The sequence below is a fragment of the Artemia sp. Qi Xiang Cuo genome, chromosome 20, assembly GCF_049724085.1.
Source record: "Artemia sp. Qi Xiang Cuo chromosome 20, ASM4972408v1, whole genome shotgun sequence".
NCBI lineage: Eukaryota > Metazoa > Arthropoda > Branchiopoda > Anostraca > Artemiidae > Artemia > Artemia sp. Qi Xiang Cuo.
In genome coordinates, this window is record NC_142813.1 from 6524073 (window position 1) to 6668251 (window position 144179).

Genomic DNA, 144179 nt, shown 5'->3' on the forward strand with positions numbered 1-144179 from the left:
TTATTCGAACCCCTTTCTAATCAAACAGTTAAGGATATATGATAGGGGACTTTGGGGGGGGGGGGTCTTTTAAAATAAAGTAAGTTTTATCTAAACCCCCCTGATTCTTCTGCAGACCTGATAGCCAGGACGTGTTTTTGAACCATAAAATTAAGAAAATGTGGCAGGTGGAAAAGGAAAGAAAAAAACAGGGAAAGGAAAGGTGAGGAGAGGCTACAAAAAAAGGAAAGAAAACTACGAAGATATAACGAGGAAATTTCTGAAGATTTCCTCTTCAGAAATTTCAAATATTCAAATATTCAGAAATAGAAATATCTGAAGAATACAACCGAAGTGAATATTTCGGCTTTAAGTGCAACAGGTGTCATTAGTGAGATAACAAACTAAATAAAAAATAAAATAAACTTACTCAAAAAATCTCGTTGATAAGATAAATTTTCAAACTAAAATCTTAAAAAATTTCTTAAGGATTATCGGCTTCCTCGCCTCCCATAGGTTCTGCCAAGACTTGGTTGAGAGGCTTTCAGCCAAAGGCAACTCAGGGGCAACCTCCTTTTGCCTATTGGAACTTCTGATTTCTTCCCCGGCAGAGTCGTTTTTCAAGTCAAAGGTGAAATAGAGAGAAATTAAGCTGATCTCTAAGAGAAAAATTATCAATACTCTTTGGTTTTGGAATAAAAATCTGAAGCTAATAAAAATGATCCAAAAAGAATTAGTCTTTTAATTATTATAAAAAATTTTCTTAATTTTGTATTTCTAATAATAATTCTATTATTCCTGTTTCTTAGCGTCTTAGAATATGAGACGATGTGATGATACAAACCAGCTTTTTTGCTATTATTTACTTTTATTGTGAGAACCTGATAGGCCTAAGGGCAAGGACCGTATCCAGGGGTTAGGGGCTGTGACTTTCCCCCCCCTCAAATGTTTGTCTGACTCGTAAAAGCGTAACAAAAATGAATTTAAACAAATTTTGGATGCATTTTTTTAAGTTTTTTTTTGTAAAACACTGGAAAAAATCCTTTTTTCCAGACTGACAACGGACTCATTCGAGGCCTTCGGCCTCGTCCGTTAATTTTGAATTGAAAATCTAGTATTTTGCAGTAGGCATCAAGACATGGCTAATTGTATGAAAAAAGCCAAGACAGATAGTCCAAGTAATTGAGAGGCAAAAATGCTTAATTGGCACGGGTATAAGAAATCTGAGTAAGTAAAAGTTTAACTGGTAGCCTCTCTGAACCCCCTTCCAATTGCCAATTTTTTAGCTGAAATGCAGGCATGTTCCACCTTCCTTGAACTGGAAGAAAGCTAGAATTCTTAACTTGTATGACTGGAGAACCAAATTGGGCCCATGATTTCTCTACACCCCCGCCCCCCCTCAACCCCCCACCAACAATGTTTAGTAAAAGAAAGGAATTTGTCACTTTGTTTAAATTGGAATCATGCAAGTATTTCTAGTCAAGTAATTTCATGCAAGTAATTTTTGCGTACAAGTAGTAATTTTGAACCTTATTTGAAGCTGGATTATCCAAAGATTTTCAATCGGTATGATCGGAAAACCGAAGTGGGCTAGAGACCCTTCCAGCATACCCGCCAACTATTCCACACAAGATTCGTTTAACGGTTTTTTAACCTGAATCGTATAAGGATTTTTAATCCTCAAGGTTAGACAGCCAATCTGGGTCCGTGGCCTCTTCAACACATTACCTTAAGACGAGACACAGGGTGTTCAACACAACCCGGCATCAAGAAGCTGCTGGATCAAATGCTTCCATTGTTTTCGGTCTTCTGCGTTTGGCCAAATGAACTCCAGCCACGCCTCATTTCACTTGTAACCATGCGTTGGGGGGGGAGGGCTTTGGTTACAAGAATCCCCCAAGTCGTTTGACAACTTTTCTGACGACGTTGTGCCTAGATTTCATCTGATGTGCTGTTTTTTTTGTTTTTTTTTCTTCCGACCTTTATCATTATCCTTTATCTCCAGCTCTTTATCATTCCTGCTCATATCATCTCCAACTTTTAGCAAAATGGATAGAGATTTTGGACCTTATTTAAATCGAAGACGGGCGATAACTTCAAATCTATTATATAATGCACAAATTTGTTATTGCCACTCCCCCCCCCTCTCCTGGGTAACATTTTTGAAGACAGGTAGAAATGTTGCATGTTATTAGAATTGGAATTTTGTAAGGTATTTCAATGTTTATTAATGGAGGCGAAAAGTGGGCCCTCAGCCTAAACAGCGTTCTTTCTTCACAGCACCACTTTTTTAGCAGAACATTTGGCATGTTGTACCTCGTTTGAGCCAGAATTATGCAAAGGTATGTAAGGTCCTTATGATTGAAAAAGCAAAGTGTGTCAATAATAACTCCAAGACCCCTTGCCCCTCTTACCCCTCCTACCATTAACTCTTTAACAGGAAGATATTTTGCCTGAATTCAAAACTAAAGGGTCTGTGGTCCTTCCAGCAACGCCGCTCTCCCTCCCGCTTTGATATGTTTTGGGAAAAAGTACCGTAGCTTAGCTTGTAAAAGTATCGTAACGGTAGTAACGTTAATAACGGTACCGTGTACCGTTTGTGGGAAAAGTACCGTAGCTTTAGAAATAACAACATAGACTGGATTAAGTGTTGTGTTTTCTATCTAAGGTAACACCGATTTAGCTAGTATCAGACATTTAGGTAGAGAAGTTTCTTGCGCACGCACCTGGCGTGTATACACAGTGAGATTAAAGAAATTAACATTGATTGGGGGTCAGGAGAGAGGTGGTTGTAGGGGTGAGATAGAGGAGGCACTTGCCCCGGGCGGAGAAATTTTAGGATGGCGCACAATTTCAAATATATAATCTAGATAATCATTTTGTAATTTTCGAAATTTTATTTTTAGTGAAACAAAGTACAGGGTGTAGATGATTAATGAAAATCATTAATGAATTATTACTTAATTAATACAATGAAAATAGTATAAGAAATTATTAGTTAATTAATAAATTCTAAATAATTTTGTTAAGGAATGAAAATTTTGTTAAAATTTGGCCTGAAAATTTTGTGGAAGAGGGGGGGGATAGTCAAGATTTTGCTCCGGGCGCAGGACAGATCAAAACCGCCGTTGGGTCAGAAGATAAAGAATAGAGTTAGTTTTAATGAGCATTTTTAGACCGTCTTTAAGGAATGTCATTCTTTTTTCTTTTTAAAAAAAAAATGTTATGATACGCCATTTTAAAAGTATTTAATTTTTTAGAGTTAACATTAAGTTTTAGCTTAGATAATGTATTTAGTTACAATAAGTATATTCAATATTGTAAGCTTATAATTAAGCTTACAATAGTTTTATTATCAAATATTTCTTTTATTCAAGGTCCACTACACAACAAGCCTCCACCCACGTCTCTTATGGCTACCGGACCAGTGTTGTCACTATTATCTCAATTCATCATGGGAGTCGGAGTAATTTTGACGTCTTTATATTTAACATTCCAACAAGATTGGTTTGTTCCATATGACCAAATGTATAATTTAACAGAGAATGGCTTTTTGGAAAGTCCTTTAGCTTGCCACGAAAACTATGCTGTATTTGCCCCATCTCAATTTATGTATATTTTTTTAGCCGTGACATTTTGCAAAGGCTTTCCTTATAGACTCTGTTTTTTGACAAATATTTTGTTAACATTAGCTATAATTGTAGCAACGGTGTTTTCGGTTTATCTAACCCTAAGTCCAACGGAATGGCTACTCGAACTTTTAGAACTCAAGTTACCTGGTGCAATAGGATTCAGATTACTAATTCTCGGTATTTCTTTAGTATATATTATTGTGTCAATGTTGATGGAAACTTTTCTAGTCGATTATATATTGGTTAAATTTGACTGCCGAAAAAAATGTTTTAGACAAAAATCCTATTGGCCTTTGGCTACACGGGCTGGTACTGAAGGCATTGATCCTTTTCTTAAGACCGAAGTGGAACTTTGTCAAATGGCTTAAGTCAGGAATATCCAAACTACGGCCATAGTCCAGACCCAGACCTTCAATCTGATCATAAGATTTTTTTAAGGGACTAATATTTCATCTCTCTGAAAAACTGTTGAGAAACATTTGGGCAGGGCGACGTGAGGGCGGGTACAATGGTGATGCCTTTGGCATGGTGATGCGGGTACAATGGTGATGCATTTGGCATGGTGATGCGGGTACAATGGTGATGCCTTTGGCATGATGATGCGGGTACAATGGTGATGCCTTTGGCATGATGATGCGGGTACAATGGTGATGCCTTTGGCATGGTGATGCGGGTACAGTGGTGATGCATTTGGATAACATGCCTTTGTCATGCTCAGACAACACCCTTTCCAGAACGTTATTTGAATAAGAAGCTATTGTGCAACAATTCGGATATATCCGAATTGTTGCATCACCATCACAATGCATCGCCATCACAATGGTGATGCCTTTGGCATGGTGATGCGGGTAAAATTGTGATGCATTAGGCATGGTGATGCAGATACAATGGTGTTGCCTTTGGTGATGCATTTGGATAAAATGTCTTTGTCATGCTCAGACAACACCCTTTCCAGGACGTTATTCGAATAAGAGGCTATTGTGGAACAATTCGGATATATTTTTTTAAATCCTTCCTTTTTTATATCAAACCAACAGTTACACAAAAATCCCCCCAGATAGCGCCTCTCTTAGAATGTCGTCTGCGTCTACTGATAATTCTTTTAATTCTTAAGATAAAAGACACAAAAAATGATTGTTTCATTAGCCTGTGACCCATGTATTCGGTTTTTATCCTCCTATATGAAATTGTATTAATCCTCCCTTTCCAGATCTCTTCTGTTATAGTAATGGGATGGGGGTCAATTTATTTTAAGAACTTGTCTAAATGGACTCCTTTTGAATTATCCTTGAAGTATTTTTGAACTAACCAATAAACGTGTACACACACAAAAAGTCAGGTCGTCTCTCTCGCGGGCAAGTTGGACGCCAGCCAATCATGAGAATGAAATCCGAAATTTAATTGGATGATATTCAAATTGGTGCAATCAATGAAGAAATATTTTCTTCACTTTTCTTTTGGTTTTAATGAGGAAAAATTAATTAATGAGATAATAATTAAAAATTAATGATAAAAATAAATGAGAAAAATTAATACGTTTAAAGCCCCAATTAAAAGTAGTTTATGTAGAAGAATTTAAATCGTGGGTGAAATCACTATGTATTTGGAAGAAGTGGGACATTTATTTAATAATTAGCAAAGTAAATACTTGGATGCAGACAGATCTGTTTAAAGGGGGGGGGGGCAACTGGGTCCGATGCCCAAGCGCCGCAGCTTGGGGGTTGGCCACTTTGATTTGGCTCTTTCTTATATTTGAGTTGGGGGGGGGGGGTTGAATTAATTTTTCCCCGGCCAACACCAACCCTGGGAATGGCTCTGGCTACAGGTCTGTTTTTGATATTAATTTGTCCTAAACTCTAATTGGTTGATTCCGAGGCTGTCCTTGTAGTTTGGAAACTCCTGTCTTAAGTCATGTTTTTAAATCAGACTTGTGTATTCCGACGTCTAGGAACATATTGTGAATGATTATTAAGCACTTTATGTTGAAAACAGTAAGGCCTTGAGTGGTGAATTAGTGGAATATTTAGTTTGAGCTGTTGAATTCGTAGTTGATTAAATCAAATTAGTGGCAATTTACTTGTAAAATAATTTTTTGCTCTAGTCCATGAGTTGCAAAGTATCTTACGCGATAGTGTGTCAATTTTGGATTCCCCTCCTGAATATAAGTTGTTGTGATTTGAGTTGATTTTTTTTGTAATTAGTATAGATTAATTTAGGCTATAGACGTTTCGTTTTAATTTTCATTATTAGGCTGATAATTCCTAAATTGGAAATAGAGAGTATTACCTATCAGGGGTGCGAATTTGGAAGGGCAGGGCGGCAGTTGCCCCATCAGATTTTGAACAATACAGTCTTTTGGTATTTTCATTTAAGAAACTAACGCTTATTTTGAATAGTTAGATTTTAGATTTTGAAGAACCATTTTTTGTGTCGTCATCAAGGAAAAAAAAGAAAAATCTTCGTTCTACATTTTCAGGCTAAATAGCGCCACAGTAAAATAAAAGGGGTGCCGAGGACACTATTTTTCAAGCCTGAAATTATCCAAAACGCTATTTTAAGCTGAACTTCGCTACGAGGGAGTGATTTCCAAAAAAGCTAATTTCTGAAAATACGCTGATTGAAAAAATTCAACATTTATCAGAAATGGTGCAACTACCTAAATGTCTTAATGGTGCAACTACCAAAGTGACTACCTAAATGGTGCAACTACGCACCATATGGCAGCACTGGTTGAAATCAGACTGCTGAGTTACCACTTGAAAGACGCCAACGTTGCATATGGTTTTTCGTGTTGCAGTGTTGCTGAAAATGAGAGCTTGTTGAGGGGTTCTGTTCGTGTGTCCTTTTGGGCAGAAAACCAAAACCATAGAGCTCTAAGATCTAAGAACTTTGATAAAGCAAAAGGAAAAGTCTAAGCAGAATGATGTAAGATCTGAGAAGTAAGACTTTGGAAGCAAAAACGGTCTTAGGAAGCAAAAATCCTCAAGTGGATTATTGAAATAGATGGCATTGCTTTTAAGAAAATAGCAAACGGTTTTTATTATTACTCAGTCGAATCGTAAATTTTGCTGAAAATACAAATAAACTGTTGGAATGGACAACTATTTTATTTTTTAGCATAAAACCACTTTTAAAATTGATAGAACTAATTTAAAAAAAGCAAAAATAATTTTAAAACAATAAAACAAGGTCAGAATAAAACAACTTCAATTTTTAGTATAAAACAACTTTAAAAGCTTTAAAAACGATCAGGAAACTTTAAAAAAAGATAAAAATAATTTCAAAACAACTTCAAAATAAAACAGCTCTTCTAGGGAAAAAAACAACTTTAAATGCTTTAAAATGATAAAACTCTTATAAAAACAATAAAAATAATTTCAAACCAATAAAACAACTTAAGAATAGACCAAATTTAATTTTTCGGTTAAAACCACTTTTAGAATTCTTAATTAATTTTGAATTTTTAAAAGTGATATTACACCCCCTCCCCCCTGCCAGGGTTTCGGATTTCTCAGACCAAGAATATAGCACCAAAAAATTTGAATGGGGGCTGCCATGCAAGAGTTTATAAAACATTTAGAGTTGATACCTACCATACAACGATAGTTTTTTTCTTTTGCGGTCGGTCTCGTTTGACTTTTTGTAAGAAAACATTATGTTAAAGAAAATCGTTCTTCCATTAGATTCTAGCAATTTTGCTCAAGCCCTGATAGGATTTAACGATAGACTTTAGAGTTTTAATAAGCTGTAATATACCCATTTATCTATTTAATGTACTTTTTAACACCAGAATGAGCTGTAATAAACCCAGCCGAATTATACGGCATTCCCACCAAAGAGTATGGGTACCTTATAACAGTGGAAAGACAAAAAATGTCAGCGCCATCTAGCATCTGGCGATACCTGGCATTTTTCAATCTTCGCAATCTTTTTTCTGTCAGGAACTGCGATCAGCAATTATTACTACCCTAGTTTTACCAATTACACTAATTAAATTATTTATTTTTATTGTTACACTGAAAAAAATTACAAGTTTTTGTAAACCCTAGATGGCGTTAACGTTTTTTTACACCAGTGCTAGCTCCAGCTCTTATAAGTTATTCATACTCTTTGATTGGCACTAAGTACGTATTTTTTACGGACGTTAAAAAAATTACTTACGTTTTTATGCTACGTAATTTAAGTGGTTAAGTTACATTAAGTATAATCTTTGACACTTAAACAAGTCCTTTCTTGCTTACTTGCTTGTACTCGCAGCAGGACATATTGCCTCACTAGACATGAACTTCATATGTTAAATGGAAATTTTGGAAATTGTAAGCTCCTTATGCTCACGGTGATTGAGCTCACGGTGATTACGGTGATTATGCTCACGGTGATTATGCTCACGGTGATTGAGCAGAGTCACATGACTCTGTAATTGTTAATTGTTAATTGTAAGCTCCTTATGCTCACGGTGATTGAGCTCACGGTGATTACGGTGATTATGCTCACGGTGAGTATGCTCACGGTGATTGAGCAGAGTCACATGACTCTGTAATTGTTAATTGTTAATTGTAAGCTCCTTATGCTCACGGTGATTGAGCTCACGGTGATTACGGTGATTATGCTCACGGTGATTATGCTCACGGTGATTGAGCAGAGTCACATGACTCTGTAATTGTTAATTGTTAATTGTAAGCTCCTTATGCTCACGGTGATTGAGCTCACGGTGATTACGGTGATTATGCTCACGGTGATTATGCTCACGGTGATTGAGCAGAGTCACATGACTCTGTAATTGTTAATTGTTAATTGTAAGCTCCTTATGCTCACGTTGATTGAGCTCACGGTGATTACGGTGATTATGCTCACGGTGATTATGCTCACGGTGATTGAGCAGAGTCACATGACTCTGTAATGACTCTGTAATCTCTCAACGAATATTTTATAGATCTCTTAATTTTTTTAATTGTAAGTTTGCAGAGTCACATGACTAACCCCTACCCCAAGCCAAAGGATTGGTGATGCCAGGACTCGAACTGCCGTCCTAAGGACACAGGATTGCTTGTCTAGCGTGCCACTCGACTAGGGATAGCACGTAAAATCCATAAAACCATCATCATCATCGTTCAAAATTATTGCAATCATCACCCACAATTAAACAAATGAAAATACGGGGACACGAATATGATATTGTTGAACAAAGCAGTTCAAACAGAAAAAATACTTTAAATAAAAGAGAAACCTGGATATTTCGACTTCATGTTCGAAAGCTTTTATCAACGGACAAAAAATGAAATAAGTTAAATTAAATACAACATGTTTAATTTAACTCGGACAACACGCTGGACAGGAGTCCAACGTGCCACTCGGCTAGGGATAGCACGAAAAAATCCATAAAACCGTCATCATCATCGTTTAAAATTATTGCAATCATCACCCACAATTAAACAAATGAAAAGACGGGGACACGAATATGATATTGTTGAACAGAGCAGTTCAAACAGAAAAAATACTTTAAATAAAAAATAAACCTGGATATTTCGACTTCATGTTCGAAAGCTTTTATCAACGGACAAAAAATGAATTAAGTTAAATTAAATACAACATGTTTAATTTAACTCGGACAACACGCTGGACAGGAGTCCAACGTGCCACTCGGCTAGTGAGAGCACGAAAAAATCCATAAAACCGTAATTATTATCGTCTAAAATTATTGCACTCATCACCATAATTAAATAAATGAAAATACGGGGACACGAATATGATATTGTTGAACAAAGCAGTTGAAACAGAAAAAAAAACTTTAAATAAAAAAGAAATATGGATATTTCGATCTCACATTCGGAGGCTTTTATTAACGGAAAAAAAATTAATTAATTTAAATTAAACACAGCAAAAGGAAAGGAAAAGAAAAGAAAAGCAAAACAATAAAAAAAACCGCATCTTAATAACTTCCAATATCACCATAGAAATACACACAACAGAATGATAAATTAGGTTATCTCTAGTGCAGCTGGAGTTTGAAATATTTTAAGAACTTCCAATATCACTTAATAATTTAATCATTCTGTTGTGCGTGTTCGTGCTATTTGCGTGGTGAAACTGGAAGTTATTAATTAATTCACTCTTTTCTGTTTATAAAAGCTTCCGAACGTGGAGTCGAAATATCCAGATTTTTTTTTTCAGTATTGTTTCTGTGTCCAATCCTTTGTTTTACAATGTTACATCTATTTTCTTTATATTTTATTTGTTTAATTCTGTGAATTGAAAGGCAATGTGGTCTAATAAATTATTGCAATCACCATAAGCAACCTAATCAAAGTTTAAATGTAATATGGATAAAGATATCCAAGCTCTTATTAAGCTTTCTAGAAGTCCATTCGTTTATGTTTTAAATTTAATAGTTGCTCACCCAGAAATTCTATTTTGTTGCTGCTAAGTTGGCTTTTCGTAAAGTTTATACGTAAAGTGCTATGTAAAGCTCCAGTCTACTTGTTACTGCCTGCGTTAAAAGGTTTGCACCTTCAGAACGTAACATGAAATCTTGAGTTATGCTAGTGTGAATGTGTAGTGTGAATGAATCATTAACACAGCAGCAACGCCATGTTGTTTTGCTTAATAATATTTACTGTCAGAGGTTAGCTTAAATGTACCGTTGTCTCGCAAACGTTTCTGTTATGCTTGCTGCCATCTTGAATTTGAAATATAGCTCATTGAAATAAAACTATAGTACTGTAGGGACAATTGAAAAGTATTTGTTTATCTTTTTATTGAATATTTATCCTGCGTCGTTAGATGGATGTATCAAGTGTATAATAGGATTAGAATTTTTGTTTTACCTGCTAATTGCCTCGCAGAATTTGTTTGTTTGATGTTCTAGTGTTTGTTGGAAGTTATTGTGGCTTGCTTTCAAGGAAGCTTTCATAATTATCAACTCCAACAACTAACTATTTCTTAAGTTTTGATGGTGTAAAAGTTGCAATCATAGCTTTCGTAACCTGTTTTTTTTTTTTTTTTTTTTTTTTTTTTTTTTTTTTTTTTGTTCAAGACATATTATAGCTCACAGATCATTCTAAAAACATCAGTGACTTTTTCTCCCTCCATCCAACCAGAGGCTGTGAGTATAACGCAGCCATTTTTTGTCTTATGTCTATTACTTCAGATGTTCAAAACATATACAGGGGGTCGGAGAAATTTATCTGTAGTCCACTTATCTCCCCTCCTCAAATTATAAATCTAGGTCCCATTATCCTCTTTGAAATGCAATATTTTTTCCGCATTTACTGTTCATCTGCATAACTATAACCTTAAACACTAGATTGGAAATATTCCAGTTCAGCGCCATCTCTCTTTTCCTCCCCATCATCATTGCCGGTATAATTTATTATTTACTGATTATCGGCAGAGGATGGCGGCATAGTAATAAAAAAACCGTAGCACTTTTTTGTGAGGATCAGAAAACTACTGACTGTATAATGGAAAAGATGTATTTTGGTAGGATGGCTTCAGGTACCCGTTGTATAACATCATGCAATTATTTCAGAGCAGAAGGTTACGGATATTAACTGATTATATTATTAATTAATATGATCAAAAATAACCTCAATTCACGAAGTGTAGAATCGGTGAGAGGGGGGGGGATTTTCAATGAAAATACTAAAAAATGACATTTTTCAATTAAAGCACTTTAAAGGGGTACATTATGCCTTTGCTAAGGATCAGGATAGCAGCATCTAAGAGCCTAAATTAATGGCTAGTCTATAAGTCAGTGACCTGAATTAGTGACAAACAGGTTCCGAAACACGTTTTTTATTTTTTATTATCATGGGCAGAGGTTCGCTCCCTCCTGGATTATAGCTAGTGCCACAACCATGATTTTCACATTTATTGTTGCTCTGCTTGGCAATATGCCAAGGCATCGATTCCCGTTGGACAGGGCTGGGCGACAGGCTTGTAACTTGTCCCTGTAAAAAAGACCCAGTCAACTGAAACGTCGATTCGATACTCTATGCCCCAGCAATGGCCCTGGAGTCTTTTTCAACATACATCCATAACATGGAACCTTACCCAAGCCCTGGTGGTAAGGACCAGGAGCGTCCCGAGGCTCATTTCACTGGGGGGGGATGACCTCCGTAAATTTTACCGAATCACTACCTGATTTATGTTGAATTTTCTGCAGAAATCAAGAATTTTGCTAAATTTCGGCCGATTTTGCACAATTTCGGCCGAAATTTTTGCCTTCGGCAAACATTTTACCGAATCCCAAAATATTTGGGGGGGCCGGTGGTGCCCCCCCTCCCCCTTAGGACGATCCTTGTAAGGACTGTCGCAAATGCAGAACCTAGCCAAATTTGGAAGAATCAATATTTGACTTGGTTTAGACACTTAAATGGTCGCAACTGCAAAATACCCGGTTCCAGAGCTCAGAAAAAAAAGCTAAATTTTTATTATGGCAGTTTATTTGAAAGTTAATCTAAATTTGCCATTGTGTCTGAAAACGAGTTTGTACCGCAAGATGGTGACAGATAATCCCCAAACTTTTGCAGAACCAATTGAAACTAATTCAAGAGTTTGCTACTGTAATGGTACATTTGTTAACCGGGTTTGTCTCAAGTATGGACCCCCCCCCTCCCGTTCAGTTTTCAAGTTACCTCAAAATCCAGTTTAAAAAAAAAATCGCAAAAAAGGAATAGCCCGTACTTTTTTCCAATCTAAAAAATACTTGTTTATGTTGTTTGAAATTTCTTGTGATCTTTTTCTATTGGGTTTTAAATTGAAGTAATTATGAAATCAATTAATTTTTAATTACGTCAATTAATCAATTAATCTGTAATGAAAAACTCTTAGATACTCGTATTAATAAAGAATCCCCTTAATTAATTTTTTCCTTTGCCTTGAAAAGTTTATATTTTTGTCATATTTGATGGGTGCAAGAGGATCGCGTTTTGTATGGACGGCACGTGAGGACTGTGTTTTGTATGGAAGGAACGTGAGGACTGCGTTTTGTATGGACGGAGCGTGAGGACTACGTTTTATATGAACGGCACGTGAGGATTGCGTTTTGTATGGACGGCACGTGAGGACTGCGTTTTGTATGGACGGAACGTGAGGACTGCGTTTTGTATGGACGGAACGTGAGAACTACGTTTTATATGGACGGCACGTGAGGATTGCGTTTTGTATGGACGGCACGTGAGGACTGCGTTTTGTATGGACGGAACGTGAGGACTGCATTTTGCATGGACGGAACGTGAGGACCGAGTTTTGTATGGAGGGCACGTAAGGACTGCGTTTTGTATGGACGGAACGTGAGGACTGCGTTTTGTATGGGCGGCACGTGAGGACTGCGTTTTGTATGGACGGCACGTGAGAACTGCGTTTTGTATGGATTGGCATGCAAGGGCTACGTCTACGTTTTTGTGTAAATTTATCGAAATATCGCAAATTCACATAATGCTTAAATTGCACTTGCTCGGTTACACACACGGTTGGTTATTTTTTCTTAGCCGGAAATTAAATAAGATAATCAGAAAAATATGGGACATAGTTTTTTACGTTTTAGACAGTAAAAAAGGAAAATTAAACTTGGTAGAATTTATTTTATTCTTTTTTAATACAACATTTGATTGTGTGGAATCCTCAATTGGAAAAACTTTCCCCTCTAATGCAGCATAATCTCCTATGACCTAAATTGACTTTGCTCATTCGAGTTAAAATGCGATTCCATTTATTTTTAGTGAGAAATCTTACCGCATTTTAAAGATCGTTGGTGAAAGTTAATAGTTTCACCCGAGTTTATTTTTAAGCGTTCAAACACACGTTTAGTTCAACTCTAAAATAGCAAGAATGAAGTGTTTTAGAATTTTTTATTACTCAAGTAGTTTTCGTATTAAACATGTTCTATATATGGATATAAGTTTGGGGGGAGAGATGGGGTTGTTCTTAGCGCAAATGAGGAAGAGTAATGTAGAATGAAGCCAAGAGGTTAGACAAAAAATAATGGGGGCTCAAAATAAAAGGATTTTAAAAATATTGCCACGCAAAAAAAATTAGATTACGATGTATTTACTTCTCTCCATAGAAAAAAAAACAAAACTACTAATTACACTCTGCTTGAGACAAAAAACTGTTCCTTTATTGAAATCCATTTGAGAATTTTTACTGGTCTTTCCTACATCATTACCTACTTCTTTTAAATTGTGGAGGCAATGGGTCTTTGAGGCCTGAGCCTCGATCCAGAGCATCAAGCGCCTTAAAATAAATAAAACGGTCATCACTAGCATCAGTAATAGCGAAATTTTTAGTACAAGATTTCACCTTACGGAAAAACAAATTCATCTGTCGTTTATGGAAGGTTTTTAACGAAAAAAAATTCTTTTACACAATCTCATCTGTAAAATTTTCCTGTTCACATTCTTTAAACCGTTTTTCTGCCGTCCAAACAAAAATGGGCAGGCAACAATTTTCAAACAATTAAATTTCCTCGGGCGAACAAAAACTGTCAGCGAGTGGTTGTTGCAACAATTCGATGTTGTTGGGGATACTTTTTGGAGAATTAGAAGCGGAATACAGGAAAGCAGGATAACTAGTTTCCACGGAGGCATGGACTGTCATCCATGACTGCCATCATCGCTTACAGTTAGTCAATCTTTTTGTTAGTTTCCTACAAATACCTTCAGAGATAGGCTAGCCTTGTAGGCTACGCTGAATTTTTTTTCTAAGTTCGTTTTTTGGCTTTTTATTTCCGCAAACTAATATAATTTTTTTTTTTTGTTAACAAGTGTGTTGTAGAAAAGAAGTTAACTGTCAGTTAATTACCTTCCACCCCTCTCAACCCCGGTGTTTAATTTCCAGTTAATGAATTTTACAAATATACTGCTAGTAGAATTACCGTCCCTAAATAAGTGTACCCATTAAAGTTTTTCTCGAAGGGGTGTACTAAACGAAATTAGGGCTATAATTCAACGTTCTAAAGAATTCTTTCAAAAAATCTAGTCCTGACGGGATAATTCCATCCTCTCTTCTGTACCAGTAAGCATATCAGAGAGAATCTGTACCATAAGAGAGAATTGTCACCCCGCAGCAATCGTAATGCAGGCTTAGTTCAATTATATTCCTTAGAACTAAGAGAGTGTAGGTGGTAAATCTCTATCCAAATTTACCTGAAAAACAATAGCCGTTCCTAGGGTTGATGGTGCCCGGGGAAAAAATAATTACAGTGCGCCACTCCCGACTCAAATATAAGCAAAAGAGCCGAATCGAGGTGAAAAATTTCATCAAAGTGGGCAACTGCCCAGCCTCAGCGCCCGGGGCAGCTGCCCCAGTTGCCCTCCCCTTTGAACGGCTCTGTGAAGGGCCTCCCTCTGCAGTTCAGAGAATTCGGGTTAAAAATGGACCTTTTGAGATTTTAGCCGCCAGTGATGATGATGAGATTCGGGATTAATCCATATATTGGAGCTTTTATTTTGAATTGTGTGCCTTTTAGAAAGAAAGTTTTTCTTTGTTTGTGTTCTTACTCGCTTGCAAGTGTTTAAATTAAATGAAACTTAAAAAATGTGTTTTTCAATTATTTTCAGGGATAGGAACATCGGGTATTCGGGGCCTGATGCTAAAATGTTTCTAGACCTTTACTGGAAACTGAACATAATAAACAAATATAGACTAAAGGTTATGTATGATTTTCAGTAAAATTCTAGTAATATATGAGCATTAAGTCAGGAGGTGGGCCCTAGACCCTTCTAGCCAAGATAATTTCTAATTAGTTTCCAACAAGTTGTATTGGTAAGGATTAGTTTTCGCTGAAATTGATAAAAGCCGTAAAAACAAGTTTGTTGCCTGTGTTGACACCCCTCATCAAAGTGTCCCAGGACCTCGCAGCTTTACTTGAAGCAATAAATGTTGCAAGGCGGATTTCTCTTCATAAAGGAGGGGGAAAAATGAACCACTGAATCGAAGTCCCATCTCTATTCTTCCTCTTTTTTCAGAATTATATCGAAGTGGCACATGCCCAATAAATTATTTATATTGAATAGAATTCTAATGGAAATCCAATTTAGGTTCAAAAAAGGACAATCTACAGACATTGTTAATTGGAAAACTGGTTGATTGGATTAGTGATGAATTTGAAGCTGGAATAATACCTGGAATAATGGACACGAATAAAGTGTTTGACAGGGTGAACCCGTAACACTTCATTCAAATTTTGATTTGATTTACAGGCTCCAACCTAGAACAGTTTTTCATGGTCGCTTCACTTACTCAGTGAAGCGGAGGCAAGGCCCTTTGGGGACCTGTTTGTGGTTTCAAGGGAGTCCACCTGCAGGTGGCGCTCTCGATCCGTGCTGAGGACAGTGCCGGATGGGGTTGGACACGAATAAAGTGTTTGACAGGGTGAACCCGTAACACTTCATTCAAATTTTGATTTGATTTACAGGCTCCAACCTAGAACAGTTTTTCATGGTCGCTTCACTTACTCAGTGAAGCGGAGGCAAGGCCCTTTGGGGACTTGTTTGTGGTGTCAAGGGAGTCCACCTGCGGGTGGCGCTCTCGATCCGTGCTGAGGACAGTGCCGGATGGGGTTCATCTTGTCTACGCAACTGGTATCTTATGTTCATAATGATTAATTTGTGTAAAGAATTAGGAAAATAGAGCGCGGTATTCCACAAGGATAAATCCTGCAACCCTTTTTCATAATTTTCACTGACTGGTTGAAGCATTAACTGTCACAAGCCGGTTCTATATTGTTTCTGGATGACACCTTGCTCTTGTTCGCACTGTCTTCACTAGATGTTTTAGAGAATGAAATTTATGATATTAATTCAGAATTCCTAAAATTTCTCAACAAAATTTGTCAAACATCTATTTTTTCTCAAACTTTTTTGCGTGATGTTTTCTAGACTCTTATCGATTGAAGAAAATTTTCGAATCACAGCAAGAGGAAAATAAAGTAGCAACAATAAAATGCAGCGCCTTAAATTTTGACAATAGCACGTTTTTAATGGCAATAATGATGTTCTAACTGAAATGAAATATTCGACCAAACATATCAAATATAATAGAGGTAGAAGATAGAATTACTAAAAATAACAATGTTATTGTTAAATCACGAAAAAATAATAATAAATGATAAAACTAATTAAATATAAAAATAAAATAAAGACATGAAACTATCTTTTGGAAGAGGGAGCGAACCCAAATCTGAAGAATCGTAACTAGAAAACATTATTACATTATGCTGCTAAAGAAAGCAGCTTGGGATTTCAAATGGTGCCCTTACAGAATTAGAGCATTGGATCTGGATGCAAATTTGTGCAACTCACAAATACTTGAACAGGTTAGGTTAAATTAACTTTAGCTACATTACTCTTGATGTAAATTAGATTAATTTAGGTCAAGTTGGCGCGCCAACCTAACTTTTGACAGACCCAAGCATTTATATTTCATTGCAATTGGAAGAAGAATATACCGTTGTTGTACGGCTTGTCGTATCTGACATCTTCGAACTTGTGAAATAATTGCCGAAAACCGTTTTCTAAGCTGTAGTCAAAGGGAGGATCAGCACAACAATGTATCTTCACTCCCTCTGATCTGATAATCGGGCCTCATCTTCGTTAGAGAACAACTTAGCAAACTGTTTATATTAATTACTTCAGACAAGAAAAAATGTCACATGCGACCTTTAGGAGTAACAGTGACAGATATTTGATTTCAGAAAAGGGAGTAAACCCAAATTGGAAGAATCGTAATAAGTAGTTCGGATCCTCTCCCTTCTTTTTTCTCCTGCTTATTATTTATCTGCTATATCCTACAGGCATGGGAGTAAAAGAATATATTTCGACAAAAATATAAAAAATTCCAGACACTACTGATTATAAAATTATGTATCAGGGACGTACACAGGAGGAGGGACAGAAGGGGGGATTTTGACAAGTGTCTCTTAAAATATAATGGTCTTTTTGCAATTATCCGATAGTCAGTGGCGGATCCAGGGGGGAGAGGGCCCCCCCCTAGAGTAGTCTAAAGTAGTGTAATTTACTCAATTAACTCAAATTTGCATTAATTTAACTTGCTCCTAACGCAAGTTTATCGGATCAACCTATTTTGCGCACCCCCCTAAAAAAAAGTCCTGGATCCGCCCCTGCCCGTAGTTTCGGTGTACTTTTTTATTTGCCCCCCCCCCCCCCCAACGCTCCGTCCCTCTAGGAAAAATGCCTGTGTACATCCTTGGCATGTATAGTAAAACTGACAATTCACATCGCAAATTAAGAAAAAGAGGCACTGAAAACAATAAAAGATATAAAAAATAAACACAAAACGCCAAACCCGTGCAAATAACTGTACAATTGTGACTAGAAACAGAGCAAGGAATGGAGGAGTACAAAAAACAATAAACTGAAAGCTAAACCGACTAAGAAAAACTAAAGAAAACCGTAAATTGAAACTATTATTCTAACATTTTGTTTCGCATGACACTAAGAAAGATTTTCAATGATAATACAACGTTTAACTCTATCGTTCCAGTTCATACATCCATCACTAATTTCAAAGTGGATAAAGCTAAATAAAACACAAAAGGAGAATTGTAATATTTCATGTGACCAATAGAACGGAAGTAGAATATATGTTACAACATATGTAACATATATGTTGCATATGTTACAATACCTGTACCAATTACGATTCTACTTTCAGTAGTAGCTATTACATCATTTGGTTTGATATTTTCTTCTTATTCTTTTTTTCATTTTATATTCCTTGATTTTTTTTAAGTTGTTATTGATTGAATTTTTTCCTTATTGTAACACTGAGGATGTTTTGTTTTATATAGACACATTATTCATTGGATTATTCTTCCTACGGGCCATAGACATGTTGTTTTTCAAAACTGTCTCCTTTAGTAGCGAATAAATATATTCTATTACCCGCCATGCGTTAAGGAAGTTCAAGACCCCCCCCCCGCAAAAAAGACCCTCCCCTTTCCCCGCGGTAAATCTCCCCCAGAAAATGTAGGATCGAGATTCAAGCTATGATCATGCAGTAAAAACAACATGACTCGTAAGGTACTTACCACTTACCAAAAGAACAACTTACCACTTACTATTTAATTCAGTACTCATATTATTTCTACATTACTTCATATTACAGTTAATATCCTCCACGTAACTAATTAATTAATCACCGTCCGAGTAATTAATTACAATTACTTGCCAAATAAGCACAATTATTATGCTCTATTGAACGCCTTTTGGACACCAACATTAATTTTACGCGGGCGATTTGAAAAAAAATTTTCGAATTCTAGTGGTCAAAATTTTCTCTCGCTGTGAGCCTATGTTGTTCCTATTGTAAAAAAAAAAATATAGTTGAAATAAATAAAAAACATTAGAGTAAAAAAAATCTTGCTGCTGCGTAGCATCTTAAAAAAAATTCTAACAGGAAGGTTTTTAGCTTATCCTGATAGAAAATATCCTGATAACCAAGATATTTTTTATCTAGAAAAGAACGAACTGCAGCTTATTGAACTCTGACACACAGTAAGTAAATAATTAATTTAATAGGTTTCAATAAGCGCTATTAAACGCGTAATTCCAATTGCCTAATGAACGTAAGCGATTACAAAAATTAATTGCAATAAGCTTACTACTGCAGGGAGTATATTGTACTAAGCGGCTTTCACACTACATATGCACTTTTCTACGCAAAGCGGTTAGTTTTCGTTACAGTAAAAACGTTCTTACTCAATAATCTCGTTTCACTCAAAATTAACGTATAAATCCATAAATGTTATAATCATCATTTAAAATCATTACAACGATCATAAGCAAACTATTCAAAAATTAAAATTGTGGAATGGAGATTCACGCTCTGATCAAGCGTGACTTTCTAGTAAAAGTTGCTTTTTCTTTTTATTTTTTTTCTGTTGGGCTGGGTTTATGTTCTGTTTGGGATTATTTAGATCAAGTTTCTTTTGCTTTTTAAAGTTTGTCCTTTTATATTTTACCGTATAATTCTATGTACATTTTTATTGTTATTTTTCTTCCTAGATTGAGGATGGCCGACAAGGCCGTATCCAGGGAGGGGGAAGGAGTACGATATTTAAGCCCCCCCCCCCAAAAAAAAAAAATATATCTGACTTGTAAAAACGTCATAAAAATGCATATAGGCCTAAACTAATTTTTTAAGTGTTCTTTTGATTACTCCCCCCCCCCAAAGAAAAAGGCCCTGATACGCCCTTGGTGGTTGAGCAGAGGTCTTGGCCGAAATCTTTTCACCGTTCTCTTTTTTCATTGGCTGTAATTTACCTCGTGTTTCTTCATTGTCCTGAGTTTTTTCGTTTTGTCTTAATTACCCAGTATTGTCTCAAAAATGATTTCTAACTATAGACAAAACCAACAATTGTTTAGGGAGGGAATTGAAGAACTATCTGTCCAAACTGCTGACAAAAGGTATAAGATTAGTGCTTCATATTTAGCAATGTCATGCTGAATTAAATAATTAAATTTTAAATTAAATTAAATAATAATAAAAATTAAAATATTCATTCACTTGGAAACTATGAAAAACAAATCGTTCAATTTTGGTGGAGGGATCAGATGCCTCCTTGTTAAAGGTCCAAAAATTCGAAATGAAAAGGAATCACAAAATACATTAGTCGGTAAACACATTCACATAGAAAAATAATCAAACGTTGTAATTAAATTATTTGGAGGTATTATTCGTATTTGTTAATGTTTGGGCCAATTGTTGAAAATCGAAAAGAATTTGAGTATTATTTTTGAGTAAAGAGAGAACTTCTTCCTGTGCTGTATTCAATTCCTTCAAGCTGAAAAAAAAGAGACAAATTACATGAACAGCAAATAATTATATATTTAAATCACAGATTTATTAGAGTTAAATTGCATAAAAAAACTTATTAATAAAAAAAAATTAGCTAATTTATTATTTGTAATTAGTGTTTGAGCCAAACACTAAATGTTAGTGTTTGAGCCAACTGTTGAAAATAAAAAGGAATTTGGGTATTATTTTTGAGTAAAAAGAGAACTTCTTCCTGGGCTGTATTCAACTCCTTCAGGCTTTTAAGGAAAAAATAAAATAAAAATGGTCAGCCGTTAAGCTCTAGGGAAAATGTGTGGCTAAAATAAGCTACAATTCTAAGCTTAAGATGATAAGCTTAAAATAAGCTGTAAAACAACCAAAAGATTAGAAATAAATAAAAAGTTACCAGATACGTCGAATGGGAGGAGGGGGAACAGCCCACCTAGGATTTTCAAAAATAATTTTTTGGATTTGTTCATTAGACAAATCTAAAAATAAAACTAAAATGTACGCGCAGATTTTGAACAATAACTTTTCAATATTCAAAAAAAATTAAAAAAATCTTTGGTCCCCCCCCCTCCTCTCTACATTTTTAATTATTTTAAAACACCAATTTTCGGGAAGATTTCGGAGAACCCAATTTTCTTTTGGGGAAATTCGAGAAAACCCCGAAAAATTCGAGTATAGGGGAAAGGCTGAAATTAACATCGATAGCGAAGATTAATGACAAGGGTCAAGTATGGTTCTGAAATGTGAGCATTTCAAAAGACGGAGGAGGATTTATCAGATATGAGGAATTGCCAACAGATTCTTTTGAATACCGGACTGACTGAGCGTATCTCAAACAGTTAGCTGTACGAAGAATGTGGTTCAATCCCGCTTTCTAGGGCTATAGTGAGAGAAAGATTGAGATGGGTAGGACACGCTCTGCGGATGAAGGATGACAGATTACCAAAGATCGTCTTTTTCGGCCAACAGTCTAGTGCTAAACAGAAAGGAGGTCGCCCCCAATGGAGTCGAAAGAGGGAAGCTCCAAATGGATCGGAATGGAGGAGGAGCGTGTGCAGTTGTGTTGGCGTCAGACGGCTTAACGCTGCAGTGAGTCGTTAGTAGTACTAATGGTATTTTGTTTAACGTTTAGATTATGATATCGTAGGTTTGTATATGATATTGCTGTTATCATAAAATTATAATTATTATAAATCGGTTTATTGTTTGATTTTTTAAGATGATTTACTGGTCGTAGAAGAGTAGAGTAGAATATTTTTATTTATAACACATACATAAATAAATGTCACAAAACAGCGCACATGCCTGGTGGCATACTTTAGCGCTGAAAATATTGCCAACGAAAATAAACAGCCATATTCTAACTAAATTCTACAACAATAAAAAATAAAACCCGAAAGAACAAAATGCTTAGCTTGTCATAAGATATTTCTTCACCAGTCTTAGAAAATGTCGCTGGTTGCTGCATTCTCGAACTGATGCTGGAATTGAGTTCCAGATTTTTGGACCAGTGTGACGGATGCTGAATCCCGCTCTCGATGTCGGGCGAATTTCGCACGAAAAGTCTGAACGATGCGTAGTTGGATAATTATGAAATTGAGAATTAGTTGGAAAAATGCCGGAGAAATTTACAGGTAAATTACTATATTGATAATCGTGACAAATACTAGAGATAGAAATTGAATGAAGTTGGTCCAAAGAATAAATTTCTCAAGTCACATATAGGGTCTAACTGAAGATCTGCAATCAACATTAAAAAGAATCCTCATTGCTTTATTCTGAAGTGTTTGGAGAGGTTTGAAAACAGACGAAAAGGCAGATGCCCAAGCCGAAATGCAATAGAGAAAATATGGGTGGACGAAAGAATAATAAATAGATTTTAGAATAGCGTTAGGAAAGAAATGACGAAGACGAGTTAGCATGCCAATATTTCGGGAAGTTTTTAACGACAGGGTTTTTACACATTTATGAAACGAAAAATTTTCATCTAAAATAATTCCAAGATATTTGAACTGATCTACCCGTTTTAATTCAAGACCATTCAAGAAAAGAGAGAAGCTATCTGACACTACTGATCCAGTTCACTAAAATAACATATGTTGGCATTTTTTTTTTCATTAAGAGCTAGTAAATTTCTTGAATACCAATCAGATACAGTTAGTAGCGTACATTCGAGGTTCTGGAAAAGAACTGACAGGTCCCAGTGAGAAGCAAAAATTACTACAACATCAGCAAACACTATAATTTTACAAAGAGGCAAAACTTCTGGCAAATCATTTGTAAAAAGAAGAAATAGAATAGGCCCAAGGACAGATCCCTGAGGCACTCTGTAATTAATCGAAAAAGTTTCGGAACGGAGAACACGAGATTTATCAACACAATGTAGTCCTCTCCCAGAAAGGTAAGATGCAAAAAATTTAACAGCTTGTTCTAAAAACCCATAAGACTTGAGTTTAAAAAGAAGCAACGAATGATTTACGGTGTCAAACGCCTTGGCGACATCAAGAAAAATCGCCAACGCGTGTTGACCATCATCTAGTGAATCATTAATATTTAGTAAAAGCTCATGAATTGCCAGTTTAGTTGACTTTACTTTTATAAAACAATATTGAGACTTGTGTAAAATCTTACTATCAAATAAATATATTTGTAATCGACTATTTGCAAGTTTTTCCAAAATTTTGCTGAAAATCGAAAGTAGAGAACTGCCTCAATAATCTGAAGGGTCAGTTGAACTCCCAGCTTCAGGTAATACTATAACATTTGCTTTTTTTAAAAGCTCAGGAAAAATCCCATGCATAAGTGATAGATTAAAAACATGTGCCAACATAGGTGAAATGCTTGACGCTATTTGCTTTACGGTTTGAGCCAAAAATCCAAATTCGTCCTTAGAAAAACTCCGTTTAAGCTTCAGAATAACTTTTTCAATCTCATAAGGCTTAATCTCAGAAAAAGAAACCGAATTTTCTGGATATTGCTCATTAGCTGGAACAGAAGGGGAATTCAGTTGCATATTCATAGTCGATGCAAGCCTAGAACCAATATTACTGAAATAATCTCCAAAAGCATTTAAAATTTCATTGGGCTCTGTAATATTTTCTCCATTTAAAACAAGGCAATTAACGCTAGTATTTTTACGACTATGAGGACGTATCTTTTCATTTATCAATTGCCAGGTTTTTCTCATATCCGATTTATACTCGAAAAATTTCTCATTATAATATTTTCTCTTCTCATGTCTGATAATTGAATTTAGCTTATTCCTATAAACTCTGAATTCTTCAAAAGACTCAGGTGTCTGTAATTTTAAATAATTCTAAAATTTTCTATTTTTATATTTTAACGATGTCAAAATATCTTCAGTAATCCATGGGTCAAATTTCTGCGCAAACTTTCCATGCGAAACTCGTGTTGAAGAAGCCCGATCCCGCAGTCGCATCATTTTATCAATAAGATCTGAAAACGCAGCATTTGCGTCATCTGAGTCATAAACCGAACTCCAATCATGGTCACCAATTAACTGACGTAGAACTTTACAATCAATCCATGTATATCGCGTTTTTGAATTATCCATTGGTGAATCTCGATGTTGTTTATTACTATTATTTAAATTTAAAAGAACACTCACCGGAAAATGATCTGACATATGAGACAAAATTACTGACGATTTTCAGCATCAAATAAAACAGAAGAGAAAAATATATTATCTAATAATGTAGCTGTGTTAGCTGTGACTCTTGTCGGCAGAGAAATACTTGGGAAGAAAATTAGAACACAACATCATACTTAAAAACTCCTTATTATTTCCAACATCGCGATTCAAAAGATCAAAGTTAAAATCACCGGAAATAATAACCGGTTTTTTCAACGCTTCCAGATTTTTCAACAGCGGTTCAAAAACTTCAAAAAATCTTTTTGGGTTACCCGACGGAGATTGATAAACAGACCCGAAAATAAATGGATTACAGCCCAAAGGTACAAGTTCAACAAAAATAGTCTCACATAACCCTTCATCAAATAAAGACAAATCACTGAGAATACTAAAAGACCAGTCATCACGAATATACAGCATCTGACCTCTCGCATTCTGACACCTTGTACGCGAAATACACTTCATCCCGGGCAGATCTAAAACTGTAAGGGGTGTATTAGCAGACAAAAAAGTTTCGCAAACTCCAACAATGTCTATAGGACTAGATGCAAGCAAGAGCTTCAGTTCATTGAATGCACTTTGTAACCCCTGGGCATTCACATGTAACGATCGGATCGGAAAATCACAATTTTTGTTTTATCCCATAGAAAGTCACCTGAAGAATAATCACATTCAGGTAGATTATTTACATAAGGCATATCTTTATCACTTCCGGTATCTGAATTTAGAATAGCATCTAATTTCGAACGAGAATCAAGAAAACACTGAAAACGATCCATAAACCAAAAAAAGAAAAGAAAAATTCACCGCTTTTTAATTTAGACGACAGGTTCATATGACACATTGCGAATCTGAACTACGTCGTAAATCGTTTTACACGGAATGATTTGCGAACCCCACTTGACATAAACCACACCTCGTAAAGTCCATACATTTTTCAATTCAAATTTATTGCGTGCAAGCTTGTAGATTTCTTGCCTTTCTCTGGCTAGAGCCTCATTTACATAGATTCGGGAACCTTTCAAATTCTTGCGATTGCGCAGGATCTCAACTACAGATGTCTCAGTAAAAAATACAAGTTCAATCGGAGTTTTTATTTCCGAGGCACCTCCCAAACGCCTTGCACCCCCTGACAGCGGATTTATCAAGACGGAGTCCCATTTCACTGTTAAGATGAGCCAATACTTTCTCACCAAGGTGAGGCAAATCACGCGCGGGAGTCTATCTCAGATACAATGACCTTAGTCAGAAGAGAAGACTGGTTTATATCATCCAGCTTAATTTCGAGCTTTTGGGGCTTTGCGCAATTTTGAACAATTCCTGCCCGCAAATCGCCAAGTGATTTCTCAATCAGTTCAAATTTACCCTTCAATTGCAGATCGATCACCTGATAGACAGCTTGCGTAACAGTATCAAGAAAATCTGACTTAATCTGTGTCACCGAAGAACTCCCTAATCTACCGAACTGGTCTTCCACTCTCCTACAAATTTCATCCTGTATACCGTCACGAAGGTTTACAATTTCTGACTGCATCAAGTAAACCGACTCAGAAAAATCCCCGGCCTAACCTTCCGAGTCCTCCGTACACAGCCTTATCGCTCGCTGAACATTTTTTCTGCCGTATCTCAGCACTTCTTCATATTTCTCCGCGTAGGCCCATATATTCTCTGGCGTTACTATCTTAATCATCAGTTCCGTAACAACAAACTTCCTAATTACTTCCATCACCTTTGACAGGTATCACCCGCGTAATTTTGCAAGGCCACAGCTTGTAATATTTAAATTGAGCAAACGCCCGGTTTCCCACTTGCAGAACTTCGGCAAATGACAAAATGAAAAAAACAAAATCTCTCTCGCTCAATACGTCCGCACACCTTGTGTGTATGAATGTCCAGCAGTGACTGATGACAGTGGGTGGGATGAAAAAAAGGTAGAGCTGAAAACAGCCAGTGGAAAATTTACCAAGTATCCAAGTTAAAATATCGAAAAAAGTACGATATTACTACTACTACTACTAACAACTCACCACAGCACCAAGCCGCCTGAGGCCAACACAGCTACGCGCGCTCCTCCCCAATCCCAATCTTTTCAAAGCCTCCATTTTTATACCCTCTCACGAAGTTCCCATTTGCTTTAAATCTTTCTTTATGACGTCCTCCCACCCCAGACGGGGCCGACCTGCTTTTCGTTTAGCCCTAGGTGGTTGGCCGAAAAGAACAATCTTCGGCAATCCGTCATCCTTCATCCGCACAACGTGCCCTAATCACCTCAACCTTTCTTTCATTATAGCCCCAGAGAGCGGTATTGAACCACATTTTTCGTATAGCCCAGTGTTTGAAATACGGTCAGTCAGCCAGGTACCCAGAACAATCCTTAAGCAATTTCTCTGGAAAACATCTAGCAAATCTTCATCTGCTTTTCGGAGCGTCCATGCTTCAGAGCCATATTTGACCACTGTCATCACTGTAGCTTCTAATATTACAATCTTGGTTTGCAGACTTATCTTCCTATTCTTCCAGACTTCTTTTAACTGTGAAAAAACACCCTGAGCCTTGGCTATTCTATTTTTAACATCTTCACTGCTCCCACCATCTCTACTAATAATACTACCAAGGTAAGTGAAGCTGCCCACCTGATCAATCTTTTCATTACCAACGTCACCTATTCATCTTCACTTATTCCTAGCCTTAGAGACTTAGTCTTCGTAGCATTAATTTCCAAACCAATTCTAGCACCCTGAACTCGCAAAACCTCTAAAACTTCATTCATTTTGCTCACACTTTCATCTAGGAAGCTGAAATCATCAGCATAATCCAAGTCCAGGAGACTTCTTCCTCCCCATTTGATTCCGTGGTCTCCCATTGCCTTTCCTTTGCTCCTTAAAATAAAGTCCATCAAAATAATCCATATAAAGGAGGATAGAACACAACCCTGCTTAACTCCTGATTTAATACAAAACCAGCTGCTAACCTCATTTCCTACCTTAACCGCAGCAATATTATTCTCGTACATAGCACTAATCAGTTTAATGTATTTATCTGTTATACCTTACAAGGATAAAACCTTTACTAAAGCTCTTCTATCAACAGAATCAAACGCTTGCTCCTAATCTATAAAACTGAGGACCATAGATGTTTGAAAACTCAGGCACTTCTCAATTATTAGCCTAAGAATGAAAATTTGGTCGACACATCCTCTACCTTTTCTAAAACCGCACTGCTCTTCTCTTAAAAACTTTGTCTACGGCATCTCTCAGTCTAAAAAGTATCATATTACTAAGTAATTTGCTAACTACAGAGACCAGACCAGTAAGAGACCAGACTAATGCCTCGATAATTACCACACTCACTTTTATCACCTTTCTTATAAAGTGGCTTAATTAAGGTTTTCCTAAAATCGTTAGGTACTGACAATTTTTCAAAAATAATATTCATAATATTAAATAACTTATTTATAAACAAAGAGCCACCATATTTAATAAAATCATTTACTACCTTATCAGCACCTAGAGCCTTATTATTCTTTAATCCTTTTAGTACTGTTGCTAACTCCTCCTCACAAAACAAATCTTCCTTCACATTCAAGGTATCACAAACTTTTTCATTTTCCTCTGTATTTTTTCCTGCAACTCTATCTCGGTTAAGCAAGTTCTCAAAATGTTCTGCCAATCTCTCTTTAGTTTTTTCCTTATCGCTAATTGCGACCCCATTCCTATTTTTAACTGGGACAAGTCCGGATTGACTACTCCCTCTCAATTTGTTAACGTGCCAGTACAATATTTTACTATTATGCCGTCTAGCTGCATCTTCCAGATCATCGACAATTTTATCCATGGCCTCCACTTCACACCTCCTTAGTTCACATTTTAATGCTTTCTCCACTTTCTTTACATTTCTTTTGTTTTCATACGATCTATCACTCAGATAATTCTTGTACAAGTCCTTTCTCCTTTCTATTAAACATAAAGCTTTTTTACAAATATTCTTAGCTGCAGTTCTAGCTTTCTTCCCTAATACACTTTCAGCAACTTCACTAATTATTTTTTTAAAATTATTCCAACCATCTTCCACATTGTCAAATTTTAAACTTCAAAATTAGTATTCAACTGTTCCTGGAAAGTTTCTCTCAAATTCTCATCCTGGAGTCTACCAGCATCATAACTTCCCGGGAGGTAGTTACCCTTCCGATATTTCAGCTGTAAATCAACCCTTGACACTACTAGATGGTGATCTTTACTTTTAACATCAATAGCGGCACTCCTATATACCCTAGTATCTTGTACTGATCCTACCAGTCTTCGGTTTACTATAACATAATCAATAAGGTTTGCTGTCTTACCATCACGTGAATACCATGTTAACTTATGAGCCATTTTATGACCAAACACCGTATTGGTTATAACTAGATTGTTATACCTACAAAATTGCAAAAGTCTGTATCCATTACTGTTTTCTGTTCCTACACCAAAATTACCTAGGCTAAGATACCATCTATCCCTATTTCTACCAACCTGGGCATTAAAATCTCCCAGTAATAGCTTCATATTTCTACCTGGGACCTTGTCTATTTGCTCCTGTAACTGTAAGTAAAGTTCTTCTGAGTCACTAGTATCTCCCTCAGTCGGTTCTACAGGGGCGTATACTACTATAACTGATACCCTGAACCTTTTAGTCATAAAATTAGCAATTAGAATTCTATTATTAATACATTCCCAGCCTAAAAAAGACTTAGCAGCTTCCTTATTCATCATGAGCCCTACTCCTTGTCTATGTACCCCATCCTTCCTGCCTGAGTAAACATATTCTATATCACCTAATTTCATGCTTTCTACCCCTGGAATATGAGTTTCTGAAACTCCTAATAAATCCAGTTTGAATCTTCTAAATTCATCAGTCAAAATGTCAATACAATAGTCATTTTTTAATGTCGTAACATTCCAAGTTCCAATTTTCCTGTTCTTTAAATCATTGAAATTATTTTCGCCTCAGGAAAGGCAATGATCCCGGATACCAGTGCAGGACGGTGATCACATATCTTCTCAAATCTACACCGTAGTGCTTAAGCCGGCTTAGAACCTGACAGCAAGAAGTCCCTGGGACCTCCATGAATGGAGGCCTTGTGGAATCCTGGGCCCATCTTGGTAACAACTTGCTTTTCAGCACTTGGCGATGCTCTTCTATCAACAAGAGTCGAAATCCTGGACAGACAATCTCAAGCCTATTACCTCCGACTCATTATATATTCATGCCTACAAATATTATGCTACTACGGGGAGGCAGCCCATAGTAGATAAGTTAGCTAGGGAGAGGTTTTTCAACCCAAAGACGCCCATCAAAACATGCCAAGCCCAGAAGAATTGTCCATTAGTCAGAATCCCGTGCGAATGCTGTGTCGTTTACTAGGCTATAATTTCCTCGAGGGGCGCCACTCCTCAAGTGGGAATAGAGTTGACCGCAAGGTCTCCAGTCTTGCAGGTACCCCGAAAGGGTCGAGGCAGCCCTTTGCAGAGGCCGTTGTCCGTAGATCTGGATCTTACGCCCTGCCACAGTTGTCCTCCTATAGAGGATCCTCCCGCGATGGTGTTCTGCGTCACCATGCAATTTAACCCATTACTGGGAGAAGGTTTGCAACTAATGAGACTTGTGGACAAACCAGTGGGCCCTTTTGAGTGTACATTTGAGGGGCCTTCTTCCTCCTCCGCCTGTATTTGACCCCGGGCGAGGGTGCCCCAGATTCTATTATGGACCCCCAGGGACAAGGTCCCCCCTTGGTCCGTGCTTCCTATGGAGTTACCCTACATATCTGTAGGGCGTTCCCCTATCGTCACCTGGGGACACGCTGAATGGCCTGGGGGAGGCCAATATAGCCAATATAACTTTCTTGTGTTAACTAGTCAATGACTGAATGAAGACCGTCAACGCACTTTTATGAAATGAACTATGATTTTCACAATTTAATTTATTTTATCACATTTTTTTTAATTTATTTTTTCACAATTTTAGCTGGAGCTGTATCTACAATTTTCATTCAGAAGAACCACTTTTTGGGAGACTGCAATTTGGCATTGATGTTGTAATAGATAAGATTTGTTACAAGAGCCTGTGGGTCATAGCAGCAAAAAAAATAAAAACAACAAAATTAGCCTGAAGAAGAAAACACAACTTCAAATAACAAAAAAATAAAAATAAAATAAAAAACAAGGTTAACAATACCGTGTTACAATAACGATATAGCTCAACAAATTGGCCTGTTATGTTGCCCTCGATGTTGCCCTGATAGTGTATCGATGTTGTACTGATAGTGCAAAACGGGCAACGATGTTGGTTTATTCATGCGACAAAGTGATTTTTGGAAAGATTTTCTTAGCTGTTTTCAAATACCTAGAAAGTCGAGCTTTCGAGGGTCCTGGGGCTCTAACATTAAATTAACAGCCCAAAACATAGTCATGAATCTCATAACATCTGAGACTAAAATCAAAAGATCTTCCTGTAGCCCATACACGTACGAAGAAGAGCTATATAGTTATCTTATTAGCCTTGTTACTTGTATATAGGATTAGGCTTCTTGTAGAAAACAAGTATGTTAAAAGGATAAATATATTAAAATAGAATACAAATATTTTAAAAATATAAAAGATGTTGAAAATTTTCAAAATTTAAATAAGAAAATTAATAAATGTATTAAAAACAAAAGAATAAATTAGCTTCTGATGCTTGACTTTAGCTATGTGCAGGGCAATATGCCGGCAGAGGGGGCATGGAGCCATGGGACATATAAACTATATTAAAAATATAAAGAATTAAGATTCTTAAATGAATATTAAAAATATAAAGTTTAAGAATCTTAAGAAAGGTGAATTTCAGATTTACCTCCCCCCGTGCGAGCATCGGCTACGAGAAGAGCTGTCGATTTAAAAGCGCTAATTTTAGGGAAAACTACGAAGAATCTAATTTTCTTTTAGGGAAATTTGGGAAAAACATACTCGGGTGTAGTGGAAGCTGTTGATTTCAGCCTCAGATGCGATGAGAAAAAATGACATCTATTGAGGTCAGCAAATATAGTTACCTTATTCATTTTTCGGCAATAATTTAAGTCATAAGAATTTAAATAAGAAAAAAACATAAATACACTAAAATTGAAAGAATAGATATAAAAAGTGAACAATAGAGATATGTTAAAAATATAAGAGAATAAAATTTACCTCTTATTAACAGTCCTTGGTCTTTCTCTTTTCTTGTCAGAGGTATTTTCATCTTCTTTTTCAGTTACAAAACCGTCACCAACACGAATTGTGGAAGACACCTCTTGAATTCTGGCCCTATAGGAGATCTGAACTCGGTCTAAATGCTGCAATCCTTTCATTATATCCTCTTCCAGACTCTGAGCATCTTTCTGAAGGATTTCAAACTGCAAAACGGACGCTTGTGCCATTCTATTAAATAAAATATGTATTATAATATATAGTATATATGTAAATAATATAATATATATATATATATATATATATATATATATATATATATATATATATATATATATATATATATATATATATATATATATATATATATATATATATATATATAATGACGGTACCGGGAAACCGGCGGCTTCACCACCGGTCCCCGGCTCGGCTACGCGACATGCCTTTATATATTGATTCTCAATATCACTTGTCTTCTAGTCAAGGCTGTTGTTCCAATGAAGCATCCCGTGGATTTACATTATCCTCCACTTATCGCATTTTCATGTAACCTTAGGCATAGTTGTTTGTGTCTCACAATATTTGTTTCAAGAGAGCCACTAGATTACGAGAGATCCCATAATTTAAAGGATGTGGGACGCGTTCTTCAACAGTAAATTTAAAGATACATTTGGTCTTATGAAAGTGGTTTAAAATCACCTTCAGAGGTTTGTGATGGGTGTGCCTCTATATTTATTTTGTGATGATTTGTCCAGCTACTTTGAAGCTGAAAACATTACGGCTATTGGTTCGATCATCGCTTACGTTGAATGAAGCTAAAGCGAAACATGAGTTCAGTTTTTGGATTCCTTTGCGGAACTTTTTAGAGAGCAAATAACATCTTTAAAAAAGCAAACCAATTCATTTGGAAATGATGGAGGCGGCAATGCAATTCGAAACGGGGTAACATATCCAGCTTTCTACTACAATGAATTTATGAAAAATGGGCAATTTGCATACAGGAGTGGTCAACCTCTAAAGCTGCAACTATCCTAGCCCTCAGAGGTATGTTTTATTTTGCCTTCAAATGTTTGATTAAGATGAGTGTCTGAAGATTTCAACCTAAAAGTGGGGCTGCAAGGGCACCCAGGGATACATGAGTCCCTCCCCCAATAAAACTCAAATCAGAAGAAAAGAAAGACATACTTTTACCAGTCGGCAAGAGCCTCAGCCAGATTAGCAGGATTAACGGAGAGGGCCATGGTCGCACTTTCAGTCATCCATTCATACAGAATTAAAGTATTTGCACGACTCTGGTTCCAATAGGGGGTAGCCTGTCCAGATTTCTGCTAAAATTGATTTATGAATAATGGGCTATTTTTATAAAGTAGGACCCAATCTCTAAGGCTGCATTTACCATAGACCCCATAGTTATGTTTAATTTCGTTTTGATTAGGATGGCTGTTCCAAAATTTCGATCTAAAAGTGAGGCTGTAAAGGCACCTATGGATACATGACCCCCCCCCCCCAAAAAAAAAAAACTCAAATCAGAAGAAAAGAAAAACTTACTTATACCAGTCAGCAAGAGCCTCAGCCAGACTAGCCAGTGTGGGAAAGCATTCAATAGAAAGTAGAGTCACTAGAGACTTGGCAGTTTCTTGCATTTTTATCTTCTCCAACAGATGGAACTGCTCGTCATTATAGGTTAAAACTATATATGCAAAACATTAATGTGTTAAAACATTATATGCAAAACATATAATGCATTATATGCAAAACATATAATATGTTAAAACATTATATGCAAAAGACACAAATCTATGATACAACTCGAAGTGAAACAAAAGGAAAAACAGATGAGAGTTAAAAGTTATAGTCACAATTTCGTCGTCCATGCAGATTTTTTTTTTTTTAATAAAAAAAAAGTGAATAATATTTTAAAGGTAATAAATGCAGCAATTAAAAAACCAAGAGTAATATGAAAAAGAAAAGGTAGAGAGAGGTTTGAATTCAAGGTAACGTATACGGCATTGGACTTTACAGTCCCTACCGGCGGAGGACCAACCATCCAGTGCTTTCACACATCCTTCCTGTTTACCTTCCCCAGATTTCTCCAGGTACCCATTTAGAGCTGGGTCGACACTGGCTGAGCTTACAGAGTCACGCCACTGACCCCCGTCCCAAACCAAATAATTGGATATACTAGGATTCGAACCCTCGCCCACTTGGACAAAGAATTATAAATCCAGCGCACCAATCCACTCAGCTAGGTCGGATTTTTGAATTCAAGCCTTCACATTAAATTGCAAACGAAATTGTGACTCAAACTAAAGAGTAACACGATAATTATGGTATTGCGAGGTTTAGATATTTCAGATAATTACAACTGAATAATGAACGTGTTGTTTTAATGTCTGTATAGGGTAAGCAGGGAGGAGGAATTGAATTCACTACAGAATTTCTTAATTGAATTGAAAGAAGTCGGAGGCAATAATGCACAAAAATGCAGCGCAAGGGAGATCTGCGGCTAGAACACATTGAACAACTAGTACCACAGCGAATACATACCTACCGTATATACCGTAAATAAATTCCGTAAATAAATTACATACCGTAAATAAACTTTGCGGTTAGAAGAGAAGCAACAGTAAGAGTCCCAGCGAGTTCCACAAGAAAACAAATCCTATAAAATGGATGTAGATAATTTCGGAGACCACACTGCCTTTCCATGACGATAAATAAAAGTTCAAATAGAGACAAAATCCTTTTAATAGACAGTGTTTCACAAACAATGATAAAATTTCACAAAAACACAAAATATTTCGATCACATATGTAGTGACCGTCATCAATCGTAAAACTAAACTAAAATAATTAAAAACAATAGTTTACATACGAAATAAAATAGAACTACATATTGTTTTATACATTTTTTTTTTCAAAGCAAAAGCAGAAGCTAGCCTCTTTGACATTCTTGCATCCGGTTCATTAGCGTTCAGTGAAATAACAATAGGACAGAGGTTAAATATTGGGTGGATTGAACTTTACTCTATCAGATTTTAATAAATTATCGTAGATAGAATTCGGCCCAAATTCACTTGTGTCACGATTTAAAGCTATATTCTTGAATAAAATTCTCTTTATTTCAAGAGTTTCACGAAAATTTTGCTTTAAATCCCGGTCCCTAGAAATCAAAGACACATTATCGAACAAAATAAAATGGTCTGAAAAACTAAAGATATGTTCCGAAAGGGCAGAAGAAAATCTACAGATTTAGAATCTTGCTTTAAAGCCGATGAAATTGAGTCTTTATGCTGTAATAATCTCATTTCCAAATTCTGATTAGTACGTCCCACATATGAGCTTCCGTAAATACATTGGATCTGATAGACCCCACTTTGTTGCCCCAATGAAGTTAGATCCTTCCCAGAATTTAGAAAACTACCCGAAGTATTATTACTCTGTAAAGCTACCTTTAGACCATTGCTTTGTAAAATTCTTTTAAGTTTTTCACTTAGCCCTGGTACATATGGTAAGGAACAAAAAACATCCTTCGCCTAAATTGTCTCCAAGACTTCCTTAGAAATCTTTAGAAACCTTTTTCTTCTTTTTAAAAAGTCTGGTTAATTAACCACTCAGGATACATGTTACGTATTAGTATTTTTCTTAGAAAAGACAATTCCTCAAAAAATCTTGGAGAGCAAATACTAAAGATCCGGTCAGTTAAAGAAATGATCAAACCGAATTTTTACTTGGCGAGCGTGACCGGAGCTATATGATAAATATCTCTTGTTATTTGTCGGTTTTCTGTAAAATCTAAAATCCAGACTATTTTCATTTTTAAAAGAAGAACATCAAGAAAAGGAAGTTTCCTGTTTTCTTCTAATTCAACAGTAAACTTTAAATCCCCCCCCCCAACAAATAAAATGTTCCAAAAATCCTTTTAATTCCTCCTGCCCATAATCCCATACTGTAATTATGTCATCCATATTCCGGCCCCCAAAAAATATGAAACAAACGCAATTGTTTCAATATTTTCCACAAAAACATTAGCTAATAATGGGGATAAAGGGCCCTCCATGGGTAAACCATTTACGTGTTCGAAAATCCCCTTCTGAATTGAAAAAATAAGATAACTTAGTCCACAACCTTACTAAATAAATAATTACAGAAACTTCTAAATCTGTTTTGCCACTAATCAAGTCCAAATTTCTTAACAGCTTTCTTTCTATAAGAGTTTCGGCTGCTTCTACATCAGTATTTATAAACATTGATACAATGTCGAAACTTGAAGGCAATGTCGAACTTGAAGAAATTTCTACTTTTTTCAGTTTTTGAACCAAATTTGAAGAATTTTTTGAACACAATTGATTGAACACAATTGACACAATTTTTTGAACACAATTGGTCGTAATGGTAGGTTAGGCTTATGGATTTTGGGAAGCCCATATAATTTAGGGCACAAGGAACTTTGTGGCAGGCATTTGTAATAAAGTTGAGGTGAATTTTTCCTTCATCCTTCAAACCCCTTAATTCGTTCTTAAACTTATTTGTAAAAGAGTCTGTTGGATTATACGATAGCTTCTTGTATGTATTTTCATTATTTAGTAAACTTTTAATTTTGATTCGTAGTCCTCAGTATTCATCAAAACTAAAGTGTGATGTTCACAACTAAAGTGTGATAAAGTGTGATTCATCACAACTACTCTTATCTGCTTCTGATATTGCAATTGAACCATCCCTTTTTTTAAGTTTTTTAGAATTCTTATGTCTTTGATGGTCGTACTAGGAAATTCTGGTTTCAATACAAAATTAGAAAGGGTTTTCACGGTAGAAGCTCTTACTAAGCTAACATCTTTTATTAGACTTGTGTTTTTATGGAAAGATGTTTCTATTGAAGAGATAATATCTTCAACGGGGACTTTATCTGGTTTAAAACAAAATTTAGGTTACTTTTCAAGCACTGATTTTTCTTGTAACGTTGAAGTTCGTGATACAAAATTAACCACACCTGGTTCAAGAATTGACGAAGGTATTACCGCATTATTTTTTGACAATTTCGAAAACTTTTTTAACAATCTTTCTCTGGAAAGGCGATTTTTCCCTGTTTGTTTTTTTCCTGTTTCCCTGTTTCCTGTTCCTGTTTCCTGTTTCCTGTTCCCTGTGTTCTGGAAAGGCGATTTTTCCCTGCTTCCCTGATTAAAGTGATTTTTCCCTGTTTATTGGATAAAACAAAAGTCACTTACCCTAACCATTTTTGATATAAGATTTTCCAAGGAAAGTTTCTCTCACTATTAAAGCTCTTTTTCGACTTTTATCCTTAATAACGTGATTTAAAGCCTTGAAATGTAAGCTTCGTTCAAACTTTTCTTCCTTGAAAGTGCCCAAATGTAAATTGAATTTTAGCGAAGGTGGCACAATTGTCCTCTGTCCTAGTATTATTTCATTGAACGCTAATGAACCGGATCCAAGAAAGTCAAAGAGGCCAGCTTCTGCTTTTGCTTTGAAAAGAATTCAAAGTATTAAATGATATGTAGTTTTATTTTTATTTCGTATATAAACTATTGTTTTTAGTTATTTTAGTTTAGTTTTACGACTGATGACGGTCACTTCATATGTGACCGAAATATTTAGTATTTTTTGTGAAATTTTATCACTATTTGCGAAACACTGTCTATTAAAAGAATTTTATACCTATTTGAACTTTTGTTTATCGTCATTGAAAGGCAGTGTGGTCTCCGAAATTACTTAAATCCATTCTACAGGATTTGTTTTCTTCTAATGTCTTCTAATTTGTTTTTCTTCGAATATGATCTAACTTCATTGGGACAACAAAGAGGGGTATATCAGATCCCATGTATTTGCGGAAGCTCATATGTGGGACGTACTAACCAGAATTTGGAAATGAGGTTATTAAAGCATAAAGACTCAATTTCATCGGCTTTAAAGCAAGATTCTAAATCTGCAGATTTTCTTCAGCCCTTTCGAAACATATCTTTAGTTTTCCAGACCATTTTATTTAGTTCGATAATGTCTCTATGATTTCTAGGGACCGGGTTTAGAGTAAAGTTCAATCCACCCAATATTTAACTTCTGTCCAAGTATGATTTCACTGAACGCTAATGAACCGAATGCAAGGAGGTCAAAGAGGATAGCTTCTGCTTTTGCTTTGAAAAATATAATGTATTAAAAATATGTAGTTTTATTTTATTTCGTATATAAACTATTGTTTTTAATTGTTTCAGTTTAGTTTTACTACTAATGACGGTTACTGAAAATGTGACCGAAATATTTAGTAGTGAAATTTTATCACTGTTTGTGAAAAACTGACTATTAAAAGGATTTTATCCCTATTTGAACTTTTATCATAGGCAGCGCAATAGCGCTGCCTAAGTAAAGAACGATATTGGCACAATGTATACCATTTCCCCAAACACATCCAATCAAAACTTTGAGACAGCCATTTTGTTCAGCGTAGTTGATTTCCAGTTAGAAGTTATATATTTGAGAAGGACACTCTCCCAGATCCCTCAGGGCAAGGGTTGTAAGTTCTGCCCAGGAGGCATATAAGAACGATATGGGCACAATGTATTATTTATTATTTTTTTCTTTAGACCAGGGCACTGCGTATCGAAAAATTTGTTGCAGAAACTTCGAAAAGAGCTCATTGAAATGGATTTTGGAGTATCTTGTGCCCTTTTTAATAGTCGAAAGTTATTTGAATAAGACTAACACCCCTTCCATGCCCGCCAAATCCTCAAACACGTTCAATAAAAATTTTGAGATAGCCATTTTGCTCAGCGTAGTTTATTTCCGGATAGAAATTATGTTTTTGAGGAGGACACTCCCCCAAAGTCCTAAGAGCAAAGGTTGTAAGTTATGCCCTGGGGACATATAAGGTTTTGATAGAAAGCGTTGTCATAAAAACTTCACAAAAGACTCGTTCGATTGGAAATTCAAAGGGCTAGTGCCCTTTTTAATAGTCGAAAGTGATTGGAGGGCAACTAACCCCCTCCCTCTTACACCCACCTTCTCCCAAAACACATCTAATCGAAATTTTGAGATAGCCATTTTGTTCAACGTAGTTGAGTTCTGGAAATTAGGTCTTTAAGGATGACCACCCCCCCCCCCCCACACACACACACAAATCCTTCAGGGCAAGGGTTGTAAGTTATGCCCTGGGGGCATGTAAGGTTTTAATAGAAAACGTTGTCGTGGTAACTTCAAAAAGGGCTTATTCAATTGGAAAACGAAATGGCTAGTGCCCTTTTTAATAGTCGAAAATGATTGGAAGGCAACTAACACCCCTTCCACGCCCACCATTTCCCCAAACACATCCAATCAACATTTTAAGATAGCGTATTGTTCAACGTAGTTGAATATTCTGGAAATTATACTTTTGAGCAGGACACTCCCCCAACAGTCTTCAGGGCAAGGATTGTAAGTTATGCCCTGGGGGCATATAAGGTTTTCATTGAAAGTTTTGTCGTAGAACATTGAAAAAAGGCTCATTCGATTGTAAATTAAAAGGGCTAATGCCATTTCTAATAGTTGAAAGTGATTTGAGGGCAACTAACCCCCCTCTCACGTCCACCATTTATCCAAACAAATCCAATCAAAATTTTGAGATAGCCATTTTGTTCAACGTAGTTGTAAGTTCTGGAAATTATGTCTTTGAGGATGACAACCCCTCCCCCTAAGAGCCCTCAGGGCAAGGGTTACAAGTTATGCCATGGGGGCATTTAATGTTTTTATTGAAAGCTTTGTAGTAGAAACTTGAAAAGGGTGCATTCGATTGGAAATTCAAAGGGTTCGTGCCCTTTTTAATAGTCGAAAGTGATTGCAGGACAACTAACCCCCCCCCCTCTCACGACCACCTTTTCCCCAAACACATCCAATCAACATTTTTAGATATCCATTTTGTTCAACGTATTTGAAAGTTTTGGAAATTAGGTCTTTAAGAATGACAACCCCCCACGGCACTCAGGGCAGCGGTTGTAAGTTCTGCCCTGGGAGCATATAAGGTTTTTATAAAAAGCGTTGTGATAGAAACTTCAAAAATGGCTTATTTCGATTGGAAATTGAAATGGCTAGTGCCCTTTTTAATAGTCGAAAGTAATTGGAGGGCAACTAATCCCCCTCTCACGCCCACTACTTCCCCAAACACGTACAATCAAAACTTTGAGATAGCCATTTTTTCTACGTAGTTGGAAGTTCTTGAAATTATGTCAGTGGATGACAACCCCCCACAGCCCTCAGGGCAAGGGTTGTACGTTATGCCCTGGGGGCATATGAATTTTTTAATAGAAAGAGTTATCGTAGAAACTTGAAAAAGGGTTCATTCGATTTGAAATTGAAACGGGTAAAGTCCTTTTTAACAGTCGAAATAAATTGAAGAGCAACTAATCCCCCTCTCACGACCACCATTTCCCCAAACACATCCAATCAAAATTTTTAGATATTCCTTTTGTTCAAAGTAGTTGAAAGTTATGGAAATTAGGTCTTTGAGGATGACACCACCCCCTCACAACCCTCAGGGCAAAGGTTTTAAGTTACGCCCTGGGGGCATTTAAGGCTTTTATAGAAAGCTTTGTCGTAGAAACTTCAAAAGGTCTCATATGATTGGAAATTGAAAAGGCTAGTGCCCTTTTTAATAGTCGAAAGTGATTGAAGGGCAACTAACCTCCCTTTCACACCCACTATTTCCCCAAACACATCCAATCAAAATCTTGAGATATCCATTTTGTTTAATGTAGTTGAAAGTTCTGGAAATTAGGTCTTTCAGGATGAAAACCCCCTCACAGCCCTCAGGGCAAGGGTTGTAATTTATGCCCTGGGACATATAAGGTGTTTATAGAAAGCGTTGTCGTAGAAACTCAAAATGGAATCATTCGATTGGAAATTAAAAAGGCCTAGTGCCCTTTTTAATTGTCGAACGTGATTGGAAGGCTTGACATTTTTAAAGTAAAGATCAATCTGGGTATAATGTATTATCATTTTTTTTTTTTTTACTTTTTTTAGACCAGGGCACTTCATATTGAAGTAGTTGTCGTAGGAACTTCGAAGAGGGTTCATTCGATTGGAAATAGAAAGGACTAATGCCCTTTTTAATAGTCGAAAGTGATTGGTGGGCAACTAGCCCCTCCAACTAGTCATACAAATGAATGTGAATCTTCAGTTTAATATACATGTACTGACTGATATTTAGTAGTCAAAATGTTAATATTATTTGATTTTTTAAAGTTATGAAAGTAAAAACATTTGTATTTTTTCAGTAAAGTACAAATTATGTTCTGGCCCTTGGAAGGCATGGGTTTCGAGCCCAACTTATGTTAATTTCTGCTCGTTTTGAGTTTGAATCAGTTATTTACTGTAATTTCTGATCGTTTTGGGTTTCGTTTATTTATCAATGCTGATTTGCGATAGTTTCACGGTTCGTGGATAATTTGACTTTATTTTTTGCTCATTTTTGGTTTAATGGGTACGTTAGTTATATTGGAAAAAGTTATATTGTGGAATAAGTTTTATAATTAATTTATAAAAAGGATGATTTTTTATACAGAAAGGAGAAATTAAACACACGTCAGACTTTCTTAACTCAATTATTATTGCTTACTTGACGCCTCCTGGCTCAAAATAAAAAATAACGAAAAACGTTATTTTTAAACGTTATAAATAAAAAAAAGTCTAAACGTATTAAACCCCTTTATGTATTTTCCCCAGGGTTGTTGCACCGAGCGTAATTTGACCCCAGAATTAAAAATAAGTTCACACTATCTTCAGATGGAAGAGAACCGACAACGAGAATCAATATATACAAGCCTTTCCTGTGCCGATTTCTGGGGCCCAGCCTCGAAATCGGCTATATGGTTTCCTTTTTTCTTAAACTAGCATATTAACATTTCTTGCCACAAAAACGATCTAAATAGGTCACAACTTTAAGGAAGAATTTGTATTTTCGTTCTTTAATTCTTCAATTACTAATTAAGATTTTGTTATAAGCTTGGTTTTGGAACATTGACCTATACTTATTGGTGTTGATTTTGCTCTGTTTTGGACTTGATTTTTGGATTATCGGATTGGATATACTGTTTTGTCCTAGGGGACTGGATGGATGAGTAAGGTCTAGACCTTATTCAAGTGCTCATTTATTTCATTTACTAAAGTAGGAAGACTTTTTTTTTTTTTTTTTTTTTTTTTTTTTTTTTTTTAAGCCAAGTAAATACCGTAATACATATATATATATATATATATATATATATATATATATATATATATATATATATATATATACATATATATAATTTTTGATTAGTAATTGAAGAAATAATCTCATTAATTGAAGAATTAAAAAAAGAAAATGAAAAGAAAGAAGAAGAGGAAAAAAGTTGCAAAAAGCAGAAGAAAATTATCCTGGAGAAAAAGAGGACAAACTTATTGTTTACAATTGAAAAAAACAATTAGTCAACGATTTACTCTTCCACCTCCTACAAAAAAAAAAAAAAAAAAAAAAAAAAAAAAAAAAAAAAAAAAAAAACCTCTTGAAGCTCGGTCACGAAGTAGATGCTGCCATGATTCTTTCAAACGGGTAGAATACGTATTGGATTTTCCTGGTGCACTGACGAGGGATCCAATCCCCTTCCCAACATCCACCCATTCTCGGCGAAGGGCTCCATCTTTTCGAAGACGATTAGACAGCTGTTGTATACTTGGTAGAAGGGATGACTGCCGTGAAGACAACTGAAACCAACATTCATTTGAGTTAAATTTAGCTATAATACTAAATTTAAAATAAGACCATTCCGCACCCACACCCCAAAAAACAACAATAAAACCCCTTGAATTATCTTAGATCTTTCTGAGACCGCAGTTTTCTTAGATAAAATTATAAAGTTTTAGAGCAGTATGCCTACCACATTTTTGTCAATGTTGCCACGTTGAACCGTAACAATACATAAGCAAAACCAATTGGTTAAATTTGACAATGCTTTTAGTCCGTGAAAATTCGAAAACAACCGGATGATTCTCAAGACAACTACACATTCAAAGGAAAGCTGCACCTTCCTAAGCTGTTTGGCTCTATATGAAAGAAGGAATGAATTTATTGTAAACCCGTCAAGTTTAGACAAGAAACACAGACGGGGCAAAAATAAAAGAAAATAAGAAAAGAAAAACGAAAAGACGCTTCAACAGAAACAATAATGAAAAAGAAAGAAAAACAAAACAAGACACTTACACTTAACCTAACAAGGAGAAAAGAAAATTCACATTACTGATGAAAACTACTGGGTTAGTATGGGCCACCACTGATGAGTTTGAAGATTATATTGAATTAAACAATCTGTTCTTCTGCCGCTTTCAGTGAACCGTGATATTGTAAATCCTCATTATTATTTTTATTCCTGGTCCAAGGTCTGAGTAAATATTTTCCAAACCGGAAAAAAGTTCTGCGGATTTTATTTTATCTGTTTGAGTAAATATTTCCCAAAAAGGTGTAGAGTATAGAATGTGAGGGGTTGCAATCGCATTGTCCAATCCGGCAAGGATAGATCTACTGAAACGAAGTTTGGCCCCGATAAATGTCGCATAAGCAGTGCAAATGCGGCGTTGTTATGCTGCTTATTTGTTTCCTGATTTTTAAACACTTTTTTTTTCAATATGGCACCCACTACTACCGAAAAATACATCAATGTAAATAGTGCCAGATTGCACCAAAAATAAATAACTCCATTAGGAAAGCTGTTTATTAAAAGTTGAATTCACGTTTTTTTCTAGCTATTCGAGACTTGTATGGTTTAGGGACGTCAATTCACGAAAAATATCGAGAGTGGTGAAGCAAATTTTTCAAAATTTGCCCCCCATTCGACATCCCTGATATGATTGTGTAGGTTTTCACTTAACCAATTCAAACGTTTAAATTGCATTGTCACTGTCCTTGCTCCTGTAATATGCTTTAGCACCTAATATATGCTGATATTATAAAATATACTGCAATTTAAACAATTTCCTATAATATATTGATATACTATAAAAAGGTATTTTATAATGAGTATATTGGCTTTCGCAAGCAACATGAAGCTATGAAACCAGTTCTGGCGGTTTGGTAGAAGTTCTAAATTTGAATTGACCATCTAATATGATACGAATATTTAATTGAATAACTTGACGCTATATCTAACAGATGAAAATGAGCTCACAAGCTGCTCACAAGCTGTTGCTCACAAGCTCACAAGCTGTTGACTTATTTAACTTATGAAATAATTACTAATGATACAGCATCAGTGATGATTCAACTGAGTTTAAAAAGTGGATAGACCAGTTGAATAGTTGAAATTTGACGGTATGCCTCATAAATATTAAAAAAAAACTTTAAAAATTGACTAAACGGTGAAAAATAATTATTTGTCTCTAAAATATTTTAAATGCATAAACGAAAAAAGTCGGTGAGTTGAGGAAAACGAGTTAAAAGAGCAGGCTTTGTAAGCCTTTTTGTGCCCCTCGTTTTGATTCTCTACTTTTTCTGCGTTTTGAAGTCTAGTCATGCGTACTGAAACTCCTCTTACTTATGCTCAGGGCTTTCAACCTTCAGAGGTCTCTAGTTTCAGTCAGCAGATGGTTTATGAAAAATAATAAGGGGGCTGCGAGGGGGTGTATACAAGAGAGGGGAATTTTGATATTATATTATTGTAATATCATCGGAAGTGGTCAAAAAGCAGACGATTTATGAAAAAAATTAGGGGGCTGGGATGGGGAGTATACAACAGTGAGGAATGTTGATGTTATATTAATGTAATGACGTAGGAAGTTTATATACTGACAAAATTGGAAGCAATTGAACATCCGGAAGTGGTCGATGCACCAAAGCAGTGATAATGAGCATTCCATGAAAAAAAAATGAAAGAACCATGACAGCATATACTTCAAGAGAATTTCTAAGGGGTGGAAAACCACATCGTTTATTAATCGTTTTTAAATTTTTAACAAGAAATTTATTTTTTCTTTTCTTATTTATTTTACTTTCTTTGGTTTTATTGTTTTATCTTCCTTAAAGAGCATTATTTTACTTTGGATTAGTGGAGGGTGAAATCGTAATCGTTTTTTCTATTTTTCTTGTTTTTTATAATGTTTCTTCAATTTTAACTTCTTAAATTTCAATTCTAACTTACTAAATTTCAATTTTAACTTTCAATTTTAAATTTTAACAAACATATATCTTTTTTCTTCTTGTTTTCTTTCAAGAAAAGCCTTTCTTCGTTCCTTCAGTTAGTTCTTTTCTTTTGTTCTCCTTCGTTCTTTTGTTTCTTTCTTCGTAATTTTTTTCGTCAAAAGATGAAATCAATAAATAACTATATCAAAAGTTGATATTTTTTTAATTATTCCTCCAGTCGTTTAAACGTCATTTTCGAGCAAATAAAACACAGCTAGTGACACAGCTAGGTCACTATCAGTGCTAAGAAAAAAAAAATAACGCACAAGAAAAGACACTGCAATTCTGACCATAGAAAATTAAAAGAAGCTTTGGATGGATTCGAGCAGATTTCACTGTCATCTAGCGTGAAATGGGATAGTAAAGTAGTTCTAATCAATTTTTCACCCATCTTTCTTTATTTTTAATTTTGTACCCACTATTACCAACAAAATGCATAGCTGCATATCAAAAATTGAATTCCCTATTTTTCCTCACTTCTCGAAATGTATATGGTTGTACAAGTTTCCATTTAACCAATTTATTTATTAACCAATCAGGTTAATAATTGGTTAAATTTATCAACCAATCAGGTTAATGATTGTATTAATTTATTAACCAATCAGGTTAAAGATTAGATACATTTATTAACCAATCAGGTTAATGATTGGTTATATTTATTAACCAATCAGGTTAATGATTGGTTAAATTTATTAACCAATCAGGTTAATGATTGGATAAATTTATTAACAAATGAGGTTACATTTTCTGTTCTTAGTACTTCGTTTATCTGCGATTCAAACATTCATAGAAAATTATACAAAAAGCATTACATTTCAAAGATATGTCAATGGTGGAGGGGAATTTCTGATTTTCAATTAAATAAAAAAAAGTTTTTTTAACTGAAAGTAAAGAGCAATATTAAAACGAACAGAGCTCCACTTCCACGGAAAAATCCCCCTCCTCACGGAAACATCCTCAGAAAAAGTCAATCCAGGTAAAAATTTGCCCCAAACAATTACTCTTAACACCTCTACGCGTAAAATTGAGTCAGTAAAGAGAAAGCAACACATATAAAGAAATTTCGTACGGGATTCTGGCAAATTCCCCCAGTATACAATTTCACCTGAAAAGTTCACCCCCAGGAAAATTCCCTCTCCATCGGAAATTCTCCCTGTGAAAAGAACCCCAGAAAAGAATTCGTCCTCCCCTCCTCATCCAAAAATGTATGCATACTCCCCAATAACAAATACTATACGTAAACAATGAGCAAATTTTATAACTTTTTTAAAACAAATTTAAAAAATTTTTATAACTCACAAGGGGGCTGTGGGGGATCATTTTCTCTCCAGGGACACAGTTATTAGGCCTTTCAGCTATGCTGAATAAAAAAGAAATCTTACAATTTTGATCGGACGATTTGGGGAAAAAAGTGGCGTGGGAGGGGGCCTAGTTGCCCTCCAATTTTTTGGTCACTTAAAAAGGGCACTAGAACTTTTATTCTCCGTTAGAATGAGCCCTCTCCCGATGAAAAAAAATACGTTCACCCCAGGAAAAAAAATAAAAATAAACACGCATCCGTGATCTTTCTTCTGGCAAAAAGTTCAAAATCCCACATGTTTAAAGATAGGAGCTTGAAACCTCTACAGTAGGGTTCTCTCATGTCTTGAATCTGACGGTGTAATTTTCATTATGATTCTATGAATTTTAGGGAGTGTTTCCCCCTTTTTCCGAATATCAGGCAAATTTTCTCAGGCTCCTAACCTTTGATGGATAAGACTAAACTGAACAAAACTTATATATCTAAAATCAAAATAAAAATCTAAATCTTTTTATATATCTATTGGTGTCAAAATTCCGTTTTTTAGAGTTTCGGTTACTATCGAGCCGGATCGCTCCTTACTTACTGTTCGTTACCAGGAACTGTTTCATAGTATGAAAACAATATTAATGCCTAAGCATCCCTTGAACAGAAACAGAAAGATTCACTCACCTCCATCTGTGAAGTCATAGCATCAGCAACCATACGATTCAGTTTTTCAGTTAGAACTTGCCCCTTTCCAAGACTCTTCAAAATCAAATGGAGGGATTCATTCCATGAGTCCAGCATTTTGCATTGGGATTTCAAACTTGTCGTCAACTCCTGGCAGTGCTCCCCTTGCTTTGACAGTGCTCTTAGTTGGAGATTTATCACAGTTCTTGAAAAAAAAATCTAGAGTTAACTACAGCAGCAATGAGACCAAAACTGAGTATCGAATTTTTCTTGCTGGGGAGGGAGGGAGTTCTTAGCACCAATTTCAACAGAATATATAAACCACTGAATAAAAAATTGCTGCTAGCATGGTAATTGAACCCAAGATTCCCAGGTGACTAGCTAGAACTTCCAGAAATGGACCAACAGACACACCAGCAAATTCTTTCCCAGCATTTAAATTTTTGTACACTTTACCGTTCTACACAAATCAATTAAGCCCAAATAAGAAATGTACTTACACACTATATTCAAACACACAAAGACTAAAGAAAATATTTCTTTAAAAAATTGCTGCTAAGGTAGGAGTTGAACCTAAGATTCCCAGGTGACTAGTTTGAGCTTCGAATCCTGGATCAACAGTTCGTTTCATGGCATTTTTTACCGTTCCGTAGAACTAGCAAGAGCGTTTAACCCTAGGCCATAGACACACCTCTCAATCCTTTCGTAGCATTTTTTTAAGCTTGCGCTAATTTGAGCTGACCAGATATTCCAATGAATTTTATTGATTGGCTAAGAAAATATACAAAAAATTCTGATTGGCTTAAATTGGCACTAGCTAAATTTCAGTATTAGCAAAATCTAATTGTGAATAGGCTTTGTAAGTGGCACTTACATACTCACATGGAAAAATAATGAAATGATGGGAAAATAATGAAATAATGATGATGGGAAAAATGAAATAATGATTAATAATAAAAAAATAATGATGGGAAAAATAATGAAAATAAGCAACAAACGATAACGGAAATAAGTAATTTATATATTTTATTTATTTATTGAAAAACCCGTCAAATCAACACACAACAAGAAGAAGCACTTAAAAAAAAAGAAAAAAAGAATAAAAAAGACACAAACTACAGCAAACTGAACCAACAAAGAAAACGAATCACTGAATTACTAAATGAGCAGATGGGACCATTCGTGTCCCATTTGTAACGAAAAGAAAGAACAGTAAGCAAGAAAAATAGTAATAAGTAATGAAGAAAAGTAATAAGAATAATAGCAGACTGTTATGTATATATATGAGGGCTAAACTAGGCCCTTCCCCTTTAAATTTCTCCTTTTCCATGGTACAAAGTCAGTTCTACTCTTTACTTGCATAAAAGAAAATGGAGTTTTCGTAGGAAAAACATGTCACTCCTAAAGTAGAAACCTTAAAATTAACCCCACAATGTCCATAGATGTGGGGTTATTGTTACGCATAAAAAGCATCTCTGCATAAAGCTGCGTGCGAAAAATGACACCGGACGACCTATTGAAGTATAGACAAGAAATAAAAAACCATCTTCTTCGTTGCGTGCAGCAGCGTTGTCAACGCGGTACAATTGTACCATTTTCTGTACTATTTAGAGGTCCTTCTACAGTGCGGTTTGTTGGTACAATACACTCCTTTCTTACTTTCTTACTTTCTTTACTTTCTTACTTTCTTACTGCTTTCCTTACTTACTTTCTTACTCCTTTCCTTTCTTACTTTCTTACTATATTTTGGCTTCCCATACTCCTTTCTTACTAAGATATCTGTTCAAATCTTACTTCCTGTTACGGTAAATTTTAACCTGCTGTTCAGATTGTACAATTTATCCTCTTGCGGTACAATTTTAGTTGGAAAACTGGTACAGTTTATTTCAAAGCAATGGCAACGCTGGCGTGCAGTCAAAAACTATTTTCTTTGAAGTCAAGAGAGGACTGTGGAGAGAACTTAAACAGTTAATGAAATCCTGCAGAGATTATACAGAATTATTGAGATTATACAGAATCCTGCAGAATTATTATTTAGAATTATTAGAATTATTACATTAATTATATACTCCTTTCTTACTAGGATATCTGTACAAATCTTTCTTCCTGTTACGGTAAATTTTTAACCGGCTGTTCTGATTGTACAATTTATCCTCTTGCGGTACAATTTTAGTTGGAAAACTGGTACAGTTTATTTCAAAGCAATGGCAACGCTGGCGTGCAGTCAAAAACTATTTGTCTTGAAGTCAACAGAGGACTGTGGAGAGAACTTAAACAGTTAATGAAATCCTGCAGAGATTATACAGAATTTTCACCTTGGATGCGCTAGAGGGATTTACTTATCAACTAGTGCGAAACATCGAGAATCCGATTTCCGATTGCAAGTACGACCACTTCATACTACGGAATAAAATTGGTATTATGGCAACGTGGTAAATGGCCCAAAATCCATTTTTGACAATGGTAAAAACGAGAATTAGATAAAGAAGCCTTTGAATATGTAAATATATTTACCGAATGTGAAGGGGGTAAAAGGTAAGACACAATAAAGCTTTTCGTTATAATAACCGTCTTCATGAGATTCAATGTTGGAAATTCTGGAAAAAGAAAATTTAACGATGTCAATCTTCGTTTGGAGCGAAGAAATTACCTTTCAGGTACTTTAATACCCATGAATACCAGGAAATGTCACCTACATTATTCTACCTACATCTATCAACATCTACACACTCTATCTACATCACCTTATCTACATTTTAATCAGACCTCATCTACACTATTCTACTGATTTCGCCTTTGAGAACAGCCTAGCAGTTCAAAAGAATAATTTTCAAAAATCGTTTGCTAAGGAGGATTAGAGGAGGATGAAGAGGAGTATCAGCACGAAATGTAATCACACTTCAGTCGCACCTCATTTACATTAACACGTCACCTACATTATTCTACCTCCATCTATGAATATCTACACACTCTATCTAAATCACATTACCTACATTTTAATTAGACCTCATCTACACTACTCTACTGATTTTGCCTTTGAGAACAGCCTAGCAGTTCAAAAGAATAATTTTCAAAATCGTTTGCTAAGGAGGATTAGAGGAGGATGAAGAGGAGTATCAGCATAAAATGTAATCACACTTCAGTCACACCTCATTTAAATTAACATGTCACCTACATTATTCTACCTACATCTATGAATATCTACACACTCTATCTAAATCACATTATCTACATTTTAATCAGACCTCATCTACACTACTCGACTGATTTTGCCTTTGAGAACAGCCTAGCAGTTCAAAAGAATAATTTTCAAAATCGTTTGCTAGGGAAGATTAGAGGAGGATCAAGAAAAGTATCAGCACGGAATCTAATTACACTTTAGTCGCACCTCATTTACATTAAAACGTCACCTACATTATTCTACCTACATCTATCAACATCTACATACGCTCTCTAAATCAACTTATCGACATGTTAATCAGAACAAATTTAGACTCCACGACTGATTTTGCCTTTGAGAACAGCCTAGCAGTTCAAAAGAATAATTTTCAAAATATTTTTATAGGTTGTACGATAAGCTGATCAAGAAAAGTATCAGCACGGAATCTAATTACACTTTAATCGCACCTCATTTACATTAACACGTCACCTACATTATTCTACCTACCTCTATCAATATCTACACACTCTATCTAAATCACATTACCTACATTTTAATCAGACCTCATCTAGACTACTCTACTGATTTTGCCTTTGAGAACAGCCTAGCAGTTCAAAAGAATAATTTTCAAAATCGTTTGCTAAGGAGGATTAGAGGAGGATGAAGAGGAGTATCAGCATGAAATGTAATCACACTTTAGTCGCCCCTTACTAACAGTAACACGTCATCTACATTATTCTACCTACATCTATGAACATCTACATACTCTATCTAAATCAACTTCTCTACATTTTAATCAGACCTCATCTACACTACTCTACTGATTTTGCCTTTGAGGACAGCCTAGCAGCTCAAAAGAATAATTTTCAAAGATCGTTTGCTAAGGAGGATTAGAGGAGGATCAAGAAGAGTATCAGCACAGAATCTAATCACACTTTAGTCGCCCCTCATTTACAGTAACACGTCATCTACATTATTATACCTACCTCTATCAACATCTACATACTCTATATACATCAACTTATCGACATTTTAATCTGATCTCATCAAGACTCTGCTACTTATTTCGACTTTAAGGACATACTAGGATCTCTAAATAATTAGATTCAAAATCGTTTGTTTGTGTTGACTCGAAGATTATCAATAAGAATAACTTCACGGCATCACCCTAATATATAGCCGAAACTTACTAAAAGTCAATAGCAACCTAAAGTCATCTAACTCCATCTCTGCACAACTCCATACTCTATATAAATCAACTTTTCTACCAATTAATCAGACCACATCTAGACTCCTCTACTGATTTTGCCTTTGAGGAAAGCCTAGCAGCTCAAAAGAATAATTTTCAAAACAGATTTCTAGGGAGGATTAGAGGAGGATCAAGAAGAGTATCAGCACGGAGTCTAATCACACTTCAGTCGCACCTTACTTACATTAACACGTCATCTACATTAATCTACCTACATCTATCAACATCTACACACTCTATCTACATCAACTAATCTACATTTTAATCAGACCTCATCTACACTACTCTACTGATTTTGCCTTTGAGAACAGCCTAGCAGCTCAAAAGAATAATTTTCAAAGATCGTTTGCTAAGGATGATTAGAGGAGGATGAAGAGGAGTATCAGCACAAAATGTAATCACACTTCAGTCGCACCTCACTTACATTAACACGTCATCTAAATTATTCTACCTACATCTATCAACATCTACACACTCTATCTACATCAACTTATCTACATTTTAATCAGACCTCATCTACACTACTCTACTGATTTTGCCTTTGAGAACAGCCTAGCAGTTCAAAAGAATAATTTTCAAAAATCGTTTGTTAAGGAGGATTAGAAGAGGATGAAGAGGAGGAACAGCACGGAATCTAATCACACTTCAGTCGCCCCTCATTAACAGTAATACGTCACCTACATTATTCTACCTACATCTATCAATATCTACATACTCTATCTACATCAACTTATCTACATTTTAATCAGACCTCATCTACACTACTCTACTGATTTTGCCTTTGAGAACAGCCTAGCAGCTCAAAAGAATAATTTTCAAAAATCGTTTGCTAAGGAGGATTAGAAGAGACCTCACACTGATTTAGACCTCATCTACACTACTCTACTGATTTTGCCTTTGAGGACAGCCTAGCAGTTCAAAAGAATAATTTTCAAAAATCGTTTGGTAAGGAGGATTAGAGGAGGATGAAGAGGAGTATCAGCACGAAATGTAATCACACTTCAGTCGCACCTCATTTACATTAACATGTCACCTACATTATTCTACCTACATCTATGAACATCTACAAACTCTATCTAAATCACATTATCTACATTTTAATCAGACCTCATCTACACTACTCTACTGATTTTGCCTTTGAGAACAGCCTAGCAGTTCAAAAGAATAATTTTCAAAATCGTTTGCTAAGGAGGATTAGAGGAGGATGAAGAGACGTATCAGCACAAAATGTAATTACACTTCAGTCGCACCTCATTTACATTAACACGTCACCTACATTATTCTACCTACATCTATGAATATCTACACACTCTATCTAAATCATATCATCTACATTTTAATCAGACCTCATCTACACTACTCGACTGATTTTGCCTTTGAGAACTGCCTTGCAGTTCAAAAGAATAAGTTTCAAAATCGTTTGCTAAGGAAGATTAGAGGAGGATGAAGAGGAGTATCAGCACGAAATGTAATCACACTTCAGTCGCACCTCATTTACATTAACACGTCACCTACATTATTCTACCTACATCTATGAATATCTACACACTCTATCTACATCATCTCATCTAGATTTTAACCACACCTCATCTACACTACTCCACTGGTTTTGCCTTTGAGAACAGCCTAGCAGTTCAAAAGAATAATTTTCAAAATCGTTTGCTAGGGAGGATTAGAGGAAGATGAAGAGGAGTATCAGCACTTAATCTAATCACACTTCAGTCGCAACTTACTTACATTAAGACACCATCTACAGCATTCTACCTCCATCTATCAATATCTACAAACTCAATCTAAATCACCTTATCTACATTTTAACCAGACCTAATCTACACTACTCTACTGATTTCGACTTTGAGAAGAGCCTAGCAGTTCAAAAGAATAATTTTCAAAATTCGTTTGCTAAGGATGATTAGAAGAGGATGAAGAAGAGTATCAGCACGATATCTAATCACACTTCAGTCGTACCTCATTTACATTAACACGTCATCTAAATTATTCTACCTACATCTATCAATATCTACACACTCTATCTAAATCAACTTATCTACATTTTAAACAAACCTCATCTACAATAATATACTGATTTTGCCTTTGAGGACAGCCTAGCAGTTCAAAAGAATAATTTTCAAAAATCGTTTGCTAAGGATGATTAGAAGAGGATGAAGAGGAGTATCAGCACGAAATGTAATCACACTTCAGTCACCCCTTATTTACATTAAGACGTCATCTAAATTAATCTACCTACATCTAGCAACATCTACAAACTCTATCTAAATCAAATTATCTACATTTTAATCAGACCTCACCTACACTACTATACTGATTTTGCCTTTGAAGAGAGCCTAGCAGTTCAAAAGAATAATTTTAAAAAATCGTTTGCTAAGGATGATTAGAAGAGGATGAAGAGGAGTATCAGCATAAAATGAAATCACACTTCAGCCACACCTTATTTACATTAAAACGTCATCTACATTATTCTACCGACATCTATCAATATCCACCTACTCTATCTACATCAACTAATCCAGATTTTAATCAGACCTCATTTACACTACTCTACTGATTTCGACTTTGAGGACAGCCTAGCAGCTCTAAAGAATAATTTTCAAAATCGTTTGCTAGGGAGGACTAGAAGAGGATGAAGAGGAGTATCAGCACGGAATCTAATCACACTTTAGTCGCCCCTCATTAACAGTAATACGTCACCTACATTATTCTACCTACATCGATCAATCTCGACATACTCTATCTACATCAACTTTTCTACATTTTAATCAGACCTCATCTACACTCCTCTACTGATTTTGCCTTTGAGGACAGCCTAGCAGCTCTAAAGAATAATATTCAAAAATCGTTTGCTAAGGAGGACTAGAAGAGGATGAAGAGGAAGAAAAGCACGGAATCTAATCACACTTTAGTCGCCCCTTACTAACAGTAATACGTCACCTACATTATTCTACCTACATCTATCAATATCTACATACTCTATCTACATCAACTTATCTACATTTTAATCAGACCTCATCTACACTACTCTACTGATTTTGACTTTGAGAACAGCCTAACAGCTCAAAAGAATAATTTTCAAAAATCGTTTGCTAAGGAGGATTAGAAGAGGATGAAGAAGAGTATCAGCACGGAATCTAATCACACTTCAGCCACACCTTATTTACATTAAGACGTCATCTACAGTATTCTACCTACATCTATCAACATCTACACACTCTATCTACATTAACTTATCCACATTTTAATCAGACCTCATCTACATTACTCTACTGATTTCGACTTTGAGAACAGCCTAGCAGCTCAAAAGAATAATTTTCAAAAATCGTTTGCTAAAGAGGATTAGAGGAGGTTGAAGAGGAGTATCAGCACGGAATGTAATCACACTTCAGTCGCACCTTATTTACATTAACATGTCACCTAAATTATTCTACCGACATCTATCCATCTCTCCACACGCTCCATAACGCACGTGAACTACAATTTAATCAGACAACATTTAGCCTCCAATACTTATTTTGACTTTGAGAAAAGCCTATCAGTTCAAAATAATAATTTTAAATACATTTTTATAGTGTTGCCTATAGGATTATGAAGACGAGTATCAGCACATAATCTAATCATACTTTTGTCGTCACTTACTAACATTAAGTCACCATCTACATTATTCTACCTACATCTATCAATATCTACATACTCTATCTAAATCACCTTATCGATATTTTAATCAGATCTCATCTACACTCCTCTACTGATTTTGCCTTTGAGGACAGCCTAGCAGTTCAAAAGAATAATTTTCAAAAATCGTTTGCTAAGGAGGACTAGAAGAGGATGAAGAGGAGTAACAGCACGAAATGTAATCACACTTCAGCCACCCCTCATTAACATTAACACGTCACCTACATTATTCTACCTACATCTATCAACATCTACACACTCTATCTACATCAACTTATCTAGATTTTAATCAGACCTCATCTACACTACTCTACTGATTTTGCCTTTGAGAACAGCCTAGCAGCTCAAAAGAATAATTTTCAAAAATCGTTTGCTAAGGAGGATTAGAGGAGGTTGAAGAGGAGTATCAGCACGGAATGTAATCATAATTCTGTCGCACCTCATTTACATTAACTCATCACCTACATTATTCTACCTACATCTATCAACATCTACACACTCTATCTACATCAAGTTATCTACATTTTAATCAGATCTCATCTACACTACTCTACTGATTTTGCCTTTGAGAACAGCCTAGCAGTTCAAAAGAATAAGTTTCAAAAATCGTTTGCTAAGGAGGATTAGAGGAGGATGAAGAGGAGTATCAGCACAAAATGTAATCACACTTCAGTCGCACCTCATTTACATTAACATGTCACCTACATTAATCTACCTACATCTATCAACATCTACACACTCTATCTAAATCAACTTATCTACATTTTAATCAGACCTCATCTACACTACTCTACTGATTTCGCCTTTGAGAACAGCCTAGCAGCTCTAAAGAATTATTTTCAAAAATCGTTTGTTAATGAGGTTTAGAAGATTATATAGAGGAGTAAAAGAACGGACTCACATCACACTTATGTCGCACCTCATGAACAGAACTATGACACCTAAATTATTATAACTACATCTCAAAATATCTACACACTCTATCTACATCAAGTAATACACATTTTAATCAGAGCTCATCTACACTACTCTACTGATTTTGCCTTTGAGAAGAGCCTAGCAGTTCAAAAGAATAATTTTCAAAAATCGTTTGCTAAGGAGCATTAGAAGAGGATGAAGAGGAGTAACAGCACGAAATGTAATCACACTTCAGTCGCACCTCATTAACATTAACACGTCACCTACATTATTCTACCTACATCTATCAATATCTACACACTCTATCTAAATCAACTTTTACACATTTTAATCAGACCACATCTACAATAATCTACTGATTTCGACATTAAGAACAGCCTAACAGTTCTAAAGAATAATTTTCAAAATCGTTTGCTAATTAGTACTAGAAGAGTATAAAGAAGATTATCAGAACGGACTCTAATCACACTTCAGTCGTCCCTCATTAACAGTAATACGTCACCTAAATTCTTCTACCTACATCTCTCAATATCTACATACTCTATCTAAATCAACTTATCCACATTTTAATCAGACCTCATCTACACTGCTCTACTGATTTTGCCTTTGAGGACAGCCTAGCAGTTCAAAAGAATAATTTTCAAAAATCGTTTGCTAAGGAGGATTAGAAGAGGATGAAGAGGAGTATCAGCACGAAATGTAATCACACTTCAGCCACACCTTATTTACATTAACACGTCACCTACATTATTCTACCGACATCTATCAATATCTACTCACTCTATCTAAATCAACTAATCCAGATTTTAATCAGACCTCATTTACACTACTCTACTGATTTCGACTTTAAGAACAGCCTAACAGCTCTAAAGAATTATTTTCAAAATCGTTTGCTAAGGAGGACTATAAGAGGATAAAGAAGAGGATCAGCACGGACTCTAATCACACTTCAGTCGTCCCTCATTAACAGAAACATGTCACCTAAATTATTCTACCTACATCTATCAATATCTACACACTCTATCTACATCAACTTATCTACATTTTAATCAGACCTCATTTACACTACTCTACTGATTTTGCCTTTGAGAACAGCCTAGCAGTTCAAAAGAATAATTTTCAAAATCGTTTGCTAGGGAGGATTAGAGGAGGATCAAGAAGAGTATCAGCACGTAGGCTCCACACACTTCAGTCGCAACTTACTTACATTAAGACGTCATCTACATCATTCTACCTACATCTATCAACATCTACACACTCAATCTACATCACCTCATCTAGATTTTAACCAGACCTAATCTACACTACTGATTTTGCTTTTGAGAACAGCCTAGCAGTTCAAAAGAATAAGTTTCAAAAATCGTTTGCTAAGGAGGATTAGAGGAGGATGAAGAGGAGTATCAGCACGAAATGTAATCACACTTCAGTTGCACCTCATTTACATTAACACATCACCTACTTTATTCTACCTACATCTACGAACATCTACATATCCTATCTACACCACCTTATCAACATTTCTACCAGATCTCATCTTAATTTCTCTACTTATTCTTCAATTGAAAATAGCTCAGCAAACAGTTTTAGTTATTACATCAGTGGTGTCAAAACTTTAGATACAGCCTTTAGACGTAACAGCGGCAAAGTGATGTAAAACTTGAAAGTGTTTTAATTTGTTTAAAATTACGGAAGGTGAAAACACCATCATTTTGATGGATGTATGTGTTATATGGGCTATTTTTTGAGAAGCATCCCAGCAGAACGGTTAGCACACTAGACTTGAAATCCTTTGTCCATAAGTTATCCTTTGTCAGCCTTTGTCACCCTTTATCCTTTGTCACCTATCCTTTGTCACCCTTTATCCTTTGTCCATAACGGGGGTCCGATTCCTCGTCTCGCTGGTTATTTGGTTTGGAACCGGGGTCAGTGGCCTGACTCTGTAAGCTCGTCCAGAGTCGACCCAGGTCTAAATGGGTACCTGGAGAAATCGGTGAAGTGAAACAGGAAGGTGTGCGAAAGTACAGGATGGATGTCCCCTAGCCCCCATTCCACTTCCTGGCTGAAGGGCCATGAAATGGAGTTCAGCATCGCAGGTAGGAACTGTAAAGTCCATTGCCGTTTTCTTTACCTTTTCACCTTTATAGGTTATGTATGGATATGTAAGCCCCCTTTCCTATTTCTTTTTTTTAATTGCACCCATATTTGCTCAATTAATAGTATACGTTAATTAGGTCGTTAATTAGGTAATAGTTAATTAGGTAATAGTATACGTCGGTTTTTAGATTTGCTCGGATTAAATATAAATTAAAATTGGTTTTTACAAAAATTCTATTTCAGCAGGAAGAAAAACCTCAGCTGGTTCTGCAGTCAACCCCCCACCCCGAACATTTTTTTCTCAGAAAATACAATGTTCTTGAGATAGACCATCACCCTCTGACAGTCATCAACAAATTTTTGTTTGAAAAAATATGCCAAAACATATTTGCCACAGCTTCCCGAAATCTTAATATTTTTACAGTTATTTCGATAATTTTTATATATTGTTTTATGGGATACAACTTTTTCTTATTTTTTTTTTAGCTGGGATCTGAAATAAATTTTTATTTATATATCTAATCCCTAAAATCACTTACCAGACCCATGAATAGCTTATAAAAATACAGTGAATAACTTACGTCAACATATCCACAGAATAATGCATAAGAATTGACGTCTCTGCAAACTGTACAACTTTCCTCTTTATTATATAGGCAACACTGCACATGGCCTTAGCCGTACTTGCGTCAGATTCAACTGATAAAGATGGTGGAAACTGGGGGAATTTGGCTAAAAAAGAATATAAAACATAAACAACATACAGTAAAGCATGTTGCCAATCAGTGCATTTTTTATGGTAAATCTGATTTTTTCGGGGGTTTGTTTAGATTACTCTTAGGGGAGAAGGAAGGTCTTATCAACACTCTAAAATTTTCAGTGTTTTCAACAATAAACTTCGATTTGTGAAACCATGATTTCTTTCAATAAATAAAAAGAAACGCAAGAATAATATATACATACAACCAGAAGCGTCCCGAGGGGGGGGAGGGGCGTGCCGCCCCTCCAACGTTTTTGGCATTCGGTAAAATTTTCGCTGAAGGTAAAAATTTCGACAGAAATTTTGCAAAATTGCCCGAAATTTAGCAAAATTCTTGATTTCTGGAGAAAATTTGGCATAAATCAGGTAGCGATTCGGTAAAATTTACGACGATCACCCCCCCCCCCCCATGAATTAAGTCTCGGGACGCCCCTGCATACAACTCTACATTAAATTTTCTTGCTTTTATGAGACAGACACAGTTAACACGGATAGGGGGATATCACTGTAATTTGGGGTATTCTGAAGAACCCTTCTCATGAAACTTTGAAATATTAGAAGCCTAGGAACATAATTGTTTAGGGGACGGGGAGTTCAGACATCATTCATCTTAAAAAGCACCTATAATCCAACAGATGTATTGAGATTGTTGACATTTACAGGGCATACTTATTTATTTATTCTAAAGTATCACTTTTAAAGTATGACATTTACAAGGCATACTTATTTATTTATTCCAAAATAAGCAAAAAATAAGCTAAAAAAAGGCAATAAACGGCTCAAGAAGGTATAGCTTTCCTTTTAAATAATAAATTGAAAAATAATTCAAAAAAAATTATTAATTAATAAATGTGAATTTTGGCCTTAAAATTCTGTAGGAGGAAGGGGGGCTGAGGGGGCTAATTAAGATTTTTTCCGGGCACAAGGGACGCAAAGACTGTCACTGGGGCTTTCGGAGTGTATTTCATCGTTTCTTACAACCAATTAACATTTCAAAGTCCGCGGGTGTTTTGTCATCTTTTGTCTGAACAAGAGGCAGTTTGTCGTCGAAAATTACATTTTATTTTACTGCTATCAAGACAAATTTGTAAAAAGCAAGTAAATATGAGCAGTACCTTTTAAATGAGTCACTAGACATCTGGCTGCGACTTTGTGGTAGTCTGCTAGCCTTGGGGGGGGGGGAGGAAAAAGGGGGACGGATCACTGTTTTTTTTATATTTCATAATTCAATTCAAAAATCGCCTCTGGGGCTAATTGCATCTTGAGCCCTTAAAGGGGCCCCGAAGGTATTTTGGTACTTGTTCAGTAGCCGAGAAACACACGAGAAGTGAAGTTTCGTTAATGCTAGTGAAATTTGGGTTATGTATTTGCACATTAGGGGGGGGGGGGTAAAGCATAGCATATATTAAATACGTAACGTAACCTAACCTAGGTATCTTACCACAAAAAAGCAATTTTTCTTATTTATTAAGATGGGGCTCAAAACCTCTTGTTTAGGCATTTCGAGCATGATGATTCCAATGATACACTTTTCATTTGGATCATCCACCATTTTGAAACACCTTCAAGCTCTTTTTCAAAATTTCCGAAAATTGGTTTTGCAACAAACTTTTACGATTAAGAATAAACCTACTTAATAGTCATCCTTCCTGAATTACCTTTAAATGAAACATTTTTCAGACAATTTTTTTAACACATTTTCAACTTATAGGTATTATACGCTGCAGTTTGCTCTAGGCTATACTTACTGCTGCAACCATGATATACAAACACATTATTTTTCGGACCATATGTTCAAAACCGTTTCTTACAACCAATGTTCAGTAATCTATAAAGACAAAACTCATAAAACTGAACAAGTATTGATCGATGAAATCGAACCCACAAATTCTTATCTATTAACCCATCTATATAAGTTTAACACCTCTATGTTGAACCGGATCTAAAAAATGACCAACCAGCCTCTTATTAATAATTTCATTCGTCAATGCTAATGCCAACATTGAGAAGGGGGCCATGGGCCATGTCTTGAGAAGGGGGTACGTTAGAACTCCCAAGGAAACCTTCCAGTGACAATCTAAAGGATCGAAGGGGAGCATTCATTCCAGGAATACACATATACTATTATCTACGCCACATATACTACGCAACATCTATCTATATATCTACGCCACATATACTAGTCAGATCTGAGCTCTTATAGTACAATTCTGCAACCAGAGTGGGAAGATATACTGGTGGCAGTAGGATACCCTGAAAACTCGGTATTGCTTATCAATACCCTATGTGCCTCTGGATGCACAGGAGGGCCAAACATAAGGTATATTGAATCCGTTCATCTTGCACCCAAGTTATTTTTAATTTTTAATTTTTAGTACTAAAAAGATGGCATTACATTATAAGCAGAATTAGAAACTTGTTCAAGTTTCTAATCTTCTCTTAGTACTCTATGTTTAGGTGTATATTATGTATAAGATGCTGGTGCATGTCATTATCACCAGCAAATGCAACACTGTTGTCCGTATTGTGCAGAATTAAAAGGCACTTTGAAAAAGGTACATAATATGGACCTTTGTACCTAATATGTATCTTAAAGATACATAATATGTTACTCTGAACTTAGGTGTATATTACATACAATAAGATTCTTACGCATGTCATCATCACTCAGTAACATAACATTATTGTTGTCCTTATTATACAGGATTAAAAGGCACGTTTAAAAAACGCACAAATTATGCTGTTTTGTGCCTAATATGTATTTAAATGCACATAAAAGGTACATATTATGTTACTCTACACTTAAGTGTGTATTATATATAAGAAGATACCAAGTGTGTGCAAGTGGACATTATCACTCTGCAACGTTATATTGTTGTTCTCTTTGTTATATAGGATTTGAAGTCACATTAAAAAAAAGTACATAATATGTTCTTTCCTACCTAATGTGTACTTAAACATACATAATGGTACATGATATGTTACTTTATACTTAGGTGCATAAAAAGACGCATGGGTTTGTACCTATCATCCGGCTCATTATCATTCTTATTACACAGAATTAAAAGGTGCCTTAAAAGGCTACAAAAAAGATACAGAATATGTACCTTCGTACCTTTTATATACCTAAATACACACAAGAGGTATATATTACGTAATTCTATACTTAGGTATATAATATAAATAACAGGATACTTGCGCATGTCATTATCACTGGTAAACATAACATTGTTGTTGTCCTTATTATACAGGATTATTGGGGTTTGTTTTGAAGTCACGGGGTATTCTGAAACGGGTGTGTCTGAACGAACAAATTCTGTATAGAGATTTTCTCTGAATAACATCAGCTGACTTGAGGGTATAACTTCAGTCTGTTCCATTGTATATCTTTGCAAGTCCTCATATCTGGGATTCAAAATAATAAAGTGAACAATAACAAGAAACAGAAAAAAGTAACAGTAAAAATTAAAAAGTAAGTAACAATCGCAATAAGAGACAACAAAGCAAAAAAATAATACGAAAGGAATGAAAATAATAGAAATAACAAAAGACAAAATCTAAATAAGAAATAGATAGAAGTTGAAGAGTAATAGACCTAGCGCGAAGGGGAGGAGGGAACACAATACCCCAATTAAAACATTGTTTTGCAGTTCTTGAAGCGACTTGTTTAGTTTTCAATAAAGTGCAAATGTCATTCGAGCTTTTAGGAAGGTTTGAAGGAGGGAGGGCAGCCTAACCCTCATTTATGGTAATTTCTGTTTACAGTTTCGCCAAAGAGAAAAAGAGTGATAATTTACCTTTTTCCTAGTGTGACTAAAATTCATTGGTCTATTTCTGCGAAGGTTTTTTTTTATAAACCGTAATATATAACCGTAGAACGTATACCGTCAACCGTAATAAATAAATCGTAAGCGAATAATAATAACAAAATAATAAAGTGAACAATAACAAGAAACAGAAAAAAGTAACAGTAAAAATAAAAAATTAAGTAACAATCACAATAAGAAACAACAAAGCAAAAAGATAATACGAAAGCAATTAAAATAATAAAATAATCTTAGACAAAATCTAAATAAGAAATAGATAGAAGTTGAAGAGTAACAGATCTAGCGCAAGGGGAAGGAGAGAACACAATACCCTAATTAAAACATTGTTTTGTGGTTTTTGAAGCGACTTGTTTAGTTTTCAATAAAGTGCAAATGTCATTCTAGCTTTTAGGAAGGTTAGAAGGAGGGAGGGCAGCCTAACTCTCATTTATGGTAATTTCTGTGTACCTTATCTTTCACCAAAGAGAAAAAGAGTGATAATTTACCTTTTTCCTAGTGGGATTTAAATTCATTGGTCTATGTCTGTGATGTGTATTTTTTTACGCCAATCACATTATTCCTCAAGCGTATATCAGAAAATAAAAAGCAAAATAGCCCCGCCTTTTCAACCTGATCGGGTCTTTTCTGCTCTTGTGTGAAACTTTAATACAATTGATAAGAACGAAAAGTTAAATTCGACGAGATTGGTTCTTCTGCATGAAGTTTTAGACCAATAGAAAGAACGAAAAATTTTTTAGTCCCAGCTTCTCTTTCTAATTCTAATTCAGGATTTGACTTTCTAATTCATTTTAATTTCTGTCCCAGTTACGTTTCATTATTCATTCAAGGTAATTTCTGTTATTTTTTAATATTATATGAATGTATTAAACACCACGTGACTTGCACCAGGAATCCGTAGCCTGGGACATGGCACCGTATGCCTTAACTACTATTTTGCTAATACCAGACTAAGTATAACAAAATGAAAACGTGTTGTAAAGAAGAAAAAACGAGAAAGATTCCAGCCAGTGATAAAGAAGAAAAAACGAGGATATTCGGCTAAGGTCAGAGTGGTCTTTGAAATTATTTACGACAAGCTTAAGTGGGCATATGAGCAAGTCTGTCATTCACCAGAATTTTGTTTGTTTGCTCTTCTTTAATTTTTCTTTTTCACTTTGTGCTACTTTACCACTAGTTCGCCAATACTTTGCTTAAAAAAAGTACAAAAGAGAAATAAAAAAAGCGAGAGACTTTTTTCTCTTTTTTTATCCTTTCCCTGGAAAATAATCCTAGCGTTAGCCAAGTGATGTGTGCAATTAGTCTTCTTAATTTTTTTTTTATTTATCCTAAAAAAAAATTTATCCTTCTTAAATTTTTTTTTCCGATCTCCTACGTTGGATGCGAAAGCTAATAGAAGAGGCTTGCCTATGGTTAGGTCCTTTTCATCCTCTCGTGCGATTAATTTGATTTGCATTGTTTTTTCCTTATATTTAATATTGTTTTGTATGCGTTTCTTTTGTAACTGTGTGTTTTTTCTCTTTTGTAACTCTGCTTTATTACCATGTTAGTGGGTCAAAAATAAATAATAATTATTATTTAGCGAGTTATTCTCCAAAATTGTCTATTTCTATGAGTTGAAGAGGGCAAATATAGGTAGATGAAGGCACGAAGAGTTTATACGAAGGAGACTGCCCTACCTTATCCCGGATGTAAACTCTCAAAATTCAATCCCGCCACACTCTTCTTTCCTGGATTTATAACTGGGTATGGAAGATAAACATTAAGGAAGATAAACTGAAATTGACTAATTATAAGCATTTAAGCCGTGAAGCAAAATAGCTTAAACTCAATTTAAACCCATGATTCCCAACGTGGGGCACAGGCCCCATCGGTGGGGCATGTTAATATTTGGGGGGGTCATGTGCAGGACGTGCATCTTCGGCTGACTATACATTTTGAAAAAAAACAAATTTTCCTGTGAGTGACGTCATTCATACGTATTTAAAGAGCAAAAACATACATAATAGTGCTGCAATTACGTCATGCAAAGGCGCCATAAAAAGGCGTTTTCATCAGGATAAAATTTCATTAGATTAAAATATGCCTAACGGAACTCGAAAAAAGATACCAAGTTAATGGCCTCGAAAAAAAAATTAGAACTGCTCTAAGGAAACTATTTAAATTTTTCCCCGAATATATTTAAAACGATTAAAAAATCTAGAAACTAGATCGACGACTTTTCGTATTTTTTGTTTGTAAGAACTTCAGGTATTTTATTATTTTTCCAGCCTGATTTTCTTGGGGTTGAAATTTCTTTGTGCTGAGACCGGAGAGATTCTTGTTAAATAAAGGAAAACTGAAGCTTCTATTCTGTATATCAGTCGACTTTTTATATTCGTTACTTGCAAGATTTTCAGTATTCTTTACTTGTATTCTTTACTTGGTATTCTTTACTTGCATTAATGGCCATAAAGGCCATTAATGGCCTTTTTAAGCTTCCTTCAGGTTAATGCAAAAAAGTATTTTGAGTAATAAAACTTAAATACCACGCGGCAGGGGCGTCCCGAGGTGGGGCGATGAGGGGTTTTCTTGATTTCTGCAGAAAACTCGGCATAAATCAGGTAGCGATTCGGTAAAATTTACGAGGATCCCCCCCCCAAACAAAATGAGCTTCAGGACGTCCCTGCCACGAGGAGGCATAAGGATTTTAGAAATGTCTAGGTGGGGCATGGCCCAAAATTGGTTGAAAAACCATGATGCAAACTAAGGGCCTAAAAAAAGAAGAAAATTTCGAGGACAAGAACGAAACTAGAAGAAGAAAAAGACGAACAGTAGGAAGGAAAAGGAGAATAACAACGCGGATATTTCGTCTGGATCAAACAATGCGTTCTCAGCCTGGAGAAGAAAGAATTTAAAACAAAACTACATACAAAAAAGTATTTTTTTAAATTAAAGAACAAAAACAGAACAATCAAATTAAATATATACAATTACTACTCCACAACACAAACCCCAATTTTGTCAATATCTTTTGTCACCAATATTTTTGTCACAATGTAATTTGTCAACGGAAAAATTACAAGTACTTGCGAAGTTTGATTAGCTTAAATTCCATATAAATTAAGACCCTAAAGAAAAAAGAAAATCTTGAAAACAAGAAAAATCCTAGAAGAAGAAAAAGGACGAAAAAACAGGAAAAAAGAAGAGCAAAAAAAGAGAGGAGGAAAAGAAAACGGAAAAACAAATTTTTAATACGTTTCTTAGTTTTCTTTTATCCCCCCCTCCTTCAAATAAAAACAAACAAAATCCTGGATAAGCTCTTCGTAACAATATAAGCTATTGCACACAATAATTATATCTGAAGAGCAACTCCTCTGAACAACAACACAGAAGCAACTGGTAATATAATGATAAAACAAATAGGAAATAAACTTAATTATATTGTGAAAAAAAAAACCTCTTACTGGCCTCCACTGCAGCCATTTTCTGTGGTTTCATATTTAATCTACACACATTGGTTATTTGTAAGACTAATCACTAGACTAATTGTAAAACAAGGCCTATATTCCAACCTTCCTTATGAGAAAAAAAAAGCCAAATCCGACTGCAATCTACATGCTGCAATCACTAGACTAATTGTAAAATAAGGCCTATATTCCAACCTTCCTTATGAGAAAGAAAAGCCAATTCCTGCTTCAATCTACTAGACCAAACCCTGCTGCAATCTACATGCTAGACTAACATCACTAGACTAATTGTAAAATAAGGCCTGTATTCCAACCTTCCTTATGTGAAAGAAAAGCCAATTCCTGCTGCAATCTACTAGACCAAACCCTGCTTCAATCTACATGCTGCAATCACTAGACTAATTGTAAAATAAGGCCTATATTCCAACCTTCCTTATGTGAAAGAAAAGCCAAATCCTGCTGCGATCTAATAGACCAAATCCTGCTGCAATCTACATGCTGCAATCACTAGACTAATTGTAAAATAAGGCCTATATTCCAACCTTCCTTATGAGAAAGAAAAGCCAATTCCTGCTTCCATCTAATAGACCAAACCCTGCTGCAATCTACATGCTGCAATCACTAGACTAATTGTAAAATAAGGCCTATATTCCAACCTTCCTTGTGTGAAAAAAAGCCAAATCTTGCTGCAATCTGTTTTTTTCTATGTAATTGTAATTTGACAAAAAAATTCAAATATCTGTAAAATTAGAACTGTTTTTCAATACATAGATATTAAACATTTTGATTTTTGAACCCCAGCTGTATGGATCTTTTTCAGAAATAGTCCTTTAACATCCGATTTATATGTTCCTGGCCCCAAAAATAATTTTCACAGAAGAATCAATAGTGTTTATTTATCAGGCATATTTGCGCCTAAAGAAGCAAAGGGCTCAAATACTAAAAGCAGTACCTAAAAGAATCCACCTCCCTCCCCAGTCTACTATGAATACCTATTGCCGAAAATGAACAAAATCATAGAAATGCCCCGTCTTCAGAAACATACTGAGCCCTCTACTTTATTTTAATAAAAACGAAATCTTAAAAATTACAAATGATTAGAGCCGTTAAATTACTTATTTGAAATTTTGCGCCCATAAAATTTCTGCGCCCGGGGCAATTGCCCCTCTGTTCCTCCCCTAAAACCGCCTCTGGACAGTAGCTGAATATTAGGAGACATTCTCTTCTTCTACAAAAAAAATTCTTACCTGTCGAGTGGATGAAGATAAACAGTAAGTGTTTGTAATTTGTTGACATAAAATATAAAAGTCCTTGTCCGAGCTAAAATTGAAGATACTTCTTCAAAGAACTTATCAAAATTCCACATTTTTGATGCATCGACTTCCATCAGACCAGCAAACAGTGGCGTCACCACTTTTTTGAGTCCGCTAAAATTAATAACAAAAAAACATATAGGTGGCCTAAAATAGGAGGGTGATGAACGTTCCCTTTTGAAGCCAAATACTGAAGTATGTGGGCTTATTTTTTATCACACTCATTTTTAGACCCCCTATTTTCATTGAGATGAGAGGGTAAAATTTGTCAAAATTCCACATTTTTGAAGCATCGACTTCCATCAGACCAGCAAACAGTGGCGTCACCACTTTTTTGAGTCCGCTAAAATTAATAACAAAAAAACATATAGGTGGCCTAAAATAGGAGGGTGATGAACGTTCCCTTTTGAAGCCAAATACTGAAGTATGTGGGCTTATTTTTTATCACACTCATTTTTAGACCCCCTATTTTCATTGAGGAGGGAGGGTAAAATTTGTCAAAATACCACATTTTTGAAGCATCGACTTCCATCAGACCAGCAAACAGTGGCGTCACCACTTTTTTGAGTCCGCTGAAATTAATAACAAAAAAAAACATATAGGTGGCCTACTATAGGAGGGTGATGAACGTTCTCTTTTGGAGCCAAATACTGAAGTATATGGGTTTTTTTTATAATACTCATTTTTAGACCCCCTATTTTCATTGAGGTGGGAGGGTAAAATTTGTCAAAATACCATATTTTTGAAGCATCGACTTCCATCAGACCAGCAAACAGTGGCGTCACCACTTTTTTGAGTCCGCCGAAATAAAAAAAAAAACACAGGTGAGCATTTTATTAGAGGGTGATGAACGTTCTCTTTCGAGGGCAAGGTCAAATACTGAAGTATGTGTGCTATTTTTAAACCCCCGATTTTCGTAAGGGGGGACAAAGCTCGTCTCAGACAAACTGGACATGAAACCCTCGTGTAAGCGCGGTTCGAGATTCTTTTATCTTTTAATATTGTAATAAAAATTAATGGTTCAACCAATCACAATGGTTCAACCAATCACAATGGTTCAACCAATAACAAATTCTGTAGTTAATGTAGCCTTTTCAGAGGTAAAAAAGGGTCCAGTGGCGCCATTGTTTTTAGCTCTTTTGTAGCATGAGGGTAAAATATAAGACATATTCTTGTTCCCTATGTGAACTTGTTCTTCTTCCATGTGTGAACGTAAAATTGCGGTAGATCTCAATGAACAACTTTCTATTTTAAATACCATTAATGATGTTGGTGTCCCTCAAGGTCCGCTATTGGTGTCCCTCAAGGTCCGCTTCTATTTTTAATTTATATTAATGAGAGAAGACAAAACTTCGGGGTCAACATAACCCCTTAGAGTCCAGAGGAAGAGTTGTAATATTCCCCGGTGGCATATAATGTTTTTATGGAAGAGGTAACTTCTTTTCCGCAAAGTTTGCAGGAAAATATTAATCTTGCAATTCTATTTGGAGATGACACAGCTATATCTATTAAAGCGAGGGATTCATCTATATTAATTGAAAATTTTATAATAACTGTTGATCCAGTTAATCAATGGTTTGTTTCCAATAATTTAGTACCGAACTTTACAAAAACTGAATTCATGGTTTTTGGTCGTTCAAGACGTCCCATTCGACAGACTTCTTGCCATGAGTTTCAGGTTGGTGAGCATAAAATCCTTAGAGTCCAATCATATTGTTATTTACGAGTTTTTCTTGATCCCCCTTTGTCACTCCAAAATCACATTGATCATTTAAGAGCTCAATAGATTGGGTCGATGTATCGTGTGAAAAACATTTTCTATTTTCTATATTATAAACAATTTGCCACTATTTAATTGCTTCTTATTTGAATTACTACACAATTGTTAGTCTTAATACCATTTTGACGCATAACCAACCCTATTGTGCTTCAAAATAGGGCAGTGGGAATACTTGGAAATTTTTTACATCGACCTTCAAAATTTGAAAATTCATCAAAAACAAAAATCATATTCTTTTTCTGAAATGTGTTGTATTTAAAACATATACGAACAATTATTATTTCTATACGGGATTTTCAGATACAAAACCCCAATAATAATTACTGATTGAAAAAAATAAAAAGAATATTACTTACTTATTTATTGAGACTTTTTTTGTGACGGGTTATAAGTAAAAAGATGATGATAATGAGGATTTCTACAATAATCTCTGCTGATTTCGTACCCTCTTTCGGCTCGTCAGTAGTCTGGAACATACATGATTCTTTTTGTAAGTGTTGAACAGTCAAGCTATTCATCCCGTGTTGGGATGATTCCCCACGCCCCTCCTGTCCAGCATTTATTCATTTCTTTGTGCGCCCTTTTGATGTTATTATGACAAGATGTATTATTTCCCTTATTTGTCGCACTATGTGTTTACCCCAACTTTGCAAGCTCTGCTCCCCGTTGGGGGGGGGGGTAATATATTTTTGGTATCTTTAAATGAACCATAAAACACTTATACAGTTAACCATTCATGGCCCAATATTGTGCCGATAAGGTATACCCAGTATACCCCATCTGTCCTTAGGAAATTTAACTTCTTTCTCCATTCCTGTAATCAACCAATGGCGGATTAGCAATCAGGTGCAAGGAGAGATTAGCACCAATTAAAAGAACAATAATTCCAAAGACCTGCAAAATATTAAGTTGTATTAAAGTATTTTTTTGGGGGGGGAGCGGGGGCTTAGGGCCTACAACTAGATAAAACATCCTCTTTCAACGATACTGATTTCAACAGGGTACAAAATGCACACCTCACTACTAAATTGTATCACCAAAGCCTCAGTTTTAAACACGATATCTGCATACTTTGAGCTTTTGTCCATAGGGCTGATGGGATTGCATCCGGAGGCGCGTGGAATGCTCATAGGATTCTGAAAGTATGATACAATGCCAAGTAGGAAAGGTGGTTATACTGCGATCTGTTATAACCCTTAAAAAAGGCACACCAGACTTTCGAATTTAACACCCAAAACTCCATTTCTACTACTCCATTTCTAAAACTCCAGGTATTATCAACAAAAAGAACTTAAAATTTTTTTTATTTACATTTTTGAGGGGGGGGGGGAATTTTAAACTAGCAAATAAGCTGACTTTGCAAATAAGTTGTCACCTAGCTCCGCTTGATCAAGCCTTCGAGCCTCGCAAATATAGTATGGCACCTCTCTTGGCTCATTACACTTGGCAGTTTGGATCATTAGCCCTCGAAAATACACCATCGAGTCACTAGGGCAATACTCGGGCCTTCGACCCTTGTACGTTTGTTAGTAATACGTCACAAATCCGTACGTCACAAATGTACGTCACATATGTCACAAATGTAATACGTCACAAATTTACGTTTGTTAGTAATACGTCACAAATCCGTACTTCACAAATGTACGTCACATACGTCACAACTGTAATACGTCACAAATGTACGTTTGTTAGTAATACGTCACAAATCCGTACGTCACAAATGTACGTCACATATGTCACAAATGTAATACGTCACAAATGTACGTTTGTTAGTAATACGTCACAAATCCGTACGTCACAAATGTACGTCACATACGTCACAAATGTAATACGTCACAAATGTACGTTTGTTAGTAATACGTCACAAATCCGTACGTCACAAATGTACGTCACATACGTCACAAATGTAATACGTCACAAATGTACGTTTGTTAGTAATACGTCACAAATATGTTTTATTATTTAAAATTATAGAGTAACTTACGTGGATAGGAGACATGTATCTGGAAGCTCCTTAGTCCATTTTATTTCCCCGTTTTCTGACACTTGAACACCAGATATAACGCCAGAAGCTTTTTTGGCTGTAATGTAGTACATGGTTTCCTTGTTTCTTCTTCCTCCAAAAGGCCGGAATGGCAAATTGCCAGTAGCGACATGATAAACTGTAACTCCTATTGACCAAAGGTCCACTGTTGCTCCAAAAGTTTTTCCTACAGGTTTTCTCAAAACGGCCCTCTCGTACATGTCTGGATGCTGTAATTGAAGGATTAATAAATGACAGCAGTGGTGTTCATGTACCCCTCTAGATTTTTTGCCCCCTTCCTAGATTTTGAAGTAGTAGTTTTTAAGGGTATTTTCATCAAAACACGTGCATGTCACTGCATTTGAAACTGAAAGGCCAGGAAACAAGGGCAGGGTTGTGAATGTGCCCCCCCCCAGAGATTTTGAAGATAGTTTTTTTTAGTATTTCCTTTTGAAAATGGCTTTTTTGTATTTTCACGGAAAAAATTGTAAAACAACAAATTTACCCCCTCATAAGATCAGCATATAAAGGTGCAAGATTTGCAAAAGGGTGGCAACAACAACAACAAACAGTGCAACACCACTTCATTCCTCAATCAACGCTCTGTGCAAATATGGTTAGCTTCTGTAGGAGTTGTGCCTAAGTGCTTCCCCTCCCCCTAATGGTCCCCCAAAAGGAGTTGTCCCTCCCCCTAATGCTTGCAAATAACTCTAAGCTACGTCCAAAAATTTTATGATTGCGTTTGGTGATAGAAGCTACTTCCGGAAAAGATACCCAGGTTGGTTAAAGATTCTTTTAAAGATATCTAATAAAGGATATCTTTAACCAGGTTGGTTAAAGGTATGCCAGAAGCACCCAGATTAATAACATACAAAAACAAACACATACGACATAAACATTAAAGTACCAAGGACATCAACATCACTTTTACCCCTTTAAATACCAAGGACATCAAAATAAAAACAGTTTCACCCCCCTGTTTTTGTTCATAACGCAATGGGTCGATTTTCCCCGTTACAATAGGCTACATTAAAAAAAATATATTTTTCACTTTCAAAGCTCAAATATATACGTCTCTTGTTTTTCATCATTGTGACTGGGCCAAAGAGTGACTGTATGAAAATGAGCAAATCTGATCTGTTTAACCGTTAACGTTTCCTAATGCTTTGGGAAAAAAAATTTTGCAGTAGTTGGTTCAGTCATTCTTCCATTCAGTCGATACTCCTATATGGTAAAAGGAAGAAACCGGTCGAAGCCAGAAGATTGATGTTAAGAATCCAGACAACATATCAAAAGATATTTCTTTTCAAAAGTTTTTTGATCCGGTATTAAATATGAAAAAACAAGTTTTTTCAACTGAATTATTTACAGGTTTTTATCAAAACAAACATGAATTTTCCACATGAAGGAGGAGGGTCGTCCCTTCCTCAACCCTCACCCGTCAGCTAAAATTTAAAAAAATTTTAAAAAATCGTCTTATTTCAATTCAACAGCCCGTGTTTTAGGAGTCATTCTTGAAGGATTGGGCCAGACAGTCAAACTTTAGCGTAAGGAGCGATGATTGAAGAAGGGACAGTTCCCCTCATATACGGAATAATTTCTGTTTGTTTTAATGTTGTTCCTTACTCTCAGTTGAAAAAACCCGCTTTTTTACTTAATTTCTGATCGCTTTTAAAATAATATTTATAATAATATAATAATATTATAATATTATATATATATATATATATTATATATATTAATATTATATATTATAATATTATATAATATAAAATTATAATATTATATATATATATATATATATTAAAATTATAATATTATAATAATAAATTATAATTATACCAGGAAATTCACCTCCCCTTTCCGTGAAAAAGTTCCCCTTAAAAATCTCTCCCAAAAAAATTTCCTTGGGCGAAAAATTCCCCCCACCCCCTACGGATTTATGGTTAGCAATAGCTAAACACATTTAACAAGAAACAATTGCCACAAGAGTTCACTAGTAGTGAGATACAACGCTTGGAATTTGAACTACCAAATGCTTATATTTTGAAAAGTCGACGACACTCAGTAGACAGAAATATAGTTTTATATTTGAAATTTATGAATGACACGACGCCTTGGCAACGAATGACGGCAACATGATTACATATAGGATTGACGAATGGCGATATTACGATGGGTAGTTTTGGTCCATTACCGTCAATAACAAAGGTTGCCATGCAATCCTAAACGATTTTTCGTTTCCAAAAATTGTACAACTTGGCATGGATGACAATTAGTTTTTAAACTTACACCAGAGTCAACGTAACCATCGATCTTTTCCGCACTGTTTTTGGAAATCGAATAATCAGCCAAATCTCTGCTGTGAATTGGTCATGTCAGAGCTGTGATTTGACCCCATTGGAGGAAGCTCTTACGAATAAGTAATACGGTAACCATCCAAAGATGAATGATTCCTTGAAACACAACCAGCCGTGGTAGTCTTTTGAATGAAGTTGGTTTTCATTGGCAAATGAAAATCTTCAAATTTTGATAGAAAAAATCAGAAAATCAGAATTTTGAAAGAGAAAAAAATCATCTGTTTCTTTTACAGCCGGTTCAAATTCCAAAAGTTGGATTGCCCACCCTAAAATATAAAATAAAATGAAAATTCTAGATACCCAATTCCCATAATACTTGAATCAAAATCAAGTATTTTGCAGTAAGGCATCATGACATGGCTAATTTTAGAAAAAAGCCAAGACAGATAGTCCGAGTAACTGAGAGGCGAATCTGGGATAAGCCCTTTTTAGGATTGTATAAAAAATGATGTCATTTCATTTGTTGAAAGATGAGTCTATCTATCATCCATCCAGGGTTCCTAGGGTAAAACTAAGGTAGATAGTCATAGAATTAAGGGATGAAAGACTGGATTGATTTTGGGTTGTCGCGTGACGGACAATGTCTACTGGACTTGTATGCAAGTCCATCTTTTTCAAGCCAACGATCTTTTTTTTTTTTTTTAAACCAACATTCTGCCTTGAAAGAATTTTTAATAGGCTTCTAAATTAGACTAACTTGGATGATTCCTTGAAACACGAATCCAAAGCTGCCATTCATACAATTCTTGCCCAAACAATCAAAATTTAGTATGAACTTGGGTTGACCGTGTGGGGTATTTTCAAGCCAACCCTGCCAGTCATTATATTGATGTTGGGTTTCATTCTCCAACAAGAATCTCCAAAATTTATAACAATTTAAAAAAAATATTAAGCAATTTTTGTACAGCTGGTTCAAAATCGATGTAGATAGCTTACCCTATGCTATGAATAAAATAAACAATTGTGGTACAACCTTTCGTCAGCATGTCGATTCTTTTTTTTTACAACCACGATTCTTTTCTATTTTTTTTAACAGACTTAAAAATTAAACTAGCTAGTTTACCAAATATTATCAATATATTTACCATTATATTACCAATATTACCAAACATTACAAATATATCTAACAAATATTACAAAACATTACCAGTATATTCACCAAATATTATTAAAACATTACCAAATATTCTTCAGTGCCATAGAGAGAGACAAACTGCTGATCATCTTCCAGTTCGCGAGCTGCTCCGAAATCCGTTAGCTTGTATATCATTTTACCATCCAACGAAACGAAACGCATTATATTACCAGGCTTTAGGTCTCGATGCACTAAATTTAAATCTCGCAAGTGTTTCATACCAGCAGCTAAAATCCAGTAAAACAACAATTAAAGATCGTTCACACGCTAAATATTAAACTGTCAACGTTGTATGGATGGCATTACTGGCATAGATGGCACGATCATCTTTTAGTTCACGAGCTGCTCCGAAATTCGTTAGCTTTTATATCATTTTACCATCCAACCAAGCGAAACGCATTATATTACCAGGCTTTAGTTCTCGATGCACTAAATTTAAATCTCGCAAGTGCTTCATACCAGCAGCTAAAAACCAGTAAAACAACAATTAAAGATCGTTCACACGCTAAATATTTTGTTTGTTTTTATCGTGTGTAAATTATTGAAAGAACAAATATAAAAAGAATAAATATCCGTAATAAATGGATATATTCATAGTGGATAGGTTTTCAAAAGTTATTCTGACTTAATAAGTCGAGTTCGAATCTTAAATAACGGCAACGAACAACGTTAAATAACGAAGAGCAGTTCGCTTTAATTAAAGTGATTTCAGTTCGATATTGCAACATTTTCTTTTTTAATTTTTTTTTTGTCAATCACTATTTCAATTCATAAACAGCTACTCTGAGAATGTATATGGTTGAGGCAGCTACAATTTTCAAGCCTGTATCAAACAGTTCGTGTAAATAAGCTGTAAGTAAGGAGCGACTCAGCACAATAGTAACCTAAAATCTAAAAAGCAGAATTTTGATAACAATAGATGCATCAAAAGAATTGGATTGCTATGCTGATTCAGAATATATAAAATTCATTAAGATTAATGTTACTCATCAAAAGCAATGAACCTGAGAAAATTTTCCTGATTTTCGAAAAGAGGGGAAACACTCCCAAAAATTCAAGCGATCTAGACGAAAATCCCACAAACAGATTCAGAGTATTAGGGAACCAACTGTATATGTTTCATGCTCCTATCTACAAAAATGTAAAAAAAATTATTTTTTTGCCAGAAGAAAGATCGAGGATCCGTGTTAATTTCTTGGTTTTTGTTTTAATTTTCCCAGGGGTGGCCGTATCGAAACAATGATCCAAAAAGATCGACACAGAGCTCGTTTGAACGGAAATCAAAAGTTCTAGTGCCCTTTTTAAGTGACCGAAAAATTGGAGGGCAACTAACCCCCTTCCACACCCATTTTTTCCTCAAAGATATTTGATCAAAATTTCAGCATAGTCATTTGATGCTGAATCAGAATAGTTGAAAGACCCATCAACTATGCTTTTGGTCATGATATGTCCTTCCATAGTTCCTGGGGGTATTTGCTCATACTATTCACACATAGTATTTGTTACTGAGAAATATACGAAAATTTTACAGTGTATTTTTCCGTGGGGAGGGGAGGGGGGTAGATTTCCGACAGGGAGAATTTACAGTGGGGAGAAAAGTTTCCGTGGAGAATTTTCCAGAAGAAATGTTACATGGAGAGAGGGAAGTGGATTTCCTGGCATGACTTAAAAAATAATCAGATTTTAAATTTTAAAAAAAAGTATTTTAACTGAAAATAAGGAGTAAGATTAAAACTTAAAATGAGCAGAAATTATTCTGTATATACCCCTTCCTCAACCCTCACTCTTTACGGTAAGGGGCGCTGATTCTTTAGGAAAGACTGCTCAAACAAAAGTGACGTTGATTTTGAAAGAGAAATATTAAAAAAAAAAAAAACTTTGGCTCATAGAAATTAAAAGGCTTCGAGATAGGACGTAAATGCAACAATTCTTTTATTACAAATTACAAAATAATTACAAATGTATTTTGCTATAAAAAACAATTTACTATAAATTATAAATTACTATAATTACTTTAAATTAAAAAATTTATAAGTTAATCCAGCCCGCTTCCCATCATGCGAGCAACATTTTAGCTCACGTGTTATACTATTCATTTTTTACCCTCTACTGCATTGGTTAGTAATAGGCTATTGGACCTACAAACAGTAGCAGTCCACCACTATATAACATCACTATTATGCCAACACTATATACCATAGTATCAATGTCGTATCCAGGGGAGGTTACCGGGTTTGACCCCTCCCCAAAAAAAAGTCCCACTCGTGAAACAGTAAGAAAAATGTGGTATAAACAAAGTTTTCATGCGTTTTGTAAAGTTCCCCCCCCCCCTCGAAACAAAATATTGGATACGCCCTTGCCTAGTATCCTATAAGTCTTGGGTTTACAATCATATCATCTTGTATATAGCCTAAAGATGCAGTTTTATGTCAAAAATTGCATTTTGTTACAATACTATATTCTGTTGATTGCAAAAGGCACTAGACATTACGACTTACTTTCAAACGAGCCCTAAAACAGCTCTCTATGATGTTCCAGTGCTCCGCTAGCGGTGAAGAAAAAGAAGAAAGAAAAAAAGGATATATTGGTGCTGCCCAAGCGGTGGTGTTCAAGGTGGGGGGAGCTTTAACTTTCCTGTGTGGGTTTTCAACAATGGAGATTCCAATGGTGCAGTTTTCATTTCGATCCTACACCATTTTGAAGAGGTTTCAGCCCATCTTTCCAAATTCCTGTAAAGTTGTTTTCACAATGAACTTTTACCATTAAGAATAACCGAAACCATAGTTACCATTCCTGCTAGGACACGTTCTGTGGATAAAAAATAACAGATTGCCCAAGATCGTCCTTGTCGGACAACCGTAAAGGGCCAAACGAAAAGCGGGTGGTCCCCTATGGTGTGGAAGGATGTCATAAGGAAAGATTCCAGGGAGATTGGATGTTCTTTGGAAGGTGTAAAGAGTGAGGCTTTGAATAGATTGAGATGGAGGAGTGTAAGTAGCTGTGTTGCTCTCAGGCAGCTTGGTGCTGCAGTGAGTTTGTTAGTGTGTAGTAGTAGTAGTATTCCTGCATCAACTTCAAATGGCAATTCTTCCTCACTTGACACTTTTTCTTGTTTTTTTTTAATAGCGTTCTTAAATTTTTAGGCTACTATTGGCCGTGGTTCCTTCTTTACTATGGTTGTTCCTTCTTCTATGGTTGCCCCTAACGAGGCAACCATAGAATAATAAGGTTTGCCACCTTACCATCACTTGGGTACTATGTTAACTAATGGGTCCTTTTATGACCAAACACCGTCGAGGCTATAACTAGATTATTGTACATACATAACCGTAGCAGCCTATTACGATTGCTATTCTTTTTCATTATGCTCAATTGGTCTAAATATTTTGAGGGTAGGGTAGGCAAAGTATATATAAAAAAAGGAGGCAGTGACTTAAAAGCTTTGAAAATTAATTCTTGATAAAGTAGACTAATTTATGTAAAGATTTTTTTTTATTTGCATACATTTGATTTATCAATAATAAAATAATACATATAAACGATAAAATTGTCATATATTTATACTATAAATAACTTGTACAAATACACATTTATATCCAAATTTATAAATAAAATATCTCATTTATAAGCAAATTAGTTCATAAATAAAAAATATTTTACGAAAACATGTAAAAAATAAGAAGGAAAATAAGAATAACGGTGTCATTACAAGCTTATAGTAACAAAAAGTTTAAAGAATGATAAGAAAAATAAGAAAAAAGATGAAGAAAGAGTAAAGATAAGAGCAAGATGAGAAAAAAAAAATCATACCTAGGTGCTCCAGGACCAAAAGGAATTCATCTTCTGGCAATCCACAGCTGTTCTCAGGGTCGTCTAGAATATTGAACAGGCTACCGCCAGTACATAATTCCATAACTATAACTTTCCCTTTGCCTTCCTAAATAGTGGAATGGGAAATTAGTAGATGTAATTCATTTTTTTTTTTTAAATCCCACCTCCTCTCCTCTCGTCGAGTTTCAAATTTTCTTTAAAAATATCTCATAATTTATCTAATGTCACCTACTCTTTTCTTAATAAAAATAACTTCTTCAAAAAATTTAAATTATTAAGGTATAAAAATTATAGTAGGTATAATTCATGAAATGAATTATGAAATGAAATGAATTAGTAGGTATTATTAATGAAATGAACTATGAATTGAAATGAATTAGCAGATATTATTAATGAAATGAATTTTGAAATGAAATGAATTAGTAGGTATTATTAATGAAATGAAATGAATTAGTAGGTATTATTAAATTAGAAATGAATTGCGAGTACAATTCTTTTCTATTTCATTCTTTTCTTCTATTTATTAAATTTTATTCCTATGTTTAAGGGACCACTCCAAGCAAGCGAAGGCTTAAGGAGGGCTAGGTTTTTTGAATAAACCCCTTACATAAGTAAAAAAAGAAAAAGGGAAACTAGATTATAGATTAGAATATAGATTATATAATTGAAATAGATTGTAGATTAGAATATAGGCAGTTCAGTTCTATTATAAATCCAGGCAATATTTTGACATTTCAAAGTGTCGGCATCGTAACACAGAACTGTTAAGATGGTTAGTTCCCATTTGGAGATGACAGATGAGAATATAAGCAGTTCAGTTTTATTATTATTCCAGGCAATATTTTGACATTTCGAAGTGTCGGTATCGTAACACAAAACTGTTAAGATGGTTAATTCCCATTTGGAGATAACAGATGAGAATATAAGCAGTTCAGTTTTATTATCAATCCAGGCAATATTTTGACATTTCAAAGTGTCGGTATCGTAACACAAAACTGTTAAGATGGTTAATTCCCATTTGGAGATGACAGATGAGAATATAAGCAGTTCAGTTTTATTACTATTCCAGGTGTCGGTATCGTAACACAAAACTGTTAAGATGGTTAATTCCCATTTGAAGATGATAGATGAGAATATAGGCAGTTCAATTTTATTATCATTCCAGGCAATATTTTGACATTTCATAAGCGCCGGCATCGTAACACAAAACTGTTAAGATGGTTAGTTTCCATTTGAAGATGATAGATGAGAATATAGGCAGTTCAGTTAAATTATAAATCCAGGCAATATTTTGACATTTCAAAGCGTCGGCATCGTAACACAGAACTGTTAAGATGGTTAGTTACCATTTGGAGATGACAGATGAGAATATAAGCAGTTCAGTTTTATTACTATTCCAGGTGTCGGCATCGTAACACAAAACTGTTAAGATGGTTAATTCCCATTTGAAGATGATAGATGAGAATATAGGCAGTTCAATTTTATTATCATTCCAGGCAATGTTTTGACATTTCAAAGCGTCGGCATCGTAACACAGAACTGTTAAGATGGTTAGTTCCCATTTGGAAATGATAGATGAGAATATAGGCAGTTCAGTTTTATTACTATTCCAGGTGTCGGCATCGTAACACAAAACTGTTAATATGGTTGATTCCCATTTGGAGATGACAGATGAGAATATAGGCAGTTCAGTTTTATTATAAATCCAGGCAATATTTTGACATTTCAAAGCGTCGGCATCGTAACACAGAACTGTTAAGATGGTTAGTTACCATTTGGAGATGACAGATGAGAATATAGGCAGTTCAGTTTTATTACTATTCCAGGTGTCGGCATCGTAACACAAAACTGTTAAAATGGTTAATTCCCATTTAGAGATGATAGACGAGAATATAGGCAATTCAGTTTTATTATTATTCCAGGCAATATTTTGACATTTCAAAGTGTCAGCATCGTAACACAAAACTGTTAAGATGGTTAATTCCCATTTGGAGGTGACAGATGAGAATATAAGCAGTTCAGTTTTATTACTATTCCAGGTGTTGGCATCGTAACAGAAAACTGTTAAGATGGTTAGTTTCCATTTGAAGATGATAGATGAGAATATAGGCAGTTCAATTTTATTATCATTCAAGGCAATATTTTGACATTTCATAAGCGCCAGCATCGTAACACAAAACTGTCAAGATGGTTAGTTCCCATTTGGAGATGATAGATGAGAATATAGGCAGTTCGGTTTTATTATTAATTTAGGCAATATTTTGACATTTAAAAGTGTCGGCATCGTAACATAAAACTGTTAAGATGGTTAGTTCCCATTTGGAGATGATAGATGAGAATATAGGCAGCTCAGTTTTATTATAAATCCAGGCAATATTTTGACATTTCAAAGTGTCGGCATCGTAACACAAAACTGTTAAGATGGTTAGTTTCCATTTGAAGATGATAGATGAGAATGTAGGCAGTTCAATTTTATTATCATTCCAGGCAATATTTTGACATTTCAAAGTGCCGGCATCGTAACATAAAACTGTTAAGATGGTTAGATTCCCATTCGGAGATGACAGATGAGAATATAGGCAGTTCGGTTTTATTATCAATCCAAGCAATATTTTGACATTTCAAAGCGTCGGCATCGTAACACAGAACTGTTAAGATGGTTAGTTCCCATTCGGAGATGATAGATGAGAATGTAGGCAGTTCAGTTTTAATATCAATCCAGGCAATATTTTGACATTTCAAAGTGTCGGCATCGTAACATAAAACTGTTAAGATGGTTGATTCCCATTTGGAGATGACAGATGAGAATATAGGCAGTTCAGTTTTATTATCAATCCAGGCAATATTTTGACATTTCAAAGCGTCGGCATCGTAACACAGAACTGTTAAGATGGTTAGTTACCATTTGGAGATGACAGATGAGAATATAGGCAGTTCAGTTTTATTATTAATTTAGGCAATATTTTGACATTTCAAAGTGTCGGCATCGTAACACAAAACTGTTAAGATGGTTAGTTTCCATTTGAAGATGATAGATGAGAATATAGGCAGTTCAATTTTATTATCATTCCAGGCAATGTTTTGACATTTCATAAGCGCCGGCATCGTAACACAAAACTGTTAAGATGGTTAGTTCCCATTTGGAGATGATAGATGAGAATATAGGCAGTTCGGTTTTATTATCAATCCAGGCAATATTTATACATTTCAAAGCGTCGGCATCGTAACAAATAACTGTTAAGATGGGTAGTTCCCATTTGTAAATGATAGATGAGAATATAGGCAGTTCAGTTTTAATATCAATCCAGGCAATATTTTGACATTTCAAAGTGTCGGCATCGTAACATAAAACTGTTAAGATGGTTAATTCCCATTTGGAGATGACAGATGAGAATATAGGCCGCTCGGTTTTATTATAAATCCAGGCAATATTTTGACATGTCAAAGCGTCGGCATCGTAACAAATAACTGTTAAGATGGTTAGTTACCATTTGGATATGATAGATGAGAATATAGGCAGTTCGGTTTTATCATTAATTTAGGCAATATTTTGACATTTCAAAGTGTCGGCATCGTAACATAAAACTGTTAAGATGGTTAGTTACCATTCGGAGATGATAGATGAGAATATAGGCAGTTCAGTTTTATTATCAATTCGGGCAATATTTTAACGTTTCAAAGTGTCGATATCGTAACACAAAACTGTTAAGATGGTTAGTTTCCATTTGAAGATGATAGATGAGACATGAGAATATAGGCATTTCAGTTTTATTATCATTCAAGGCAATATTTTGACATTTCAAAGGTCGGATCGTACAGAACTGTTAAGATGGTTCGTTTCCATTTGGATATGAAAGATGAAAATATAGGCAGTTCAATTTTATTATCAGTCCAGGCAATATTTTGACATTTCAAAGCGTCGGCATTGTAACACAGAACTGTTAAGATGGTTAATTCCCATTTGGAGATGACAGATGAGAATATAGGCAGTTCAGTTTTATCATCAATCCAGGCAATATTTTGACATTTCAAATTGTCGGCATCGTAACATAAAACTGTTAAGAAGGTTAGTTCACATTTGGAGATGATAGATGAGAATATAGGCAGTTCGGTTTTATTATAAATCCAGGCAATATTTTGACATTTCAAAGTGTCGGTATCGTAACACAAAACTGTTAAGATGGTTAGTTTCCATTTGAAGATGATAGATGAGACATGAGAATATAGGCATTTCAGTTTTATTATCATTCAAGGCTAGTTTTCAAAGGCTAGTTAAGATGGTTAGTTTCCATTTGGATATGAAAGATGAAAATATAGGCAGTTCAATTTTATTATCATTCCAGGCAATATTTTGACATTTCAAAGCGTCGGCATCGTAACACAGAACTGTTAAGATGGTTAGTTCCCATTTGGAGATGACAGATGAGAATATAGGCAGTTCAGTTTTATAATCAATCCAGGCAATATTTTGACATTTCAAATTGTCGGCATCGTAACATAAAACTGTTAAGAAGGTTAGTTCACATTTGGAGATGATAGATGAGAATATAGGCAGTTCGGTTTTATTATCAATCCAGGCAATATTTTGACATTTTAAAGTGTCAGTATCGTAACACTAAACTGTTAAGATGGTTAATTCCCATTTAGAGATTATAGATGAGACTAGAGGCAGTTCAGTATTATTATCAAGCCAGGAAATACTTTGACATTTCAAAGTGTCGGCATCGTAACAAAAAACTATTAAGATTGTTAGTTCCCATTTGGAGATGACAGATGAGAATATAGGCAGTTCGGTTTTATTATCAATCCAGGCAATATTTTGAAATTTCAAAGAGTCGGTATCGTAACATAAAACTGTTAAGATGGTTATTTCCCATTTGGAGATGATAGATGAGAATATAGGCCGTTCGGTTTTATTATCAATCCAGGCAATATTTTGACATTTCAAAGTGTCAGTATCGTAACACAAAACTGTTAAGATGGTTAATTCCCATTTAGAGATGATAGATGAGAATAGAGGCAGTTCAGTTTTATTATCAAGCCAGGAAATATTTTGACATTTCAAAGCGTCGGCATCGTAACAAAGAACTGTTAAGATGGTTAGTTTCCATTTGGAGATGATAGATGAGAATAAAGGCAGTTCGGTTTTATTATCAATCCAGGCAATATTTTGACATTTCAAAGTGTCGGTATCGTAACACAAAACTGTTAAGATGGTTAATTCCCATTTAGAGATTATAGATGAGAAAAGAGGCATTTCAGTTTTATTATCAATCCAGGAAATATTTTGACATTTCAAAGCGTCGGCATCGTAACACAGAACTTTTAAGATGGTTAGTTTCCATTTGGAGATGATAGACGAGAATACAGGCAGTTCGGCTTTATTATCAATCTAGGCAATATTTTGACATTTCAAAGTGTCTGTATCGTAACACAAAACTGCTAAGATGGTTAATTCCCATTTAGAGATAATAGATGAGAATATAGGCATTTCAGTTTTATTATCAATCCAGGAGATATTTTGACACTTCAAAGCGTCGGCATCGTAACACAGAACTGTTAAGATGGTTAGTTTCCATTTGAAGATGATAAATGAGAATATAGGCCGTTCGGTTTTATTATCAATCCAGGCAATATTTTGACATTTCAAAGCGTCGGCATCGTAACACATAACTGTTAAGATGGTTAGTTCCCATTTGGAGATTATAGATGAGAATATAGGCAGTTCAATTTTATTATCATTCCAGGAAATATTTTGACACTTCAAAGCGTCGGCATCGTAACACAGAACTGTTAAGATGGTAAGTTCCCATTTGGAGATGACAGTTGAGAATATAGGCAGTTCAGTTTTATTATCAATCCAGGCAATATTTTGACATTTCAGTGTCGGTATCGTAACACAAAACTATTAAGATAATTAGTTCCCATTTGGAGATGATAGAAGTGAATATAGGCAGTTCAGTTTTATTATCAATCCAGGCAATATTTTGACATTTTAAAGTGTCGGTATCGTAACACTAAACTGTTAAGATGGTTAATTCCCATTTAGAGATTATAGATGAGAATATAGGCATTTCAGTTTTATTATCATTTCAGGCAATATTTTGACATTTCAAAGTGTCGGCATCGTAACAAAAAACTGTTAAGATGGTTAGTTTTCATTTGAAGATGACAGATGAGAATATAGGCAGTTCAGTTTTATTATCATTCAAGGCAATATTTTGACATTTCATAAGTGTCGGTATCGTAACACAAAACTGTTAAGATGGTTAGTTCCCATTTGGATATGATAGATGAGAATATAGGCAGTTCAGTTTTATTATCAATCCAGGCAATATTTTGACATTTTAAAGTGTCGGTATCGTAACACTAAACTGTTAAGATGGTTAATTCCCATTTAGAGATTATAGATGAGAATAGAGGCATTTCAGTTTTATTATCAATCCAGGAAATATTTTGACATTTCAAAGCGTCGGCATCGTAACACAGAACTGTTAAGATGGTTAGTTTCCATTTGGAGATGATAGATGAGAATATAGGCAGTTCAATTTTATTATCATTCCAGGCAATGTTTTGACATTTCATAAGCGCCAGCATCGTAACACAAAACTGTTAAGATGGTTAGTTCCCATTTGGAGATGATAGTTCAGAATATAGGCAGTTCGGTTTTATTATCAATCCGAGCAATATTTTGACATTTTAAAGTGTCGGTATCGTAACACTAAACTGTTAAGATGGTTAATTCCCATTTAGAGATTATAGATGAGAATATAGGCAGTTCAATTTTATTATCATTCCAGGCAATATTTTGACATCTCAAAGTATCGGCATCGTAACAAAAAACTGTTAAGATGGTTAGTTTTCATTTGAAGATGATAGATGAGAATATAGGCAGTTCAGTTTTATTATCATTCAAGGCTAGTTTCAAGGCTAGTTAAGATGGTTAGTTTCCATTTGGATATGAAAGATGAAAATATAGGCAGTTCAATTTTATTATCGTTCCAGGCAATATTTTGACATTTCAAAGCGTCGGCATTGTAACACAGAACTGTTAAGATGGTTAGTTCCCATTTGGAGATGACAGATGAGAATATAGGCAGTTCAGTTTTATAATCAATCCAGGCAATATTTTGACATTTCAAATTGTCGGCATCGTAACATAAAACTGTTAAGAAGGTTAGTTCACATTTGGAGATGATAGATGAGAATATAGGCAGTTCGGTTTTATTATAAATCCAGGCAATATTTTGACATTTCAAAGTGTCGGTATTGTAACACAAAACTTAAGATGGTTAGCTTCCATTTGAAGATGACAGACGAGAAAATAGGCAGTTCGGTTTTATTATCAATCCGGGCAATATTTTGACATTTCAAAGTGTCGGCATCGTAACACAAAACTGTTAAGATGGTTAGTTCGCATTTGGAGATGACAGATGAGAATATAGGCAGTTCAGTTTTATTATCAATCCAGGCAATATTTTGACATTTCAAAGTGTCGGCATCGTAACATAAAACTGTTAAGATGGTTAGTTCCCATTTGAAGATGATAGATGAGAATATAGGCAGTTCAATTTTATTATCATTCCAGGCAATATTTTGACATTTCATAAGCGCCAGCATCGTAACACAAAACTGTTAAGATGGTTAGTTCCCATTTGGAGATGATAGTTCAGAATATAGGCAGTTCAGTTTTATTAGCAATCCAGGCAATATTTTGACATTTCAAAGCGTCGGCATTGTAACAAATAACTGTTAAGATGGTTAGTTCCCATTCGGAGATGACAGATGAGAATATAGGCAGCTCAGTTTTATTATCATTCCAGGAAATATTTTGACATTTCAAAGTGTCGGCATCGTAACATAAAACTGTTAAGATGGTTTGTTCCCATTTGGAGATGACAGATGAGAATATAGGCCGCTCGGTTTTATTATAAATCCAGGAAATATTTTTACATTTCAAAGCGTCGGTATCGTAACACATAACTATTAAGATGGTTAGTTACCATTTGGCAATGACAGGTGAGAATATAGGCCGCTCGGTTTTAATATCATTCAAGTAAATACTTTGACATTTCAAAGCCCCGGCATCGTAACAAATAACTGTTAAGATGGGTAGTTCCCATTTGGAGATGATAGATGAGAATATAGGCAGTTCAGTTTTATTATCAATCCAGGAAATACTTTGACATTTCAATGCGCCTTTATCGTAACAAAAAACTATTAAGATGGGTAGCTCCCATTTGGAAATAATAGATGATAATATAGGCCGCTCGGTTTTAATATCAATCAAAGCAATATTTTGATACTTCAAAGCGTCGTCATCGTAACAAAGAACTACTAAGATGGGTAGTTCCCATTTGGAGATAATAGATGAGAATATGGGCAGTTCAGTTTTAATATCATTCAAGCAATTTTTTTATACTACAAAGTGCCGCATCGTAGCATAAAACTGTTAAGATGGTTAGTTCCCATTTGGAGATGATAGATGAGAATATAGGCTGTTCAGTTTTATTATCAATCCAGGCAATATTTTGACATTTCAAAGCGTCGGTATCGTAACACAGAACTGTTAAGATGGTTAGTTCCCATTTAGAGATGATAGATGAGAATATAGGCAGTTCAGTTTTAATATCAAACAAGTCAATATTTTGACATTTCAAAGCGTCTGCATCGTAACAAAAAACTGCTAAGATGGTTAGTTTCCATTTGGAGATGATAGATGAGAATATAGACAGTTCAGTTTTATTATCAATCCAGGTAATATTTTGACATTTCAAAGCGTCGGCATTGTAACACACAACTGATAAGATGGTTAGTTCCCATTTGGAGATGATAGTTCAGAATATAGGCAGTTCAGTTTTATTATCAATCCGGGCAATATTTGACATTTCAAAGTGTCGGTATCGTAACACAAAACTGTTAAGATGGTTAGTTCCCATTTGGAGATGATAGATGAGAATATAGGCAGTTCAGTTTTATTATCAATCCAGGCACTATTTTGACATTTCAAAGTGTCGGCATCGTAAGACATAACTGCTAAGATGGTTAGTTCCCATTTGGAGATGACAGATGAGAATATGGGCAGTTCAGTTTTAATATCAATCAAGTCAATATTTTGACATTTCAAAGTGCCGGCATCGTAACATAAAACTGTTAAGATGGTTAGTTCCCATTTGGAGATGATAGCTGAGAATATAGGCAGTTCAGTTTTATTATCATTCAAGGCAATATTTTGACATTTCAAAGCCTCTGCATCGTAACACAAAACTGCTAAGATGGTTAGTTTCCATTTGGAGATGATAGACGAGAAAATAGGCAGTTCAGTTTTATTATCATTCCGGGCTATATTTTGACATTTCAAAGTGTCGGCATCGTAACACAAAACTGTTAAGATGGTTGATTCCCATTTGAAGATGATAGGTGAGAATATAGGCAGTTCAGTTTTATTATCAATCCAGGTAATATTTTGACATTTCAAAGCCTCGGCATCGTAACACAAAACTGTTAAGATGGTTAGCTCCAATTTGGAGATGATAGACGAGAATATGGGCCGTTTGGTTTTAATATCAATCCAGTCAATATGTTGACATTTCAAAGTGCCGGTATCGTAACAAATAACTGTTAAGATGGGTAGTTCGCCTTTGGAAATAACAGATCTGAATATAGGCAGTTCGGTTTTTTTAGCAATCAAGGAAATACTTTGACATTTCAAAGCGTCGTCATCGTAACAAATAAAAATTAAGATGGTTAGTTCCTATTTGGAGATGATAGATGAGAATATAGGCAGTTCAGTTTTAATATCAATCAAGTCAATATTTTGACATTTCAAAGCGTCGGAATCGTAACATAAAACTGTTAAGATGGTTTGTTCCCATTTGGAGATGATAGATGAGAATATAGGCTGTTCAGTTTTATTATCAATCCAGGCAATATTTTGACATTTCAAAGCGTCTGCATCGTAACAAAAAACTGCTAATATGGTTAGTTTCCATTTGGAGATGATATATGAGAATATACACAGTTCAGTTTTATTATCAATCCAGGTAATATTTTGACATTTCATAAGCGCCAGCATCGTAACACAAAACTGATAAGATGGTTAGTTCCAATTTGGAGATGATAGTTGAGAATATAGGCAGTTCAGTTTTATTATCAATCCGGGCAATATGTTGACATTTCAAAGTGTCGGTATCGTAACACAAAACTGTTAAGATGGTTAGTTCCCATTTGGAAATGACAGATGAGAATATAGGCAGCTCGGTTTTTTTATAAATCAAGGAACTACTTTGACATTTCAAAGCGTCGGTATCGTAACACAAAACTGTTAAGATGGTTAGTTCCCATTTGGAGATGATAGATGAGAATATAGGCAGTTCGGTTTTATTATCAATCCAGGAAATATTTTGACATTTCAAAGCGTCGGCATCGTAAGACATAACTGCTAAGATGGTTAGTTCCCATTTGGAGATGATAGATGAGAATATGGGCAGTTCAGTTTTAATATCAATCAAGGAAATATTTTGACATTTCAAAGCGCCCGCATCGTAACAAATAACTGTTAATATGGGTTGTTCCCCTTTGGAGATAATAGATCAGAATATAGGCAGTTCTGTTTTATTAGCTATCAAGGATATACTTTGACATTTCAATGCGTCGTCATCGTAACACAGAACAATTAAGATGGTTAGTTCCCATTTGGAGATGATAGATGAGAATATAGGCAGTTCAGTTTTAATATCAATCAAGTCAATATTTTGATACTACAAAGCGTCGCATCGTAGCATAAAACTGTTAAGATGGTTTGCTCCCATTTGGAGATGATAGATGAGAATATAGGCAGTTCAGTTTTATTATCAATCCAGGCAATATTTTGAAATTTCAAAGCGTCGGCATCGTAACACAAAACTGTTAAGATGGCTAGTTCCCATTTGGCGATGACAAGTCAGAATATAGGCAGTTCAGTTTTATTATCAATCAAGTCAATATTTTGACATTTCAAAGCCTATGCATCGTAACACAAAACTGTTAAGATGATTAGTTCCCATTTGGAGATGATAGATGAGAATATACGCAGTTCAGTTTTAATATCAATCAACCTGCTTCTCGTAGTTTGTGCCGGAGATATTCAGTTTCACCAAAACCTGCATCACAAGAAACGAAACCTGCATCTCGTATTTTGTGCCGGAGATATTCAGTTTTAACGAAACCTGCATCCTCAGAAACAAAACCTGCATCGCATATTTTGTGCCGGAGATATTCAGTTTTAACGAAACTTGCATCATCAGAAACAAAACCTGCATCTCGTATTTTGTGCCGGATATATTCAGTTTTAACAAAACGTGCATCATCAGAAACGAAACCTGCATCTCGTATTTTGTGCCGGATATATTCAGTTTTAACGAAACCTGCATCATCAGAAACAAAACCTGCATCTCGTATTTTGTGCCGGAGATATTCAGTTTTAACGAAACCTGCATCATCAGAAACAAAACCTGCATCTCGTATTTTGTGCCGGATATATTCAGTTTTAACGAAACCTGCATCATCAGAAACGAAACCTGCATCTCGTATTTTGTGCCGGAGATATTCAGTTTTAACGAAACCTGCATCATCAGAAACAAAACCTGCATCTCGTATTTTGTGCCGGATATATTCAGTTTTAACGAAACCTGCATCATCAGAAACGAAACCTGCATCTCGTATTTTGTGCCGGAGATATTCAGTTTTAACATAACCTGCATCATCAGAAACTATACCTGCATCTCGTATTTTGTGCCTGAGATATTCAGTTTTAACGAAACCTGCATTATCAGAAAATGTGAATTTTGTTTCTTCAATTAAATAGAGCAGAATTTTCTTCTTAAAGTTTAGAAAAGGACAGTCCCTAAAAATGTTCCAGCATACATGCTAGAAGAACGGTGAAGATCTACTCAAAGGAATTATCTTTTAAGCAATTTGGCCACTATCGCAGCTCCCTGTAGCTTCACCTGCCTGCTCGCCAACAAAAGGGGCGTAAAACTTCAACGTCTTTTCAGTTAAACCCTAAATTCTTGGCAGCTAACAATGTTAGATAGTCTCTGGGAGGAGTGCTTAATGGGCCCGTTGTCTTTGTAACGGTCAGCCAACGCTGAGGTTCTCAAAATGATTTTAAGGTGTCGTATCACCTTAAGATGAATAGTCCACATTTTACAGATGATAGGTCGTCAAACGTACTTTTTGAGAATCGAGCAAAGGGTCAAACGAGAAGTCCAGAATGGGGTAGGAATAGGTCATGAGAAAAGATCTAAAGGAAGCAGAAACTTCATAAAAAGGATTCAAGAAAAAAGATCTGGTCAGATCGGTATAGAGGAGGAGGTGTACAGCTGTGTTGGCTGTAGACGGCTTGCAAGTGAGACATTTACTCAAAAAGGTATGATACTTCTCCAAATTATTTAAAAAGATAATTTTACCAAAAAAAAAAGAACTAAAAACACTTCTAAAATCTACTTTAATACAATATAAAAATAATATTTTATGTAAATATACAATCTAGTACAGAAAGGGGTTTCTAGGCATCTAGCAGTATAATGAAAGAAGCATTAAGATGGTTAGGTCACGTTTCAAGGATGGTAAAAGGTAAAAGAAGAAGTAGAAAAAGAAGGTAAAGAATACGCCACTCGACTTTACAGTCCCTACCGAGAATACCGTTTCATGGCCCTTCAGCCAGGCAGGGCAATGAGTGTGGGATGGGGTTAGCCATCCTCTAGTTTCGTCCCCCCCCCCCTTCCTGTTTACGTTCACCAGGTACCCAATTAGATCTGGGTCGACTCTGGCTGAGTTTACAAAGTTAGGCCACCGACCCCCGTTCAAGATCAAATAACAGTCGACACCAGGACTCGAACCCCTGCTCTCACAGACGGATTCAGACGCTTTCACAGACGGATTCAGACGCTCTCACAGACGGATTCAGACGCTCTCACAGAAAGGATTTCAAGTCTAGCGTGACACCCACTCGGCTAGGACGACTCCGAAGGATGAAGGGTTCCGAAGATCCTGCTTTTTGGCAACCTAGTTGGAACCACATGAAAAGCAGAATGACTTCAAACGGCATGGAGAGAGGTTGTAAAAAAAAAAGATTAAGCATGAAATGTACATTAAGTCAACTGAAAAACTTTACTCCAAACTCTTTGGAATTATTAATATTCTTAAACAGTTTCTTCAGAATAATTTCAATGGCTGAATTGTAACCAGGGAGAGGGGATACTCGGTTTGAACCCTACTTGTTGTCCCTCCTCGTAAATTTGTCTGAAAATGCACGTTCAAAACTAGGATGCCACAATAATATCTTTTTAATCACTTCTTTTTAAGAATTTAATTCCATTTCAGAAGCAACGCTATAGCGTTGCCAATAGTAAAGGCCATGCACCTCCAATGTTTTATTATTTATTTTTTTTCCCCAGAGGCACTTCATATGGAAGGGGTCGTCGTAAAAACTTCAAAGGGGGCTCATTCGATTGGAAATCAAGAGTTCTAGTGCCCGTTTTGAGGGTAAAAAGTGATTGGAAGGCAACGAACACCCCTTCTACGCCTACGATTTCCCCAAACACATCCAATCAAAATCTTTAGATAGCCATTTTGTTCTATGTAGTTGATTTCCAGATAGAAATTATGTTTTTGAGGAGGTAATTCCCCCACAGCCCTCAGGGCAAGGGTTGTAAGTTATGCCCTGGGGGCATATAAGCTTTTTATAGAAGGCTTTGCCGTAGAAATTTAAAGTAAGGCTCATTCGGATAAAAATTCAAAAGGCTACTGCTCTTTTCTATAGTCGAAAGTGATTGGAGGGCAACTACCCCCCATCTCGAGCCCACAATTTCCCAAACTAAATCTTGTCAGAATTTTGAGATAGCCATTTTGTTCAACGTGGATATAAATTCTCGAAATTAGGTCTTTGGGGATGAGAACCCCCCCCCCCCCCGCAGCCCTCAGGGCATGGGCTGTAAGTTATGCCCTGGGGGCATATAAGATTTTTATAGAAAGTGTTGTCGTAGAAACTTATAAAAGGACTCATTCGATTGGACATTTAAATGGTTAGTGCCCTTTTTAATAGTCAAAAGTGACTGGAAGGCAAATAACAACCCTTCCACCCCCACCATTTCCTCACACACATCCAATCAAAATTTTGAGATAGCCATTTTGTTTAACGTAGTTTAAAGCTATGGAGATTATATCTTTGAGCATGGCACTCCCTCCCAAGGTCTTCAGGGCCAGGGTTATTAATTATGCCCTAGGGGCATGTATGGTTATTATGGAAGGAATACTCGTATAAACTTCAGAGAGGGCTCATTTGATTGGAAATTGAAAGTTCTAGTTCACTTTTTAAGCGTCGAAAGATAGTGAGGGTAACCAGCCTCCCCCCCCCCCATGGCCTTTTTTCTCAAATTTATCCGATAAAAAGTTTGAGATAGCTATTTTGTTAAAAATAGTTCAGAGATCATATAACAAAACTCCGGTGTCGACACAAACCCCCAGGGCCCGGGGGCAAGCGTTGTAAGTTATGCCCTGGGGGCATATATGGTTCTTATGGAAGGGATGCTCGTATAAACTTCAGAGAGGGCTCATTTGATTGGAAATTGAAAATTCCAGCTCACTTTTGAATAGTCAAAAGAGATTGGAGGGCAATTATCCCCCCCCTCCACGACCTTTTTTACCAAGTCTATCTGAAAAGAAATTTGAGATAGCCATTTTTTTTTAAAAAGGTCAAAGACCATAAATCGAAAGTTCCAGTGTCAATACAGTCCCCCAGGGCCTGAAGGCAGGTGTTGTAAGTCTTACCCTGGGGGAATATATGGTTCTTATGGATGGGTTGCACGTGCAAACTTCACAGAGAGCTAATTTGATTGGAATTGAAAGTTCTAGTTCAGTTTTTGAGAGACAAAAGAGATTGGAGGGCAACCCCCCCCCCCCACGCCCCTTTTCCCGAATGTATCCGATAAAAATTTTGAGATAGTCATTAAATTAAGAATTGTTCAAAAGTTAGATAACAAAATTCAGATGTCGACACAACCCCCCAGGGCCTGAGGACTGGCGTTGTAAGTTATGCCCTGGTGCATATATGGTTCTTATGAAAGGGATACTCGTATAAACTTCAGAGAGGCCTCATTTGACTAGAAATTGAACGTTCCAGTTCACTTTTTAATAGTCAAAAGAGATCCAAGGGCAACTAGCCCTCCCCCCCCCGTCACGCCTTCTTTCTCCAAACCCATCTGATTAAAATTTTGAGATAGACGTTTTGTTAAAAATAAAATAGTTCAATGGTCGGATAAGAAACACTCCGGTGTCAATACAATCTCCCAGGACCCGGAAGAAGGCGTTCTAAGTTATGTCCTAAGGGAATGTAAGGTTCTTATGAAAGGGATGCTCGTATAAACTTCATAGAGATCTTATTTGATTAGAAATTGAAAGTTCTAGTTCAGTTTTTAAGAGTCAAGATTTTTAAGGGCAACTAAGCCCCCCCCCATGCCCTTTTTTCCCCAAAACGCATCCGCTACAAATTTTGAGATAGCCAGTTTTTTTAAAAATTGTTCAAAAATTAGACAACAAAAACTCCGGTGTCAACACAACCCCCCAGGGCCCAGGGGGTAAGCGTTGCAAGTGTTGTCTTAGGGGCGTGTACGATTCATATGAAAGGGATGCTCGCTTAAACTTCAGAGGGCTCATTTTATTAGAAATTGAAATTTCTAGCTCACTTTTTAAGAATCAAAAGATATCCCAGGGAAACTAGCAACGCCCCCCCCCAACCACCCTTTTTTCCCCAAGGCAATCCGATAAAAAATTTTAAATAGCCATTTAATTAAAAATAATTCAAAGGTCAGATAAGAAAAACTCCTGTGTCCACGCAACCCCCCATGGCCCGGACGCAAGCGATGTAAGTAATGCTCTGGGGGCATATATCGCTTTTAGGGAAGGGACGCCTGTATAAACTTTGGAGAGGATTCATTTGATTGGAAATTGAAATTTATCGTTCACTTTTTTAGAGTCAAAAGAGATTGGAGTTCAACTAACCCCCTCTCCCCCTCCACGTCCTAAGTGTATCAGATACAAATTTTGAGATAAAAATTTTGTTGAAATAAGTTCAAAGTTCAGATAACAAAAACTCCGCTGTCAACACAACCCCCCCGGGCCTGTGGGTAGGCATTTTAAGTTATGCCCTGGGGGCATATATGGTTGTTATGGAAGGGATGGTCGTATAAACTTCATAGAGGGTTCTTTTGATTGGAAATTGAAAGCTGTAATTCACTTTTTAAAAGTAAAAAGTGATTGGAGGGCAGCTAGCCTCCATCCACACTCTATTTATTTTTTTCCCAGACGCACTTCATATAGAAGGGGTCGTCGTATAAACTTAAAAGGGGGCAAACTTTTTTGACTTTGATGTTGTTATTTTGAAACCAATTTTGATACTTTGACGAAGATTTGATTATTTTTTAAAAGTTTGATTTTGAAATAAGGAATTTTTAAAAACTTGAAACTTTTTGCAATCAAAAACGAACAAAAATTAATTAAAAAAACTGTCCGAAAAATATATTTTTCAAAGAAAAGTAAAGGCCATTTTAAACTTAAGCTCAGCAGATAAAAATACCTGTTAAAATTGAAACTCAAAACGACCAGAAATTACTATTAAAGAATAAATGAAACCCAAAACGAACAGAAATTAAATAAAAAATCATAGGAAAAAACATACAAGTAATAATATAAATAAATAAATAGATCTTAAAGCGATTAATGCTTAGATTGAATATGAAAATCAAGCTTAAAACGAAAAAAATATTTTTCTATTGAAGTATAAATGAAACTCAGAACGAATAGAAATTAAATAAACAATCAATGCAAACAAACATACAGTAGATATTAATGTAAATGAATAAATAATCTTAAAACGAGTGAAACTTAAATTGATAATGCAAATCAAGCTTGAAACGAGCAAAAATCACAATAAACAAGAGTTTGGGTATCGTCTCCTTATCTCACTATAAGTCTAAAACTTACTGCGGCATTGGCGCTTTACTGAAAACTGTATAGGTCTTGAACAGTCTTGAAAAGTATACACGATATCAGATTTAATATTTGATACATAATGATATTAGTTGTTGAAAGATCCATCAGTACAAGAATTTATTTCATTCTAATTTTATTTTTATTTTCAATGCTGTAGGAACTGGAAAAGAAAATATTGTAATATAATTCGTTTTCAGTGAAGCACCAATGACGCAATATGCTTTTGGTTTTTATTTACAGTTAAAGAAGGAGGCAGTATCCAAACTCTTGTTTGTAGTGAAACTATATTCGTCTTGAACAACTTTAGAAAGAACTAATAAATTAAACTGAATATTTGGTGTATGCTGATATTAATTGCTGAAAGCTCATCAGTTCAAAACTTTACTATAACTTTAATGTTTATTTTCAATATTAAGTACAAAAGAAACTATTTGTAATAAAATTAGGCTTAAATAATCAACAGAATAAATTCAGTAGTTTTGTAGATTTTAATAAATCCCTGGTTAATAATAAAATTAGATTAAAGATTGATTTACTAAGTAACTTTTAATTTAAAATCTGGGGTGGATACCCCTCATTATATTTTATTTACTCTTTATTTGATAATTTTGAATGTATTGGGCGTTTTGTTTTTTGTTACTATGTGGAGAGTTGAAGAGCGATCTTTTTATTCCGGTATCTGGATTTATTTATTCTTGAGTGTATGTTCCTAATACAGTTTCTGAAAGAGAAGATGTCACCGCTGCTGCATCGCTCCGGGACGAGTGGAGAGGCTTCGTCGACGCCCTATGCGACACTAATAGCGCCGGAGGAACTAAGGTCTAAGATAAGGTATAACCCACACACAAGTTACCCTCACTCTGGGTCATTAATTTGATATATTTGTGAAAAAAAAAATTTATTGATAAATAAAGAACTTGAACAGGAAAACAGGAAACAGGAAACTTGAACAGGAAAAGGTTAAGGGCTTACGACCTACTCGCTATCCATAAATACTTTAAACTCTACTACTACTACTAACAACTCACCGCAATACCCAGCCGCTTGAGGCCAACACAGGTATGCACGCTCCTCCTCCATCCTAATCTATTCAAAGCCTCCCTTTTTACACCCTCCCAGGAAGCTCCCATTTCCTTTAAATCTTTCTTTACGACGTCCTCCCACCCCAAATGAGGACAACCTGCTTTCCATTTAGCCCTAGACGGTTGGCCAAAAAGCCATCTCAACGTGCCCTAGCCATCTCAACCTTTCTTTCATTATAGCCCTAGAAAGCAGGATTGAACCACATTTTTCGTACAGCTTACTGTTTGAAATACGGTTAGTCAGCCGGCTGCCCCAAACAATTCCCATAAATATTTTTAGGCAGGGGAAATCTTTGTTTAGACATTGGCTTGTAGACAATTACTGAACTTGAACTTGACAAACCCTCGTAAGTTGCTTTTGATATCTATTATGTATATAAATACTTGATAATTTCATGGGTTTTACGAAACGTAAAATAGAAAAAAGGTTAGAATGCAGCAGCATGTCAACTAAATGCGCCCTGTTTCGCTTCAGGGGTGTAATTTACTATGGAGCAGAGGGGCTAATGCCCCTCCCAGACTTCTGTATGCCCGCCTCCCTCCTAGACCCCAATTTGCCCCTCCCCCTTCTGAAATTTAGTTTCTTCAAACATCTTGTCAAAACTAAGATAAGCCTGTACAGTTCAAGCATCCACAGAATCAGGTTAGTTTTCTTTAGCATATCTTAACCTTTATGGTACTATATGGCTCATTTTTCAGTTTTCACTGTCATTTCCACTTAATTTGGGAAAACTGGCTCTAACATTTTACCAAATTATGCCACTGCTTCCCTAGGGACAGACTAGCAGTCTAGAGCTGGGACCTCAGGCCAGTGGCGTCAATTTTAAAGATATGGGGTGGGGTATCTTTTTTTTAAATGTTCTACGTGAATAAGAGAAAAGAAACTGAACAACATTGAGCAAACATACCTAAAACAGGATACGAAATAAAAATAAAGTATTTTTCAAAAACCTGAGAGGAGGGCCCACGGCTCCCTCCAAAAAAGACCCTTGGTACAGTGCTGGTCAAAAATGTGTGTGACGGTCCTTGGGACAGTTCTTAGAGGAGAGTTCACCCCTCCCAGTAGGCAGATACAGCAATTCAAAAGATCTAAGTTATAAAAAATAAATAAGCACAAAAAGACAGAAGAATTAGTTTGAGATTGTTTGCTATATTATAGCGGCCAGGATATATTATAAATTAATAGGATAAATAAATAGGATCAACTGTTAAAGCAGCTTTTGTGAGCATTTAGAAAATAAAACTACCAAACCTTCTTGCTTTCAAAGCTCGTTTCCATTGTCATTTTTAATAATATCAAACCAGCAGAGTCTAAAAATTATCTTAATTAAAGTAAGGGATCTTACTTCTTCTTCAATGGCAAGAAGCTTTACAATATTTTCATGGTTGACTTTCTTTAAAACTTCAAACTCCCTCATTTGAACTTCTTGTGGTCTCATGTGACTTAACTGGTTAAATGTCTTCACAGCCACAGCCTCGCCAGTATGCTAAAAAGAAGTAAAGGTTAGTGATTTATTTTTTTGAGATTTAGATAAATCAAAATCTTAAATCCGTTTTTTATTTTTTGAATTTTTAATGATTAAAAATTTGTGATTATGTTCCGAACTCCAGTTTCACTCATTTCACTTTCATGTGGTTCATTTTATTTCACTCATGTGGTTCGCAACAGAGAATTTCGCTAAGAGGGCAAATGTGATCTTTAGCAGAACCCACCGATGTTGACAAAATTTTCTGCCACCAGTATGTTTTTTGTCTGTTTTTGTTGGTTTTGAAAGCAAGGTCAATATCAAAACTACATTTTACATTTTAAAAGGGAAAATCGTGTGTTTGTACAATAAGGTGCCCTCGAATGAAATTGGAAGAATATACGGATATTCAAGGATATAACGTATTTTTCAATATTTTGCCCCCCTCCCTAAAATTCAGCCTATGGGCGCCCATGTTCCTTTCAGCTGATTTTCAGTGTTTCCCTAGCAGGTATGCTACAAAATTTTTAGGGACTTCGTTTTCCTGAACTTTTAAGAAAATTCTGCTTTACCTTAAACAAAAAACAGAACTAATATTTTTAGATGATGTAACTTTTATTCAAACTCCAGATCTCTATCTCTGGCACAAAACCCAAGAAGTTAAATGGTTTTCTAAGATGTTTAGGAAAGTACGAGCCAGTTTTAAGTTTTCTATCACTTATTTCAGTAATTTTATCCAAACTCTGCAAGTTATGGCAAGAGCACGCAATCAATTCTAAATAGTTTGACCATGCAAGCTAAAAAACTTTATAATAGACGACATGGGTGATCTTTTGAGGTACTGCATTGGGTGGCCAAGATATTAAAACTGATTTTTCTTCTTTTTTTTGCTCCAATGAGTAAAAAAGTGGGGAAAAGCCAAAGGAACCAATGGTTTAAGGTGGCCAAAAGTTGACCACGCAAGACAATACAGGATGATCTTTTGAGGTACCGCATTGGGTGGCCAAGATTTGAAAACTGATTTTTTTTTTTTTGCTCCAATGAGTAAAAAAGTGAGGAAAAGCCAAAGGAACAAGTGGTTGAAAGTGGCCAAAAGTTGACCATGCAAGAGGACATAGGCTGATCTTTTGAGGTACTGCATTGGGTGGCCAAGATATAGAAAACTGATTTTTTTTTTCGCCTTAATGAGTAAAAAAGTGGGGAAAGGCCAAAGGAACAAGTGGTTTAAATTGGCCAAAAGCAAGATGACATAGGGTGATCTTTTGAGGTACCGCATTGGTTGGCCAAGATATTAAAAATAATTTTTTTTTTTGCTCCAATGAGTAAAAAAGTGGGGAAAAGCCAAAGGAACAAGTGGAAAAAAATTCCACGCAAGACAGCACAGAGTGATCTTTTGAGGTACCACATTGGGTGGCCAAGATATAAAAATGATTTTTTTTGTATCCAATGAGTAAAAAAGTGGGGAAAAACAAAAGGAACAAGTGGTTTAAAGAGGCCAAAAAATGACCACACAAGACGATAAGGCTGATCGTCTGAGGTACTGTATTGGGTGGCCAAAATATGAAAACTGATTTTCTTATTTTTTTGTTCCAATGAGTAAAAAAGTGGGGGAAGCCAAAGGAACAAGGGGTTTAAAGTGGTCAATAAAAACAAAGAAACAAAGTGTCGGAAATGTTAGTGCACTTCACTGAAGAAGTAGGCCTAACGAGTTTTCCAAAACATCCCCATAGTCTAAATTAAGGTCCTCCCTCAATGGCTAAAGGATAACACAATCAGCTCACTTTTGTGACAGATTGGCTAGGACAATAATTTTTTTTTTTTTTAATCAACACAAGAAATTCAAGAGAACTAATCCTAAGATACAAGAATAATAAGTTTGTAGTTTTGTAGTAATTTATCTTAATTTTTGAAGTTTGGCTATAAACATTGCAAGAGTTATTTATCCATTGTCTTTCAATTTATTTGAACTGACAATGTGATTATTTACTTGCAAATAAATAAGCTCAAATCAGTGGGACATAAATCAAGTGACTTTTTGCTTTGTATCACACTACTCTTCCGCAAGAGTATCTATACCTAGCACAGCACTGAGAAAAAATATGTGCTTACCATTATTTTTATTGATAGAGGAATAGATATAAGGAATAGATGTTGAGGGGGTAGCAGTCCCCCTCCCTATATATGAATAATGTGTTTGTTTTAAATTTTATTGTCACTCTTTACATTTATATTAAAAAAAATATTTTAAATTATAGGTAAAGGTCATGCTAAAGGCATTGTTCCTTTTTTTTAGTTAACAAAACGAACCACCAAAACAGTAATTAAATCTCCATATAATGGTAACACAAATAAAAATAGACATCACTGCTTACTTTCAAATTAAGCCCTAAGTCAAATTAAGGCATAACAACATGAAACCCTTCTACACCAAGAGAAACATGAGTATATATTCTCCCAGATATTGGTTCAGAAGAGCAAAATTTTTCTCACACCCTTCCCCTTGCAAGAGCCAACAGCTAACAGTTACCAAAAGCTTAAAAACACATTTGAAAAATTGCATTTTCCAGAAAATTATTTTTTTTATTTTTTTAATAAATTTTACTCCTAAAATAATTTTTAGGGATTCTGAATAAGAGCTTGAGACTCCTCAAAAAACAGAGTTGGACCAGAAAAGCGCAGAATTAGAATCACCATTTTCAATAACCCAAAAAAGCATGACCTCATCGTGGCATCAGTTTTTTTTAACCAAAACTGTGACTGCTAACAGTGCTACAGGGTGTCTATTATGTGTTGCCTCCCTGTAGTAGCATTATATTTGTAGGGTGTGATGATTCAAATGTATTAGTCTTGAGATTCTATGTGTATTATTTCAACTCTTGTTGATAGAAGAGCACTGCATAATGCAGAAAAGTATGCTGTGACCAGACCTGTATGCAGCTTTTGTATAGATACAGATCAGGATCTTCACTTAGAAGTTTAATCCCAGATAATAGAATACTGGTGTAAACCAAAAAATCTTTTTAGGTCAGGAACAGCAGGGGAAAGAGAATTCTTCAAATCAGGGGGGGGGGGGACTTAAAACCAAAATGATATTTCTTTTCTCTCTTGTGCATCATACTAGATACATAACAGAGATCATTTTCAGAATACTTTTCAGGTGCCACCAGACAGCTGAGTTGTAACTTACCTTATTGACTCCTTGAAAAACAGCTCCAGTTGCACCCTTTCCTAAGACACTAGTTGTACACCACACATAATTAGCAGAACCTCTTAAGAAAGACATTGCAGTGATTCTTCTGTCAGTGACGTTTGTTACAAAGAGTTCAAAGAAATGAACTGTTTTCTAAAAAATAAACCATCATTAAAACTAAATAGTACAAATGAGTTATAATTTATGACCACCTTGCTATTATCACAGCCTATATACAACTAAAGGCCAAAGATTTATTACCTGAATCAATATCCACTAATAAAGAGGCACAGAGGTATTACAATATGCAAGCAAGTGGACAGGTAACAACAATGATGGCAATCAATGATAATAGAGAATCAAATAAGCAGTTTTAAACATATGTAACTGTTTTGAACATATGTAAAACCAAAACACCATTTAAACACTTTAGGGGTCTCTTGTTGGGGGAGTGGAAGAAAATTGCAAGGAGTTGTCAGTACACTTATTAGATTAATACCTATGGCAAAGACTCAGTAAAGAGCAACATGTCTCAGTTTTTAGTTCAATCTATTATTAAATAAACAATATAAAAAATAACTTCACAAACCCCTGCTCAAAGCAAAGGCAGATCTAAAGCAACATCTTGAGGGGGGGGGGGGGCAATGTGACAAGGGTGCCAATAATCGATTAAATTGATAAATTATTTTAAAAAAGGGTAAAAAACAAATGAGGACACCAGAAAAATCTTGGGGTCCCATGGTCCCCCTGGATCTGTCCCTGTCTCAATGCTTCACTGCCAGGAAATGCAGCAGGGGATGACAAACAAAAGGAAAGTGACTTAATGACACAAGAATAGCACTATGCAAAAAAGAGAAAAAAATTGTTTGAAAACCAAAATGTGTTCACTATTCTTTTTGAAGTACCACAGGGATGACAACCACAAGCCAACTCAGGTGAAGTATACCAAACAATATCATAATATAAAATTTCAAGGTTGGCAAATCATGGTTGCCCTAACAAGGACAACCTTGTAAATAACAAAATGTGGCCCATATTAGCAAAAAATTTAAAAACCTATTTTTTTAAAACTGTAAAGTGAAAAAAATTGATATTTGTAGCTGATCCAGGAATAGTGACTACTTGTATAATATACATTATATTTGTATATTATATATTATTCAAACTTTGAGAAAAATGTGACAATTATGATTCAAATATGACCTTATGGACATTTTGAAGGGGATTTAAGCATGACTTGATTGATATAATTCTAGGAAGTTTAATCAAACAGAAAAGAATTACATCTAAGGAAAACAAAATCTCAAAGATTGTTGAGAATTAGTCTTATTTAAATAACTAAATTTTTCTTTGTTGAAATTTAATTACTAAATTTTTCAAACAAGGACAAACTTGACAAAATCACTACTTGAGCCAAAAAAAATACGGCAATATTTTAAAGATATATGAATGCAGTTTTCCTACTCCAAAGGCATTAATTACTTTCCTTATTAGTCAGTAGTAAGTATGACTATGCACAACCTAGGATCAGAATCTATCTCCCCTCCCCAGTACCAGTACCCAAAATATGAATATTAATGAACCATGATTATCTACAGTCATGATGGCAATGTATAATTTTTCTTTATGATTACTTTGCAAGAGAGCAATAAAGCACTAATTCAGCTATCCAACTACATACAGGCAATGCTAGATATCAAAGTAAAACATGTTCTAAAAAATTATGCCATAAATGACAAACTGATGCATCACTACAAATTGAATACAATACACTTATTCAATAAAAGCAAATTGTAAGAATGAAAAAGAATCCCTTTTCTACTCTTAAATATATTTGTAAACTCTTAGAAATCGTGCATAATTTATGGCCCTTTCTCCAGGCACAGTAAGGGGGAGCTTGTTATTTCCCAAGCCACATTCATTGGACCTTTTGAAAATTTCAAATAAAGAAGCTGTCTCAAATTCTAATCTAAGATCATACTGGGGGAGGGTTGGGGAATCATGTAGCAGACAATGCACAGAAGGAGGGTTGGTTGTCTCTAATTACTATCAAATGTCAAAAGGGCACTATAACTTTTTATTCCAATCAAATATGCCCTCCAAAGTTTCTACAGCCACCCCTTCCATTCAAAGTGGTTAAGAGAAAAAATGAATAATACCCTACATGGGAGTCCCAAGGCTCTTCACTATAGGAAATGCAAGAGGTTGCCTCTGACAGTAAAAAATTTTATATACAGATTACATCCACAAAAACAGTCAAAATTAATATTTTGAACAATTTTATTGAAAATTCGCCATTTATACGTTATCTTTTGTACTGATTAAAAAATTTTACATTACCTCTCACCAAATCTGAAAAAAAATTAATCCAAAAATCATGCAATATTTTTTGGTTCAGATTTTTAATTTCTTATAGGCATGTTTTTCAAAGAAAGAAGACTTGTACCTCACAGGCAATTGTAATGAAAGGTAGAAAAACCAAAATTGGTCTCCTGCAAAATCAAACAATGTGTACAATATAGTTTTTAAAAATGGTAATGGGAAATTTACATTATGAGAATCAGGCATTACTAATTCCAATGCTAATTCACAATTGTACAAAGTTTTGGTAATGATGTGATATGTGTTTCAAAGAAATGAGAATTTTTTTCTTATAAGCTGACTATTATACAAGCTTAAAATGTGCTGTTTCCTAATTGAAAGCAACAATTTATAGAGCATGTAATAAAATTGTTTAAATTTGCATTTTTTTTTATCTTGGTGTGGAAATTGCATTGCAAATTTTGCACTGAGATTACAAATTTCAATGGGAACCATGAAAAATCTTGACTTTTAATTTGGTTTCAATGTGGCAAGATTTTAAGTCAAACGGATTTGTGTAGCCTATAAGGTACCACAAGCCAACTATAAATGCCATAAAAAAAATCAATTTCAATCAGATCCAAAAGTTTTAGGATGCCAAATAAAATTTCACAAAGATGGCAGTATTTCACAGCTCAGTTCAAAAATATTGAGCAGAAACTGCATTGATTGTAAATTTTGAAGTTTACAAGAATTAAGCACAAACTGATTTGAAAAAAATTCATATCCACATGGCAGGATGTCATAAAAATAATTAGAAAACTCTATTTCTCTACATTTTCTGTTTCTCTATAAATTCTAACATATTTGTACTGTACACTACTCTTACTTAATTACCTTAATTTGCACTTCGGAGCAAATTAAGGTCCATACTGGATCTGTTGTGCTCCAGGTCAATGATGTCAAAAAATTCGTCACTGTGTTAGGGCCCAGTGACACGCCATAGGAGAGGTCTGCTGGAGAGATGCAATTTAAGCCCACTCGGTAGCGGTGGCCACGAGGTAGGTATGGCCCATGAAGACCATTCTCAGTGGTATAGAGCTGACACCGCCGCACAACAGCAACTTCGGATTGTGTATGCGAGATGGTTGGGTATGACAAGCAGCATCAGCCTCCTAGCAAGACACTCATTATGATAAAGTTGGCATCAGTCAGTAGTTGAGTGGGATGGACAGTCCCACTCATATTTCCATGGCTTGTTATTCCATTCCTTGTCAAGTCTGGACTTGAAGGACACAGCCGTAGGTGCAGTGACCGTTTCAGCTTGAAGGCTATTCCAATTGTTGACAACATGCTTGGAGAAGAAGTGTCGCTGCGTTCGTGTTTTGACAGCTTATGTGAGTGTCCTCTTGTATGGTGCTGACTTGAATGACAATTGTTTGGTAAAGAGGGGGTTATTTGGTTGTGCGTTATACTTGTAGGTCAGCATCATATCACCACGGCGGCGTCTGAAGATGAGTGTTGGCAGCTGCATGCGTTCCAGTCTCTTGTTTTATGGGAGATCTCGTAGGCCAGCTATGCACTTTGTGGCACGTCTCTGAACTCCTTTGATTAGACTGGTATCATTCTTATAAGAAGGGGAGGTGAGACATGTACCAAAATCCAAAACAGGTCTAACTATAGCCAGAGCCTTAGAAAGACTGTACAGGAGCAGCTGGTTATAGTGCATTTGAGGAGACCAAGGCTTGAATTTGCTTTTGAAACTGCTTGTTGCCAGTGGCGTGGAACTTCAGTTGTTCATCTATCAGCACTCCTAGATCTCTTTCTTTGGGACTTGTCTTTAGTACTAAGCTAGCCAGTGAATTGGGATCAGACATGTTGTACTGGTGATGGGGGTTGTTGCTTCTAAAGTGAAGGACACTGCACTTTGATGTGTTGAATTCAAGTAGCCAGTCTTGTGCCCATGTTTGGATTTTATGAAGGTCACGCTGTAGACTTTGTTGGTTTGCAGGCCCAAACAGCTTGGAGTCGTCAGCATAGAGAGTGATGTTGTTTTTCTGTTCTGTTCATCATATTGTTGATGTATATAAGGAATAGGGTAGGGCCCAAGACAGTACCTTGGGGGACTCTGCTTACAACATCACATGGTTCAGAGAAGACCTTGTCACCATTAGTTGTGAAGAGTCAAACCTGCTGACTCTGACCAGTCAGAAAGTCCATGACCCAATCAACCACGTCCGAGTGGGTACCTGCTGCTGAAAGTTTCAATCTGAGATGTTTGTGTGGTACCTTGTTGAAAGCCTTGGCTAGGTCCATTAAAATCAGGTCCACAGGGATTCCTTTCTCCAGGTGATCTGTTATGGTGATGTATGTCTCAAGGAGATTGGTCTCAACCAATTTTCCTGGCAGAAATCCGTGCTGGTTGGGGGAAAGTATATTATTATTATGGAGATGTGTCAAAATATCAGCATTCACAATCCACTCAAGGGTTTTTGCCACCGCTGAGGTCAAACTGATGGGTCTGTAGTTTATGGCTTTGGTGCGGTCACCTTTCTTGAATATCGGGGTGACATGGGTCAGCTGCCAGTCTTTGGGTACCTTTTTGGAGTCAAGTAACAGTTGGAATATATTGCATAGTGGTTATGCAATTTCTTTCGCAACCTCCTTCAATAGTCTTGGGTGCAAGTTATCAGGACTGGCGGAATTATTGATGTCTAGAGCTTCAAGTCACTTTTGGACAACAGGGGGGAGAGTAGAATAGGTGGCATCAGGTTAGGGATGTCGTATGATGGGCTATGAGGAAGAGGACCATCTGGTTCATTGGTGAAAACCAATGCAAACTGCCTGTTGAGGAGTTCAGTGATGTCCTTCAAGTTGGTCACTTCCTTGCTATCATCTGTACTGAGTGCTTTTACTGACTGTCTGCTGTATTTCTTTTTTTCATGTGTTTTAGTGTTGGCTAGAACAAAATATCTTTGAACCCCAAAAAATAGCTTATTTTAACCCCATTTTTTTCTAATGAGCTCCAAATTAGGAATGATATCTAAGATGGTTTCCCTGTAAAACCTAGGCCTACTGATATAGGTAAATATATACCAAATCATATTATTGAGTTTCAAATAAAGTGAATATACCATTTGATGTTTTTTTTTATTCTGATTATGAATATAACAACCATTTCTATCAGAAATGAATTTTAGCCCCCCCCCCTATATATGTCAATTCAGTATATATATTTGCACATATAGGGGTGGGGGTTAGGTTACAGGTGGGCTGAAAATCATTTCTGATAGAAATGATTAGGCTATTATATTCATAATCAGCATAAAAAAAGGCATCAAATGGTGTATTCATTTTATTCCTAACTCAATAATATGATTTGGTACATATTTACACTGATATATACTGATAGACCTATATACATTTACCAATGATTTTACTGCATATAGCAAATAGGTTATATTGTAGCCTATATTGCACTTAGGCTAGGTAGTAATTGAGATATTTGACTTAGGCAGTAATTGAGAGACAAGCAGAAAAGATAATGGTAAACCCAAAAACTGAGCAGATATCTACATATAGCCTAGGCTATCGCTAGCCTATAGCCTATCTGGTCTTAATTGTGGCAGTAGGCCTACCTATCATATTTTGAAATAACATTGAACAGAGAATTTAATGGAATATTCAGTTTTCCACTGAATTCTTGCCCTTTACCACATATTTGCCAGAAGCTGGGGGTAGCCTAGGAGCTTCAAAAAATCTTCTTATAAGCTTAGGCTAATTCAAACTGTAATATTCATTGTTGAAATTTTCAGTTACCTTTCCCAACAATTAACTGTGCTAGGATAAGTCGGTTCACTGCAGTTTTACCAATTTTTTTAACTTTGAAGTTTGTTCAAGTCTTAAAATAAATTCCTAAAATGAAATCTAAATTTGACCTTGTGATCAGATTTTGAATTTCTCTAGTCTTGCCAGGGTTGCAATCAATTATTTAGAGACATTGGCGTTTGAACCCAAATAACCCTTTTGTGCCGGTGAGACAAGTGCTTTAGATATTTAACTTATTAGATATATTTAACTTTAGATGCTACTAGACATTAGATATATTTAGCCGTTTAAATAGAAAAAGGTGCTAACCCAAAAATAAGTAAAACAGTATTAGTTTCCTTTGAGGTCATTTCTGAACTATAGATCATAATGAAAAAAAATTTTTTTCCTAAAATCAGAAAATTCCTAGTTAATTGATTTCCGGAATCATTTCCAGCTTAACCACCTTCACTCCCTAATGCTTGGATAAAGCCACAAGCTAAACAAAAAAAATCTGAACTCAAATCTTTTTGGTAATTATTCAGCAAAATTTGTTTCATAAGACACTTAAAAAAAGTTAAATTTATAAAAAATGAAAATCCTGTCCAATAAAAGAAAATTTTATGAACTTAATGAAACGAAAGTTGACTATTATAGCATCTAGTTTGGTAAGACCATTTAATAAATTAAACAGTTAAAAAATGCAAATTTTGAACAATCGAAAAATTTCAAGAACTAAAGTAATTTTATTACTCAAACTTAAGTAATTTCAAGAACTAAAGTAATTTTATTGCTCAAACTTAAGTAATTTCAAGAACTAAAGTAATTTTATTACTCAAACTTAAGTAATTTCAAGAACTAAATTAATTTTATTACTCAAACTTAAGTAATTTTATTAACCATGTACATGCAAAAAGATTATATTAAAATTACTATTAAATTAAAATTACTATTAAATTAATTTACTATTAATTACTATTAATAGTAAATTAATAATATTACTTAATTAATAATATTAATAATAGTAATTAATAATAGTAGTAATAATAATTAAATTAATAATAATAATAAAGTTAATTAAATTAAGTATTATAATTATTATAATAAAGTATAATTAAATTAATATTATAATAATAATAATAATAATAATAATAAATAATAATAAAGTAATAATAATTAAATTAATAATAGTAATTAAAAATTACTATTAATAATAAATTAAATTACTATTAAATTAAAATTACTAAAAATTAAAATTACTATTCCATTTAAAATGGGCAACTTGAAGTTTCAAGTACTACGGAGTGATTTTTTTCCATTATTTTTTATTGAACTGTCAATTATTTTTCCATTATTTTTATTGAACATAATTGAACTGTCAGTAAAATCTAGTTTCGTCTTTTAATTACGTCCCTTATTACGTCTTTTAATCCTTTATTCTTATCATTGTTTTATTGTTTTCATATCATCATGTTTTCATGTCATCATTGTTTTATCTTTTATTACCAAAAAAAGAATTGATATATTCTGTAACATTTTTAGGTCAAAATGTGCCATTAATCAAATTCATGCTAAATCTAAAAATTATGCAATCAATTTCAACTAGAGATGGATTTACTTTTGATTGGTCTAGCGGAAAAAAGCGGTAACCCTTGATTCCCGTTGATTCGATGTTTTTAACACAAAACAGCTCACAGATAGCGGATCAATGAAAATCGCAAAAGTGTTCTCACAGAAATGGTCCTCCGCAGCCACTAAAGTGCGAAACACCGTCATGACATATTTAAACAGCAAATGTATTGTAATAGGCTAAATCATATTCTTGAAGCCCAGAACAATTTTTAAAAGTCTAACCTGTATTAGTCTAGGCTAGCTATACCTAACTAAAAATATAATGCTTATTTTGTGTGTTTATTTCCATTGAAATATCCCCCCTTGCGCTAAAGATTAAAATCCTGGATTAGAGAGATATGACCCTAGTGTTCTATGTAAAATGTTAATGAAAATCTTGTAGTAAACACGATTGGCTTCTCAGTTACTTGAAATTTATAGTTCTAAAAAGCTTTCAATTCAGAATAATGGAGGAGATTTTCAACGACGCGGTTGAAGTTTATCAACACAGCCGTTTAACCGTTATAAAGGGACTTTGTCAATATTTGCTTAACTATTATAATATAACTATTGGAAGAATTTTGCAGTTCCTGGTCGCTATTGTTGTTCTTATATCAGAATAAAACAACAGGTAAAATATTATCGAATTTATTTAAGACAGGGGAGTTTGTTTTAACCTTAAATAAAAATTTCGGCTGTATATTCTAAGGCCGTCCTGAGAAATTCACACATATAAATAAAAAGAAGTCTTGCAAAAAATGCGGTTGTTAGAATTAAGATTTAAAATTAAAACAGCTGAAGCAATACAAAACGAGGCAATTCATTCTGGTAAATACAAATCAAGAGCATGTTTTTAATGTGACTCTGGCTTTTTTAGCCACTATCCTTAGATGGTTTTTTGTTGCTGTTTCTTCAGTATTGGCTACTAGTTTTGTAATATGATTTTTAAAAATATTTTCAATCAAATTTACGTGTAAAGCAGTGAATGAGTTCTCCCCATATCCCTATTTAAAGAATTATTATTATTTAGCTTAAGTTTAATTTCTATTGCCTAAAAACAACTTTTTTAATATCCAAATCAGCGCTAATGATGGAAACGTTTTCAATCAGTATTACATGGCTAAGGTTTCAATGTTATTGCTGCTTAGAGTAGAATCAAGAAAATTATGAACACTATTAAAATTTAAGACCTTGATTATATCACCTTTATGCTGTTGCAGACATTTTTTTTTTAGTTTTGAGGGTTTCTACCCACATAACACTTGCTGCAGTCACATGGTAGTTGATAAACCACTCTTTGACGAGTAACTGGGGTTTTATCTTTACCAAGGTTTAAGACATTTATTATATTTAAATTACTAGTAAAAGCTAAACACATATACTATTTTGTGTGTTCATTTGGTGTGTATATTATTTATTTTTAAGTTCGTAGTAATTTAGAAAATGACAAACCAATGTAGATTGGCAGTTTAATACTGACATTTATTCTTGAAAGTTTCAATGATTTTCTATCTATTAAAGTTATTAACTAAATCAACTTTTTCCACAAAATAAGTGTTTTAAAGCAAAGTAAAGAACCCCATGAAATCAAAGAATGAACAAAAAGTACAATAAAATAATCTACCCAGCGTAAAACTACAACAAACCTGCGTATATAAATAAATGAAACCCAATACGAACAAAAATTACAATAATTTACGGAGTGAAACTCAAAACGAGCAGAAATTAACATTAATAGGGCTCAAAACCCCCTATGCCTTCCCAAGGCCAGAATACAATTTGCACTTTACTGAACAAAAAAAAACAAATGAATGCGCAATGTCAGTTATATATATAAATGCTGATATTTATTCCATAAAATGTTAACAATATTTGATTTATTGAAGTTATAAAAGTGAAAACATTTAATTTTTTCTTAGTAAAGTGCAAATTGTATTCTGGCCTTGGGAAGGCACAGGAATTTTGAGCCCTATTAATATTAATTTCTGCTCCTTTTTAAGTTCGAATCGGTTAATTATTGTAATTCCTGTTCATTTTGAGTTTCATTTATTTATCGATGAAAATTTGTGGTAGTTTTAAGCTTGGTAGATTATTTGATTCTATTTTGGCTCATTTTTTATTTAATGGAGTTCTTTACTTTTCTTTGAAAAACTTGTTTTATGGAAAAAGCTTTTCTTTAGTTAATTTCTGTTTGTTTTATATTGACATTAATCAGAAAAACTTTTTACACAAAATGAATTTTTCAAAAAAAGTAAAGAACTCCATTAAACCAAAAATGAACAAAAATAGAATAAAATAATCTACCAAGCATACAACTGCCACAAATCAGTATCAAAAAATAAATTAAACCCAAAACAAGCAGAAATTAATCTGAGTAGGGTTCTAAACCCTATGGTTTCTAAAAGCCAGTCCTTAACGAAAAATTCAAATGAATTTACTGAAAAAAGTGTGCATTGTCTGTTTAATATAAATATGCTAATATTTATTCCTTAAAATCTTAATTAATTTTTAATTTCTTAAAGTTAAAGTAAAAATGTTTAAAAGAATTATTTTCAGTAAAGTACAAATTATATTCTGGTTTCTAAAAACCATAAGTTTTAGAACCCTACTCAGATTAATTTCTGCTCGTTTTGAGTTTGACTTATTTTAATTTCTGCTTGTTTTGGGTTTCATTGATTTATTGATACTGATTTGTGGTAGTTGTATGCTTGGTAGATTATTTGATTCTGTTTTTGTTTATTTTTGGTTTAATGGAGTTCTATACTTTTTTTGAAAAACTTATTTTGTGCAAAAAGTTTTTTGATTAATTTCTATTCGTTTTATATTGACATAGTCTTTTTCAGGAAGGAAGACTCAGCTTCTTTTGAAGTTAAACAACCATCCCTTCCATAGAAAAATTTAATACCCCCGGGCATACTTACAACCCTTGCCCCTAATCTCTGGGGTTTGTTTAAACCCCCAAAGCCTTGTTATATGATATTTGGACTATTTTGAATAGAACGACTATCTCAAAATTTATATTCGATGCATTTCGGGACAATATGACATGTGTGCAGGGGAAGAGGGTAGCTGCCCTCTGATTACTTTGACTCTTAAAAAGGTCATTAAAGCGTCTGATTACCAATCTAATGAGCCTCCTTTGAAGTTTATATGACCAAACTTTCTATAAAAACCCTATATGTCCCCAGGGCAACACTTACAACCCTTGCCCTGAGGGCTGAGGATATTTGTTATCTTCGAAGACATAATTTCCAGACCTTTCTGATAGGCTTAAAAATAGCTATATCAAAATTTGGATTCGAAGTGTTTGAGGAAATGATAGGCGTGGAGGGCGATATTTGCCCTCGGATCACTTTCGACTAATAAGAAAGGCACTCGTCCTCTCAATTTCCAAAGCCCTTTTTGAAGCTTCTACGACAATTTTTTTTTTTTATAAAAATTTTAAATGCTCCAAGGGCATAATTTACGAACCTTGTCCTGAGGGCTATGGGGGAAGGGTTGTCATCCTCAAAGACATAATTTGCAGACCTTTTCAACTACGTTGAACAAAATGGCCTTATCAAAATGTTAATCGGAAATGTTTGAGGAAATGGTGAGTGTCGGTGGGGGGAGGGGGATTCTCCCTCTGGCTACTTTCGACTCTTAAAAAGGGCAATAACCCTCTCAATTTCCAATAGAAATAGCCCTTTTTAAAGTTTTTGCAACAACGCGTTCTATAAAAACCTTATATGCCCCAGGGCATAACTTACGACCTTAGTCATGAGGGCTGCGGGGGGTTGTCATACTCAAACACATAATTTCCAGACCATTCAACTACATTCAGCAAAATGCTTATATAAAAATGTTGATGGGAAGTGTTTAGGGAAATCGCTAAATTTAGGCAAAAGCGATCGCTTTCCGATCGCTTTTGACTATTAATAAGGGCACTAGCCATCTCAATTCCAAATGATAAAAACCTTTTATGCCCCCAGTGCATAACTTAAAACCCTTGCTCTGAGGGTTATGGGGGATTGTCATCCTCAAAGATCATCTCAAAATATTGACTGAATGTGCTTGGGGAAATGGTGGTTGCGAGAGGGGGGTTACTTGCCCTTCAATCATTTTCAACTATTATAAAGGTTACTAGCTCTTTCAATTTCCAATTGAATGAGCCATTTTTGAAGTTTCTAAAACAATACTTTCTATAAAAACCATACATGCACCAGACTATAACTTACAACCCTTACCCTGAGGGCTGTGGGGGGGGAGGAGGGGGGGGTTGTAATCTTCAAAGACCTAATTTTCAAGACTTTCAACTACGTTGAAAAAATGGCTATATCAAAATTGTGATTGGATGTCTTTGGGGAAATGGTAGGCGTGACAGAGAGGTTAGTTGCCCTCCAATCACTTTCGACTATTTAAAAGGACACTACCCCTTTTAATTTCCAACTGAATGAGCCCTTTTTTAAGTTTCTACGACATAAATTTCAATAAAAATCTTATATGCTCCAGGGCATAACTTACAACCTCAGCCCTGAGGGCTCTGGGGGGAGTGTCATCCTCAAAGACCTAATTTCGAGAACTTTCAACTACGTTGAACAAAATAGCTATCTTAACATTTTGATTGTTTGTGTTTGGGGAAATGGTAGGTGTGAGAGGGGGTTAGTTGCCCTCCAATTACTTTCTACTATTAAAAGGGGCACTAGCTATTTCAATTTCCAAACGAATAAGCCCTTTTTGAAGTTTCTACGACAACACTTTCTATAAAAACCTTTTATGCCCCCAGGGCATAACCTACAACCCTTGCCCTGAGGGATTTGGTGGGGGGAGGTCTTATACTTAAAGACCTAATTTCCAAAACTTTCAACTATGTTGAACGAAATAGCTATCTAAAAATTTTGATTGGATGTGTTTGGGGAGAAGGTGGGCGTGAGAGGGGCGTTTGTTGCTCTCAAATTACTTTCGACTATTAAAAAGAGCACTAGCCTTTTGAATTTGCAATCGAATGAGCCCTTTTTGATGTTTCTACGGCAAAGCTTCCAATAAAAACCTTATATGCCCCTAGGGCATGACTTATAACCCTTGCCCGGAAGAATTTGGGGGGATCGTCCTGCTCAAATATAGAATTTCCAGGACTTTTAACTACGTTGAACAAAATAGCTCTTTGAAAATTTTCATTTGATGTATTTGGGGAAATAGTGAGCGTAAGAGGGGGTTAGTTACCATCCAATCACTTTCGACTATTAAAAATGGCACTAGCCCTCTCAATTTCCAATTGAATGAGCCCCTTTCGAAGTTTCTACGACAACGCTATCTATAAAATCCTTATATACCCCCAGGGCACAATCTGCAACCATTACCCTGGGGGCTCTCCGAGGTTTGTCATCCTCAAATACATAATTTCCAGAATTTGAAATTATGTTGAACAAAATGGTCATCTCAAAACTTTGATTGAATTTTTTTGGGGAAATGGTGAGCGTGAGAGGGGGGTTAGTTGCTCTCCATTCACTTATATATGTCCCCAGGGCATAAGTTACAACCCTTGCCCTGAGGGCTTTGGGGGGGGGTTGTCATCCTCAAAGACCTAAGATCCAGAACTTTCAAACACGTTAAACAAAATGAATATCTCAGAATTTTGATTGGATGTGTTTGGGCAAATGATGGGCGTAAGAGGGGGGTTAGTTGTTCCTCAATCGCTTTCGACTATTAAAAAGGGCTCTAGCCCTTTCAATTTTCAGTCAAATGAGCCCTTTCTGAAGTTTCTACGACAAGTCCTTCTATAAAAACCTCACATGCCCCCAGGGCACAACTTACAACCCTTGCCCTGAGGACTGTGGGGGGGGGGGGGTGGGTTGCCATCCTCAAAGACCTAATTTACAGAACTTTCAACTACTCTGAAAAAAATAGCTATTTCAAAATTTTGATTGTATGTATTTAGGGAAATGGTGGGCGTGAGAGGGGGGTTAGTTGCCCTCCAATTACTTTCTACTATTAAAAGGGGCTCTAGGCTATTTTAATTTTCAGTCGAATAAGCCCTTTTTCAAGTTTCTACGACAACGCTTTCTATAAAAAACCTTATATACCCCAAAGGCATAACTTACAACCCTCCAATCACTTTCGACTATTAAAACGGGCACTAGCCCTCTCAATTTCCATCTGAATGAGCACCTTTCGAAGTTTCTACGACAACGCTATCTATATAAGTCTTATATGCCCCAAGGGTACAACTTGCAACCTTTGCCCTGGGGGCTCTCCGGGGTCTAATAAATAGTGAGCGTAAGAGGGGGGTTAGTTAATCGAATGAACCCTTTTTGAGTTTCTACGACAACGCTTTCCATAAAGACCTTATATGCCCCCAGGACATAAATGTCAACTCTTGTCCTGAGTTGGTTGTGAGGGGGTTGTCATCCTTAAAGACCTTATTTCCAGAAGTTTCAACTACGTTAAACGAAATGGCTATCTCAAAATTTTGATTGGATGTGTTTGGGGAAATGGTGGACGTGAGAGGGGCGTTAGTTGTTCTCCAATCACTTTCAACTTTTAAAAAAGGCACTAGCCCTTCTAATTTCCAATCTAATGAGCCCTTTTTGAAGTTTCTACAAAAACGCGTTCTATAAAATCCTCATATACCCCCAGGGCATAACTTACAACCCTTGTTCTAAGGGCTGGGGGGGGGGTTGTCATCCTCAAAGACCTAATTTTCAGAAATTTCATCGCCGTTGAAAAAATTGCTATCTCAAAATTTTGGATTGGATGTATTTGGAGAAATGGTGGGTGTGAGAGGGGGGTTAGTTGCCCTCCAATTACTTTCTCCTATTAAAAAGGGCTCTAGGCTATTTTAATTTTCAGTCGAATAAACCCTTTTTCAAGTTTCTACGACAACGCTTTCTATAATATACCTTATATGCCCCCAGGGCATAACTTACAACCCTCCAATCACTTTCGACTATTAAAACGGGCACTAGCCCTCTCAATTTCCAACTGAATGAGCCCCTTTCGAAGTTTCTACGACAACGCTATCTATATAAGTCTTATATGCCCCAAGGGCACAACTTGCAACCTTTGCCCTGGGGGCTCTCCGGGGTCTAATAAATAGTGAGCGTAAGAGGGGGGTTAGTTAATCGAATGAACCCTTTTTGAGTTTCTACGACAACGCTTTCCATAAAGACCTTATATGCCCCCAGGACATAAATGTCAACTCTTGTCCTGAGTTGGTTGTGAGGGTTGTGAGGGGGTTGTCATCCTTAAAGACCTTATTTCCAGAAGTTTCAACTACGTTAAACGAAATGGCTATCTCAAAATTTTGATTGGATGTGTTTGGGGAAATGGTGGACGTGAGAGGGGCGTTAGTTGTTCTCCAATCACTTTCAACTTTTAAAAAAGGCACTAGCCCTTCTAATTTCCAATCTAATGAGCCCTTTTTGAAGTTTCTACAAAAACGCGTTCTATAAAAACCTCATATACCCCCAGGGCATAACGTACAACCCTTGTTCTAAGGGCCGGGGGGGGGGGTTGTCATCCTCAAAGACCTAATTTTCAGAAATTTCATCTACGTTGAAGAAAATTTCTATTTCAAAATTTTGATTTGATGTATTTGGGGAAAAAGTGGTCGTAAAGGGAGGTTAGTTGCCCTCAAATCACTTTCGACTATTAAAAAGGGCTGATGATTTCGACTATCATTCCCTTTGAATTTCCAGTTGAATGAGCCCTTTTTCAAGTTTCTACCACAAAGGTTTCAATAAAACCTTATATGCCCCCAAGGCATAACTTACAACCCTTACCCTGAGGGCTGTGGGGGAAGTTTCATCCTCTTATATATAATTTCTGGACCTTTCAACTACTTTGAACAAAATGGTTATCTCAAAATTTTGATTGGATGTGTTTGGATAAATGGTGGTCGTGGAAGGGGTGTTAGTTGCCTTCCAATCGCTTTTGACTATTAAAAAGGGAACTAGCTATTTCAATTTCCAATCAAATGAGCGCTTTTTGAAGTTCCTATGACAACGCGTTCTATAAAAAAAACTTAAATACCTCTAGGGATATAACTTACAACCCTGGCCCTGAGGGGTCTGGGGGGGGTTCATCTTCAAAGACCTAATTTCCAGAACTTTCAACTACGTTGAACAAAATAGCTATCTCAAAATTTTAATTGGATGTGTTTGGGGAAAAGGTGGGCGTGAGAGGGAGGTTAGTTGCCCTTCATTCACTTTCTACTATATAATAGGGCACTATCCCTTTGAATTTTCAAGCGAACGAGCCTTTTTTGAAGTTTCTATGACAATGCTTTCTATAAAAACCTTATATGCCCCCAGGGCATAAATTACAATCCTTGCCCTGAGGGCTGTGGGGGAGTGGGTCCTCCTCAAAACATAATTTCTATCTGGAAATCAACTACGCTAAACAAAATGGCTATCTCAAAATATTGATTGGATGTGTTTGGGGAAATGGTGGGCGTGGAAGGGTTGTTAGTTGCCTTCCAATCATTTTCAGCTTTTAAAAAGGGCACAAGCCACTCTAATTTCCAATCGAATAAGCCCTTTTCGAAGTTACTACGACAACTCCTTCGATACGAAGTGCCCTGGTCTAAGACCAAGAAACCAAAAAAACTAAAAAATAAATAATACATTGTGCCAACATCGTTTTTTACTTAGGCAGCGCTATTGCGCTGCCTATGATTTATAGTTTTGCCTGCTATTTGTATGCTGGGGAAACTTGATCAACAATTTTTAAAATCATACACCCTTTTAAAAAATTGGACACAGATAGTAGTGTTTAATCTAGTTTTATGCCTCCTCTAGTTAACCTAAAAAAAACTTAATAACATTCGCAAAAAATCTATCTATTTTCTTTTACAGCTTGGATACACTTACACTTTTTTTTGATTTAGTTAAATTTAAGAGCAGAAATAGCAATAAAAGTAGCCCCGAAAGTTTGAACATAATACCTCAGTTGTTCTTGGGATATTCCTGAGATGTCTTATTGACAATCAGCATACACACAGTGCTTTTGATTTAATCTTAAGGCAACACTTAGTTTTTAAAGATAATGAGCAAATTGCCTAACTGTGACCAACGCAATAGCCCTAGAGATACAGGTACAAGACCGTTCAACTATGCTGAACAAAATGACTATCTTAAATGTTGATGGGGAGTGTTTGGAAAATTATGAGCTAAAGAGGAGGGCTGATTGCCCTCCAATCACTTTTGATTCTTAAAAAGTGTACTAGAACTTTATATTTCCAATTATATTAGCTCCTTTAAAATACCAATGATATTATTAGCTATGATAGAGCAGTGGTGCCTATGATATTGCTTATATGCCCTTTAATACTTGCATGCGTATAGTTTTTTCGTTTAATTGAAACTAACTCTAAATGTTTCAATTTAATGCCCTTGGTGTTATTAGTAGAAGTTGTATGAAAAGTATACACATAGTGTCTTCTGGCTAAATCAAAAGCCGTCACAACTTACCCCGAAAGGTCTAACTTAATAATGTAAGCCGTAATTATGGTTTTGTTTTGTTACTCTATTGACAATATACATGCTCACAGTTCGTTTTGATTTAGTTCAGCACATGCCTAAATATTCCTGGAAAGCTTCACCTTAATACCCTTAGCTTGTATAGTAGCAATGATTGTAGTAGCCGTAGTAGCATTAGTAGCTGCATGCACATAGCACCTTTTGTTCAACATCCACTTCAACACACGATGAAATTTTTAACTTAATATCATCAACCCGGTCGTGAAGCGTTGCTGATACATCCTTTTGACAACCTACGTAGGCATAATGTGTTCCGATTTATTTCAATGCAGTTACAATATTGCCCAAAATTTTTGCCTTAATATCGTTAGGCGTATTTGCAGCAGTAGTAGCACCAGTAGTTATAGTATTAGCAGCAGGAGTAGAGTTAATAGTAGTAGTCTTAGCTTTAGTAGCAGTAGTAGTAGTAGTAGTAATAATAATAGTAGCAGTAGCAATTGTTGTAGTAATAGAACCAATAGTATTATAATGCAAGTATTGTCTTCTGATTAGTTAAACATCCTCCACAACAAGCGTTGTAAGGTTTAATTTTAAACTCAAAGCTGTTCCTAGGATATGCCCTTTTGACATCCTGCATACGGATGGCAGGTTGTCATCCGTATAATAGAAATTTTCAGATATATTCTCTGAAAATTTAAACTTTATACCCTTAGGTATACTTGTAAATAGTATTCACATCAGTAGTATTACTACTCAACTTAATAAAAGCATACATTGCTGTGCCAATGTGGATTTGCTCTTTTGATAACCTGTATATTCATATACTGCTTGAAATTATCATCTTAATGTTCTAAACCTTACACTTAGTTGCGATAGAAGTTAGTAGTTGGAGTAATTGTAGTAGTAGAACTAGTAAACATTGCAGTAGTAGCAGTGTGCGCATATTGCCTTTTAGTCAATTGATTTTCCTCTTTAAGTATTCTCTGAGAGCTCCAACTTAATACACAAATAAATTCTTAAGACACGGTATTTGACAATCTAAGTCTTTTGTTGGTTCAAATCTGCCATTAATATTCTCTCAAGTTTTATCTTCATGAATTTTTACCTTAATTGTACTATTATGACAGATCTTTCGGTGGTAGTAGAAGTAGTTGCAGTGTTAGTGTTGTATTAGTAGTAGTGGTAGCAGTAATAGCAGCAGAATTAATCGCGGGAGTATCATTTGAATATTTTCTTTTGGTCAGTTGAACGTCGCTTTCATTGTGTCCCGGAAGTTTCACCTTGGCACGTTAAGCCGTTCTAAAAACATTGTTGATGTGCGATTTTGACACCCCCTTTGACGCCCTTTTCGCTTTAATACTCTAAGCCTTATAAGTTGTTGCAGTTGAAGTAGTAGTTGCAGTAGTTTACTAGCAGTAGTAGTCTTAGCAAAAGTAATAGCGGTATTAGTGTTAGTAGTGGCATGCATATATTACCTTTTTATCAATTGATCTTCCTCTTTAAGTACTCTTCGAAAGTTCTACCTTAGAGCCTAAATCAATTCTTGAGATACACCTTTTAGACAATTTGTATGCACTTGGTGTATTTTCATTTAGTTCAAATTCCCCCTTAATATCCTGTCAAATTTTCACCTTCATACATGTACCCTTAATTGTACTAGTATCATAGTAGCAGTGGTAGTAGTAGGAATAGTAGTAGCAGTAATAGTATATTATTATTAGTAGTAACAGTAGTAGCAGCATGATTAATAGCAGTAGTAGCAGGTACAGTTTTGCCTTTTGGTCAACTGAACATCCCACTCATGATGCCCCTGAAGTTTCTTCCTGATACGATTTGCCGTTCCAAAAATATTGCTGGTACGCCCGTATCAGCAGTCTGTATACATATAGTATGTTTTGATTTAGTTTAATTTTACCCTCAATGTTTCCTCTGTTTTTTTTTCAATATCCTCAGCCTTAATAGTAGTCGCTAACAGAAGCAGTAGTTTCAGTAATAGTAGTAATAGTACTGGTGGTAGCTGTTGAAGTAGCAGTAGTTGTAGTAGCGGTAGCATGCAAATTTTGTTTTTTTGGTCAATTGGTTATCTCCCTTATCATTTCCTGAAAATACCAAATTAATATACTACCACAAGTACTATTACTTATTTTTGTAACTCATTTTGGTAACTCAATTTCTGTAAGAGTTATTACTGACATTGGAATAAGGAATATTTTTTCTTCCAATAGATCAGAAATAAAGAAACTATTTCGAATTAGCTTAAATTTGAAAATAACTTCGCTTTGTGTAGCCCAGTCAAAAATCTTGAAAGGACATTTCTTTGTTGGAGTCAAACTCAAAACGAGCAGAAATTAACATAAGTTGGGTGCAAAACCCCTATGCCTTCCCAAGGCCAGAACAAAATTTGCACTTTACTCAAAAAATACAAATGAATGTGCATTGTCGTTTTGTCGTTTGACTGAATGTCGTTTTGAGTTTGACTCGGTTATTTATTGTAATTTCTGTTCGTTTTGGGTTTCATTTATTTATCGATACTGATTTGTGGTAGTTTCCCACTTTGTAGATTATTTGATTTTATTTTTGCTCATTTTTTGTTTAATGGAGTTCTTTACTTTTCTTTTAAAAACTTATTTTGTGCAAAAGGTTTTTTAAATAATTTTTATTCGTTTTATATTGATATAATCTTTTCAGGGAAAAAGAAAATAATACTTTAAATCTTTTCTTTTTTTAAGACTTTATAGTTTGGCCTGCTATTTGTATGCTGGAGAATAATTTTTCAGCAATTTTTAACAACATAAACCCCTTTTAAAAATCTAGACACAAATAGTACTGTTTAATTTAGTTTCATACCTCCTCTAGTTGACCTGAAATGGAAAACTTGATACCATTTCCAAAAAAAATCTGTTTACTTTCTTTGATAGCTTGGATACACTTGATTTTGATTTGGATATACGCTATTTTGGTTTGGTTAAATTTTAAGAGCAGAAATGGGAGGGTTGGCATGGGAGGTTGGGCGTGGGTGGGTGGGAGTGGAAGGGGTATTGGTTGCCCTCAAACCACTTTTGACTATTAAAAAGGGCATCAGCCCTTTCTGTTTTCAATCGAATGAGCCCTTTTCGAAGTTCCCACGACAACTCCTCCGATACGAAGTGCCCTGGTCTAAACAACAACAAGAACAACAACAAATAATACATTATACCCACTTCGATCTTTACTATAGAAATGTCAAGCCTCCCAATCACTTTCGACTATTGAAAAGAGCACTAGGCCTTTTGATTTCCAATCGAATGAACCTTCTGGAAACGACAACGCTTTCTATAAACACCTTATATGCCCCCAGGGCATAAACTACAACCCTTATCCTAAGGTCTGTTAGGGTGGTTGTCATCCTCTAATACCAAATTTCCAGAACTTTAAATTACGTTAAACAACATGGCTATCTGAAAATTTGATTGGATAAGTTTGGGGAAATGGTGGGCGTGAGAGGGGTGTTGTCGCCTTCCAATCACTTTTGACTATTAAAAAGAGCACAAGCCACTCCAATCAGTTATCATTTAGCATTTGACCTGTGAATATCTATTGACATTTAAGCCGGATTAAATTTGGAATAAATTACAGTGGATTGCAGTGACCGTCAGTTTCGCAATAAGTGAAATAACAAATTGATATTTACGGACTATTTTACCATTGGATATATTTACTCACTCATATAAGGTCCTCTATTATTTTACTATCTTTTTAATTTGATAATCTGATTATAATTCAATTTTGCTAATAAGCGAGCAGAAGAGGGGAGTTTCTTGTCGCAAGGGCCGTTGTACCTGCCGGGAGTGTTACTCCCTTAAACTGCGGGGATCTGGTAGCAAGAAACTACGCTCCCCTTGCTTATTGAAATCTGGCTCTTATTTGTATCTGGTTCTTATGATATGTACAGTGAATAATGAATAATGGACTTGTTTTATCGCCGATTTTAAATTTTTTGCAATTTAACCGTGATAATGGAGTGAATGAAAACTAAATACTTAAATTTGGAAAGGATTTTTTTCTGTACTTGCCTATTGTAATCGAAGCTAAAAAAAAAAAAACTCCTCTACAATGCGGCCGTACCTGGGACTGAGCTTCCGAGAATACAGGGGCCGAAGGCTTTGGAAAGCCATCTGAAGGATATGTTAAGCATATTCGTAAAATGTGACGATGAAGACATAGACCTAACGATGTTTTTAAATAGTTCTCCAAATAATATACCTGTCATCCCTGCTTTGGTTTATTCGAGTTTGAACGCAAAATTGAATAGAGTGGAACACTTCCTAAAGACTGTTTCAAGTAAGTTCGAACCGTATGATAATCACTTTCCACCGCAGCCTTCCCGTGGGACGCCGTCAACTGACTCTCACACCACTGTTGTTGTCTCTGAAGTGTCGCAGATACTAAATGATCCAATAAAACGCAAAGAAGTGCTCGGTAAAGTAAGCTGTCATGATGCAGTTACTGAGTTTGCGAGGCGACAAATGGGTTATTAATGTTGAAAATTTTGCTACTGAAGAATTCAAAGACTCAATTTCAGTGATTTTAGCAGAATCTCCATCCAAGGTGATCACTAAGTGGTTTTTCGGGATATTCAGAGGAACATTGAATGACTTTGACCCCTTATTCTTTCAAGGATATCCAGGTGTGGTGGAAGCTATGCGGCTCGGTGACACTGGCACTGTTAAGCTTGAGTTTTGTGACACCAAGTCAAAAGCCAAGGCTATTAAGAATGGTGTTAAACTTGGATATGAATACTTATCTGTGAAAGAATATATGTCAGCACCTCGGTGCTGTCTCAAATGCCGTTCGCCAGACCATAGAGTAGCTGATTGTACAAGCATGGTTGCGAAGTGTGCACACTGTGCGGGCCCTCATATTTCCACCAAGGATTTTCCCTGCCAGCTTGATCAAGCTGTGCCAATTATGGTGAAAATCATGCCTCCATTAGTCTTAGATACGTAGTGCTGAGAGATATCATTGCCAAGAAGAAATGATTGTGCCTGTTTCGATTGTTTTGCTTAATATAAATGGTACTCGTTTAAAGGAGCATATGGTTGATGAATTGTATGATCGGTTTGACATAGTATGCCTTCAAGAACACCTCCTGACGTCTACTAGTATTAACGTGTTAAACAGAAGTTGTAATCATTCCGTTTTTACAACTAATGCTAAGGTCACTTTTGGTAGACCTTCTGAAGGCATTGCGTGCATTGTTAAGAATAACCTGAGTTTGCTCTCTCCAGTGTGTTTTCATAGTGATAAATTCATCCTTGCGGTTCAGTTTGGTAATACTGTGCTGATAAATGTGTATCTCCCGTGTAACAAGACGCTCTGAGGGGGTTATCATCCTAAAAGACCTAATTTCCAGACATTCAACTATGTTGAACAAAATGGATATCTCAATAAAATAAATTGATTGGATGTGTTTTGGAAAATGGTGGGCGTGAGAGGGGCGTTAGTCGCTATCCAATCACTTTCAACTATTGAAAAAGGCACTAGCCCTTTCATCTTCTAGATGAATGAGCTCTTTTGAAGTTTTTACGACAACACTTTCAATAAAAACCTTATATGACGAACGGCATAACTTACAACCCTTACCCTGAGGGCTGTGGAGGGAGGGGTTGTCACTTTCAATTTATTTTTAAAGACCTAATTTCCAAAAATTTCAACTACGTTGAATAAAATGGCTATCTACAATTTTTGATTGGATGTGTTTGGGGAATAACGGGCGTGAGGGGGGGCTAGTTGCCCGTCAATCACTTTAGACTACTAACACGGGCACTAGCCTTTCTAAGGAAATTTAAGTGTGTTAAGTAAAAGTTTATTAGTATTAAGGAAAAAGTTGTTGCTTCGATGGAGAAAATTGGTTAGTGATAAGGAAAACTTGCTACTTCTGACCGAAAACTTGTTATCATAACGAAAAAAATGTTACTTATAAGAAAAATATGGTATCATTGACAGAAAACTTGTTACTTCTAACAGATAACTTGTTATCAGTGACGAAAAATAGTTACTTCTTTGAGAAATTTGTAATCTTTGATGGAAAATTTGTTGCTATTAGAAGAAATTTGTTACTACTAAAAAAAACTGTTACTTCTAAGGGAAATTTAAGTGTGTTAAGTAAAGATTTATTAGTATTAAGGAAAAAGTTGTTGCTTCGATGGAGAAAATTGGTTAGTGATAAGGAAAACTTGCTGCTTCTGACAGAATACCTAACGTTCTGACATAACGAAAAAATTTTTACTTGTAAGAAAAATATGGTATCTTTGACAGAAAACTTGTTACTTCTGACAGATAGCTTGTTATCAGTGACGAAAAATTGTTACTTCTATGAGAAAGTTGTTTACAAAAAATTAAACAAGAAAAACGGGTTTTAATTTCTATAAAGCAGTGAACCTTGAAAGTTGTTACCTTTGACGGAAAACTTGGTGTTATTAGAAGAAATTTGTTACTGTTAAGATAATACCTATTACTTCAAAGAGAAATTTGAGTGTGTTAAGTAAAAGTTTGCTAGTATTAAGGCAAAAGTTATTACCCCGACGAGAAAATTTGTTATTGTTAAGGAAGACTTGATACTTCTGACAGAAAACTTGTGATTATAAATGAAAAAATTGTTACTTCTATAAAAAATTTGGTATCTTTGAGAGAAAATCTTCTACTTCTAACAGAAAAGTTGTTATCATTGACAAAAGTTGTTAATTTTAAGAGAAATTTGTTATCTTTGACGGAAAACTTGGTGCTATTAGAAGAAATTTGTTACTGTTAAGAAAATACCTGTTACTTCTCATAGAAATATGAGTGTATTAAGTAAAAAAAGAAGAAAAAAAGTTAAATAATTTGTAAAGACTAAATATCTTTATTATTCTCATTTTGAATTTGGAAAATTTTAAATGTGATTTTTTTATGTTTTGAGTATGTTTCATGTCATTCTAAGACATGTAAGAAAAAGTTGTAAAAAATTGTCATGTTAAAAAAAATAAAAAAAATAAACTTAAAAAAAGTATAAAATTATGGGTGAGGGGCCCAAAACGTCGGAGGGAGGGGGCCCCTTGGAAGTCGTGGATAGGGTACCCTTGGAGGTTGAAGTACTTGCTGGTTAGGGTCATTGGTGGTTGCGGTCTTTGATGGTTCAAACCCATAATCATCTCACTAGTTGATTTCTAAGGATTTCTAAGGATTGTTCTGAATTTCTTTATTAAAATTCACTTCTTGGTATCTACATCTTTATTAGTATCAACTTTTTATTATACTACAATGTTAAGGCATATTTTATATTGACAACACTGCTCAAATGGTACTTGTGAATTATACAAAACACGGTCGAGAAGTAAAGCTAGGTCAAGTCACAAGGTCATCTTGACACCGATGACTATTAATTTCAACTTTTAGCATAGCCCAATGCTACAGCAGATTTTATATTGGCAATGCTGCTCAACTGGTATTTGTGTATTATACAGAAGACAGCCAAAAAGTAAAGCTAAGTCAAGTCACATGATCACCTTGTAATCGTTAACCATTTCCATAGATTGATACCAACGATGTTATTCAAATTTATATTAAATTGCATGAGTTACCATCCCTTCGGGCTTACCTTAACTGGTAAGCAGTTTAACCCTTTTTACCACTTTCATAAAATCCAATTGAAAATATTAGTGAGCTCTGTTTCACCCCTATTATCATTCAGAGCCGAGTTATGCAAAGGGAATCGCTTTTCGCAAGTTGAGTTAGCATTACAGTAATAATAAAACTCTTTGATATGTATAATAATGTATGCAATCATTTAACCTAGCTATGAGTCTATTACATGCTCAGCTTGGCTGTAACCTCAGAAACCTGTCTGGTATGTGAATCTGTCTTTTTAAGTGCAGAAAGTGGTCTGATGAGTTTTCTACAGTTGATAGTGATTAATAGTGGTCCAGTAAAATGAGTATTGACAAAGAAACCTGTCTGTGGTAAGTCATGTCCCATTGAAACTGCACTGTAAATTAAGTACCCTCCGTATCTATTGTCTCTGATTGGTCAAGTAAAATGGGTGTTGCCTCAGAAATAGCGTGTTTGGTTGTATTATGCAATAACTTGTGAAATCAGTACCTAGCACACTACTGTTGTCATCCTTAAAGACCAAATTTCCAAACTACGTTAAATAAAATGGCTATCTAAAAATTTTGATTGGATGTGTTTTGGGAAAACGTGGTTGTGAGAGGGGGGTTATTTGCCCTCCAATCAAATTCCACTATTAAAAAGGGCACTAGCCCTTTGAATTTCCATTGAATTAACATAACTTGGGCTAAAAACCCCTATGCCTTCCCAAGGCCAGAACATAATTTGCACTTTACTGAAAAATATAAATATTTTTACTTTTCTAACTTTAATAAATCAAATAATATTAATATTTTGATTACTAAATATCAGTATATGTATATTAAACTGACAATGTACATTAATTTGTATTTCTTCAGTAAAGAGCAAATTATGTCCTGGCCTTGGGAAGGCATAGGGGTTTGAGCCCAATTTATGTAAATTTCTGCTCGTTTCGAGTTTGACTCGGTTATTTATTGTAATTTCTGTTCGTTTGGGGTTTCATTTATTTATTGATACTGATTTGTGATAGCTTCCCGCTTGGTAGATTATTTGATTTTGTTTTTGCTCATTTTTGGTTTAATAGAGTTCTTTACTTTTCTTTGAAAAACTTCTTTTGTGGAAAAAGTTTTTTTTAATTAATTCTTGTTCGTTTTATATTGACATAGTCTTTTAAGGGAAAAAGAAAATAATACTTTAAATGTTTTTGTTTTCTTAAGACTCTATGGTTCGGCCTGCTATTTGTATGCCGGAGAATAATTTTCAGCAATTTTTAAAAACATTAACCAATTTAAAAATCTGGACACAAATAGTAGTGTTTAATTTAGTTTAATACCTCCTCTAGTTGACCTGAAATGGAAAACTTGAAACCAATTGTAAAAGAATCTGTTTACTTTCTTCGATAGCTTGGATGTACTTACGCTATTTTGATTTTGTAACATTTTAAGAGCAGATGTAGCTCCGAAAGTTTGAACATAATGCCCTCAGTCGTTCTTGGCTTACTGCTGAGATGCCTTATTGAGAATTAGCATTAACACAGTGCATTTTGATTTAATCTTAAGGCAACATTTAGTTTTTAAACATAAAGGCAAATGGGAGGGTGGGCATGGGAGGGGGATTAGTTTCCCTCCAATCACTTTCGACTATTAAAAAGGGCATCAGCTCTTTCTATTTTAAATCGAATGAGCCCTTTTTGACGTTCCTACGACAACTCCTTTGATACGAAATGCCCAGGTCTAAACAACAACAACAAGAAAAAATAAAACATTATACCCACATCGATCCCTACTATAAAAATGTCAAGCCTTCTACTAACTTTCGAGTATTAAAAAGGGCACTAGGCCTTTTGATTTTCAATCGAATGAGCCCTTTTTGAGTTTCTATGACAAAATTTTGTATAAACACCTTATATGCCCCCAGGGCACAAATTAAAACCCTTATCCTAAGGGATGTGAGGGTGGTTGTCAACCTCTAGGATCTAATGGGGAAATGGTGGGCGTGAGAAGGTTAGTTGCCCTTCAATCACTTTTGACTATTAAGAGGGCACTAGCCCTTTCAATTTCCATTTGAATGAGCCCTTTTTGAAGTTTCTACAACATCGCTTTCTATAAAACCTTATATACCCTCAGGGCACAACTTACAACCCTTGCCCTGAGGGCATTGGGGGGGAGGGGTTGTCATCCTTAAAGACATAATTTCCAAGACTCTCAACTACGTAAAATGGCTATTAAAAATTTTGATTGGATGAGTTTGGGGAAAAAGTGGGCGTGAGAGGGGGGTTAGTTGCCCTCAAATAACTGTCGAGACTATTAAAAAGGGCCCTAGCCATTTGAATTTCCAATCGAATGAGCCCTTTTTCAAGTTACTATGACAAAGATTTCAATAAAAACTTATATGTCCCCAGGTCATAAATTATAACCCTTGCCCTGAAGACTGTGGGGAGAGTGTTCTAATCAAAAGTATAATTTCCCGAGTTTTTTGCTGCGTGGAACAAAATGGCTATCTCAGAATTTTGATTGGATATGTTTGGGAAAATGGTGGGCGTGGAAGGGGTATTAGTTGCCTTCCAATCACTTTCGACTATTAAAAGGGCACTAGCCATTTCAATTTCTAATCTAATGAGCCCTTTTTGAAGCTTCTACGACAACACGTTCTATAAAAACCTTATATGCCTCAAGGGCATAACTTACAACCCTTGCACTTAGGGCTGTGGGGGGGGGGCTGTCATCCTCAAAGACCTAATTTCCGGAACTTCCAACTACGTTGAACAAAATGGCTGTATTAAACTTTTAATTGGATGTGTTTGGGGAAAATGTAGGCGTGAGGGGGGGGGTTTGGTTGCCCTCCAATCACTTTCGACTATTAAAAAGGGCACTAGCCCTTTCAATTTCCAATCGAATGAGAATCTTTTGAAGTTTTTACGACAACGATTTCTATTAAAACCTTATATGCCCCCAGGGCATTACCTACAACCCTTGCCCTGAGGGCTCTGGGGGAGTGTCCTTCTCAAAAACATAGTTTCTTTCTGGAAATCAAGTACGCTGAACAAAATAGTTATCTAAAAATTTTGATTGGATGTGTTTGGGGGAAAGGTGGGGATGAGAGGGGGGTTAGTTGCCCTCAAATTACTTTCGACTATTAAAAAGGGCACTAGGCCTTTCAGTTTCCAATTGAATGAGCAGTTTTCCAAATTTTTACAACAAAGATTTCAATAAAAACTTATATGCCCCCAGGGCATAACTTATAAATCTTGCCCTGAAGACTCTGGGGGGAGTGTCCTACTCAAAGGTATAGTTTCCTGAACTTCAAACTGGTGGAACGAAATGGCTATCTCAAAATTTTAATTGGATTTGTTTGGGAAAAGGGTGGGCGTGGAAGGGGCGTTAGTTGCCTTCCAACCATTTTCGACTATTAAAAAGGGAATTAGCCATTTCAATTTCCAATAAAATGAACCCTTTTTGAAGTTTCTACGACAACGAGTTCTATAAAGAAAAAACTCATATACCCACAGGGCATAACTTACAACCCTTGCCCTGAGGGTTGTGGGGAGGTTGTCATCCTCAGAGACTTAATTTCCAGAACTTTCAACTACTTTGAACAAAGGACTATTTTAAAACTTTGACTGGATATGTTGGGGGAAAAGGTGGACTTGAGAGGGGGTTAAGTTGCCCTCCAATCACTTTCGACTGTTAAAAAGGGCACTAGCCCATTGAATTTCCAGTCGAATGAGCCTTTTTTGAAGTTTCAATGACAACGCTGTCTATAAAAACCTTATATGCCCCCAGGGCATAACTTACAACCCTTGCCGTGAGGGCTGTGGGAAGTGTCCTCCTCAAAAACATAAATTCTCTCTGGAAATCGACTACGCTGAACAAAATGGCTATCTAAAAATTTACATTGGATGTGTTTGGGGAAAAGGTGGGCTTGAGAGGGGGGTTAGCTGCCCTCAAATCACTTTCAACTATAAAAAAAGGGCACTACAACTTTGAATTTCCAATCGAATGAGACCTTTTTCAAGTTTCTATGACAAAGATTTCAATAACAACTTATATGCCCCCACGGCATAACTTATAACCCTTGCCCTGAATACTGTTGGGGCAGTGTCCTGCTCAAAGGTATAATTTCCTGAACTTTAAAGTGCATGGAACAAAATGGCTATCTAAAAATTTGGATTGGATGTCTTTGCGGAAAGGGTGGGCGTGGAAGGGGTGTTAGTTGCCTTCCAATCACTTTGGACTATTAAAAAGGGTACAAGCCACTCCAATTTCCAATCGAATGAGCCTTTTTTGACGTATCTACGACAACGCGTTCTATAAAAACCTTATATGCCCCCAGGACATAACTTAAAACCCTTGCCCTGAGGGCTGTGGGGGGCTTGTCATCCTCAAAGACCTAATTTCCAGAACTTTTTACTAAGTTGAACAAAATGACTATCTTAAAATTTTGATTGGATGTGTTTTGAGAAAAGATGGGCATGAGAGGGGGGTTAGTTGCCCTCCAATCACTTTCAACTATTAAAAATGGCACTAACCCTTTGAATTTCCAATCGAATGATCCTTTTTTGAAGTTTCTACGACAACGCTTTCTATAAAAACCTTAAACGCCCAAAGGGTATAACTTACAACACTTACCCTGAGGGCTCTGGGGGAGTGTCCTCCTCAAAAACATAATGGAAATCTGGAAATCAACTACGCTGAACAATATGGCTATCTCATATTTTGATTGGATATGTTTCGGGAAATGGTGGGCGTGGAAGGGGTGTTAGTTGCCTTCCAATTACTTTCGAATATTAAAAAGGGTACAAGCCACTCCAATTTCCAATTGAACGAGCCCTTTACAAAGTTTCTACGATAACTTCTTCGATACGAAGTGTCCTGGTCGAAAGGGAAAAAATAATAAATAATATATTGTGCCAAAATCGTTCTCATGTGCCCCCAGGGCATAACTTATATCCCTTGCAGTGAGGGCTGTGGGAAGTGTCCTCCTCAAAACATAAATTCTCTCTGGAAATCAAATACGCTGAACAAAATGGCTATCTAAAAATTTAGATTTGATGTTTTTGGGAAAAAGGTGGGCTTGAGAGGGGTTTAGCTGCCCTTAAATCACTTTCGACTATTAAAAAGGGCACTAGACCTTTGAATCTCCAATCGAATGAGCCCTTTTTCAAGTGTCTATGACAAAGATTTCAATAACAACTTATATGCCCCCACGGCATAACTTATAACCCTTGCCCTGAAGACTGTGGGGGGGGGTTCTTGCTCAAAGGTATAATTTCCTGAACTTGAAAGTGCGTGGAACAAAATGACTATCTCAAAATTTTGATTGGATGTATTTGCGGAAAGGGTGGGCGTGGAAGGGGTGTTAGTTTCCTTCCAATCACTTTCGACTATTAAAAAGGGCACTAGCCTTTTAAATTACCAATCGAATGAGCCCTTTTTTGAAGTTTCTACGACAACACGTTCTATAAAAACCTCATATGCCCCCAGGACATAACTTACAACCCTTGCCCTGAGGGCTGTGGGGGGCCTGTGATCCTCAAAGACCTAATTTCCAGAACTTTCAATTACATTGAACAAAATGGCTATCTTAAACTTTTTATTGGATGTATTTGGGGAAAAGGTAGGCGTGAGGGAGGGGGGGGGGGTTGGTTGCCCTCCAATCACTTTCGACTATTAAAAAGGGCACGAGGGCTTTCAATTTCCAATCGAATTAGAATCTTTTGAAGTTCCTACGACACTGATTTCTATAAAAACCTTATATGCCCCCAGGGCATTACCTACAACCCTTACCCTGAGGGCTCTGGGGGAGTTTCCTTCTCAAAAACATAGTTTCTATCTGGAAATCAAGTACGGTGAACAAAATGGCTACCTAAAAATTTTGATTGGATGTGTTTGGGGGAAAGGTGGGGATGAGAGGGGGGTTAGTTGCCCTCAAATTACTTTCGACTATTAAAAAGGGCACTAAGCCTTTAGGTTTCCAATTGAATGAGCCCTTTTTCAAATTTCTACGACAAAGATTTCAATAAAAACTTTTATGCCCCCAGGGTATAACCCTTGCCCTGAAGACGCTATAAGGTATAGTTTCCTGAACTTCAAACTGGTGGAACGAAATGGCTATCTCAAAATTTTGATTGGATGTGTTTTGGAAAAGGGTGGGCATGGAAGGGGCGTTAGTTGCCTTCCAACCATTTTCAACTATTAAAAAGGGAATTAGCCATTTCGATTTCCAATCAAATGAGCCCTTTTTGAAGTTTCTATGACAACGCGTTCTATAAAAAAAAGCTCATATACCCCAAGGGCACAACTTACAACCCTTGCCCTGAGGGTTGTGGGGGGGGGGCTTGTCCTCCTCAAAGAACTCATTTCCAGAACTTTTAACTAAGTTGAACAAAATGGCTATTTTAAAACTTTTATTGGATGGGTTTGGGGAAAAGATGGGCTTGAGAGGGGGTTTAGTTGTCGTCCAATCATTTTCGCCTATTAAAAAGGGCACTAGCCCTTTGAATGTTCAGTCGAACGAGTCTTTTTTGAAGTTTCTACGACAACGCTGTCTATAAAACTTTATATGTCCCCAGGGCATAACTTACAACCCTTGCCGTGAGGGCTGTGGGGAGTGTCCTCCTAAAAAACATAATTCATATCTGGAAATCGACTACACTGAACAAAATGACTATCTAAAAATTTTGATTTAATGTGTTTGGGGAAAAGGTGGGCTTGAGAGGGGGGGGGGGGTTTATCTGCCCTCAAATCACTTTCGACTATTAAAAAGGGCACTAGACCTTTGAATTTCCAATCGAATGAGCCCTTTTTCAAGTTTCTATGACAAAGATTTCAATAACAACTTATATGGCCCCTCGGCATAACTTATAACCCTTGCCCTGAAGACTGTGGGGGGAGTGTCCTACTCAAAGGTATAATTTCCTGAACTTTAAAGTGCGTGCAACAAAATGGCTATCTCAAAATTTTGATTGGATATTTTTGCCGAAAAGGTGGGCGTGGAAGGGGTGTTAGTTGCCTTCCAATCACTTTTGACTGTTAAAAAGGGCACTGCCTTTTCCATTTCCAATCTAATGAGCCCTTTTTTGAAGTTTCTACGACAACGCGTTCTATAAAACCTTATATGCTCCCAGGGCATAACTTACAACTCTTGCCCTGAGGGTTGTGGGGGCCTTGTCATCCTCAAAAACCTAATTTCCCAAAATTTCGACTACGTTGATCAAAATGGCTATCTAAAAATTTTGATTGGATGTGTTTGGGGAAAAGGTGGGCGTAAGAGGGGGGTGGTAGTTGCCCTCCAATCACTTTCGACTATTAAAAAGGGCACTAGCCCTTTTAATTTCCGATCGAATGATCCTTTTTTGAAATTTTTACGACAACATTTTCTATAAAAAATTATATGCCCCAAGGGCATAACTTACAACCCTTACCCTGAGGGCCGTGGGGGAGTTTTCTCCTCAAAAACATAATTTATATCTGGAAATCAACTACACTGAACAAAATGGCTATCTCAAAATTTAGATTGGATGTGTTTGGGAAAAAGGTGGGCTTGAGAGGGGTTTAGCTGCCCTCAAATCACTTTCGACTATTAAAAAGGGCACTAGACCTTTGAATCTCCAATGGAATGAGCCCTTTTTCAAGTTTCTATGACAAAGTTTTCAATAACAACTTATATGCCCCCACGGCATAACTTATAACCCTTGCCCTGAAGACTCTAGGGGGGATGTCTTGCTCAAAGGTATAATTTCCTGAGCTTTAAAGTGCGTAAAACAAAATGGCTATCTCAAAATTTTGATTGGATGTCTTTGCGGAAAGGGTGGGGGTGGAAGGGGTGTTAGTTTCCTTCCAATCACTTTCGACTATCAAAAAGGGCACTAGCCCTTTAAATTTCCAATCGAATGAGCCCTTTTTTGAAGTTTCTACGACAACACGTTCTATAAAAACTCATATGCCCCCAGGACATAACTTACAACCCTTGCCCTGAGGGCTGTGGGGGGCTTGTCATCCCCAAAGACCTAATTTCCAGAACTTTCAACTATGTTGATCAAAATGGCCATCTTCAAATTTTGATTGGATGTGTTTGAGGAAAAGATGGGCGTAAGAGGGGGGTATGTTGCCCTCTAATCACTATCGACTATTAAAAAGGGCACTAGCCCTTTCAATTTCCAATCGAATGAGCCTTTTTTTTGAAGATTCTTCGGTAACGATTTCTATAAAAACCTTATATACCCCCAGGGTATTACCTACAACTGTGGGGGGACTGTCCTACTCAAAGGTATAATTTCCTGAACTTTAAAGTGCGTGGAACAAAATGGCTATCTCAAAATTTTGATTGGATGCCTTTGCGAAAAAGGTGGGCGTGAAAGGGGTGTTAGTTGCATTCCAATCACTTTTGACTATTAAAAAGGGCACTAGCCTTTTCAATTTCCAATCTAATGAGCCCTTTTTTGAAGTTTCTACGACAACGCGTTCTATAAAACCTTATATGCCCCCAGGGCCTAACTTACAACTCTTTCCCTGAGGGTTGTGGGGGGCTTGTTCAAGTTCAAGTTCAATCATTTTATTATTAACATATATAACATATATTGGGCATATATTTGACTTCCTGCCGTAAATTATGAAATTAGTTTTTGATAAATTCAAAGCAATAAAATTTACAGAACACCATTCAAGAACATTAGAAAATGCAGTATCAAGTTTTGCCTCCAACTCCTCGTCATTCCTTTCAGAAATTGAAACTGCCGTATCATCAGCAAAATGTGTGCTGAGACATGGGATTGCCAAAGCACGGTGAAAATCATTTATATAAACTAGAAAAAGCAGAGGACCTAGGACAGAGCCCTGAGCCACCCCAACTATCGAGGACTGAGGAATAGGCGAAGAGAAGAAATTACCTCCATCTATTAGTTGCTTTTTACTACCAAGATACAATTTAATTAGATCCAACGTCGGTCCATACAAACAACAATCATCACAATTTGCAAAGCATAATACAAGGGGATTTTGTATCTAATACTTTTTTAAAATCTAAATGTATTGTTGCTGGAATTTCAACTCTATCTAAGCTTTCATGAATATATTGGATGAGAGCAATGATAGCGTGTTCAGCAATGTCTCCAGACCTAAAACCAAACGGGGAATTTGTGAAAAAAATAAACGACTTAAGAAAGTCATAGAACCTCTTATAAATTGCCTTCTCAAATATTATAGAAAATGCTGATAAAATAAAAATAGGGCGGTAATTTGATGGGTTTTCAGGAGTCACCTTTGTGAAGCGGAATTATCCTCGCTTCTTTAAAAACAGACGGGAAAACTCCAGTTTTAAATGAAAGATTAATTATATGCTGTTATGGCTAAATTACTGCAGACAATATTTCTTTAACAATTATAGAACTAGACCCGTCAATTCCCGCTGAATTACCTGGATTTAGATCACATACTATTTTTGTTATTTCAGACCGAGAAATAGGCGTAAGAAAAATTGAATTACTTTGAGGAGATGGAAGGTATGAAGAAAAATGTTGATTACTACGTGAATCAAACTGGTTCATTACTGATGAAACAATTTTCTCTCCAATACTAGCGAAGTAAGTATTCAAAATATCAGCCACTTTCTCCGATTTGTTAGTAGTCGATCCCTTTTCTAAACTAATAACTTCAGGAAACTTAAAATTCCTTTGTTTTTTTTTATAATAGAATTAATTAAAGACCATGTTTTGCGAGGAGAAATTTGAGCTTCTTCGAAAGACTTTATAATACCTATGTTTCGACAATCGTATCAGTGCGGTTAATTTATTTTTGAAAATTTTAAAATTTTAAAGATTATAATCAGTTGGATTCTTTAACTGCTTTTTAAATAGCTGTTTTTCTTTTATTAACTAACATCAAAATTCCAGAAGTTATGCACGGACTTATCGGAAATTTTGCTCTACACATTTTATTCGGAACAAATGGACAACTAGAATCAAGTCAGTAATTGAATTTTGTTAGGACAGTAACATTTGCCACATCTGTATCCTCCGTGGATATTACATCCTGCCAATCCAACAAACCAAGGCTTTCATTCAGGTGCTTTAATGTTATTTTATTTATTAACCGTACTTGACGTTCCTTACTTACCTGCGTTATTTTATAAGTAAAAGCTAAATCTGAAACCAGCAGGAAATGAATATCACTTAAAACAGCAAAATTTACTTTATTTGGTAAGGATGTAAAAATATTATCAATGAGAGAAGCAGAACTAGGTGAAATTCTTGTAGGTATCCGGCAAGTAGGAAGCAGATATGCATAAAAGCAAGAAGACAATAAATCAACCGAAGCTTCATTTGAAGCTTCTAGAAGGTCAATGTTGAAATCTCAGAGGATAACATCTTTATTTTAAAATGAGATTGATGCAAAAAATCATGGAGTTTAGAGAGGAAAGACTTGACTGGAGAAGAAGTAGGTCGGTATACTACGCAAAAAAACTATATCTATTTTTCCAAGACTAATTTCAGTTACCATTACTTCAAAAAGCATTTCATCATGAGAACCTTCTAGATTTGCAAGGCGTCGAAAAGAGATACCTTCTTTAACTAATACTGCCAAACCACCTTGGCGCCTTGTCAGTCGGCTTTTGAAAGTAAATTGATATCCAGTAAAAGCAACATGAGGAGCCGTGTCTATGAGAAAAGTCTCACAGAATCCAACGACATGACAAGATAGCTTGTGAACTACATCGACAAGACCATCCTGTGAACTAAAAAAATCTCTACAATTTAAAAATCCTGTTCTCACAACACCGGGACTGGGAAGATCAGAAACTTCGGAAGGTAATTTATATTTATATTTTGGAAAATTAATTAGCCCACCATCATTTATCTCATTTCCAAAAAATTTATCATGGCTCTGGAAAATGGAAAAGTCAAAAGGGTTAGACTCTAGGTCTCTCAGTCTATCCCCAATACAATTATCATCCAATGTAAATAATCAGAATTCTGATCAGGACTAGCAGAAACTTACTCAATCTTCACACCCTCCGAGTTTTACCGTAGCAAAAGCAACTGAATCTGTGAATATTTGAAAATAATGCTGAAAGAAAAAGAAATTGGTTGAAAACAAGTAGAAGCAAATGAAAGAAACCGAAACTATTCACTGTAACATAAAATATGGATACAGAAAAAATTATTGTACTCAATTACTTCATATAAATAGAAACACACAAAACAGACAGAAAATAAAACTTATAATAAGTTACAGAGAGACAAAAAAAACTCACAAGAAATAAAAATAATAGAAACACACAGAAAAGATAGAAAATAAACTTATTATAAGTCTACAGAGTGAAAAAAAACTCACAAGAAATAAAAATAACAGATCCTATGAACAGAGAAACATTACATAAAGTAATAAAAATAATCTCACCAAACGAATGTCATTATTAATCAACGTAGCTAGTCAATTTTAACCACTGTGAAAACAGAGACTTTTTACACTCGAGCCATAATTTACTCACTTTTTGTTTAATACGCGTAAGATGAATCGAACCCGAGTCACGCATGTCCTTTCCCTTAGACAATAGCTCATTCCGTAGGAAATTTAGCTTTGGTGGGAGATCACTGCAAATGCGAATTCCACTACCCTTCAACTTATTCACCTCACTGAGAATCACCTGAATACTATGATCTGCGTCTAGCGATATAAACACAGGGGCCGGTCGAACACTAGTTTTCCTACTAGTGATGTTTGAACTGCTATTTCTCGCAAGGCGATAACAATTGGTAAGAGAAATGTCCTCGGTAACTTGCAATTTGTCAGAAAGAAGAGACTTTACGTTGCTAGTCACTGATTGATTATGCTTTTCAGTAGGCAGACCATGAACAATCAAAAACAACTTTCATTCTCTCACTTCGATGTCCAAAAGCTTACTCTCCAAATCGTTATTCCGCAATTTTTCTTGCTCTAGATCATTTCGAAGCTTTTTAGATTCCTCTCGTAGATTCGCATTTTCAGCTGATATTTGCCTAACTTCATCCTGAAGGGAAATTATTGAGACAGAAAAACCTTTCTGCTCGGCTATTATTTTATCCAGCAAAGCCTGAAGCGGTTTCATTCCTTCAACAAATTTTGCTTGAGTGACGGCCATAATGAATGCTATAATCCGCACGTAGAAGTCTACACTTGCATCAAATTACGCAATGGCAAAGTCCAAAACAATATCAAATTTAACCCTTTTAACTTGAAAAAGTAATCCGATTACAGGAGTTCACTCTTCAATAGCTAGATAATTTCCCGAACTTTCAACTACGTTGAACAAAATGGTTATCTTAAAATTTTGATTGAATGTGTTTGGGGAAAAGATGGGCGTAAGAGGGGGGTTAGTTGCCCTTTAATCACTTTCGACTATTACAAAGGGAACTATCCCTTTGAATTTCCAATTGAATGATTCTTTTTTGAAGTTTCTACGACAACATTTTCTATAAAAAACTTATATGCCCCAAGGGCATAACTTACAACCCTTACCCTGAGGGCTTTGGGGGAGTGTCCCCCTCAAAAACATAATTTATATTTGGAAATCAACTACACTGAACAAAATGGCTGTCTCAAAATTTTGATTGGATGTGTTTCGGGAAATGGTGGGCGTGAAAGAGGTTTTAGTTGCCCTCCAATCACTTTCGACTATTACAAAGGGAACTAGCCCTTTGAATTTCCAATCAAATGATTCTTTTTTGAAGTTTCTACGACAACATTTTCTATAAAAAACTTATATGCCCCAAAGGCATAACTTACAACCCTTACCCTGAGGGCTGTGGGGGAGTGTCCTCCTCAAAAACATAATTTATATCTGGAAATCAACTACACTGAACAAAATGGCTGTCTCAAAATTTTGATTGCTTGTGTTTCGGGAAATGGTGGGCGTGAAAGAGGTGTTAGTTGCCTTCCAATCACTTTCGACTATTGAAAAGGGCACTATTAGAAAGATTTACAATTGAATGAGCCCTTTTCGAAGTTTCTATGACGACGTCTTCGATACGAAGCGCCCTGGTCTAAAGGAAGAAAATAATAAATGATAAATTCTACCAACATCGTTCTTATATGCCATCAGGGTATAATTCAAACCCTTGCCCTGACGGTTATGGGGGAATGACCTCAAAAACATATTTTCTATCTGGAAATCAACTACGCTGAACAAAATGGCTATCTCAAAATTTTGATTGTATGTTTTTCCGGAGATTGTGGGCCTCGAAGGGGTGTTAGTTGTCTTCCAATCACTTTCGAATATTAAAAAGGGCACAAGCCACTCCAATTTCCAATTGAATGAACCCTTTACGAAGTTTCTACTATAACTCCTTCGATACGAAGTGTCCTGGTCTATAGGGAAAAAAATAATAAATAATACATTGTGCCAAGATCGTTCTTATTTGCCCCCAGGGCATAACTTATAACCCTTGCCCTGAGGGATTAGAGGGATTGTCCTCCTCAAAAACAAATTTTCTATCTGGAAATCAACTACGCTGAACAAAATGGCTATTTCCAAATTTTGATTGGATGTGTTGGAGGAAATGGTGGGAGTGGAAGGGCTGTTAGTTGCATTGCAATCACTTTTGACTGTTAAAAAGGGCACAAGCCACTCCAATTTCCAATCGAATGAGCCCTTTTCGAAGTTTCTACGACAACTCCTTCGATACGAAGTGCACTGGTATGGAAAAAGAAAAAAAAATAATAATACATTGTGCCTACATCGTTCTTTACATAGGCAGCACGGTTGCGCTGTTTGTGATTAATCTGCTCAATTACCGATCTTCCTGGCATGAATCCCGCTTGTTGAGGAGGGTGCAAATCCCGTAGTAAACTTATTTTGCGTTTCAGCAGCAGCTTCGCAAACAGCTTTCCAGGAACAGACAGTGGGGTGATACCACGGTAGTTGCTGCAGTCCGTCTTTTTACCCTTGTACTTGAACACTGGACGAGGATTCCTTTCTTCCAATCTTACTGTGTTACTTCAGTGCGCCAGATCATGCTGTATATAGACTGTAGCCATAACATCATCCTAAGGCCTCTTCTTTTAAGTAGCTCTGAATTGATGGCCCAGGCGCCAGGTGCTTTGTTGTTTTTGAGTTTTTTAAGGTAGATTTAATCTCCTCTGGTGAAAGTTTGGCGGATGCCATAGTCTGTGCCGGTCAGCTCACGCGGAATCTTGAATGTAGCACCAATGTATTTCTTTTTGGCAGCTAGATCGAGCTCGATGGCCCTGTCAGCTATAAGGTGTTTCTTATCCTTGCTGGGCATATAGTTACTTTGTTTGTCGAATTGTTTGTAAAGGGTCATATCTCCTCGTATTCTCGTTTGCCGTCTCTGCTCGATTAGTTCTAACGTCTGGCTGCTTATCAACTCTTTCTTTTTTCGTTGCATCGTTCCCGCACCTTCTGTAGCTGCTGTGAGAATATTGTCCCTGAAAGTGTTCCCTACTGACTCGCGCTCTGAACACTTTAGGGGAATCTGCAAGGGGTTGGAGACTTCAATCATATACCGCTCGGGAACCAAAGGATCGTGCTGCAATCGAAAGGTGTCTATCTCCTTGGAGGAAGAGGAGTTACTCTTGCTAGCCCTCAGTTGAAGTTTTATTCTTGCAGAAACGAGAAGGTGGTTGGGATGGGCACCTCTGCATGAGCCTAGCAGTTCTAGACAGACAAAATCCAGCTCCGTCTAACTTTGATGAAGTCAAGCATCTTTTTTGTTGTCTCATCGTTGCTCTACTATGTATGCTTCTCCATGTATTTTCACATGAATAATTTATTCGTGACTTATAGGGCGCAGGTGATGCAGCAATTAAGCAGCCGCTCATTATTATATTTCAGTGTATTCGCCGTAACAGGTCCAACAAATGCATCGCACAGACTAGAGCTGTTGTCGATATTGGCACTAAAATCTCCTTTGGCTAAAACATAGTCATGTGATAGCACGGTATAGAGCTCAGAGTACAGTGACGCGAAGAATTCGCCATTTTCTCCATCATCAGTATCATTTTTTGGTGCATAGCAGGTAAGAATAGTTATTCTTTCGTGTTTGCCGTCGATTATTGCTCTCAGTAGATGTGATGATATAGTTGCAAATGACAGTAGAGCTGTCCGAGCAAAGCTGTTGAGGAAAACACCGACTTTCCCTCTTCTTTGGGTTCCTTCAGGGTAAGCAGTGTCCATCTTTCTGCAATATCTTCTTCTCAGCTTCTAGTTAGATGCGTTTCTGTTATTCTTGTGATTGTCATTTTGTATCTTTATAATTCTTTTGCTAAGAGAAGCTATGAACCAGGCTGGTTTAGTTTCAATAAATTACAGGGGGCAACATTTATGCCACCTTGGTCAGCAATGTTCAAAGGGATGCGTCCTTGGGCAGGCTTGAGTCTTATTGGGATAGAGTGTGAGGCTCACGAGGCTGTAGTATTAATTAGGGGCGTACCGAGATTCATTTCATTTGGGGTGGGGGATCTTCGTAAACTTTTCTGAATCGCTACCCGATCTATGCCGAATTTTCTGCAGAAATCAAGAATTTTGCTAAATTTCGCGCAATTTTGCGGAATATCTGTCAAAATTTAGCAATGAAATTCAAGAAGAGGGCTGCTAACCCAACCTTCGATATGCGCATTTAGTTCTCTGGCGGCAAGCCAAATATCCAGAGGCACGTGAAGCAAGCTCTTCGTGCACCAAGAATATGCATGGGAGCAAAATTTTTTACAAAACTCAGTATAAGTTTGTCATAAAATACAGCGAAAAGCCAAAAAACTTTTCGGAAAAACAAAAAAACTTTTTTGGCCCTTTTTAGGCTCAGTTTTTTTCTATCTTGCCCTGAAACATTGTTTTGCACAATGGCTTGATCGTTATACAAAGATTTACAACTGCAAACTGCAACTTGATTATTGAAAAAAGTTTTTGGCCCATTTCCGGGCCCCCTAATCTTCCCCCTTCCCTGCAGCAAAATATTATATCCTTCTGATCTATAGAACAGTGTTTGAAAGTTTAGACCATTCGCACACCTGAAGTCAAACAATCTACTATTATTCCATTATAAATCCAACTTATAAGTAATTAGTGATTTGCATCACTTACATCGCTTACAAAGGGGCCGCGGGAGTTATGATATCTCTTGAGTTATATTTATTGGACCATTTTACTGTTTTAAACAAATGAATTAAATATCTTGGAATATTGCCTTCGGATGGATGTCTCGAGAGTCTAGGGAGGGGAAACACCACAAAAATAGGTGCTAGGAAGAAGCTAATATCCCTCCAGTCGCTTTCAACTTTCATAAGAGACAGTAAAACCGTCAAATTTCAACAGAATGAGCTCCCCTCCAAACTTTTGACCACGTTTTCCATTCAAAGTGCCTTTCAAAACACAAACCGGTTTATGGAAGCTCTGAACTGGCTATGAACCAAATGAACAATGTTCCTAATTACTACCTATTCGAAAGAAAAAGAAAGAAAAATAAAGACGTTTGCCTGGAGGTTACACTATAAGTCCCAGTGTCCCACCAAACATCAAATAAGAATTAAAAGAAAAATTCAGAGTTTAATATCACTGTCTTATATCACTTCTTCTCCTCTGTAGTGTATGACTTTTCTTTAGCTTCTTTTTTCTCTAGCATTGTATTTTATCCACTTTATCACCCAAATAAAAAATGTCCAAGTTGATTTTGTTTTCTAATGCCATCTTTGTAACTTCAATCAATAGGTGGTCATAGATGGTATCAAATGACCTTGTTTTGCGGAAGAAAGGCAGAAGTATCTAAATTTTGAGGAGTTTTTGTGGGAGGACCTTGGGCAACAGATCCTCAATAAGGCTAATTTTCAAAGCCGGGTAAGTTTAATGGTATAGAAATAATGAAGATATATAAATATTGATTGTGTTTTCTTTTCAAAACTCTAGTATAAAAGTAATAGGCTAGAATGTTGAGGGAGGGGGGCAGGGACAGCTCTTTGGGCTCTTCCTATGATCAATAATCTTTGGAAAAGTTTTAGGTGATGCGATTTTTGCTGTTTTGAAAAGAAGTTTAGTTCCTATTAGTCTACAGTTAAGCCTATTCAAAAAGAAACACTGTAGAATTATGACAAAAACTTCAAAATGTCCCAAGAATCTTAATTAGGCCTAGACTAGTCTATATAATTCCTAAAACCACTTTAGGTAAAATTCTACTTTAGCCACTTTTGACTATCTTAGAAAGGGGTTAGATTAGGAAAATGAAACTTTCAGAGATGGGTCTACAGGCTAAAGTATGACACGGGAAGGTATTTTGAAGTGCCTACCTCCACTCCTTCTCCCTCTAGAGGGTCCTGACCTTTGATGACCTTTAAAAATCTGAGTCGTAGAAGTGAAACCTTGCAAAATAGATCTTCTGCTTAAATGAAGTAGGCTATAACTAAATTGTTTTCAGCTTCACAACTTTGCTCAATCCCAATTTATAAGGTTTTAAAGAATATGCAAATACATTTCCAAAATTTTGGGAATAAAACATCGATATGGCTAAAAAATTCTGCTCAAATAACTGAAATTGCATTTTCAGAGCTAAAGCCAGAGAAAAAGAAACTGATAACTGAAAATGAAGGTAAAATGTTGTTTTGTCAAAATTTCAATGGGTTGACCTGTCATGTAGGCAAATTTCAGGACCCTCTGGGGAGAGAAGGAATGGAGATAGGTACTTCAAAATGCCTTCCCAGGACATACTTTAGCCTGTAGACCTATCCCTGAAAGTTTCATTTTCCTAACCTAACCCCATTCTAAGATAGCCAGAAGTAGCTAAAGTAGAATTTTACCCCACCTTATCCCCTGCCTCCAGATATTCAAAAATATATTCTAAATTATATATTTCCTGTTTCTTGATTTTATTTTTCTGCTTCTTGGTTTTATTGATTTTGCTTCATTTGAACAAAGAGTAATGTATGACAAAATGTATTCCAGAATAGGCTGTGCATTTTACCCCTGATTGCAAGACCTACCTCCACTCCTCCCTCTTGAGGTCATTGACCTTTGAAGACCTTAAAAAGTCTGTGCTATAAAAGTAAAAGCTTCCAAAATAGATTGGGAATTTTTTTTTGCAGTTCATATTATTGACTTCCAAATAAAGAAATTCACCACTCAATGCTGTTTTTATGCTCTTTCCAAACATAGTAAACCTTTTTTTTATGCAAATGAATTTTACCCCCACCTCTATAGGTCCTATATACCAATTCATGGTAAATATTTGCACATTAGGGGGATGTGGGCAAAGTTTATTACTGATGCAAATGATAGGTAAGTTTAAAATTTAATTCCCCCCCCCCCTAATGTGCAAATATAGAGGCCTTCCCTGAATTGGTATATGTAGGGGTGGAGGTAAAATTCATTTGCACCAAAAATGATTATTAGATTTGTGAAGAGCACAAAAAAAGGCATCAGGGGTTATGTTCACTTTATTTGTAAGTCAGTCATAAGAATTACCAATGAATCTGCCTAAAGAAAGTAGCTTATATTCTCATCTTCACAACTTTGCTTTATCCTAATTTATGAGTTTCAAAGATCTGCAAATACATTTCCTAAATTTAGAAAAAAAACTATTGATATAGAAAAACTATTCTACTCAAATAGCAGGAATTATATTTTCAAAACTA

The 144179-nt window shown here is 35.7% G+C and overlaps 3 protein-coding genes across 4 annotated transcripts in view; 2 read left to right on the forward strand and 1 right to left on the reverse strand.

The window, feature by feature from the left end:
• Positions 1–3980, forward strand: part of LOC148939815 (polyamine-transporting ATPase 13A3-like) — a 150635-nt gene extending 146655 nt beyond the window's left edge. The window contains exon 19 of the mRNA XM_089106456.1: positions 3357–3980. Within this exon, the coding sequence (XP_088962582.1) occupies positions 3357–3979 (623 nt within the window). The 3' untranslated portion in view covers position 3980. The remainder of the gene's footprint in view (positions 1–3356) is intronic.
• A 13814-nt stretch (positions 3981–17794) lies between these two features.
• Positions 17795–107026, reverse strand: IKKepsilon (I-kappaB kinase epsilon). Of its 2 annotated transcripts, XM_089106363.1 has the most exons (14): positions 106907–107026; positions 100784–100939; positions 97477–97617; positions 77997–78123; positions 74232–74413; positions 70653–70921; positions 66823–67002; positions 61502–61707; positions 58124–58274; positions 46435–46639; positions 41794–41995; positions 32826–32967; positions 31275–31505; positions 17795–20418 (listed from the first exon to the last, which is right to left on the reverse strand). In XM_089106363.1, exons 2-14 carry the CDS (start codon positions 100877–100879, stop codon positions 20295–20297), a joined length of 2256 nt encoding a protein of 751 aa, XP_088962489.1. In that variant the 5' UTR covers positions 100880–100939; positions 106907–107026; the 3' UTR covers positions 17795–20294. The 2 variants fall into 2 exon arrangements, with proteins under 2 accessions (XP_088962489.1, XP_088962490.1); XM_089106364.1 differs by lacking the exons at positions 17795–20418; positions 32826–32967 and having other exon boundaries at positions 31283–31505.
• A 35294-nt stretch (positions 107027–142320) lies between these two features.
• lap (phosphatidylinositol-binding clathrin assembly protein lap) overlaps positions 142321–144179 on the forward strand; it is a 144196-nt gene continuing 142337 nt past the window's right edge. Inside the window, exon 1 of the mRNA XM_089105819.1 lies at positions 142321–142392. The gene's annotated coding sequence lies outside the window, so the exon portion shown is untranslated. The remainder of the gene's footprint in view (positions 142393–144179) is intronic.

Coding starts and splice junctions, on each gene's coding strand:
- IKKepsilon (XM_089106363.1), bottom strand. CDS start 100,879: ATGTCTTTCTTAAGAGGTTCTGCTAATTATGTGTGGTGTACAACTAGT. Junction 74,414..77,996: donor TTTGGTCCTGGAGCACCTAG/GTATGATTTTTT, acceptor ACTGGATTTTAG/CTGCTGGTATGAAACACTTG. Junction 41,996..46,434: donor CTATGACTTCACAGATGGAG/GTGAGTGAATCT, acceptor TGTTGGTTTCAG/TTGTCTTCACGGCAGTCATC.